The sequence below is a fragment of the Oncorhynchus tshawytscha genome, linkage group LG16 (assembly GCF_018296145.1).
Source record: "Oncorhynchus tshawytscha isolate Ot180627B linkage group LG16, Otsh_v2.0, whole genome shotgun sequence".
NCBI classification, from domain to species: domain Eukaryota; kingdom Metazoa; phylum Chordata; class Actinopteri; order Salmoniformes; family Salmonidae; genus Oncorhynchus; species Oncorhynchus tshawytscha.
The window spans coordinates 75,555,460-75,699,638 of record NC_056444.1 but is presented as its reverse complement, the minus strand read 5'-3'; the positions used below and the strand labels follow the sequence as shown (position 1 = coordinate 75,699,638).

Below are 144,179 nucleotides of genomic sequence, written 5' to 3'. Positions count from 1 at the left end.
GAGCTGGCCGTGCAGGTGCCTCCTTCCTGTAGTATAGGAGCTGGCCGTGCAGGTGCCTCCTTCCTGTAGTATAGGAGCTGGCCGTGCAGGTGCCTCCTTCTATAGAATAGCAGCTGGCCGTGCAGGTGCCTCCTTCTATAGAATAGCAGCTGGCCGTGCAGGTGCCTCCCTTCCTATGCAGGTGCCTCCTTCCTATAGCAGCTGGTCGTGCAGGTGTCTGCTTCAATAGAATAGCAGCTGGTCGTGCAGGTGCCTCCTTCTATAGAATAGCAGCTGGTCGTGCAGGTGTCTCCTTCCTATAGAATAGCAGCTGGTCGTGCAGGTGTCTCCTTCCTATAGAATAGCAGCTGGTCGTGCAGGTGTGTCCTTCCTGTTGTATAGGAGCTGGTCGTGCAGGTGTCTCCTTCCTGTAGTATATGAGCTGGCCGTGCAGGTGCCTCCTTCCTGTAGTATAGCAGCTGGCCGTGCAGGTGCCTCCTTCCTGTAGTATAGGAGCTGGCCGTGCAGGTGCCTCCTTCCTGTAGTATAGGAGCTGGCCGTGCAGGTGTCTCCTTCCTGTAGTATAGGAGCTGGCCGTGCAGGTGCCTCCTTCCTGTAGTATAGGAGCTGGCCGTGCAGGTGCCTCCTTCCTGTAGTATAGGAGCTGGCCCTGCAGGTGCCTCCTTCTATAGAATAGCAGCTGGCCGTGCAGGTGCCTCCTTCTATAGAATAGCAGCTGGCCATGCAGGTGCCTCCTTCCTATAGAATAGCAGCTGGTCGTGCAGGTGTCTCCTTCTATAGAATAGCAGCTGGCAATGCAGGTGCCTTCTTCCTATAGAATAGCAGCTGGTCGTGCAGGTGCCTCCTTCCTATAGAATAGCAGCTGGTCGTGCAGGTGCCTCCTTCTATAGAATAGCAGCTGGCCATGCAGGTGCCTCCTTCCTATAGAATAGCAGCTGGTCGTGCAGGTGTCTGCTTCTATAGAATAGCAGCTGGTCGTGCAGGTGCCTCCTTCTATAGAATAGCAGCTGGTCGTGCAGGTGTCTCCTTCCTATAGAATAGCAGCTGGTCGTGCAGGTGTCTCCTTCCTATAGAATAGCAGCTGGTCGTGCAGGTGTGTCCTTTCTGTAGTATAGGAGCTGGACTTGCAGGTGCCTCCTTCTATAGAATAGCAGCTGATCGTACAGGTGCCTCCTTCTATAGAATAGCAGCTGGCCGTGCAGGTGCCTTCTTCGTATAGAATAGCAGCTGGTCGTGCAGGTGCGTCCTTCCTGTAGTATAGGAGCTGGTCGTGCAGGTGTCTCCTTCCTGTAGTATAGGAGCTGGTCGTGCAGGTGTCTCCTTTCTATAGAATAGCAGCTGGTCGTACAGGTGCCTCCTTCTATAGAATAGCAGCTGGTCGTGCAGGTGCCTCCTTCTATAGAATAGCAGCTGGCCGTGCAGGTGCCTCCTTCTATAGAATAGCAACTGGCCGTGCAGGTGCCTCCTTCTATAGAATAGCAGCTGGCCGTGCAGGTGCCTCTTTCTATAGAATAGTAGCTGGCCGTGCAGTTGCCTCCTTTTATAGAATAGCAGCTGGTCGTGCAGGTGCCTCCTTCTATAGAATAGCAGCTGGCCGTGCAGGTGCCTCCTTCCTATAGAATAGCAGCTGGTCGTGCAGGTGCCTCCTTCCTATAGAATAACAGCTGATCTTGCAGGTGCCTCCTTCTATAGAATAGCAGCTGGCCGTGCAGGTGTCTCCTTTTATAGAAGAGCAGCTGGTTGTGCAGGTGCCTCCTTCTATAGAATAGCAGCTGGCCGTGCAGGTGCCTCCTTCCTATAGAATAGCAGCTGGTTGTGCAGGTGCCTCCTTCCTATAGAATAGCAGCTGGTCGTGCAGGTGTCTCCTTACTATAGAATAGCAGCTGGTCATGCAGGTGTGTCCTTCCTGTAGTATAGGAGCTGGTCGTGCAGGTGTCTCCTTCCTGTAGTATAGGAGCTGGTCGTCCAGGTGTCTCCTTCCTATAGAATAGCAGCTGGTCGAACAGGTGCCTCCTTCTATAGAATAGCAGCTGGCCGTGCAGTAGCCTCCTTCTATAGAATAGCAGCTGGCCCTGCAGGTGCCTCCTTCTATAGAATAGCAGCTGGCCGTGCAGGTTTCTCCTTTTATAGGAATAGCAGCTGGTCGTACAGGTGCCTCCTTCTATAGAATAGCAGCTGGCCGTGCAGGTGCCTCCTTCCTATAGAATAGCAGCTGGCCCGTGCAGGTGCCTCCTTCCTATAGAATAGCAGCTGGTCGTGCAGGTGCCTCCTTCCTTTAGAATAGCAGCTGGTCGTACAGGTGCCTCCTTCTATAGAATAGCAGCTGGTCGTACAGGTGCCTCCTTCTATAGAATAGCAGCTGGTCGTGCAGGTGCCTCCTTCTATAGAATAGCAGCTGGCCGTGCAGGTGCCTCCTTCTATAGAATAGCAGCTGGCCGTGCAGGTGCCTCCTTCTATAGAATAGCAGCTGGCCGTGCAGGTGCCTCTTTCTATAGAATAGTAGCTGGCCGTGCAGTTGCCTCCTTTTATAGAATAGCAGCTGGTCGTGCAGGTGCCTCCTTCTATAGAATAGCAGCTGGCCGTGCAGGTGCCTCCTTCCTATAGAATAGCAGCTGGTCGTGCAGGTGCCTCCTTCCTATAGAATAGCAGCTGGTCTTGCAGGTGCGTCCTTCCTGTAGTATAGGAGCTGGTCGTGCAGGTGTCTCCTTCCTATAGAATAACAGCTGGTCTTGCAGGTGCCTCCTTCTATAGAATAGCAGCTGGCCGTGCAGGTGTCTCCTTTTATAGAAGAGCAGCTGGTTGTGCAGGTGCCTCCTTCTATAGAATAGCAGCTGGCCGTGCAGGTGCCTCCTTCCTATAGAATAGCAGCTGGTTGTGCAGGTGCCTCCTTCCTATAGAATAGCAGCTGGCCGTGCATGTGCCTCCTTCCTATAGAATAGCAGCTGGTTGTGCAGGTGCCTCCTTCCTATAGAATAGCAGCTGGTCGTGCAGGTGCCTCCTTACTATAGAATAGCAGCTGGTCATGCAGGTGTGTCCTTCCTGTAGTATAGGAGCTGGTCGTGCAGGTGTCTCCTTCCTGTAGTATAGGAGCTGGTCGTGCAGGTGTCTCCTTCCTATAGAATAACAGCTGGTCTTACAGGTGCCTCCTTTTATAGAATAGCAGCTGGCCGTGCAGGTGCCTCCTTCTATAGAATAGCAGCTGGTCGTGCAGGTGCCTCCTTCTATAGAATAGCAGCTGGCCGTGCAGGTGCCTCCTTCCTATAGAATAGCAGCTGGTCGTGCAGGTGCCTCCTTCCTATAGAATAGCAGCTGGTCGTTCAGGTGCGTCCTTCCTGTAGTATAGCAGCTGGTCGTGCAGGTGTCTCCTTCCTGTAGTATAGGAGCTGGTCGTCCAGGTGTCTCCTTCCTATAGAATAGCAGCTGGTCGAACAGGTGCCTCCTTCTATAGAATAGCAGCTGGCCGTGCAGTAGCCTCCTTCTATAGAATAGCAGCTGGCCCTGCAGGTGCCTCCTTCTATAGAATAGCAGCTGGCCGTGCAGGTTTCTCCTTTTATAGGAATAGCAGCTGGTCGTGCAGGTGCCTCCTTCTATAGAATAGCAGCTGGCCGTGCAGGTGCCTCCTTCCTATAGAATAGCAGCTGGCCCGTGCAGGTGCCTCCTTCCTATAGAATAGCAGCTGGTCGTGCAGGTGCCTCCTTCCTTTAGAATAGCAGCTGGTCGTACAGGTGCCTCCTTCTATAGAATAGCAGCTGGCCGTGCAGGTGCCTCCTTCTATAGAATAGCAGCTGTCCGTGCAGGTGCCTCCTTCCTATAGAATAGCAGCTGGTCGTGCAGGTGCCTCCTTCTATAGAATAGCAGCTGGCCGTGCAGGTGTCTCCTTTATAGAAGAGCAGCTGGTTGTGCAGGTGCCTCCTTCTATAGAATAGCAGCTGGCCGTGCAGGTGCCTCCTTCCTATAGAATAGCAGCTGGTTGTGCAGGTGCCTCCTTCCTATAGAATAGCAGCTGGCCGTGCATGTGCCTCCTTCCTATAGAATAGCAGCTGGTTGTGCAGGTGCCTCCTTCCTATAGAATAGCAGCTGGTCGTGCAGGTGCCTCCTTACTATAGAATAGCAGCTGGTCATGCAGGTGTGTCCTTCCTGTAGTATAGGAGCTGGTCGTGCAGGTGTCTCCTTCCTGTAGTATAGGAGCTGGTCGTGCAGGTGTCTCCTTCCTATAGAATAACAGCTGGTCTTGCAGGTGCCTCCTTTTATAGAATAGCAGCTGGCCGTGCAGGTGCCTCCTTCTATAGAATAGCAGCTGGTCGTGCAGGTGCCTCCTTCTATAGATTAGCAGCTGGCCGTGCAGGTGCCTCCTTCCTATAGAATAGCAGCTGGTCGTGCAGGTGCCTCCTTCCTATAGAATAGCAGCTGGTCGTTCAGGTGCGTCCTTCCTGTAGTATAGCAGCTGGTCGTGCAGGTGTCTCCTTCCTGTAGTATAGGAGCTGGTCGTCCAGGTGTCTCCTTCCTATAGAATAGCAGCTGGTCGAACAGGTGCCTCCTTCTATAGAATAGCAGCTGGCCGTGCAGGTGCCTCCTTCTATAGAATAGCAGCTGGCCCTGCAGGTGCCTCCTTCTATAGAATAGCAGCTGGCCGTGCAAGTTTCTCCTTTTATAGGAATAGCAGCTGGTCGTACAGGTGCCTCCTTCTATAGAATACCAGCTGGCCGTGCAGGTGCCTCCTTCCTATAGAATAGCAGCTGGTCGTACAGGTGCCTCCTTCTATAGAATAGCAGCTGGCCGTGCAGGTGCCTCCTTCTATAGAATAGCAGCTGGCCGTGCAGGTGCCTCCTTCCTATAGAATAGCAGCTGGCCCGTGCAGGTGCCTCCTTCCTATAGAATAGCAGCTGGTCGTGCAGGTGCCTCCTTCTATAGAATAGCTGCTGGCCGTGCAGGTGCCTCCTTCCTATAGAACAGCAGCTGGTCGTGCTGGTGCCTCCTTCCTATAGAATAGCAGCTGGTCGTGCAGGTGCCTCCTTCTATAGAATAGCAGCTGGCCGTGCAGGTGCCTCCTTCCTATAGAATAGCAGCTGGTCGTGCAGGTGTCTGCTTCTATAGAATAGCAGCTGGTCGTGCAGGTGCCTCCTTCTATAGAATAGCAGCTGGCCGTGCAGGTGCCTCCCTCCTATAGAATAGCAGCTGGCCGTGCAGGTGCCTCCTTCCTATAGAATAGCAGCTGGTCGTGCAGGTGCCGCCTTCCTATAGAATAGCAGCTGGTCGTGCAGGTGTCTCCTTCCTGTAGTATAGCAGCTGGCCGTGCAGGTGCCTCCTTCCTGTAGTATAGGAGCTGGCCGTGCAGGTGCCTCCTTCCTGTAGTATAGGAGCTGGCCTTGCAGGTGCCTCCTTCCTGTTGTATCGGAGCTGGCCGTGCAGGTGCCTCCTTCCTGTAGTATAGGAGCTGGCCGTGCAGGTGCCTCCTTCCTGTTGTATAGGAGCTGGCCGTGCAGGTGCCTCCTTCCTGTAGAATAGCAGCTGGTCGTGCAGGTGCCTCCTTCCTGTAGTATAGCAGCTGGCCGTGCAGGTGCCTCCTTCCTGTAGTATAGGAGCTGGCCGTGCAGGTGCCTCCTTCCTGTAGTATAGGAGCTGGCCGTGCAGGTGTCTCCTTCCTGTAGTATAGGAGCTGGCCGTGCAGGTGCCTCCTTCCTGTAGTATAGGAGCTGGCCGTGCAGGTGCCTCCTTCCTGTAGTATAGGAGCTGGCCGTGCAGGTGCCTCCTTCTATAGAATAGCAGCTGGCCGTGCAGGTGCCTCCTTCTATAGAATAGCAGCTGGCCATGCAGGTGCCTCCTTCCTATAGAATAGCAGCTGGTCGTGCAGGTGTCTGCTTCAATAGAATAGCAGCTGGTCGTGCAGGTGCCTCCTTCTATAGAATAGCAGCTGGTCGTGCAGGTGTCTCCTTCCTATAGAATAGCAGCTGGTCGTGCAGGTGTCTCCTTCCTATAGAATAGCAGCTGGTCGTGCAGGTGTGTCCTTCCTGTTGTATAGGAGCTGGTCGTGCAGGTGTCTCCTTCCTGTAGTATAGGAGCTGGTCGTGCAGGTGTCTCCTTCCTATAGAATAACAGCTGGTCTTGCAGGTGCCTCCTTTTATAGAATAGCAGCTGGCCGTGCAGGTGCCTCCTTCTATAGAATAGCAGCTGGTCGTGCAGGTGCCTCCTTCTATAGAATAGCAGCTGGCCGTGCAGGTGCCTCCTTCCTATAGAATAGCAGCTGGTCGTGCAGGTGCCTCCTTCCTATAGAATAGCACCTGGTCGTTCAGGTGCGTCCTTCCTGTAGTATAGCAGCTGGTCGTGCAGGTGTCTCCTTCCTGTAGTATAGGAGCTGGTGCAGGTGTCTCCTTCCTATAGAATAGCAGCTGGTCGAACAGGTGCCTCCTTCTATAGAATAGCAGCTGGCCGTGCAGGTGCCTCCTTCTATAGAATAGCAGCTGGCCGTGCAGGTGCCTCCTTCTATAGAATAGCAGCTGGCCGTGCAAGTTTCTCCTTTTATAGAATAGCAGCTGGTCGTGCAGGTGCCTCCTTCTATAGAATACCAGCTGGCCGTGCAGGTGCCTCCTTCCTATAGAATAGCAGCTGGTCGTACAGGTGCCTCCTTCTATAGAATAGCAGCTGGCCGTGCAGGTGCCTCCTTCTATAGAATAGCAGCTGGCCGTGCAGGTGCCTCCTTCCTATAGAATAGCAGCTGGCCCGTGCAGGTGCCTCCTTCCTATAGAATAGCAGCTGGTCGTGCAGGTGCCTCCTTCTATAGAATAGCTGCTGGCCGTGCAGGTGCCTCCTTCCTATAGAACAGCAGCTGGTCGTGCTGGTGCCTCCTTCCTATAGAATAGCAGCTGGTCGTGCAGGTGCCTCCTTCTATAGAATAGCAGCTGGCCGTGCAGGTGCCTCCTTCCTATAGAATAGCAGCTGGTCGTGCAGGTGTCTGCTTCTATAGAATAGCAGCTGGTCGTGCAGGTGCCTCCTTCTATAGAATAGCAGCTGGCCGTGCAGGTGCCTCCCTCCTATAGAATAGCAGCTGGCCGTGCAGGTGCCTCCTTCCTATAGAATAGCAGCTGGTCGTGCAGGTGCCGCCTTCCTATAGAATAGCAGCTGGTCGTGCAGGTGTCTCCTTCCTGTAGTATAGGAGCTGGCCGTGCAGGTGCCTCCTTCCTGTAGTATAGGAGCTGGCCGTGCAGGTGCCTCCTTCCTGTAGTATAGGAGCTGGCCTTGCAGGTGCCTCCTTCCTGTTGTATCGGAGCTGGCCGTGCAGGTGCCTCCTTCCTGTAGTATAGGAGCTGGCCGTGCAGGTGCCTCCTTCCTGTTGTATAGGAGCTGGCCGTGCAGGTGCCTCCTTCCTGTAGTATAGGAGCTGGCCGTGCAGGTGCCTCCTTCTATAGAATAGCAGCTGGCCGTACAGGTGCCTCCTTCTATAGAATAGCAGCTGGCCATGCAGGTGCCTCCTTCCTATAGAATAGCAGCTGGTCGTGCAGGTGTCTGCTTCAATAGAATAGCAGCTGGTCGTGCAGGTGCCTCCTTCTATAGAATAGCAGCTGGTCGTGCAGGTGTCTCCTTCCTATAGAATAGCAGCTGGTCGTGCAGGTGTCTCCTTCCTATAGAATAGCAGCTGGTCGTGCAGGTGTGTCCTTCCTGTTGTATAGGAGCTGGTCGTGCAGGTGCCTCCTTCTATAGAATAGCAGCTGGCCATGCAGGTGCCTCCTTCCTATAGAATAGCAGCTGGCCGTGCAGGTGCCTCCTTCCTGTAGAATAGGAGCTGGCCGTGCAGGTGCCTCCTTCCTGTAGTATAGGCGCTGGCCGTGCAGGTGTCTCCTTCTATAGAATAGCAGCTGGTCGTGCAGGTGCCTCCTTCTATAGAAAAGCAGCTGGTCGTGCAGGTGCCTCCTTCTATAGAATAGCAGCTGGCGTGCAGGTGCCTCCTTCCTATAGAATAGCAGCTGGTCGTGCAGGTGCCTCCTTCCTATAGAATAGCAGCTGGTCGTTCAGGTGCGTCCTTCCTGTAGTATAGCAGCTGGTCGTGCAGGTGCCTCCTTACTATAGAATAGCAGCTGGTCATGCAGGTGTGTCCTTCCTGTAGTATAGGAGCTGGTCGTGCAGGTGTCTCCTTCCTGTAGTATAGCAGCTGGTCGTGCAGGTGCCTCCTTACTATAGAATAGCAGCTGGTCATGCAGGTGTGTCCTTCCTGTAGTATAGGAGCTGGTCGTGCAGGTGTCTCCTTCCTGTAGTATAGGAGCTGGTCGTGCAGGTGCCTCCTTCCTGTAGTATAGGAGCTGGCCGTGCAGGTGTCTCCTTCAATAGAATAGCAGCTGGTCGTGCAGGTGCCTCCTTCTATAGAATAGCAGCTGGTCGTGCAGGTGTCTCCTTCCTATAGAATAGCAGCTGGTCGTGCAGGTGTCTCCTTCCTATAGAATAGCAGCTGGTCGTGCAGGTGTGTCCTTCCTGTTGTATAGGAGCTGGTCGTGCAGGTGTCTCCTTCCTGTAGTATAGGAGCTGGTCGTGCAGGTGTCTCCTTCCTATAGAATAACAGCTGGTCTTGCAGGTGCCTCCTTTTATAGAATAGCAGCTGGCCGTGCAGGTGCCTCCTTCTATAGAATAGCAGCTGGTCGTGCAGGTGCCTCCTTCTATAGAATAGCAGCTGGCCGTGCAGGTGCCTCCTTCCTATAGAATAGCAGCTGGTCGTGCAGGTGCCTCCTTCCTATAGAATAGCAGCTGGTCGTTCAGGTGCGTCCTTCCTGTAGTATAGCAGCTGGTCGTGCAGGTGTCTCCTTCCTGTAGTATAGGAGCTGGTCGTGCAGGTGTCTCCTTCCTATAGAATAGCAGCTGGTCGAACAGGTGCCTCCTTCTATAGAATAGCAGCTGGCCGTGCAGGTGCCTCCTTCCTATAGAATAGCAGCTGGTCGTACAGGTGCCTCCTTCTATAGAATAGCAGCTGGCCGTGCAGGTGCCTCCTTCTATAGAATAGCAGCTGGCCGTGCAGGTGCCTCCTTCCTATAGAATAGCAGCTGGCCCGTGCAGGTGCCTCCTTCCTATAGAATAGCAGCTGGTCGTGCAGGTGCCTCCTTCTATAGAATAGCTGCTGGCCGTGCAGGTGCCTCCTTCCTATAGAACAGCAGCTGGTCGTGCTGGTGCCTCCTTCCTATAGAATAGCAGCTGGTCGTGCAGGTGCCTCCTTCTATAGAATAGCAGCTGGCCTTGCAGGTGCCTCCTTCCTATAGAATAGCAGCTGGTCGTGCAGGTGTCTGCTTCTATAGAATAGCAGCTGGTCGTGCAGGTGCCTCCTTCTATAGAATAGCAGCTGGCCGTGCAGGTGCCTCCCTCCTATAGAATAGCAGCTGGCCGTGCAGGTGCCTCCTTCCTATAGAATAGCAGCTGGTCGTGCAGGTGCCGCCTTCCTATAGAATAGCAACTGGTCGTGCAGGTGTCTCCTTCCTGTAGTATAGGAGCTGGCCGTGCAGGTGCCTCCTTCCTGTAGTATAGGAGCTGGCCGTGCAGGTGCCTCCTTCCTGTAGTATAGGAGCTGGCCTTGCAGGTGCCTCCTTCCTGTTGTATCGGAGCTGGCCGTGCAGGTGCCTCCTTCCTGTAGTATAGGAGCTGGCCGTGCAGGTGCCTCCTTCCTGTTGTATAGGAGCTGGCCGTGCAGGTGCCTCCTTCCTGTAGAATAGCAGCTGGTCGTGCAGGTGCCTCCTTCCTGTAGTATAGCAGCTGGCCGTGCAGGTGTCTCCTTCCTGTAGTATAGGAGCTGGTCGTGCAGGTGCCTCCTTCCTGTAGTATAGGAGCTGGCCGTGCAGGTGTCTCCTTCAATAGAATAGCAGCTGGTCGTGCAGGTGCCTCCTTCTATAGAATAGCAGCTGGTCGTGCAGGTGTCTCCTTCCTATAGAATAGCAGCTGGTCGTGCAGGTGTCTCCTTCCTATAGAATAGCAGCTGGTCGTGCAGGTGTGTCCTTCCTGTTGTATAGGAGCTGGTCGTGCAGGTGTCTCCTTCCTGTAGTATAGGAGCTGGTCGTGCAGGTGTCTCCTTCCTATAGAATAACAGCTGGTCTTGCAGGTGCCTCCTTTTATAGAATAGCAGCTGGCCGTGCAGGTGCCTCCTTCTATAGAATAGCAGCTGGTCGTGCAGGTGCCTCCTTCTATAGAATAGCAGCTGGCCGTGCAGGTGCCTCCTTCCTATAGAATAGCAGCTGGTCGTGCAGGTGCCTCCTTCCTATAGAATAGCAGCTGGTCGTTCAGGTGCGTCCTTCCTGTAGTATAGCAGCTGGTCGTGCAGGTGTCTCCTTCCTGTAGTATAGGAGCTGGTCGTCCAGGTGTCTCCTTCCTATAGAATAGCAGCTGGTCGAACAGGTGCCTCCTTCTATAGAATAGCAGCTGGCCGTGCAGGTGCCTCCTTCTATAGAATAGCAGCTGGCCCTGCAGGTGCCTCCTTCTATAGAATAGCAGCTGGCCGTGCAAGTTTCTCCTTTTATAGGAATAGCAGCTGGTCGTACAGGTGCCTCCTTCTATAGAATACCAGCTGGCCGTGCAGGTGCCTCCTTCCTATAGAATAGCAGCTGGTCGTGCAGGTGCCTCCTTCTATAGAATAGCAGCTGGCCGTGCAGGTGCCTCCTTCTATAGAATAGCAGCTGGCCGTGCAGGTGCCTCCTTCCTATAGAATAGCAGCTGGCCCGTGCAGGTGCCTCCTTCCTATAGAATAGCAGCTGGTCGTGCAGGTGCCTCCTTCTATAGAATAGCAGCTGGCCGTGCAGGTGCCTCCTTCCTATAGAACAGCAGCTGGTCGTGCTGGTGCCTCCTTCCTATAGAATAGCAGCTGGTCGTGCAGGTGCCTCCTTCTATAGAATAGCAGCTGGCCGTGCAGGTGCCTCCTTCCTATAGAATAGCAGCTGGTCGTGCAGGTGTCTGCTTCTATAGAATAGCAGCTGGTCGTGCAGGTGCCTCCTTCTATAGAATAGCAGCTGGCCGTGCAGGTGCCTCCTCCTATAGAATAGCAGCTGGCCGTGCAGGTGCCTCCTTCCTATAGAATAGCAGCTGGTCGTGCAGGTGCCGCCTTCCTATAGAATAGCAGCTGGTCGTGCAGGTGGTTCCTTCCTGTAGTATAGGAGCTGGCCGTGCAGGTGCCTCCTTCCTGTAGTATAGGAGCTGGCCGTGCAGGTGCCTCCTTCCTGTAGTATAGGAGCTGGCCGTGCAGGTGCCTCCTTCCTGTTGTATCGGAGCTGGCCGTGCAGGTGCCTCCTTCCTGTAGTATAGGAGCTGGCCGTGCAGGTGCCTCCTTCCTGTTGTATAGGAGCTGGCCGTGCAGGTGCCTCCTTCCTGTAGAATAGCAGCTGGTCGTGCAGGTGCCTCCTTCCTGTAGTATAGCAGCTGGCCGTGCAGGTGCCTCCTTCCTGTAGTATAGGAGCTGGCCGTGCAGGTGCCTCCTTCCTGTAGTATAGGAGCTGGCCGTGCAGGTGTCTCCTTCCTGTAGTATAGGAGCTGGCCGTGCAGGGGCCTCCTTCCTGTAGTATAGGAGCTGGCCGTGCAGGTGCCTCCTTCCTGTAGTATAGGAGCTGGCCGTGCAGGTGCCTCCTTCCTGTAGTATAGGAGCTGGCCTTGCAGGTGCCTCCTTCCTGTTGTATGGTTCGGAGCTGGCCGTGCAGGTGCCTCCTTCCTGTAGTATAGGAGCTGGCCATGCCGGTGCCTCCTTCCTGTTGTATAGGAGCTGGCCGTGCAGGTGCCTCCTTCCTGTAGTATAGAGCTGGCCGTGCAGGTGCCTCCTTCCTGTAGTATAGCAGCTGGCCGTGCAGGTGCCTCCTTCCTGTAGTAAAGGAGCTGGCCGTGCAGGTGCCTCCTTCCTGTAGTATAGGAGCTGGCCGTGCAGGTGTCTCCTTCCTGTAGTATAGGAGCTGGCCGTGCAGGTGCCTCCTTCCTGTAGTATAGGAGCTGGCCGTGCAGGTGCCTCCTTCCTGTAGTATAGGAGCTGGCCGTGCAGGTGCCTCCTTCTATAGAATAGCAGCTGGCCGTGCAGGTGCCTCCTTCTATAGAATAGCAGCTGGCCATGCAGGTGCCTCCTTCCTATAGAATAGCAGCTGGTCGTGCAGGTGTCTGCTTCAATAGAATAGCAGCTGGTCGTGCAGGTGCCTCCTTCTATAGAATAGCAGCTGGTCGTGCAGGTGTCTCCTTCCTATAGAATAGCAGCTGGTCGTGCAGGTGTCTCCTTCCTATAGAATAGCAGCTGGTCGTGCAGGTGTCTCCTTCCTGTAGTATAGGAGCTGGCCTTGCAGGTGCCTCCTTCCTGTTGTATAGGAGCTGGCCGTGCAGGTGCCTCCTTCCTGTAGTATAGCAGCTGGCCGTGCAGGTGCCTCCTTCCTATAGAATAGCAGCTGGCCGTGCAGGTGCCTCCTTCTATAGAATAGCAGCTGGCAATGCAGGTGCCTTCCTATAGAATAGCAGCTGGTCGTGCAGGTGCCTCCTTCTATAGAATAGCAGCTGGCCATGCAGGTGCCTCCTTCCTATAGAATAGCAGCTGGTCGTGCAGGTGTCTGCTTCTATAGAATAGCAGCTGGTCGTGCAGGTGCCTCCTTCTATAGAATAGCAGCTGGTCGTACAGGTGCCTCCTTCTATAGAATAGCAGCTGGTCGAACAGGTGCCTCCTTCTATAGAATAGCAGCTGGCCGTGCAGGTGCCTCCTTCTATAGAATAGCAGCTGGCCCTGCAGGTGCCTCCTTCTATAGAATAGCAGCTGGCCGTGCAAGTTTCTCCTTTTATAGGAATAGCAGCTGGTCGTGCAGGTGCCTCCTTCTATAGAATACCAGCTGGCCGTGCAGGTGCCTCCTTCCTATAGAATAGCAGCTGGTCGTGCAGGTGCCTCCTTCTATAGAATAGCAGCTGGCCGTGCAGGTGCCTCCTTCTATAGAATAGCAGCTGGCCGTGCAGGTGCCTCCTTCCTATAGAATAGCAGCTGGCCGTGCAGGTGCCTCCTTCCTATAGAATAGCAGCTGGTCGTGCAGGTGCCTCCTTCTATAGAATAGCAGCTGGCCGTGCAGGTGCCTCCTTCCTATAGAACAGCAGCTGGTCGTGCTGGTGCCTCCTTCCTATAGAATAGCAGCTGGTCGTGCAGGTGCCTCCTTCTATAGAATAGGAATAGCAGGTGCCTCCTTCCTATAGAATAGCAGCTGGTCGTGCAGGTGTCTGCTTCTATAGAATAGCAGCTGGTCGTGCAGGTGCCTCCTTCTATAGAATAGCAGCTGGCCGTGCAGGTGCCTCCCTCCTATAGAATAGCAGCTGGCCGTGCAGGTGCCTCCTTCCTATAGAATAGCAGCTGGTCGTGCAGGTGCCGCCTTCCTATAGAATAGCAACTGGTCGTGCAGGTGTCTCCTTCCTGTAGTATAGGAGCTGGCCGTGCAGGTGCCTCCTTCCTGTAGTATAGGAGCTGGCCGTGCAGGTGCCTCCTTCCTGTAGTATAGGAGCTGGCCTTGCAGGTGCCTCCTTCCTGTTGTATCGGAGCTGGCCGTGCAGGTGCCTCCTTCCTGTAGTATAGGAGCTGGCCGTGCAGGTGCCTCCTTCCTGTAGTATAGGAGCTGGCCGTGCAGGTGCCTCCTTCCTGTAGAATAGCAGCTGGTCGTGCAGGTGCCTCCTTCCTGTAGTATAGCAGCTGGCCGTGCAGGTGCCTCCTTCCTGTAGTATAGAGCTGGCCGTGCAGGTGCCTCCTTCCTGTAGTATAGAGCTGGCCGTGCAGGTGTCTCCTTCCTGTAGTATAGGAGCTGGCCGTGCAGGGGCCTCCTTCCTGTAGTATAGAGCTGGCCGTGCAGGTGCCTCCTTCCTGTAGTATAGAGCTGGCCGTGCAGGTGCCTCCTTCCTGTAGTATAGGAGCTGGCCTTGCAGGTGCCTCCTTCCTGTTGTATCGGAGCTGGCCGTGCAGGTGCCTCCTTCCTGTAGTATAGGAGCTGGCCATGCAGGTGCCTCCTTCCTGTTGTATAGGAGCTGGCCGTGCAGGTGCCTCCTTCCTGTAGTATATGAGCTGGCCGTGCAGGTGCCTCCTTCCTGTAGTATAGCAGCTGGCCGTGCAGGTGCCTCCTTCCTGTAGTAAAGGAGCTGGCCGTGCAGGTGCCTCCTTCCTGTAGTATAGGAGCTGGCCGTGCAGGTGTCTCCTTCCTGTAGTATAGAGCTGGCCGTGCAGGTGCCTCCTTCCTGTAGTATAGGAGCTGGCCGTGCAGGTGCCTCCTTCCTGTAGTATAGGAGCTGGCCGTGCAGGTGCCTCCTTCTATAGAATAGCAGCTGGCCGTGCAGGTGCCTCCTTCTATAGAATAGCAGCTGGCCATGCAGGTGCCTCCTTCCTATAGAATAGCAGCTGGTCGTGCAGGTGTCTGCTTCAATAGAATAGCAGCTGGTCGTGCAGGTGCCTCCTTCTATAGAATAGCAGCTGGTCGTGCAGGTGTCTCCTTCCTATAGAATAGCAGCTGGTCGTGCAGGTGTCTCCTTCCTATAGAATAGCAGCTGGTCGTGCAGGTGTCTCCTTCCTGTAGTATAGGAGCTGGCCGTGCAGGTGTCTCCTTCCTGTAGTATAGGAGCTAGCCGTGTAGGTGCCTCCTTCCTGTAGTATAGCAGCTGGCCGTGCAGGTGCCTCCTTCCTATAGAATAGCAGCTGGCCGTGCAGGTGCCTCCTTCTATAGAATAGCAGCTGGCAATGCAGGTGCCTTCTTCCTATAGAATAGCAGCTGGTCGTGCAGGTGCCTCCTTCTATAGAATAGCAGCTGGCCATGCAGGTGCCTCCTTCCTATAGAATAGCAGCTGGTCGTGCAGGTGTCTGCTTCTATAGAATAGCAGCTGGTCGTGCAGGTGCCTCCTTCTATAGAATAGCAGCTGGTCGTACAGGTGCCTCCTTCTATAGAATAGCAGCTGGTCGTGCAGGTGCCTCCTTCTATAGAATAGCAGCTGGCCGTGCAGGTGCCTCCTTCTATAGAATAGCAGCTGGCCGTGCAGGTGCCTCCTTCTATAGAATAGCAGCTGGCCGTGCAGGTGCCTCTTTCTATAGAATAGCAGCTGGCCGTGCAGTTGTCTCCTTTTATAGAATAGCAGCTGGTCGTGCAGGTGCCTCCTTCTATAGAATAGCAGCTGGCCGTGCAGGTGCCTCCTTCCTATAGAATAGCAGCTGGTCGTGCAGGTGCCTCCTTCCTATAGAATAGCAGGTGGTCTTGCAGGTGCTCCTTCCTGTATTATAGGAGCTGGTCGTGCAGGTGGCTCCTTCCTATAGAATAACAGCTGGTCTTGCAGGTGCCTCCTTCTATAGAATAGCAGCTGGCCGTGCAGGTGTCTCCTTTATAGAAGAGCAGCTGGTTGTGCAGGTGCCTCCTTCTATAGAATAGCAGCTGGCCGTGCAGGTGCCTCTTTCCTATAGAATAGCAGCTGGTCGTGCAGGTGCCTCCTTCCTATAGAATAGCAGCTGGTCGTGCAGGTGCCTCCTTCTATAGAATAGCAGCTGGCCATGCAGGTGCCTCCTTCCTATAGAATAGCAGCTGGTCGTGCAGGTGTCTGCTTCTATAGAATAGCAGCTGGTCGTGCAGGTGCCTCCTTCTATAGAATAGCAGCTGGTCGTGCAGGTGTCTCCTTCCTATAGAATAGCAGCTGGTCGTGCAGGTGTCTCCTTCCTATAGAATAGCAGCTGGTCGTGCAGGTGTGTCCTTTCTGTAGTATAGGAGCTGGACTTGCAGGTGCCTCCTTCCTGTTGTATAGGAGCTGGCCGTGCATGTGCCTCCTTCCTGTAGTATAGGAGCTGGCCGTGCAGGTGCCTCCTTCCTGTAGTATAGCAGCTGGCCGTGCAGGTGCCTCCTTCCTGTAGTATAGGAGCTGGCCGTGCAGGTGTCTCCTTCCTGTAGTATAGGAGCTGGCCGTGCAGGTGCCTCCTTCTATAGAATAGCAGCTGGCCGTGCAGGTGCCTCCTTCTATAGAATAGCAGCTGGCCGTGCAGGTGCCTCCTTCCTATAGAATAGCAGCTGGTCGTGCAGGTGCCTCCTTCCTATAGAATAGCAGCTGGTCGTGCAGGTGTCTCCTTTTATAGATTAGCAGCTGGTCGTGCAGGTGCCTCCTTCTATAGAATAGCAGCTGGCCATGCATGTGCCTCCTTCCTATACAATAGCAGCTGGTCGTGCAGGTGACTGCTTCTATAGAATAGCAGCTGGTCGTGCAGGTGCCTCCTTCTATAGAATAGCAGCTGGCCGTGCAGGTGCCTCCCTCCTATAGAATAGCAGCTGGTCGTGCAGGTGCCTCCTTCCTGTAGAATAGCAGCTAGTCGTGCAGGTGCCTCCTTCCTATAGAATAGCAGCTGGTCGTGCAGGTGCCTCCTTCTATAGAATAGCAGCTGGCCGTGCAGGTGCCTCCTTCCTATAGAATAGCAGCTGGCCGTGCAGGTGCCTCCCTCCTATAGAATAGCAGCTGGTCGTGCAGGTGCCTCCTTCTATAGAATAGCAGATGGCCGTGCAGGTGTGTCCCTCATTTAGAATAGCAGATGGCCATGCAGGTGCCTCCTTCCTATAGAATAGCAGCTGGTCGTGCAGGTGCCTCCTTCCTATAGAATAGCAGCTGGTCGTGCAGGTGCCTCCTTCTATAGAATAGCAGCTGGCCGTGCAGGTGCCTCCTTCCTATAGAATAGCAGCTGGTCGTGCAGGTGTCTCCTTCCTATAGAATAGCAGCTGGTCGTGCAGGTGTGTCCTTCCTGTAGAATAGGAGCTTGTCGTGCAGGCGTCTCCTTCATGTAGTATAGGAGCTGGTCGTGCAGGTGTCTCCTTCCTATAGAATAACAGCTGGTCTTGCAGGTGCCTCCTTCTATAGAATAGCATATGGCCGTGCAGGTGTCTCCTTCTATGGAATAGCAGCTGGCCGTGCAGGTGCCTCCTTCTATAGAATAGCAGCTGATCGTACAGGTGCCTCCTTCTATAGAATAGCAGCTGGCCGTGCAGGTGCCTTCTTCCTATAGAATAGCAGCTGGTCGTGCAGGTGCGTCCTTCCTGTAGTATAGGAGCTGGTCGTGCAGGTGTCTCCTTCCTGTAGTATAGGAGCTGGTCGTGCAGGTGTCTCCTTTCTATAGAATAGCAGCTGGTCGTACAGGTGCCTCCTTCTATAGAATAGCAGCTGGTCGTGCAGGTGCCTCCTTCTATAGAATAGCAGCTGGCCGTGCAGGTGCCTCCTTCTATAGAATAGCAGCTGGCCGTGCAGGTGCCTCCTTCTATAGAATAGCAGCTGGCCGTGCAGGTGCCTCTTTCTATAGAATAGCAGCTGGCCGTGCAGTTGTCTCCTTTTATAGAATAGCAGCTGGTCGTGCAGGTGCCTCCTTCTATAGAATAGCAGCTGGCCGTGCAGGTGCCTCCTTCCTATAGAATAGCAGCTGGTCGTGCAGGTGCCTCCTTCCTATAGAATAGCAGGTGGTCTTGCAGGTGCGTCCTTCCTGTAGTATAGGAGCTGGTCGTGCAGGTGGCTCCTTCCTATAGAATAACAGCTGGTCTTGCAGGTGCCTCCTTCTATAGAATAGCAGCTGGCCGTGCAGGTGTCTCCTTTTATAGAAGAGCAGCTGGTTGTGCAGGTGCCTCCTTCTATAGAATAGCAGCTGGCCGTGCAGGTGCCTCCTTCCTATAGAATAGCAGCTGGTTGTGCAGGTGCCTCCTTCCTATAAAATAGCAGCTGGCCGTGCATGTGCCTCCTTCCTATAGAATAGCAGCTGGTTGTGCAGGTGCCTCCTTCCTATAGAATAGCAGCTGGTCGTGCAGGTGCATCCTTACTATAGAATAGCAGCTGGTCATGCAGGTGTGTCCTTCCTGTAGTATAGGAGCTGGTCGTGCAGGTGTCTCCTTCCTGTAGTATAGGAGCTGGTCGTGCAGGTGTCTCCTTCCTATAGAATAACAGCTGGTCTTGCAGGTGCCTCCTTTTATAGAATAGCAGCTGGCCGTGCAGGTGCCTCCTTCTATAGAATAGCAGCTGGTCGTGCAGGTGCCTCCTTCTATAGAATAGCAGCTGGCCGTGCAGGTGCCTCCTTCCTATAGAATAGCAGCTGGTCGTGCAGGTGCCTCCTTCCTATAGAATAGCAGCTGGTCGTTCAGGTGCGTCCTTCCTGTAGTATAGCAGCTGGTCGTGCAGGTGTCTCCTTCCTGTAGTATAGGAGCTGGTCGTCCAGGTGTCTCCTTCCTATAGAATAGCAGCTGGTCGAACAGGCGCCTCCTTCTATAGAATAGCAGCTGGCCTGCAGGTGCCTCCTTCTATAGAATAGCAGCTGGCCGTGCAGGTTTCTCCTTTTATAGGAATAGCAGCTGGTCGTACAGGTGCCTCCTTCTATAGAATAGCAGCTGGCCGTGCAGGTGCCTCCTTCCTATAGAATAGCAGCTGGCCCGTGCAGGTGCCTCCTTCCTATAGAATAGCAGCTGGTCGTGCAGGTGCCTCCTTCCTATAGAATAGCAGCTGGTCGTGCAGGTGCCTCCTTCTATAGAATAGCAGCTGGCCGTGCAGGTGCCTCCTTCTATAGAATAGCAGCTGGCCGTGCAGGTGCCTCCTTCCTATAGAATAGCAGCTGGCCCGTGCAGGTGCCTCCTTCCTATAGAATAGCAGCTGGTCGTGCAGGTGCCTCCTTCTATAGAATAGCAGCTGGCCGTGCAGGTGCCTCCTTCCTATAGAATAGCAGCTGGTCGTGCAGGTGCCTCCTTCTATAGAATAGCAGCTGGCCGTGCAGGTGCCTCCTTCCTATAGAATAGCAGCTGGTCGTGCAGGTGTCTGCTTCTATAGAATAGCAGCTGGTCATGCAGGTGCCTCCTTCTATAGAATAGCGGCTGGCCGTGCAGGTGCCTCCTTCCTATAGAATAGCAGCTGGCCGTGCAGGTGCCTCCTTCCTATAGAATAACATCTGGTCTTGCAGGTGCCTCCTTTATAGAATAGCAGCTGGCCGTGCAGGTGCCTCCTTCTATAGAATAGCAGCTGGTCGTGCAGGTGCCTCCTTCTATAGAATAGCAGCTGGCCGTGCAGGTGCCTCCTTCCTATAGAATAGCAGCTGGTCGTGCAGGTACCTCCTTCCTATAGAATAGCAGCTGGTCGGGCAGGTGCGTCCTTCCTGTAGTATAGCAGCTGGTCGTGCAGGTGTCTCCTTCCTGTAGTATAGGAGCTGGTCGTCCAGGTGTCTCCTTCCTATAGAATAGCAGCTGGTCGTACAGGTGCCTCCTTCTATAGAATAGCAGCTGGCCGTGCAGGTGCCTTCTTCTATAGAATAGCAGCTGGCCGTGCAGGTGCCTCCTTCCTATAGAATAGCAGCTGGCTGTGCAGGTGCCTCCTTCTATAGAATAGCAGCTGGCCCTGCAGGTGCCTCCTTCTATAGAATAGCAGCTGGCCGTGCAGGTTTCTCCTTTTATAGAATAGCAGCTGGTCGTGCAGGTGCCTCCTTCTATAGAATAGCAGCTGGCCGTGCAGGTGCCTCCTTCTATAGAATAGCAGCTGGCCGTGCAGGTGCCTCCTTCCTATAGAATAGCAGCTGGCCCGTGCAGGTGCCTCCTTCCTATAGAATAGCAGCTGGTCGTGCAGGTGCCTCCTTCCTTTAGAATAGCAGCTGGTCGTACAGGTGCCTCCTTCTATAGAATAGCAGCTGGTCATGCAGGTGCCTCCTTCTATAGAATAGCAGCTGGCCGTGCAGGTGCCTCCTTCCTATAGAATAGCAGCTGGCCCGTGCACGTGCCTCCTTCCTATAGAATAGCAGCTGGTCGTGCAGGTGCCTCCTTCTATAGAATAGCAGCTGGCCGTGCAGGTGCCTCCTTCCTATTGAATAGCAGCTGGTCATGCAGGTGCCTCCTTCCTATAGAATAGCAGCTGGCCGTGCAGGTGCCTCCTTCTATAGAATAGCAGCTGGCCGTGCAGGTGTCTCCTTCCTATAGAATAGCAGCTGGCCCGTGCACGTGCCTCCTTCCTATAGAATAGCAGCTGGTCGTGCAGGTGCCTCCTTCTATAGAATAGCTGCTGGCCGTGCAGGTGCCTCCTTCCTATAGAATAGCAGCTGGTCGTGCAGGTGCCTCCTTCTATAGAATAGCAGCTGGCCGTGCAGGTGCCTCCTTCCTATTGAATAGCAGCTGGTCATGCAGGTGTCTCCTCTGCTTCTGAGTTGGGGTTGTTAACACTGCCCCTTTTTCACAGGGCTTTCTGAGACTCTAGGACCATTTGAGCACCTGGATGTGTTCCTACATGAGAATCAACTGAGCTGTAGCAGTTGGAATGAGGAAAGAAAGCTCTATGTGCTCTAGCCACTTGGAAAGTTAGAAATGGCTGTACTTGGTTAATAACTATATGGATTGTTTCCGTAAGAACGGCCCATGTTCTGAATTCTGTTGCTGTACATTTCAGAAGTGCTAAACAAACTGTTATAGTGACTATGTCCGTCCTAGCTCGCTCATTAATGTCTTAATGCCTCCTATCCACTTGTCGTCCCCTCATGCCATTGTTTGTACATCTCAATTGTCATTAGAAACCACATTTGTTTAAGCAAGTCAGCCATATCAGCTGTGTATTTTTAAAAGGTAGTAAGTGAGGCTGAATTAACTTTTTCATGCCAGACAAGGCTCTGTTTTGTGCCAGGTGTAGCAGTGGTAAGATGTTGGGACTGCTGTTGGGACAGCTTTATGTAGGCCCTAACAGTTTGTGGGCACCGTTTGTCATCGTTATAGTGCAATTTATGTATGGTTTAGTGTTGTGTTGTGTTGTGTAGTGGCTTTGCTGGCATGCATCCCACTTTTTGCCCCACCAAGATTCACATGCTTAATTGCCACTGAGTAGTCATCCATTCAAACATGGAACTAACAGATAGATCATGGATCAATTCTGAATCAATACGCCATAAGAATAGAAAGGGACCTTCATGAAACAACCAGAGAACCCTTTTAACTCAAACTGATTCATCCCCTACATTTTCCTCCTTCTTTTTTCAATATCAAGCAATGGCAAAAAGTTTCATTATTTGGCTTCTTTGATCTACACACACAAGTGAGGGTTCATTTACATTTATTTTTCTCTCTCTCTCTCTTCCTCCTTTCTGTAAGACTGCCAACATCAAGATTTACCTTGGTGTGCAAATGTGCTGGAATAAGTTAAAAGGAAAGCGCGCCGCCTCTCTCAAAGGCAGCACAAGTGCAGATGTTATGAAGTTAATTAAATATGTAGCTATTCGTTTCTCCCTGTCCCAATGTAGGTTGCATCAAATGGACGAAAACAGAAGGAAAATAACTTATGGGAGAAGTCCATAATAACACAGTCTTTTTATATATACAGTAGATCATTTCAAGATGGGGAAAAATACATCTGTAGTGTAAAGCTGGCATGAAATATAAGCTCCCCCACACTTCTGTAGACAAATATAATTCATTTTCACTCTGCCTTAGCTTTGTTTGTGTTAGATTTCAAAACATAATTTTTTCAATGCAGAATTTACTTACAAATCTGTAGTATATTGATCCATTCTGAACCATTACATTATCATACATTTTTCTCCTTTTTATCAATATTAAAATAAAAAAAATTCTTAGCCAGGTGAGTCCCATTTGAGGTAGGAATCTATTTTACAAGGAAACAGATGTGCTGTTAAGTCTCAGCCACATTCTGTCAGAGATCCATAAGAGCATAAGAGTATGAAACTGATTGTGACAGTCCAGTTTGGGTTCAGATGGTCTGTAGGGGGCGGCAGATAGCCTAGTGGTTAACTGACAAGGTACAAATCTGTCGTTCTGCCCCTGAACAAGGTAGTTCACCCACTGTTCCTAGGCCATCATTGTAAATAAGAATTTGTTCTTAACTGACTTGCCTAGTTAAATAAAGGTAAAATAATAGTTAAATAAATACAAAATTATTATGGCACACCTTTAACACATTTAGGTGACTCATTTCCAAGACAACAAAGATAAACACATTTAACTAAGATTCCCTCTCCTCTTCCTCCTCCAACCAAGTAACCCAGCTTTATTTAATGCAGTAATATGTTTACTGAAATTGCATCAGTATGTTGATTGATGACACAAGCCTTGTGTTTCTCTTTACTGACTCTTCGATCTCCTCCCAAATAATGGTGCCTCCACAGAAAGGGTGTCCAGTCTCAAGATGGTGCCCACCCCTTCTCCTATGCTCCTCCTCCACAACCCCTCCTATCAAGATGGTGCCCACCCCTTCTCCTATGCTCCTCCTCCTCAACCCCTCCTATCAAGATGGTGCCCACCCCTTCTCCTATGCTCCTCCTCCACAACCCCTCCTATCAAGATGGTGCCCACCCCTTCTCCTATGCTCCTCCTCCACAACCCCTCCTATCAAGATGGTGCCCACCCCTTCTCCTATGCTCCTCCTCCTCAACCCCTCCTATCAAGATGGTGCCCACCCCTTCTCCTATGCTTCTCCTCCACAACCCCTCCTATCAAGATGGTGCCCACCCCTTCTCCTATGCTCCTCCCCCACAACCCCTTCTATCAAGATGGTGCCCACCCCTTCTCCTATGCTCCTCCTCCACATCCCCTTCTATCAAGATGGTGCCCACCCCTTCTCCTATGCTCCTCCTCCACAACCCCTTCTATCAAGATGGTGCCCACCCCTTCTCCTATGCTCCTCCTCCACAACCCTCCTATCAAGATGGTGCCCACCCCTTCTCCTATGCTCCTCCTCCATAACCCCTCCTATCAAGATGGTGCCCACCCCTTCTCCTATGCTCCTCCTCCACAACCCCTCCTATCAAGCTGACGATTCCAGAGGGGGTTTATCATTTCTGCTGTACAGGTGTTGCTGTTGCGCTTGACGTTTCAACACAATTCCCCACTCTGCTGCCTACCGCTGCTCAGCACTAGCCTCTCTGTACTGCTGCTACCCTCGGCGGGGAACTCTGACGAGCAATATTGCAAGTGGCGGCCACGCGCCTCAGATCTGTATGCACCCGGGCTCTCACACGGTCCTGGATGAATAGCTCTTGACTTGTTACAATTTGTTTAGAAGCCTCGTAGAAGCCACACATTTTGGGGTATCAGTACCGAGTCGATGTGCAGGGGTACGAGGTAATTGAGATAGATAATACACTACATAGCCAAAAGTATGTGGACACCTGCTCGTCGAACATCTCATTCCAAAATCATGGGCATTCATTTAGAGTTGGTCTCCCCTTTGCTGCTAGAAAAGCCTCCACTCTTCTGGGAAGGCTTTCCACTAGATGTTGGAACATTGCTGCAGGGACTTGCATCCATTCAGCCACAAGAGCGCAAGTGATGTCGGGCACTGATATTGGGTGATTAGGCCTGGCTCGCAGTCGACGTTCTAATTCATACAAAAGGTGTTCAATGGAGTTGAGTTCAGGGCTCTGTGCAGGTTGGTCAAGTTCTTCCACACTTATCTCGACAAACCATTTTTGTATGGACCTTGCTTTGTGCACAGGGGCATTGTCATGCTGAAAAAGGAAAGGGTCTTCCTAAAACTGTTACCACAAGGTTGAAAGCACAGAATCATCTAGAATGTCATTATATACTGTAGCATTAAGATTTCCCTTCACTGGAACTAAGGGGCCTAGCCCGGACCATGAAAAACAGCCCTAAACCATTATTCCTCCTCCACCAAACTTTACAGTTGGCACTTGCATTGGCGCAGGTAGCATTCTCCTGATATCCACCAAAATCAGATTAGTCCTTCGGACTGCCAGATGGTGAAGCTCGATTCATCACTCCAGCGAAGGCATTTCCACTGCTCCAGAGTCCAATTGCGGCAAGCTTTACACCACTTCAGCCGACGCTTGGCATTGTGCATGGTGATGTTAGACTTGTGTGCGGCAGCTCGGCCATGGAAACAAATTTTATGAAGCTCCTGACGAACTGTCCTTGTGCTGACGAAGCTGACACTAACATCAAATTAGAGCGGGTCCAGGGTGTCCGGGATGATGGTGTTGATGTGAGCCATGATCAGCCTTTCAATTGCATTTCATGGCTATAGATGTGAGTTATATGGGTCGATAGTCATTTAGACAGGTTACCTTGGCATTCTTGGGCACAGGGACTATAGTGGTCTGCTTTAAACATGTACTGTAGGTATTACATTCAGGGTCAGGGAGAGGTTGAAAATGTCAGTGAAGACACTTGCCAGCTGATCAGCGCATGTTTTAAGTACACGTCCTGGTAGCCTATCTGGCCCACGGCCTTGTGAATGTTAACCTGTTTAAAGGTCTTACTCACATGGAAAGCGAGATCACACAGTTGTCCGGAACAGCTGGTGCTCTCATGCATGGTTCAGTATTGCTTGCCTCAAAGCGAGCATAGAAGTCACTTAGCTCTTCTGGTAGGCTCCTGTCACTGGGCAGCTCCCGGCTGGGTTTCCCTTTTGTAATCTGTGATAGTTTGTATTTGGGGAGTTGCCCCACATACGAGCGTCTGAGCCGGCATAGTAGGATTTGATCTTAGTCCTGTATTTACGCTTTGTCTGTTTGATGCCTTGTCAGAGGTTTCTTATTTCTTATATGATTCCAGATTAGTGTCCCACTCCTTGAAAGCGGCAGCTCTAGCCTTTAGTTCAGTGCGGATGTTGCCTGTAATCCATGGCTTCTGGTTGGGATATGTACAGTATGCACGGTCAATGTGGGGACGATGTCGTCGATGCACTTATTAAGGAAGATTGTAACTGTTGTGGAAAACTCCTCAATGTTATCGAATGAATCTGGGAAAATCTTCCAGTCTGTGCTAGCAAAACAGTCCTGTAGCTTAGCATCCGCTTCATCGAACCACTTCCGTTTTGGGCACATCACTGGTACTTGTTTTTTCTTGTAAGCAGGAATCAGTAGGATAGTGTAATGGTCAGATTTGCCAAAGGGAGGGCGAGGAAGAGCCTTGTATGCGTTTCTGTGTGTGGAGTAAAGGTGATCAAGAGTTTTGTCGCCTCTAGTTGCGTAGGTGATACGCTGGTAAAACGTTTTTTAAAAATTGATTTAAGGTTTCCTGCATTAAAATCACTAGTCACGAGAAGCGTCACCTCTGGATGTGCATTTTATTGTGTGAGTATGGCCCTATAGAGCTCCTTGAGTGCGGTCTTAGTGCCATCATTGGTTTGGGGTGGTAAATAGACAGCTATGAAAAATACAGATAAACTCTCTTGGTAAATAGTATGGTCTGCAGCTTGAGGTATTCAAACTCAGGCGAGCAAAAACTCGAGACCTAGTTAACAGCAGCTGGTGCGCAGTCTCTAATGTTAACCAAGAGACATACCCCTCCCCCTTGAGTTTACCCGAGACTGCAGTCTGTTATAGACAAGAATGGAGAAACCCACAAGATAGATAATATATATCTTCTTGTTCAGCCAAGACTCAGAGAAACATTGAATATTACAGTTCTTCAGGTCTGAGATCAGAGAGGAGTTGTAAATTGGTTTACCCATGGTAACCTACTTAGGAAGGAGGAAGTGTCATGGTTATGAGGCATGTTTGTTACCAGGCCATGTTGATTATTCTTTCATCAGATCTGTTCATCTTTTTCTTTTGTTGGTTTGTTTTGCAAAGCACCAGCCTTCTGTTCATCACAGTTCAGCTGTGGGAATGAGAGAACCAGGGAATGGAAGTTAGTTAATCGGATACACAGAGCAGTGTAACATTGACAGTGAAGAGAGAGACTGTCACTACCACTATCTATGAGTGACACTGAGGCTCAGGTTAGACCTCAGGGGGATGGAGTACATGATGCAACACAGGATAGGTGGGTATCTTACAGTTATTCCCCTCTCCTGTTTCATGAAATCACAAGTGCAATATAGCAAAACACAGCTTAGTTTGTTGGTAATCCACCTGGTGTGTCAGATTTCAAAAAAGCTTTACAGCGAAAGCAAACCAAGCGTTTATGTGAGGACATCTCTCTCAGCAGACAAAACATTACAAACAGCTAGCAGCAAAGTAGATTGGTCACGAAAGTCAGAAAAGCAATAAAATGAATCGCTTACCTTTGATGATTTTTCGGATGTTTGCACTCACGATACTCCCAGTTACACAATAAATGTTCCTTTTGTTCGATTAAATTATTTTTATATCCAAAAACCTCCATTTGGTTGGCGCGTTATGTTTAGTAATCCACAGGCTCGTGCAGGTCACGACGGGCAGACGAAAAATTCCAAACAATATCCGTAAAGTTCGTAGAAACATGTCAAACATTTTTATAATCAATCCTCAGGTTGTTTTTACAATAAATAATCGATACTATTTCAACCGGACTGTAGCTTTTTCAATAGGAGAGAGAGAGAAAATGTCTGCTCCAACCTGTTGGCGCATGCAAACCTCTGAGGGCACCCAGTCATCCACTGACGCAAAGTGATCGTTCTCGCTAATTTTTCAGAATAAAAGGCTGAAACTATGTCTAACGACTGTTCACACCATGTGGAAGCCATAGGGAAAGTAGTCTGGTTGATATCTCTTTAAATGGAGGGAAGGCATGCAATGGAACAGGGAGATTTCCAAATAAGAGGCACTTCCTGGTTGGATTTTCCTCAGGTTTTCGCCTGCAATATCAGTTCTGTTATACTCACAGACACTATTTTGACAGTTTTGGAAACTTTAGAGTGTTTTCTATCCTAATCTGACAATTATATGCATATTTTAGATTCTGGGTCTGAGAAATAGGCCGTTTAATTTGGGTACGTTTTTCATCCAAACATCAAAATTCTGCCCCCTACACTCAACAGGTTAAAATGGAAAAAGTTGTTTTCACTCATTATTGTGACAGGACTATTAAATCCAATTTGGGATTTATTGAGGATTTATTAATCAGTTATAATCAGTTTTATCATAATATACTTTGTCTACTACCACTCACATTGTCTACTATCACTCACATTGTCTACTATCACTCACATTGTCTAATACCACTCACATTGTCTACTATCACTCACATTGTCTAATATCACTCACATTGTCTAATATCACTCACATTGTCTAATACCACTCACATTGTCTAATACCACTCACATTGTCTAATATCACTCACATTGTCTAATACCACTCACATTGTCTAATATCACTCACATTGTCTAATATCACTCACATTGTCTAATATCACTCACATTGTCCAATACCACTCACATTGTCTAATACCACTCACATTGTCTAATATCCCTCACATTGTCTAATATCACTCACATTGTCTAATACCACTCACATTGTCTAATAGCACTCACATTGTCTAATACCACTCACATTGTCTACTATCCCTCACATTGTCTAATACCACTCACATTGTCTAATACCACTCACATTGTCTAATATCACTCACATTTGGGTCATTTTCTGTTCTTGTCCTATTACTTGTAAAATCAAAACCCTCCCAAACGGATCCATCCTTATACTCAGACTCCATCATAGTCTTCAAACCCTCATCAGTAGCATTAATAATTCCTTTTACAGAAAGAGAAAAAAAAAATCCCCCAAAAGATTTTTCTTTTCAAAGGTGTTCATTTGATCAGTAGTCATCAGTTAAACTTACTGAGGTGCAAATTACGGCGCACAGATTAGATGAAAGAGTCTCTCTGTCATTTCTCAACCTGCCTCCTCAAAGCTGTGCTAGGTTCACCGTACACAAACACACCGCGGGTTGATCCCTGGCATGGCGGTGACAGGGGTGACACTTCTCTCTACATTACAGGGGCTGAGCTGTAGACTGTGTCTGAGGGGGCTAACAGACAGTGGCATCAGAGGTGTAGTGTGTGTAGGGCGTACGTTTACAAATACATCTACTGCTCTTCAAGGGAGATACCCTGCTGCAGGTGTAGGAGTTGGAGACTCTGTCTTTGTGTTTAGGTTACAATTGTTATTTGTGCGTTACTGATTTACATTGGACACATGCCACTGGCACCAATTCTCTACTCTTCAGTCCCCTGGCTGAACAATTTAACAAGATCCCAACAGACAACCCAGTCATAGGCAGTCCTGTGTAGAGTATTCCTCCATTCTCCCATTTCATCTTACTGTTCCTACTGTTTCATCTTCATTCATGTGGCCTCGTTGTAGACATGAGTATGCAGCAAGGATACTATCTGTGTAAGGGTTTTCCTGTGGTGAAGGAGAAGCGGACCAAAATGCAGCGTGGTGGTTATTCATGTTCTTTAATAAAGGAACTAGACATGAAATAACTAACAAAACAATAAATGTGCAAAAACCTAAACAGTTCTATCTGGTGCAAACACAGAGACAGGAACAATCACCCACAAACACCGGGTGAAACCCAGGCTACCTAAGTATGATTCTCAATCAGAGACAACTAATGACACCTGCCTCTGATTGAGAACCATACTAGGCCGAAACATAGAAATACCCAAAACCTAGAAAAACAAACAGACTGCCCACCCAACTCACGCTCTGACCATACTAAATAAATACAAAACAAAGGAAATAAAGGTCAGAACGTGACAGTACCCCCCAAAGGTGCGGACTCCGGCCGCAAAACCTTGACCTATAGGGAAGGGTCTGGGTGGGCGTCTGTCCGCGGTGGCGGCTCTGGCGCGGGATGCGGACCCCACTTCACCATTGTCTTAGTCCGCCTCATTGTCCGCCTCCGTGGCTCTCTAACCAACTCCTCTGAATGACCCCACTGGACAGAGGGGCAGCTCGGGACAGAGGGGCAGCTCGGGAGAGAGGGGCAGCTCGGGACAGAGGGGCAGCTGCTCGGGACAGAGGGGCGGCGGCTCGGGACAGAGGGGGGCGGCAGCTCTGGAACAGGGGGGGCGGCAGCTCGGGACTGAGGAGCTCTGGCGCCTCTGCAATGACTGGCGGGGGCTCTTGCGCCTCTGGACTGAGGCGGGCTGGGGAGCTCTGGCTGGGCAGCGCCGAACAGGCGGGAGACTCCGGCTGCGCTGGACAGGCTGGAGCACCTGTAGGGGTGAGACGGAGAGACAGCCTGGTGCGGGGGGCTGCCACCGGAGGGCTGGTGCGTGGAGGTAGTACCAGATAGACCGGACCGTGCAGGCGCACTGGAGCTCTTGAGCACCTTTGAGCACCGAGCCTGCCCAACCTTACCCGGTTGAATGCTCCCGCCCGCACTGGGCTATGCAGGCGAACCGGGGACACCGTGCGCAAGGCTGGTGCCATGTAAGCCGGCCCAAGGAGACGCACTGGGGACCAGATGCATAGAGCCGGCTTCATGGCACTTGGCTCAATGCTCACTCTAGCCCGGCCGATACGCGGAGCTGGTATGTACCGCACAGGGCTATGCACCTGCACTGGGGACACCTTGCGCTCCACAGCATAACACGTTAGCACAGGTCTCCTACCTGGCTTCGCCACACTTCCTGTGTGCCCCCCCCAAGACATTTTTGGGGCTGCCTCTCGGGCTACCTTCCGCGCCGCCGTGCTTGCTTCGCCAACCTCATTCTCCGATAACCTTCCGCGCACTGCTCCATCGAATCCCAGGCGGGCTCCGGCACTCTCCCTGGGTCGACCGCCCACCTGTCTATCTCCTCCCAAGTTGTGTAGTCCAGATTCTGCTCCCCTGTCCTGAAATCCTGACCTCGCTGTTGCTGTTCCTGCTGCTGCTGCCTCTGTTCCTTCTCCTGCTGCTGCTTTTGCTGCAGCTGCTGTTTACCACACCGCTCGGTCCTGTTAAGGTGGGTGATTCTGTAAGGGTTTTCCTGTGGTGAAGGAGAAGCGGACCAAAATGCAGCGTGGTGGTTATTCATGTTCTTTAATAAAGGAACTAGACATGAAATAACTAACAAAACAATAAATGTGCGAAAACCTAAACAGTTCTATCTGGTGCAAACACAGAGACAGGAACAATCACCCACAAACACACAGTGAAACCCAGGCTACCTAAGTATGATTCTCAATCAGAGGCAACTAATGACACCTGCCTCTGATTGAGACCCATACTAGGCCGAAACATAGAAATACCCCAAACCTAGAAAAACAAACATAGACTGCCCACCCAACTCACGCCCTGACCATACTAAATAAATACAAAACAAAGGAAATAAAGGTCAGAACGTGACAATCTGTAGACCAGATACAGTTTGGGGACAGCCTAATATGAGAGAACAGTCAATCCCATAAGAGTACATTAGCTAAGATCAGACGCCATTGTCAATGCGACACATGCTCACATCTTCTGCTGTCACTCTGACAACACTGTAAGATAAACTGCCAGGGGTCCAAGCTTCAGCACAATACAATGCCCACATTAGCTTGATGCCTGTGAAATCACATTGTCAAGTGTTTGAACTAATTATTTACGTGTGTGTGTGTGTGTGTGTGTGTGTGTGTGTGTGTGTGTGTGTGTGTGTGTGTGTGTGTGTGTGTGTGTGTGTGTGTGTGTGTGTGTGTGTGTGTGAAGAGCTGCTTCTTGATTGATCAGTTCCATTGTTCCCTAGATGTTTCTATTATTCATATTATTATATTATTCTGTGGTATAATGTGACAATAGACAGCTATTGCATTGTGGGGAATTAGTCATTTTAGGGAGTTTACACCGCAAATCCTATGAATAAACAGTTGAGTTATTTCACAGTAAATGAGTTATCATACATTTTAAATGTTCTATTGTTGAGATGACTTAACATAAAAGTATGCCTATGGTTCACAGTAAGCCAATACTCCTAGGCCTTGTACAATAGCAGTAGGAATAATCAACATGTTCTTTGTTGCAATTTGAGTTGTCACACATTTTTTTCTTCCATTCAAAGTGATCATATCTTCTCCCAGAGTGAGCCTATGTATAATGAAATGATAGTGGCATGAAGGTGATATTTAGGCAGCTTGGACCTTAGTCATATTTTCCATAGTTCCATGTTGTTCAAATGTGAGGAGAAAATGTGGTCAAAAATCACTAAATAACAGCTATAAAGCAAATCATTTGACTTTGTCACAAAATTACTTTGAAAAGAAAAGAAAGACATGTTAACGATTCCTTCAATCCATCTCTCTTATAGTTTCTCCATGCAGCCCCCATTCCACCTTTCCTAGATCTCTCTCTCTCTCTCTTTACTCCTTCTTTTTCGTATTTCGCTTCTGTGAGTATGGGTGCATGTCAAGCGATTGTTGAATTGAAATATTGATGTGGAGTATCAAAGCCGTGCGTAGCACTCCAGTGTTTCCAGAACTAACCGTGAGACGCTTTGATCACACACTCCTGTGTTCTGACTTCTGAAGGTGTTAAGAGTGTCAGAAAAACAAAATGCAAACAAACTTCAAGTGCTCCTGATATTGATAAAAATGTTATTTGACAAGTGGAGATGTGTGCTGTCTGTCTGTCCAGGTGACTGGAGAAGCTGTAGTCTGTCTACATGCTAATAGACAGGTGTAGGGCCAAACTGCACATGTGTGGGAATTCAAGATTTCCAGAATATATTATTTCCTCTTTTCTACATCTGGATTCTGGATTTTTTTCCAACCCCCCCATATATATATATTTTTCTTTCTACCAGCTACCTCTACCATCTATCTCTGAAAACCATCCAGTTTTGATTTCTAATTGCCATATATTTTTCAACTGTGCTGGGATGTTGGACAAAAGTTCTGAACCTTTCTTTTCTCATAGTTTCTACAGATAGTACATTTATATATATAGATAATAGTTTTTGCTAAGACTATTATATTATTGATCGATTGACAGTGACTTTTCAATACCTCTGTTTGTTCCATCAGTATTTGAAGACTTATATTTCACAGTATCTACCTGTACTATATTTATGAAGATCAGGATAACAATCATAACTTATTAAGCACTTTGGACAGTGGTAGTTTAATTTTAATTTGGTAGTTTAAGTTTAATTTCCCTACTAAATGTACTGAAATCCCCCCCTACTCTCCTCCTCAACACTCCGTGGAAGTCAGGAAAGGATGGAGTTCTGATTGAACTTTAAAATACTCGTACTGTAGCCTACTGTAAAGTCCAGATGTTGAGATTAATCCTCATTTCACTAATACGATACTGTCACAGTAATTACACACCATATTCTCTTCTTCTTCTCCTTCTGAATGCTTCTAAAGTAAAGCTGCAGGCTTTAAACCTGCTTTCTATCTCCTGTCTTGTCCATTAGCTCACTGTTTATCACATGACTGGCATTTAGTGATTATTACTCAGCTTGGTGCTGTAAAACAGAAGCTGTCTGACATGGGCCTACGTCCCAAATGGCACCCCTATTCCCTATATAGTGCATTACTTTTGACAAGGGCCCATAGGGCTCTGATCAAAAGTAGTGCACTGTGTAGGGAATAGGGTGCCATTTGTGATGTAACCCTGGGCCACCAGTACAAATGCTGTTCCTCTCTCCTCTGCCCTGTGTCTGTGTGGCTGCATGGCCTTTTAGGGTACAGATGGTCATGGCAGCTGGGACAATTTAGTGATCTGAGGGCTTTTAAACTGCACCCCCCCCAGACATGATGATAAAATAGAAAAAACAGCTTGACTAGCTACTAGCATATTCTGCAAGCATTGTTTTGGTTGTCTTCAAAGAGGGAGTTAAGGGGGTTGATTGGTGACAAAAACCTGATGTTTTCTTTAGCTGTAATGGGTGAAAAGTATGACAGTTTGATATACATTAATTCACACATTACAGTATTACACTGCAGAAATTTACCCTGAGATAGTTTGTGTTCTGACCTATTTCATACATGTTATATCAATTACCAATCTATTCTCCCTTCAGTTTAAATTCTTTAAATGGCCTCAATGATATATTATGATAACCCTGAAGTCCTCGTTTTTTATATTCCGAAGGCCGGCTATCTGTCCTCAGCAACCATGAGTGTTTACAGTTGTAAGGCTATCGCAACAGCTGAACACTGGGATGGCTCTCTCGCTGGAAATGAGGGATTTTTTTATAAGGAAGCCTGCTCGCTGTTTGTTCCAGGTCTATTTAAATGAGCTAACACGGGGAAGGGAAGGGAAGCTGTAAGCAGAGCACCACCACATAAGCATTGTTTTCACAGTTCAAAGTGAGGAGAGAGTACTTTGCACTTCAAAGCACCTCATCTGGGAAGGTGGGAGGGGAGGGAGGCAGTCCTACAGTGGGGGGAGGGGTAGGAGGGGAGATGGGGGGAGGAGGGGAAGAGAATGGACAGGAAATAGGAATCAGGGTAATTAACAACTAGTGCTGTGTAACAAAGCCTAACGAGACACACAGCAGCAGCCTGGGTACCTCTGCCTCTCTCCGAGCCTTGAAGATGGGACAGCACTAATATTTGATGTCTTCCTTCTTGGAAGAGCTCTTGCTCTCTTTCATTTGTTTGCATTCTGTTCTTTTTTATTTAAATCATTCCTTATACTATTACATTTTTTAAAGCTGCACTGGGAATCTGTATCCAACGATAGTAGATCAAAGTGCATTCTGTGAAACGTTTTTTTTTTCTTAGAGAACATAGAGACATAACCGTTTTGAAAGGAATGCATTTCAAAGTGAAAATACTGTTTCAACATACCTATTACAGACGTATTTTAACAGGCATATTTTTTGTGTGAAGAATTAGTGAGGATTTCCTCGTCAAAAAGCCATGTTATCTATTGTTTTTTGATGGCAAGCTAAGGTTACAGAAGATTGAATGGATATCTTGTACTGTTCACAAAGGGTGGGTGTAACAACACATTTGTATAAGGAGCTGAATTCTACTGCATAGTAGACAGGATCCTTCAGAGCTGAGAGCCAACTACATACTTTTCTTTGTAGTATTAAGTTAAATGCATAATTTGGGTCATATTTATTGAGATGACATGATGTATGTTCATGCACCACATAATAGATCCTCTCTCTTGAGCCAATATAAAATGGCCATGAAAGGCCTTCCACGTGATTAACATCCTTCATTGCATTAGCATTACATCAAAGCACGAGCTATAAACCTATAATTTATCAAACATTTTAAATATAAAGTCATGATACATTCCCTGTCCCCTTCTGTCACTTTCTTCAGGGTGTTTGCTTTTTTATTTAAACCATAACACACACACACACACACACACACACACACATACATACATATATATATATATATATATATATATATATATATATATACACACACATATATATTAGGGGCAACGCTGCCCCACACTTCTGGCTACAAGCCTTTTTCTTTACAAATGGCAGAGGAAATAATCTCTGCCTCAAATGGTCATAGGGCAAACTCAATCATGTTATAGTGTTATAATAACGTATAGCAGCTGTTCAATAATCAAAATTCCTATGGTCAGATTAGGTTGACAGTGACAACATTTGTAAATATTGCCTGGTGTTAATGTTTAATGCTTGCCCATTCTTGTCCGCATTCAACTAAACTTTTACAAATAAGGTAGCTGGAAAGTAAAATATACTGGTAGTTTACAGTATGACTGATATACAGTTTGTCTTTAATAAGACTGGTGTTTTGTAAGAACACACAATGTCTGTGAATTATCTGCAAAGTTTTCTGCATTCTCTTGGAATGAAAACCCCAGACCTATGAGGATAATGTGGTTCATTGTGAAGAGAAGAGGCTCAGGCTTTGTTCTGCCATTTACATGAGAAATGAGGTAAACTCCAGACTTAGATTTAAACTCAACATTGTAATGGTGAACAGACCTACAGAATGAGATTAACTCTCCCAATCTCTATTCAATGTGCTAGATCTGAAACGACCTTTCCATGACCCTGAAGTGTGAAGGAGTCAAGCACTGGCAGGACCTATTTGATGTGTCACCTAGCAGTGAGAATTAGGGAGGCTTTGATTCGATTTTTATCAATTATCTTTGTGAGGGAAAACATTTAATGTTGCGGTCGTGAGGGCTATGTGTCCGACACTACAGTCAGATCCCAAGTGAAATGCCTGGGAAGGTGTAACCATGAGAAAGACAGAAAAAAGAGAGAAATTCACGGAAGATGATTATAAGCGTTTCAGTTATTTCTGTGATTAAACTGATTTGATTGTGACTTCGAAACGGATTTGATGATGTATTGTCCAGCCTGGTATGATACAGTGTATCACCAATGTACTTGACACTAAATTCTCTGTGATGGCTAATTCATCTCATCTAAAAAAAATAGCTTTACATTATGGTGCTTTGAACACAATTTAAGACATGTATTTGTGAGTTTAACTGCTCATGAACTGTTTATCATGGATATTTTATTGTATAAATATAGCCTATATTTATTGAATTATCATGCTTATTTTTATTATGATTTGGCATACTATTATTCATAATTAATACCGGTTGCAGGTATACTAAAGCAGTTTATATGCTTTATCACGCCTCAAAGTTATGCAGAACATTTGAGGAAGGAGTTGTTTCGCGAGGTCAGGATTTGGTTGAAATTGAGTGAAATTATGAGCAACCCACCCCCTAACCTAATTTATTATCAATGTAACCCCCCTCCCCAAATAATAATCCTCACATCTCCCTCTCTCTCTTCGTTCACTGGTTCTCGTGGAGACCCCGTTGAGAGGACCCTCTCGCCCTATAAAGACGAGATGCAGCCCAACTGCCTTTGACATTATACACAGCATTCATATTGCAATAGTTAATTCCTCACTCGCACTTCAAAAGACACGCTCTGCTCTGTGGTTGAATGCGACTGCTTGTGACCGAAAAGGATTCAAATAAAGTGGAATGAGTTTGGGTTTTTCATTCATTCAGACCATTTTATGAGTTGTAACGAGACGAACTGAGGGCAGTACAATTGTCTTGAATGACATTGGATTACTTTGTTTCGGAATAGGACTGTTTTTATTTCAGGGTCGCTACTGACCCGAGCGCTTGCTTTTGCGCTTCCCTGCACTGCCATCGCCGCTGGTCTGCGCAGCTCGTGTTGCAGGAGCGAGACAGAGCCGGTGAACCGATGGCAGCTCTGACGATACAACGGACTGACAACTTTCTGCACACCTTTTTACAGGTTTGTTAGTAATCATTTTGATACAGATCAGTATAGGCAGTTGTACTTATACCGCTTATGGAGTCCTCGTAAATGTGTGGCAAGAAGAACTTGCGCAACAACTCATTAATAATTGCAGAGTTCTAAAGCTTGATTTCCCACGGATTTTCAGTAGGCTATTCACTGTCTGATGCGTTTATAACTAAGAAAACGTAAAGTATTGTAAAATCTTAAAGAATGAAAGAATGTTAGGAAGTTTTATGTTGAACAAATAACATGGTATCATGATCATTTAATTATTGTGATTGATTAGTGATTGATAACGATTTGCGAATATTGTAGTTTACATTAATCTGCAAACGTCTGTTATCTGATATTCAACAGCAAAAAAAAGTATGACGTGAGAAATAACATACTTATTTACACTATTAATTAATAGAATTGCTGAAATGTAAACATACTTATTGTGAAAGCACTTTGTACAACTTCTGATGTATGAAGTGAGTTCTGAATACATTTGATTGATTGACTTTGAAGTTTTAATGAGCTTGGCTCATTAGTGTGAGGTAGTGAACCATGTTCTTTATCCATCTTCTACCAGGACCGGACCCCCAGCTCATCCCCAGAGGGAGCCCCCAACGCCCTGTCCTTCTTGGCCACCACCTGTAGCCAGGCCTGGCAGGTGGGGGGGACGGTTGTGGGAGGCACTGTGGGCTCCATGGTGGGCTCCGATGGTTCCCAGTTTCCCTATGAGGGGTCCATGAGGGTGGGCGCAGCCTCCGGGATGTTCCAATTATGGAGCAACGAGGTGGCGGTGGCCCCTAGTTCTAGTCTCAGTGCCTCCAGCTTCACTGCAGCCGCGGCCGCCCACCAGGCCATGACGTTAACGGTGCCCAAGGTCCAGTTCCCTGTTGGATGTGGACACAGTCTGCAGTCTGGCCTGGGCCCTCACCCCCACCCCCACGCGCTCCACCATCACCACCACCATCACCACCACCACCACGAGCTGCCCCTGACTCCGCCGGCCGAGCCTCCATCCGCCTACTCCTTCGAGCTCTCTCCAGTCAAGGTCCTCTCGTCCCAGAGCCAGGGCCCCAATGGGCCGCCCTACTACCCTCAACACAACGCAGTCTCTGTGGGACAGAACTTCCCCAGCTTCCTCCAGAACTCTGTCTCTTCTGCCAGGCACCATCTATCCGGAGGACACCACCACGTGGGGGAGGAGGGCCAGCAGGGGTGGTGGAGCCTCCCCCAGACCACTGGCCACAGCAGCTCCTCCAACCACCCCCACGCCTTCTCCCTGGGCCGGCAGCTGGTCCTGGGTCAACAGCCCCAAATCACAGCCCTCCTCCAGGGCACCTCCAAGGGCCTGTTATCCTCCACACGCCGCTGCCGTCGCTGCAAGTGCCCCAATTGCCAGGCCAACGGCGGGGGACTCGAGTTTGGCAAGAAGAGACTGCACATCTGCCACATCCCAGAGTGCGGCAAGGTGTACAAGAAGACGTCTCACCTGAAGGCTCACCTGCGCTGGCATGCCGGGGAGAGGCCGTTCATCTGCAACTGGCTGTTCTGCGGGAAGAGCTTCACGCGCTCCGACGAGCTACAGCGCCACCTCAGAACACACACCGGGGAGAAGAGGTTCGGATGCCAGCAGTGTGGGAAGAGGTTCATGAGGAGCGACCACCTCTCCAAACACGTCAAGACTCACCAGAGTAGGAAGAGCCGGTCCGGTGGAAACACGACAGACTCCCTATTGGCCAATATCAAGAGAGAGCAAAGCAGACTATGAGGGCCGCATTATAGAGTCAAGAGATTGCAATGTGTGACTGCACTGTAACTAACTGCCACAGGCCCTCTGAGATAGAGTGGAGCGAACCACGAGGACAGACTATACACTCTAGCATATTCTGTTGTCGTGAGAGGTATTTCATAACAAGGGAAGCCAAGTGCGTGGCGAGGTTTAGGATTTATATATGGATACAGAGCATTCACTGTGATGGGCATTTCTAGTTATCACACAAAATGATTAGCAAGATCAAAGGAACTCTTTCCTCTTAATGATGACATGGTTCCAACAGTGATCATCTATCAAAGTCCAAGGCATTCATTTGATTTAGATTTGATTTGTAATATTAAAATGTAAATAATTCAGCAAATGTGTGTAATATGCAAATAATCAACTTTCTGCATGTTTCACCTTTTAGAATCTGGAAATCTTTTTGTTAATGAACTGTTAATTACCTGAGGAGGAAAATGTATCTGAAATAAGTATACCACACATTGGTTGATTTTAGAAATGTCCTGTTTGGCCAAATGTATACATTGATCTGACGGTTGATTGGCGGGATCAGTGTGATAATGTTTTATTAATTATTGTTGAAATTGATTAATGTTATTTCATTATAATGTGAATTGCCATTACTATACTGTAGATACAAACAAACATTTGTAAGACTTTGTAAATAATGTATATATTTATTTCACGCACAACCTTATTCAAGTTAAGACCGCATGTACATTTTAATAAATGTAAATTCCTTGCTAAAGCAAATCCATGTTATCTGATGTTATTTTCTCATATTTTGTCAGAGTGATAATGTGAGACTCAAATGCTTGCTATGCCTACTTCCACCTAATACTAGTATTGTGTGAATTTCAGTATTCTATCATTGAAGTGTGAAGGAATGTTTGGGGGCAGTTTGGTGGGGGGGGGGGGGCTGTTTGGGGGCAGTTTGGTAGAGGGGACAAGGGGCTGTTTGAGGGCAGTTTAGTGGGTGGGTGGGGGGCTGTTCAGGGAGTAGTTTGGTGGGGGAGGGGGCTGTCTGGGGGCAGTTTGGTAGAGGGGACAAGGGGCTGTTTGAGGGCAGTTTAGTGGGTGAGTGAGGGGGGCCTGTTTGAGTGCAGTTTGGGGGGGGGGTTCAGGGGAAGTTGTTTCGCCTTCTGCAATCAAGTTCACAATCATGTGGCTTTAATGGCTGTTTACTTTCTCTGAATTGAGGAGATTGAGTCAACAGATGCACTGGCCCTCCACTCGACAGGACTCCCCCTTTGAATGGGACCCCCGTTGCTCACACCCCCCTGTTGCTTAGACCACCCCAGTGGTGACAGGAAAGCCCTTTGATTTTTCCTCTTCATCCCCCCCTCTCTAGCTCCCAGCTTCACCCTCTCCCCAAGCCTCACCCCTCTCTCAACTCTTTCTATCTCCCAGCTTCACCCTCTCCCCAAGCCTCACCCCCTCTCTCAACTCTTTCTATCTCCCAGCTTCACCCTCTCCCCAAGCCTCACCCCCTCTCTCAACTCTTTCTATCTCCCAGCCTCCCCTCTCCCCCAGCCTTACCCTCTCAATTTTAAGGGGCTTTCTCTCCCCTTAGCCTCCTCCCAATTGCCCCCAGCCCCTATATTCCACATCACAGCCGTGTTACTGTCACATCCTGACCTTAGTTCCTTTTTTATGTCTCTATTTTAGTTTGGTCAGGGCGTGAGTTGGGGTGGGCATTCTATATGTTGTTCTATGTTTTTGTATTTCTGTGTTTGGCCTGGTATGGTTCCCGATCAGAGGCAGCTGTTTATCATCGTCTCTGATTGAGAACCATACTTAGGCAGCCTGTTTTCCCACTATGATTTGTGGGTAGTTGTTTTCTGTGTCTGTGTTTTGCCATACAGGACTGTTTCGGTTTTCATTTTTTTCTCTTGTTCTTTTGGTTCGGTTTTCTTTAATTAAAATATGGACACTTACCACGCTGTGCATTGGTCCGATCTTTCCTACTCCTCCTCAGAAGAGTAGGAAAACCGTTACAGAACTACCCACCAATAAAGGACCAAGCAGCGTGGTAACCTGGAGCAGAGGGTTCTGGACTTGGGAGGAGATACTGGAATGCAAGGGACCCTGGGCACAAGCTGGGGAATATCGCCGCCCCAAGGAAGAACTGGAGGCAGCGAGAGCTGGGCGGCGGCGATATGAGGTAAGGCAGCAACAGGCACGAGAGGCAGCCCCAAAACATTGGGGGGGGGGGGACACGGGGAGATTGTCGGAGTCAGGCGATAGACCTGAGCCAACTCCCCGTGCTTACCGGAAGAAGCGCAGTACTGGTCAGGCACGTGTTATGCAGTCAAGCACACGGTGTCGCCAGTACGCGCTCATAGCCCGGTGCGCTATCGGCCAGCCCCCCGCAAGTGCCATGCGAGAGTGGGCATCCAGCCAGGGCGTGTTGTGCCGGCCCAGCGTGTTTGGTCTCCGGTATACCGTTTCGGCCCAGGGTATCCTGTGCCGGCGCTGTGTGCTGTGTCTCCGGGGCGCTGGGAGGGTGCAGTGCGTCCTATGCCTGCGCTCCGCCCGTGCTGGGCGAATGTGGGTATTGAGCCCAAGCGAAATGTGTGAGTGGTATGCACCAGATCTCCAGTGCTCACCCACAGCCCGGTTCAACCTATTCCTGCACTCTGGAGGGTCCGGGCTAAAGTGGTCATCCAGCCTGGAGGAGTGGTGCCAAGGCTGTGCACCAGAGCTCCAGTGCTCCCCCACAGCCCGGTCCATCCGGTGCCTCCTCCACGCACCAGGCCTCCTGTAGGTCTCCCCAGCCTGGTGGATCCTGTGGCAGCCCCACGCACTAGGCTGTCTCTCCGTCTCCTCCCTCCAGGTTCTCTCTCCAGGCCAGAGCCGCCGTCTGTCCTGAGGTGCCAGAGCCGCCTGTCTGTCCTGAGCTGCCAGAGCCACCCGTCTGTCCTTAGCTCCCAGAGCCACCTGTCTGTCCTGAGCTGCCAGAGCCACCCGTCTGTCCTGAGCTGCCAGAGCCGCCCGTCAGTCAGGAGCTGCCAGAGTCACCCTTCACTACGGCGCTGCCGGAGTCTCCCGCCTGTCCGGCACTGCCGGAGTCTCCCATCTACTCGGGCCCGCTGCAAGGGTCCCCAGTCCGAGGTCGGCGGCGAGGGTCACCGCTCCAAAGGCACCACTTAAGCGGGCAAACAAAGACTATGGTGGAGTGGGGTCCATGTCCCGCGCCAGAGCCGCCACCCAGACCCTCCCCTACAGGTTCAGGTTTTGCGGCCGGAGTCCGCACCTTTGGGGGGTGGGTACTGTCACGTTCTGACCTTAGTTCCTTTCTTATGTCTTTGTGTTAGGTTGGTCAGTGCGTGATTTGGGGTGGGTAGTCTATGTTCCTTTTTCTAGGTTGTTATATTTCTATGTGTTTGGCCTAGTATGGTTCTCAATCAGAGGCAGGTGTCGTTGTCTCTGATTGAGAATCATACTTAGGTAGCCTGTTTTCCCCATTTTAGTTGTGGGTGTTTAATTTCTGTTTAGTGTCTGTTCACCTGGCAGAACTGTTTCGTTTTCTCTTCCTTATTATTTTGTGTAGTGTTCAATTTGTTCAATTAAAACATGATGAACATTTACCACGCTGCATTTTGGTCCTCCTCTCCTTCCACCAACGAGAAGCGTTACACAGGGCTAGGTCATCGTTCCTTTTAGATTAGAATAAAGAGACAAACTGAGACTGACATTAATTGTTACATTCGGATATATACTGAACAAAAATGTATACACAACATGCAACAATTTCTAAGATTTTACTGAGTTAAAGTCAAGTTAAAATCAATCAATTAAAATAAATTAATTAGGCCCTAATCTATGGATTTCACATGACTGGGAATACAGATATGCATCTGTTGGTCACAGATACCTTAAAAAAAAAGTAGGGACGTGGATCAGAAAAGCAGTCAGTATCTGGTGTGGCCACCATTTGCCTGATGTAGCGCGACCCATCTCCATCACATAGAGTTGATCAGGCTGTTGAATGTGGAATGTTGTCCCACTCCTCTTCAATATTTTGAACGGATTCGGTTGTAATACCCATGTATTAATAATCTGAATATATATGGAAATATATCAGGAGTATCTCAATGTTAGAGGGATGTACCTTCAGAAAATACATAAAAATAGGCCATTCTTAATTAAAAAGTTCACTTTATTTAATATAATACAACAGATTCTATTCCATTAAATATGTCATCTTTATAACCCATATTTCCTCTCTTTAGTCTATATTCATTTCAGGACTGGTATTCCTTCATATTTAAGTCACATGCACAAAATGCTAGATCAAAAATTGCCATTGAAATATGACAGTCTTCACTGTTTAACTTTACAAACGGCACCCAGTAGTCACTGAGTACCCTGGGTTTGTATGAGATGGTGTTCTGAATTGAAACAGTCACGGTAGGGCTCTCCTCCGTGCTGATATTTGAAATAGATTTAGCTGGAGGTGCCATTGCAACTCGAAGCCATTGATCTTTGGTGCAGAGGTCTTGTTAGGCTACTATCTGGATGTGGAAGCCTTACTGGTCATAGAGAGGAATTAACCAAAAGCGGACATGCTAGATGTCAGACTCTTCTCTTATCGTCTCTGTTTACAGTCATTTGCTTTGATTAATAGGAGGAAAGGTTGGGCGTTGAAATACACAACATCACAACTACATGTATTTGATGTGTTAAACACAACAGTTGGTAATACTATTGTAGTGGCAATACGAACTGAAGTATTTGATGTCTCAAAAACGTCCGTTTTGAAACACATCTCATTTTGATGTGGACAGAGGATGCAGAACTTTTTATCCATAATGTCAACAGACACAATAACCCAAGTAGTTAGCGGTCTCTAAACTGTCCTCCTTTATCTAGAAGAAGAGATGTAAGCCCGAGCCAACAGTATGGTGTGTAGTAGTGTGCATTAGCAAAAGCCAGATGATAAATACAGCAGAAAGCTGTGGCACATCAACACTGGACTTAACTGACAGACGACTGTGTGACATCTTGTTTCATATTTCAACACAACCCATGAATGTCTCCTAGGACGTACCTAGAGGACGTCAAGAAAATATACATTTGAAAAATCAGTTGGTCTCTATCACCAAGCATTGGTATGGTCATTTCTCTGGCCACCTCTTCATAGTCCTGGCTCGATTCCTTCCTCTCCTCCCATCCTCTCCTCATCTCTTATAATCCTCCCCTTTCTCTCTGACGTTTAGCGAAAGGATGGGAGCAAAGGACACAAGGGGAAGACCTCAATTACATACTCCTTTCGTCCTCTCTCTTCTTCTCCTTCTCAAAACGAATTGGATTTGAAAGCCAGAGGTCCCTTCCCTCTGACCATTTCCTCCAATTGAGGAGAGAGGATGTGAGGAGTATGTAATTGAGAACTTACCTAGGAATCCATCTGTATCTGAATCTGAGGAAAGACTGAGTCTGAGTGATGCCACTCCTGCAGAGTGCCTCCAGGGGGCTCCCTCACCCCTTTATATTATGGAATATGCAGATCAAACAAGAGCCAGCTTCGGTCAAACAGAAAAAGAGAACATGGGAGTCCTCTCATTCTCGTCTTTTTTGAAACACTGCGGTAGGAGCAGAAAAGCTATTTTCTATAACAGATGAATCCAAACTTCTACATATGTACAGATCAAATCTATTAATCTAGCTGGCATCCCCTCTCTCCTCAATGTCTACTACAGCAACATAGTGTACTGTAGGCCCTGTTGAGTGGAGAAATGATGACATGTTTCAACAATGGCCTGAAAATACAAATAGTTGTCTTTATAAAGGAGGGATAGAAGAATCCAGCAGTGTGAGAGAGCTGAGAGAAAGAGTCATTCAGATCTACACTCCTTTTCTCTTCAGGGTGGAGTTCTTTAATCTGCATGTTGGCACAAGATGAGCAACCGCCTATCATGTACACACGCACAAACGCATTTTACAGACATGCAGTATGTACACACTTCTCCAGTAACCCCCCCATGGCATTTCCATATGAAGAAATCCCTGGCCTGTAGAAAGACAGTACAATAGATACTGTATAGAAATTCTCTAACAATAAAACAAGCAAAGTCATCAGTCCCCATAATACCTGATGTCCATAGAGTTTTCTTCATACAGTCAGCCATCGCATCATCTGTCTGGCTGCTACACGTCTTCAACCTGGCATCACATGATCAATGATCTAATGACTGTTTATCATTTCAGCCCATACTGTATATTCCATTAGAATCCTGGGATATTTTTCTCATGATGCCAGTGAACCATCCTGTAACAGTCTGAAAAAGCAGCCTCCATCTAGTCCTTGCTCCATAAAGAGAGTCATCCATCCATCTTCAAAAGTTCCCTAAAGTTACAATAGCATCAACAGACGTTAGGCCTACATGAGGTCCCCCTGCTTCTCTCTGCACTAGCTGTGGAGGTCCATGACCTCTCAGTTTTCCTCCTATCGGTCACGGTTCATAGGTCATCTTCATTGAGCTGGGCCAGGTTGCTGGAGCGCCGGCCAGCCGAGGGACCAGGGATGGATACAGGAGGAGGTCCAGCCTCACCAGGCAGCGCTCTGCTACGGCAGCCCTCTCCTGCTCTCTGCTGGGGGAGAGGAGGACACTCAGATTAAAATACGTTTTTACATGAAATGCTGATAGATTGAATGAAATGTAACCTAAATAACTAGTACTAGGTTAATGTTGTTGTTTTTCTGTTGAACAGATGCATATGCCTTACTATAGCCATTGTGGTAGAAATCTAGATGTCAGGGGAAATGTTAAAGAACTAAGATGCTTAGCAAATGAGTCACCATATCAGCAACAGCCATTTGTGTTTTTTTATTCTTCTGTTAACAATATCAGTCACAACAACACAATGCGGAAATTCCACCATGAGAGAGAACAATTTGGCCATTGATAGGCATCTCTGAATTTCGGACGTGCTTCTCTGGGTCAGCCTCTTTCCTGTTTGTTATGTACCCATAGGCCCCATGCAGCCCCGAGAAAATACGTAGAACAACAAACCAGCTAGACAGAACCAATGTTAGTCTGTCGGCACCACTCACTATGTACAAGCAGCAGAGATGGTCTGTATTAGTGAAGACAGAGGGTTGTGTGGTTCATGGTTGGTCTGAGATACTCAACAGTGGTCAACAACAGAATACCTATCTAGCGTTATTGTTCCCCAGTCTGAAAGGAGAGAAGGATGATGATGATGAGTTGTGGCTAAATAGAGCTATTAGTGTACAGCGACACACCTCCATTCTGTGGTTCTTCATATTGTTTCAGACAAAACACCTCTACAATATTCTCAATGCTCTTTCATTCTGAAGAATAATTCTGTTTTCTGTTTCTGGCCAACAGGGGGAGTAGTAGCCTACCTCTCATTTTGATGCAGATTCCTTCTACTTAAATTCCTCCTCTATTCCTGTACAAATCATTCTCGTTTACTGAACCCTTTCAAACTTTAATGAACGTAAATGAGCGTATAATAATTATAATTATATGAACCATTATTAATTATTTCTCTAAATGTTCTTGACATGGGTGATAGATCATGCCTATAAGACATACAATAAAACTAGAAAGCAGATTGAAATGTAGTGATGTGTAAATTATATAATTACATTTCAGCATGCTTTCCATAACAAAGCAGGGGAATAGGTTCTAGGAAATTAGGTATTTTACAGAAGTTCCATCCCGAGAATAAATCACTTTTCTCCCAGGTAACTTGGCATACAGTGGGGCAAAAAAGTATTTAGTCAGCCACCAAGAGAGAGAGAGTCCTGAGAGAGTGAGAGAGTCCTGTCATTTTCATCATAGGTACACTTCAACGATGACAGACAAAATTAGAAAAAAAATCCTGAAAATCACATTGTAGGATTTTTAATGAATTTATTTGCAAATTATGGTGGAAAATAAGTATTTGGTCAATAACAAAAGTTTATCTCAATATTTTGTTATATACCCATTGTTGGCAATGACAGAGGTCAAACCTTTTCTGTAAGTCTTCACAAGGTTTTCACACATTGTTGCTGGTATTTTGGCCCATTCCTCCATGCAGATCTCCTCTAGAGCAGTGATGTTTTGGGGCTGTTGCTGGGCAACACAGACTTTCAACTCCCTCCAAAGATTTTCTATGGGGTTGAGATCTGGAGACTGGCTAGGCCACTCCAGGACCTTGAAATGCTTCTTACGAAGCCACTCCTTTGTTGCCCGGGCGGTGTGTATGGGATAATTGTCATGTTGAAAGACCCAGCCACGTTTCATATTCAATGCCCTTGCTGATGGAAGGAGGTTTTCACTCAAAATCTCACGATACATGGCCCCATTCATTCTTTCCTTTACATGGATCAGTCGTCCTGGTCCCTTTGCAGAAAAACAGCACCAAAGCATGATGTTTCCACCCCCATGCTTCACAGTAGGCATGGTGTTCTTTGGATGCAACTCAGCATTCTTTGTCCTCCAAACACGACGAGTTGAGTTTTTACCAAAAAGTTCTATTTTGGTTTGATCTGACCATATGACATTCTCACAATCTTCTTCTGGGTCATCCAAATGCTCTCTAGCAAACTTCAGACGTGCCTGGACATGTACTGGCTTAATCAGGGGGACACGTCTGGCACTGCAGGATTTGAGTCCCTGGCGCCGTAGTGTGTTACTGATGGTAGGCTTTGTTACTTTGGTCCCAGCTCTCTGCAGGTCATTCACTAGGTCCCCTGTGTGGTTCTGGGATTTTTGCTCACCGTTCTTGTGATCATTTTGACCCCACGGGGTGAGACCTTGCGTGGAGCCCCAGATCGAGGGAGATTATCAGTGGTCTTGTATGTCTTCCATTTCCTAATAATTGCTCCCACAGTTGATTTCTTCAAACCAAGCTGCTTACCTATTGCAGATTCAGTCTTCCCAGCCTGGTGCAGGTCTACAATGTTGTTTCTGGTGTCCTTTGACAGCTCTTTGGTCTTGGCCATAGTGGAGTTTGGAGTGTGACTGTTTGAGGTTGTGGGCTGGTGTCTTTTATACTGATAACAAGTTCAAACAGGTGCCATTAATACCGGTAACGAGTGGAGGACAGAGGAGCCTCTTAAAGAAGAAGTTACAGGTCTGTGAGAGCCAGAAATCTTGCTTGTTTATAGGTGACCAAATACTTATTTTCCACCATCATTTGCAAATAAATTCATTAAAAATCCTACAATGTGATTTTCTGGATTTTTTAAATCATTATGTCTGTCATAGTTGAAGTGTACCTATGATGAAAATTACAGGCCTCTCTCGTCTTTTTAAGTGGGAGAACTTGCACAATTTTTTGCCCCACTGTATGTATTCACCCCCTTTGCTATGAAGCCCTAAATAAGATCTAGAGTAACCAATTACCTTCAGAAGTCACATAATTAGTTAGATTTCACACAGGTGGACATCATTTAAGTGTCGCATGATCTGTCACCTGATCTCAGTATATATACACACCTGTTCTGAAAGGCCTCAGAGTCTGCAACACCACTAAGCAATGGGCACCACAAAGCAAGCGACACCATGAAGACCAAGGAGCTCTCCAAACAAGTCAGGGACAAAGTTGTGGAGAAGTACAGATTAGGGTTGGGTTATAAAAAAATATCTGAAACTTTGAGCATCCCACAGAGCACTATTAAATCCATTATTAAAAAATTGAAAGATTATGGCTCCACAACAAACCTGCCTAGAGAGGGCCGCCCACCAAAACTCACAGACTAGGCAAGGAGGGCATTAATCAGAGAGGCAACAAAGAAACCAAAGATAACCCTGAATGAAATGCAAAGCTCCACAGTGGAGATTGGAGTATTTGTCCATAAGACCACTTTAAGCCGTACACTCCACAAAGCTGGGCTTTACGGAAGAGTGGCCAGAAAAAAGCTATTGCCTAAAGAAAAAAATAAGCAAATAAGTTTGGTTCGCCAAAAGGCTCGTGGGAGACTCCCCAAACATATGGAAGAAGGTAGTCTGGTCAGATGAGACTAAAATTTAGCTTTTTGGCCATCAATGAAAACGCTATGTCTGGCGTAAACCCAACACCTCTCATCACCCCGAGAACATCCTCCCTACAGTGAAGCATGGTGGTGGCATCATCATGCTGTGGGGATGTTTTTAATCGGCAGGGACTGGGAAACTGGTCAGAATTGAAGGAATGATGGATGGCTCTAAATACAGGGAAATTCTTGAGGGAAACCTGTTTCAGTCTTCCAGAGATTTGAGATTGGGACGGAGGTTCACCTTCCAGCAGGACAATGACCCTAAGCATACTGCTAAAGCAACGCTCGAGTGGTTTAAGGGGAAACATTTAAATGTCTTGGAATGGCCTCGTCAAAGCCCAGACATCAATCCAATTGAGAAGCTGTGGTATGACTTAAATATTGCGGAACCCATCCAACTTGAAGGAGCTGGAGCAGTTTTACCTTGAAGAATGGGCAAAGATCCCAGTGGCTAGATGTGCCAAGCTTATAGAGACATACTCCAAGAGACTTGCAGCTGTAACTGCTGCAAAAGGTGGCTCTTCAAAGTATTGACTCGCTTTTGGGGGGGAATGAATCGTTATGATTTCTGTTTTTTTGTCTTATTTCTTGTTTGTTTTACAAAGAAAAATATTTTGCATCTTCAAAGTGGTAGGCATGTCGTGTAAATCTAGTGATAACCCCCAAAAAAAAAATTCCAATTCCAATTTTAATTCGCAAGCCACTGTAATTTGCTAGTTCCGTTTCACGCCATGCTGGTCATACAAATATTGTTTTATAACTTACTGGTTTCCCGCTGTTATTTATCATGAGAAAAGGGAGTGATTTTGACCGGTAAATCCCGGTAACCGGGTTATACAAACCCTAGTCCGTGCATGTGCACATATGTGTGTGTGCGCATGCATCTGTGTGCTTGCATGTGTTTGTGTGTGTGTACGTGCGTAGACCTGTGTGCTATACAGCCCATTGGACACAGCTTGGCACTGCAGGGGGGTTTGGGTCCTGGAGTAGTGAGACAGGCCAGACTGGTCGGTGAAGGCTAGCTGGATGTGAGACCGAGAGACTGTTGTCTGGGAGTTCCTACTGACCAGAGGAGACTGCAAACACACACACAAGACCACACACAACACAACTAAACATCAGGTACTGAGAGCTGAGAGCAAACAAATTATTGTTCATCTTTATTGTTACATGAAAAAAGTTTGTCATGAGATCTCAGATTATTTCAGATTTTCAGATGAGGATATTAATTAAAGGATTCCCGTGTAGTCTGTAGTGTAATGTAGTCTGTAGTGTGGATGTTGTGGTCTATGTAATGTAGTCTGTAGTGTGGATGTTGTGGTCTATGTAATGTAGTCTGTAGTGTGGATGTTGTGGTCTATGTAATGTAGTCTGTAGTGTGGATGTTGTGGTCTATGTAATGTAGTCTGTAGTGTGGATGTTGTGGTCTATGTAATATAGTCTGTAGTGTGGATGTTGTGGTCTATGTAATGTAGTCTGTAGTGTGGATGTTGTGGTCTATGTAATGTAGTCTGTAGTGTGGATGTTGTGGTCTATGTAATGTAGTCTGTAGTGTGGATGTTGTGGTCAATATAATGTAGTCTGTAGTGTGGATGTTGTGGTCTATGTAATGTAGTCTGTAGTGTGGATGTTGTGGTCTATGTAATATAGTCTGTAGTGTGGATGTTGTGGTCTATGTAATGTAGTCTGTAGTGTGGATGTTGTGGTCAATATAATGTAGTCTATAGTGTGGATGTTGTGGTCTATGTAATGTAGTCTGTAGTGTGGATGTTGTGGTCTATGTAATGTAGTCTGTAGTGTGGATGTTGTGGTCTATGTAATATAGTCTGTAGTGTGGATGTTGTGGTCTATGTAATGTAGTCTGTAGTGTGGATGTTGTGGTCTATATAATGTAGTCTGTAGTGTGGATGTTGTGGTCTATATAATGTATTCTGTAGTGTGGATGTTGTGGTCTATGTAATGTAGTCTATAGTGTGGATGTTGTGGTCTACGTAATGTAGTCTGTAGTGTGGATGTTGTGGTCTATGTAATATAGTCTGTAGTGTGGATGTTGTGGTCTATGTAATGTAGTCTGTAGTGTGGATGTTGTGGTCTATGTAATATAGTCTGTAGTGTGGATGTTGTGGTCTATGTAATGTAGTCTGTAGTGTGGATGTTGTGGTCAATATAATGTAGTCTATAGTGTGGATGTTGTGGTCTATGTAATGTAGTCTGTAGTGTGGATGTTGTGGTCTATGTAATGTAGTTGGTAGTGTGGATGTTGTGGTCTATGTAATATAGTCTGTAGTGTGGATGTTGTGGTCTATGTAATGTAGTCTGTAGTGTGGATGTTGTGGTCTATATAATGTAGTCTGTAGTGTGGATGTTGTGGTCTATATAATGTATTCTGTAGTGTGGATGTTGTGGTCTATGTAATGTAGTCTATAGTGTGGATGTTGTGGTCTATGTAATATAGTCTGTAGTGTGGATGTTGTGGTCTATATAATGTAGTCTGTAGTGTGGATGTTGTAGTCTATGTAATGTAGTCTGGAGCGTGGATGTTGTGGTCTATATAATGTAGTCTGTAGTGTGGATGTTGTGGTCTATATAATGTTTTCTGTAGTGTGGATGTTGTGGTCTATGTAATGTAGTCTATAGTGTGGATGTTGTGGTCTATGTAATATAGTCTGTAGTGTGGATGTTGTGGTCTATATAATGTAGTCTGGAGCGTGGATGTTGTGGTCTATATAATGTAGTCTGTAGTGTCGATGTTGTGGTCTATGTAATGTAGTCTGAAGTGTGGATGTGGCTAGAGCCCATTCCAGTCCAGCGAGCTAAACAGGGACAGCAGCGTCTCTTTGTTTTTGGTCAAACAGAAGCAATGTGTCTGACAGCTGTAGGTCACTGGTGTGTGTGTGTGTGTGTGTGTGTGTGTGTGTGTGTGTGTGTGTGTGTGTGTGTGTGTGTGTGTGTGTGTGTGTGTGTGTGTGTGTGTGCGTGTGTGTGACTGGACCCCTTTACCGCTGGCAATGTGTGTGACCTTACCTCCCGGGGTGTGTGTCTGTGTGTACAGTTTGAATGTGTGACCTTACCTCCTGGGGTGTGTTTGTTTCGCCAGGTCCCTGGGGGGAGGTTCCCCCCTGGCTGGGCAGGTAGAGGGTGGGGAGGGAGGTGTTGTACGACAGGAGGCAGGGCAGGCACTGGCGGTCGATGGAGGCTGAAGAGTGGGGGCGCAGGGGGCCGCTGGCCGCAGACAGGGGGGCTCTCATGCTCCGGCCCAGGCTGTTGGACTTGCTGTTACTCTCCCTCCGCTGGTACTCAATGGGAGACTGGAGGGCTGGATGAATGAATGGTAGAAGACGGAGAGAGAGGACTTAGACTAGGCACCTTTTTTATTTTTAAAGTGTTTTTTCTATGGTCAAATTATTAGTATTGGAAATTGTAGTTTTATGGTTTGTGTAAGTCGACTTGATACTGAACTGCTTTTGGCTAACATTACTGCTCAACAGAGGTGTGGACTCAAGTCACATGACTTGGACTCGAGTCAGACTCGAGTCACAAATATGGTGACTTGCAACTCGACTTTGACTTTAATACCAATGACTCGTGACTTAACTTGGACTTGAGCCTTTTGACTCGAACTGACTTGATACCCTCCCCAAGCCCAAACATAATGTGCTATTAAATAAAGTGTGCAGAGCATCAACTCTTCATTTAACGGATTACAGTTGGAATTGGACAGCAGCCAATTAAATTGTGCCAGCTGAGGAAAAGTTCCGCGTGGCAGTGCAGAGGAACGTCAGCAGGTGAATTCAGATGGAGCACTTGGAAAGATGATACCCTAAATTCTACATTTCAGATATAAAGATGATGCTGTATCAACAAAAAACGGATTGCAACTTGCAAAACATGCAGGGAGAAATTTACAGACGGAGGCGCAACAATTTCCAACCTTGTTTGACATTTTTAGCTGCACAAAGAATGGTACACTGTGGCTAATATATCCGACAGCTATATATAACTTTGCTAGTGTAGCATGTAGGCTAACGTAACGTTAAATCAAGTCAGTCAGTGCGGGAACGTGATCATTGCACCCAAGATTGAGCTAGAACTGGCTAGGCAGTTGGTAACCTAAATCCTGCCTGATGTTACTGCTGTTCCTAAAACCATTGACATACATTAGCCTATTGTAACCACACACAGGGAGGGTGTGTGTGCGTGTAAGGTTGGGCGATTCTGTACAAGCCAACATCACCCTATTGCACCACAATCCTCGATCGCAATGGGAGGGGCGGGTCTTTCTCATGGCTACCCATGTATTTCCATGGAAATATAACGTTTATTTGGAAAGTAATAAACATATATATTTGTAAAAGCATTCATGACTTGCGTAAATGTAATGTACTAAGTTTTACTCTTGTTAGAAATATGAAATAGTAACAACTTGACTTGAGACTTGTCGGTCTTGACTTGGGACTTGAGGGCTAAGACTTGAGACTTGTGACTTGTAAAACAACGACTTGGTCCCACTGCTCAGTGCTCACATTGCATAAGTGGCAAGAAAGCTGAAAGGTCTAAACATCAGACGTGTGACTGGTAAAGGTTTGTTTTGCCATCAGTTTGTCTCCAATCGGACCATTTGAGGAAGTTGAGCTTAAGCCGAAGGGCCAGACATGAGTAACTTGTACGTGGTTGTTTACCATTTGGTTTTGTCTATCTGGGTCTGCAGCCCTACCATTGAGCATGTTGGCAGTCTAGATATGAATCCTGAAAGTAAAGCTGTTGTGTTTTTCCATCCCACCATTGAGGAAGTTCCTCTGGGTCTCCAGGATCTGTCCCACATCATGGACCCAGGCCCTGCAGACCTCTGGGGAGGCGGCCTGCAGCACATAGCGTGCCACGCTCCCATCAGTTCCCCGTGACGTCAACACCAGGCGGTCCACCTCCCCCTCCACTGGAGCCTCCACACCCAGACAGCTCACCTGGAACACATCGCAGGTGTATGCAGTAGAGTGGCACAATTCTGGTTACTTAACCACAATTCCCAGGTTTTCCAGAAATCCTGGATGGAAGATTTTCTGGAATAAGGAAGGAATCCGTGAATCCTCAAACCAGAATTTCTGGAAAACCTGGGAACGTTACTGACGGGATTAATAGAGTTGACACGATTACATTTTCCAATCATATTTGTTCTACGTGATGCATATCTATCTGAACATTCCTGTAATGTTCCATCCACCTGGAAAAGACCACATCTGACCTCCATCTGGTGGAGGAGAGCAAGTCATTAAATACCTCACCAACACTGAACAAAGACCAGACACAGATGCTTCAGAGACTTCCAAGAACATTCACAACCCTGTCCATGTGTCTCGGACTGCTGGTGGTTATGTAATTGGTACACAACGTTAGATTTGGACAAACATTTTGTTTGTTTACACTGACTGGTTATGCCAGTGTAGCTAATTACAGTCACATTTTATTGTTTTGTTTCTAACTTTAATTGAAGTTTCTGCATTCAAACTAATCTGAAATTAAATAAGAGAATAGAAGAAGAATTAGAAGAAGAGAAGAGACCCACCTTGATGCTGCTCTTGAAGGTGTAACCAGGAAGTGAGAACCCTTTCTTCCTGTCAATTGGCTCACTGAAGATGACCAGCTGTTCAAACAGGAAGACCCGCCTCTCCTTGGCTCGGGACAGAAAGCTGCTGTCCTGTTCCATCACTGTGAAGGTGTCCTGCTGGAGCAGCTTCCCCTGCGCCGTGATCTTACCCTGGGGACAAAAGGAAGGATGGAGGGAGAGATGGAGAGAAGAGACACAGGATTAATAGAGGATAGAGGTTTACTATATGGCTTGCAGCGGACCTCTGCTTGAGCCCCTGGCCAGTGACTTGATGTTTTCCAGAACTAGCAGACCTGATTCAAATGATCACCTAATCACCTAACCCCTCATTAGTTGAATCAACAGTTCTAGTTCTGGAATACATGAAATAAATTGACTGGCTGGGCCTGGAGTTACTTCAGAAGAGGTTTGGCAAACACTGGCTTACAGTGCAGTACATCAATTGTGAGAACTATTTTAAAGAGAGACCTAGGGCTTGATTCAATTTGTGCCGCGGAAGTTCATCGCTATAGAAATGTGAAGATAATTTCCAATTGAGCTGACATACGCAACGTTTAACGTGTCGGCAGTCTTGGCTAACGCGGGAACATTGCCTTTACATTTCAATGGCACTGAAGTTCCACGATACAGATTAAACTGAGCCCTATATTCCAATGCCTTACCTCAAAGCCCTGCAGGCGTCCCACGTTCATCATGTCATTGCAGCGTTTGGGCACAAAGCACATCACCTCTACCGCTTTCTGTGTATGTGTATGTGTGTGGTTGTGTGTATGTGTGTGGTTGTGTGTGTGTGTGTGTGTGTGTGTGAGAGATAGAGAGAGAGAGCAAGAAAGAGAGAGAGAGAGAGAGAGAGAGAGAGAGAGAGAGAGAGAGAGAGATCCTTAAAACTAGCAAATCTTGAATACAGGTTGTTTGACTAGAGAGAACAAAATAACACAGAGCCTCACATGCTCTAGTAGTTACCTGTTCCTAGAGAACTAGTAGATGTAGATGCATGGTAGAAACTGTGTAATAACAGCATGATCTGCATTAGAACACCCACCTCCAGCTCTTCTGTATCCATCCCAGCTTTGGTGTAATACTTGAGGAAGTCCTGTTCACATAAACGCAGCATGGAGTCAGGAGAGTTCCAGTCAATGTAATGTAAGGTGAGGACATCTGGAAGATGCTTTCTCAGTTTCTCAGATTCATTTGAATACCAGAGAGAGTACAAGCTTGGCACTAGGTGATTGTTGTATGACCACGTTCATTGCCCCAGTATCCGTGCTTTAGAGATGTGGACGATGAGTATGACGTGTCTCCTCTCTAACGCCCAGGAAGTTACAATTCAAACTCCCATTACACAGCTCTGCAAGTGTTATAATGTCAAAATACTTTTGTTACGCACCAAATATGGGGTTTCGTTGAACAACATATACTCCTGTTACGGGCCAGTATTTACTTACAGAAGAGGTCAAAATAAAAATGTACAAGCAAAAATGACTCGCTGTAATTGTGTGTTTGTGTGTCTTTGTCTGTGTGTCTGTGTCTGTGTGTCTGTGTGTTTGTGTGTCTTTGTCTGTGTGTCTTTGTCTGTGTGTCTGTGTGTCTGTGTGTCTGTGTGTTTGTGTGTCTTTGTCTGTGTGTCTTTGTCTGTGTGTCTGTGTCTGTGTGTCTGTGTGTCTGTGTCTGTGTGTTTGTGTGTCTTTGTCTGTGTGTCTGTGTCTGTGTCTGTGTGTCTGTGTGTTTGTGTGTCTTTGTCTGTGTGTCTTTGTCTGTGTGTCTGTGTGTCTGTGTGTTTGTGTGTCTGTGTGTTTGTGTGTCTGTGTGTCTGTGTGTTTGTGTGTCTGTGTGTTTGTGTGCCTGTGTGTTTGTGTGTTTTTGTCTGTGTGTCTGTGTCTGTGTGTCTGTGTGTCTGTGTGTTTGTGTGTCTTTGTCTGTGTGTCTGTGTCTGTGTGTTTGTGTGTCTTTGTCTGTGTGTCTGTGTCTGTGCCTGTGTGTCTGTGTCTGTGTGTCTGTGTGTTTGTGTGTCTTTGTCTGTGTGTCTGTGTCTGTGTGTTTGTGTGTCTTTGTCTGTGTGTCTGTGTCTGTGTCTGTGTGTCTGTGTGTCTGTGTGTTTGTGTGTCTTTGTCTGTGTGTCTGTGTCTGTGTGTCTGTGTGTCTGTGTGTCTGTGTGTTTGTGTGTCTTTGTCTGTGTGTCTGTGTCTGTGTGTCTGTGTGTCTGTGTGTCTGTGTGTTTGTGTGTCTTTGTCTGTGTGTCTGTGTCTGTGTGTCTGTGTGTCTGTGTGACTGTGTGTGTGTGTGTCATTGTGTGTGCGTCATTGTGTGTGTGTCTGTGTCTGTGTGTCTGTGCTTGCATGTACTGTATATCTGTCCGTGTGTGTGTGTGTCTACATGCGTGCGTGCGCGTGCCTGCGTGTGTGCGTATACTGTACGTGTGTGTGTCTACATGCGTGCGTGCGCATGCCTGCGTGTGTGCGTATACTGTACATGTGTGTCACCTTGAGCAGCAGCTGGTACTTCATGATCCTCTGGACTGGTTTGATCAGCAGGTCGTTGAGTTGTAGTCTGTGACCCAGATGTTGTCTCAGCTCCTGATAGGTCCAACACACAAAAGGGTTGATGAGGGTGTTGGGGGGATGGTGCAACTCAATATTAGGACGCTGTTCTTAATGTTTTGTTAATTCAGTGTTTATCAATATGATACACCTCAAAATGTCATTAATACGACCAACCACAACATTGCATTCCTACAAGATCCAATATGGCATAATTACATAGTGTATGATATGGCATCGGGACACACACACAGACATGACCTCAAGCATGTATTATTAATTTGACCTGCCTTCACTACCACAACCACCCATCAATATGACATGTTATTACCTTCACATGACCACATCTACAAAGCATAGCATTATTCCCACGTGACCACATCTACAAAGCATAGCATTATTCCCACGTGACCACATCTACAAAGCATAGCATTATTCCCACGTGACCACATCTACAAAGCATAGCATTATTCCCACGTGACCACATCTACAAAGCATAGCATTATTCCCACGTGACCACATCTACAAAGCATAGCATTATTCCCACGTGACCACATCTACAAAGCATAGCATTATTCCCACGTGACCACATCTACAAAGCATAGCATTATTCCCACGTGACCACATCTACAAAGCATAGCATTATTCCCACGTGACCACATCTACAAAGCATAGCATTATTCCCACGTGACCACATCTACAAAGCATAGCATTATTCCCACGTGACCACATCTACAAAGCATAGCATTATTCCCACGTGACCACATCTACAAAGCATAGCATTATTCCCACGTGACCACATCTACAAAGCATAGCATTATTCCCATGTGACCACATCTACAAAGCATAGCATTATTCCCACGTGACCACATCTACAAAGCATAGCATTATTCCCACGTGACCACATCTACAAAGCATAGCATTATTCCCACGTGACCACATCTACAAAGCATAGCATTATTCCCACGTGACCACATCTACAAAGCATAGCATTATTCCCACGTGACCACATCTACAAAGCATAGCATTATTCCCACGTGACCACATCTACAAAGCATAGCATTATTCCCACGTGACCACATCTACAAAGCATAGCATTATTCCCACGTGACCACATCTACAAAGCATAGCATTATTCCCACGTGACCACATCTACAAAGCATAGCATTATTCCCATGTGACCACATCTACAAAGCATAGCATTATTCCCATGTGACCACATCTACAAAGCATAGCATTATTCCCACGTGACCACATCTACAAAGCATAGCATTATTCCCACGTGACCACATTTACAAAGCATCTACAAAGCATAGCATTATTCCCATGTGACCACATCTACAAAGCATAGCATTATTCCCACGTGACCACATCTACAAAGCATAGCATTATTCCCACGTGACCACATCTACAAAGCATAGCATTATTCCCACGTGACCACATCTACAAAGCATAGCATTATTCCCATGTGACCACATCTACAAAGCATAGCATTATTCCCATGTGACCACATCTACAAAGCATAGCATTATTCCCACGTGACCACATCTACAAAGCATAGCATTATTCCCACGTGACCACATCTACAAAGCATAGCATTATTCCCACGTGACCACATCTACAAAGCATAGCATTATTCCCACGTGACCACATCTACAAAGCATAGCATTATTCCCATGTGACCACATCTACAAAGCATAGCATTATTCCCACGTGACCACATCTACAAAGCATAGCATTATTCCCACGTGACCAGATCTACAAAGCATAGCATTATTCCCACGTGACCACATCTACAAAGCATAGCATTATTCCCACGTGACCACATCTAGCATTATTCCCACGTGACCACATCAAAGCATAGCATTATTCCCACGTGACCAGATCTACAAAGCATAGCATTATTCCCACGTGACCACATCTACAAAGCATAGCATTATTCCCACGTGACCACATCTACAAAGCATAGCATTATTCCCACGTGACCACATCTACAAAGCATAGCATTATTCCCACGTGACATACTACGTGACTAAAACCAAACCTGCCATTACCACAAAAGGAAATAACATTCCAGCAAAAGGAGTCTAATAAAAGTGAATTGTATTTTTGGAACGAGAGCTTCAGTAAGATAACAGTGATGTATGGTGGACTTAGCTGTATGTCTGCTAAGAGATACTAACCTGGAAGTAGGTCTCTATGTACTCAGAGACAATGTGTTCCGACTTGGGTTTATTCTGACAATAAACCACGTACATGTGGAGACGCCTCTCCTGTAATACAAACATACGCGCAGACAGTCAACCGTATAGCAATTGAACATATCAGAAAATAAACAGTACAGCACACAGCACTATCTATAACTGCTTTGAACATATTGAACTAGATTCAAAATATTATCAAAACAGAAGTTGTGTTGCAAACCTGTGATTTTGACCTGGGTGGTTCAAGCCCTGATTTCTGAATGGCTGAAAGCCATGGTATATCAGGGGTATGACAAAGCATGTATTTTTAGTGCTCTAAATATGTTGGTAACCAGTTTATAATAGCAATAAGGCTCCTCCGGAGTTTGTGATTAATGGCTGCGTTGTGTCGTGCCTAAGAACAGCCCTTAGCCGTGGTATATTGGCCATATACCACACCCCCTCTGGCCTTATTGCTTCAATATACAACGCAGTTAACAATAGCTTTAGATTCTAAATAGGCCCACAAAGTAGTGGAAAACACTGCTGTAAGAGCTTAAGGATTCATCCCACGAGGAGGTTACAAAACCAAGGGTTTGTAAAACGAGGAGGTAACAAAACCAAGGGTTTGTAAAATGAGGAGGTAACAAAACCAAGGGTTTGTAAAATGAGGAGGTTACAAAACCAAGGGTTTGCAAAAATGAGGAGGTTACAAAACCAAGGGTTTGCAAAATGAGGAGGTTACAAAACCAAGGGTTTGTAAAATGAGGAGGTTACAAAACCAAGGGTTTGTAAAATGAGGAGGTTACAAAACCAAGGGTTTGCAAAATTAACAAAACCAAGGGTTTGTAAAATGAGGAGGTTACAAAACCAAGGGTTTGCAAAATGAGGAGGTTACAAAACCAAGGGTTTGCAAAACCAAGGGTTTGTACAAAAAATGAGGAGGTTACAAAACCAAGGGTTTGCAAAAATGAGGAGGTTACAAAACCAAGGGTTTGCAAAATGAGGAGGTTACAAAACCAAGGGTTTGTAAAATGAGGAGGTTACAAAACCAAGGGTTTGCAAAATGAGGAGGTTACAAAACCAAGGGTTTGCAAAATGAGGAGGTTACAAAAACAAGGGTTTGCAAAATGAGGAGGTTACAAAACCAAGGGTTTGCAAAATGAGGAGGTAACAAAACCAAGGGTTTGCAAAATGAGGAGGTTACAAAACCAAGGGTTTGCAAAATGAGGAGGTTACAAAACCAAGGGTATGCAAAACGAGGAGGTAACAAAACCAAGTGTTTGCAAAATGAGGAGGTAACAAAATGGAAGGTAACAAAACTTCAGGAATCGACCTTATTAGACAAAACGTATCTCTCTCTTTTAGCACAAATTAATATGTCTGTTTGACTGGCAAAAATGTATCTAGAATCTTCAAAGATCAATGTGTGATGATGTCTTTCTCTGAGCCATTACCCATTAAAAGGAAGGAACAGAACAAAGAAACAATTTTTTGTCTTTAAGCGAAACTCTTTCTCTCTTCCTCTATTTCTCTCACAAACTCTCTCTCTCTTCTCTCTCTTCTCTCTCTACCTCTCTACCTCCAGTGTGACTAATTGTCAGATGAAAGAAGAGCAGCTGTTGTAAACCTGGGAGTGTGTGTGTGTGTGTGTGTGTGTGTGTGTGTGTGTGTGTGTGTGTGTGTGTGTGTGTGTGTGTGTGTGTGTGTGTGTGTGTGTGTGTGTGTGTGTGTGTGTAAGCAGTACTGGAGTTACCTGTGAATGAAGATATGTATAATGTACCCACAATGCTGTCCTGCTATCCTCCACGTAACCAGAGCCTTTGACAGCAGAGCAACCTAACTCTACCTTCGACCTAGCAATTCTTCTGAAGCTCGTTATCTCTGCATCCTGGAGACCAGGCAGGTAGGGGAATTACAGGATGTCTATGGGCCAGGGGGCTAGGAGGCTGTGAGGATGAAACACTGCAGTCAATGTGTTGTTGTGAGTTGTAACAATTACTTAAAAATCATGCAATGTGATTTTCTGGATTTTTGTTTTAGATTCCGTCTCTCAGAGTTGAAGTGTACCTAAGATAAAAAATTACAGACCTCTACATGCTTTGTAAGTAGGAAAACCTGCAAAATCGGCAGTGTATCAAATACTTGTTCTCTCCACTGTATGTGGTTGCTTCAATATGTGTATTTACGGTCTTGTTGGTATACTGAACAAAATTATGAATGCAATCATTTTACTGAGTTACAGTTTATACAGACAAATCAGTCAATTGAAATAAATTAATTAGGCCCAAATCTATGGATTTCACATGACTGGGAATACAGATATGCATCTGTTACTGTAGTCCCAGATACATAAAAAAAGGGGCGTGGATCAGAAAACCAGTCAGTGTCTGGTGTGACAGTCAGTGTCTGGTGTGACCACCATTTGCCTCATGCAGCGCGATACATCTCCTTCACATAGAGTTGATCAGGCTGTTGATTGTGGCCTGTGGAATTTTGTCCCAGTCCTCTTCAAATGGCTTTGCAAAGTTGCTGGATATTGGCGGCAACGGTACACTTTGATTCAGATCATCCCAAACATGCTCAATGGGTGACATGTCTGGTGAGTATGCAGGTCATGAAAGAACTGGGACATTTTCAGCTTCCAGCAATTGTATACAGATCCTTGCTAAATGGGGCTGTGCATGATCATGCTGAAACATGAGGTGATGGCAGCGGATGAATGGCCTGACAATGGTGGGCCTCAGGATCTCCTCACGGCATCTCTGTGCATTCGAATCGTCAACAGTTCAAATGCAATTGTGTTTGTTGTCCGTAGCTTATGCCGGCTCTGCTCATACCATAACTCCACTGCCACCATGGGACACTCGATTCACAACATTGACATCAGCAACCGCTCGCCCACACAACCCATACGCGTCATACTGCAAAATTCTCTAAAACAACGTTGGAGGTGGTTTATGGTAGATAAATTAACATTCAATTCTCTGGCAACAGCTCTGGTGGACATTCCAGTCAGCATACCAATTGCGCAAACTTGAGACGTCTCTGGCATTGTGTTGTGAGACAAAACTGCACATTTTAGAGTGTCCTTTTATTGTCCCCAGCACAAGGTGCACCTGTGTAATGATAATGCCGTTTAATCAGCTTCTTGATATGCCACACCTGTCAGGTGGATGGATTATCTTGGCAAAGGAGAAATGCTCACTAACAGGGATGAAAACAAATTTGTACACAAGACTTCAGAGAAATAAGCTTTTTGTGTGTGAATGGAACATTACTGGGATCTTAAATTTCAGCTCTTGAAACGTGGGACCAATACTTTACCTGTTGCGTTTATATTTTTGATCAGTATATTTGGGACCGCTCAGTAAAAGAATCTCTGTTGATCAGCAGTTTATCGACCAGATACAGTACAGATATAGTCATCTTTAGGGCCGGAGGAAAATAGCCACCATATCAAAGAGTCTAGTCAAGTGTTTATTATTACGGATTCTTATTCATGTGGCTTTTTTCTGTTTGCTTCTTCAAACTGCAGCTGTTTTTCTGCACATGCTTCCTGACTGACCGGTTCTGTCTGGGCTGGTCAAGATGCTAGCCAGCCTGTCTGTGGCTAGGAAAACACAGGCAGGTCTGAAATCCTTGGTATGAACAACAAGGAAGTGGAGGGGGAAACGTGTGTTTTTGTGTTTGTGTGTGTGTGAGGGTGCGAGTGCGAGTGAGGGGGCGAATGCTAGCAGCTGAAATACAGAGATGTGTTGGTGGATAAACAGGAGCTTTTCATGTGTTTCCTTACAGCGTTATACCTCAACAGACCCCAAATGGACACAGGACACACCTGTATCTCTGTGTGTCCATGTGCTTGTGTGTGTGTCCATGTGTGTCCGTGTGTGTGTGTCCCTGTGTGTGTGTCCCTGTGTGTGTCCGTGTGTGTAGACTCACATGCTTTATGAAAAGTTGGGCCAGTCTCTCTGGTTCTGCTATACATTTCTCCAGCTCGCCCATGAAGTAGCTAGAGAGAGAGAGACAGGTTACAAACACCACACACACACACACACACACACACACACACACACACACACACACACACACACACACACACACACACACACACACACACACACACACACACACACACACACACACACACACTATACAGTATCTCCGATACTCACTCTTTATGCCAGTCGAAAATTTGATGAATGTTTCCGAACACAATCTTGTCTTTTCCCTTCATGTCGGCTGGTATACCTTTACTAGTCATAGTGACCATGTAGCCCTGTACAGGAAACATACACCCAACCTCAGATCTCATATCCTGTACTTACTGACTGGGATTCAAGCCCAGGTCTCCTGCACACAACAAGACTGTGTTAACCTGTTGAGTTAAAGTCTATGTAGTTCCGCCACATATAATGTACATAACAAATTACCTGGAAAACAACTATTTCTGACTTGGAAAAGCTTTCCAAACATAGGCAGGTCGGTATTATGTTGCCATAACATCACTGGGCCAAAAATAACTGTCTGAAGTCTTCAATTTCTTCACCTAGAATATATCAAACTCTGTCAGATTAATAGTTTTGTAACACGATACTAATATATATATTAATAAAATCAAACCCAATAAAATAAATGTCTGTTTTTGGAGCCAGACAAAGCTGTGTTGAAAGAAACTGAAGGTGTTGCGTTGACAATGATTTCCAGGCCAAATCATTGAATAAATGGGTGCCGGTTTTTCTTCTGCCTTGGTTGATACAAAAGTTGTCAGATTCCAAACTCCAGCAGTCAAACGGTGGTTTCTGCTGCCACTGTTGATATCACTGTCCCTGGAAATTGTTCTAATACTGTATTCTCACCTCTACTATGCACCCCAGGTCTTCCACATACACTTTCTCTGTCTCTAGGAGTTCCTTCAGTACGTACCTGGACAGAGAGACGATACTAAGTGTTGGTCATCCCCATCAATGAAAAGTCTTTCCAAACTGTGCTGTCTGTTTAAAAGGGCAATCTGCAGTTGTTACATTTTTCGACTTTTAAAATAACTATATGTGCAGTTGAAGTCAGAAGTTTACATACACTTATGTTGGAGTCATTAAAACTCATTTTTCAACCACTCCACACATTTCTTGTTAACAAACTATAGTTTTGACAAGTCGATTAGGACATCTACTTTGTGCATGACACAAGAAATGTTTCCAACAATTGTTTACAGACAGATTATTTCACTTATAATTCACCGTACCACCAATCCAGTGGATCAGAAGTTAACATATACTAAGTTGACTGCCTTTAAACAGCTTGGAAAATTGCAGAAAATGATGTTATGGCTTTAGAAGCTTCTGATAGGCTAATTGACATCATTAGAGTCAATTGGAGGTGTACCTGTGGATGTATTTCAAGGCCTACCTTCAAACTCAGTGCCTCTTTGCTTGGCATCATGGGAAAATCAAAAGAAATCAGCCAAGATCTCAGAAAAAATATTGTAAACCTCCACAAGTCTGGTTCATCCTTAGGAGCAATTTCCAAACGCCTGAAGGTACCACGTTCATCTGTACAAACAATAGTATGCAAGTATAAACACCATGGGACCACGCAGCCGTCATACCGCTCAGGAAGGAGACGCGTTCTGTCTCCTAGAGATGAACGTACTTTGGTGCGAAAAGTGCAAATCAATCTCAGAACAACAGCGAAGGACCTTGTGAAGATGCTGGAGGAAACAAGTACAAAGTATCTATATCCACAGTAAAACAAGTCCTACATCAACATAACCTGAAAGGCTGCTCAGCAAGATAGAAGCCACTGCTCCAAAACCGCCATAAAAAAAGCCAGACTACAGTTTGCAACTGCATATGGGGACAAAGATTGTACTTTCTGGAGAAATGTCCTCTGGTCTGATGAAACAAAAATAGAACTGTTTGGCCATAATGACCATCGTTATGTTTGGATGAAAAAGGGGGAAGCTTGCAAGCCAAAGAACACCATCCCAATCGTGAAGCACGGGGGTGGCAGCATCATGTTGTGGGGGTACTTTAATGCAGGAGGGACTGGTGCACTTCACAAAATAGATGACGTCATGAGGAAGGAAAATAATGTGGATATATTGAAGCAACATCTCAAGACATCAGTCAGGAATTTAAAGCTTGGTCGCAAATGGGTCTTCCAAATGGACAATCCTTCACCAAAACAGTGGTGGGGTGACCCATTTGTAATTGTTTCAACTGCAGATTGCCCCTTTAAGATAATTGTTTGTAGCCATACATGATGCTCATGGAAATGCTGTGTTGTACATCAAACTTTGGTCAGTTTAAGAGTAAGGGGTAGTAAGGGCAGTGTTGTGTAATTACAGTTGAGTCACTTACATGCTCTTCTCTAAGGCACTCCTCCTCTCCTCCTCACTGTCAGCCGCTGATGATTGGCTGGGGGTGTTGTCCATCAATACTGAGACGTTGTCATCTGGATAGACATTGGTGGACTGAGTATCCTGGTCAAACAGACGGGACAGGCAATAGGGTTATGATATAATCTGTGGTCCGTTGACAATCTGAAGATAGAGAGAGAGAGAGAGAGAGAGAGAGAGAGAGAGAAGGGTAAAGTGGAGGGATAGAGGGAGAGAGAAAGATGGAGGCAATGTGTTAGATAGATCAAATAAGAAAGAGGGAGGCAGGGTGAGGTAAAGAGAGAAGGAGAGGCAAAGTGAGAGAGAGAATGGGAGGATAATGATGCAGGTCGCCAAGGTGACCAGGGAGGGAGGGGGAGCAGCCAGACACTATGGACCAGAATGAAGGGGATCTCACTGTCACTAATAATGGTGTAAGGCAGGGGTTCCCAAACGAGTTGGTTCTTTTTATAAGCCAGGACAAAGTTTAGGAACTCTGGTGTTGGATGTGGTGAAGTCACCATGAAAAAGAAGTGAGGAAGAGAAAGAAAGATGGGGAAAGGGGGAGGTAGAGAGGGCTACAGACCAGCTCAAAAAAAGCGACCCGGTACAAAACATTGAAATATTGGACAAGTAACGGAGTGTGGTGTCATGACGTTGACCTGAGGGGTAGGTTTATGACAGTCATAAATACCTTTTCCCCCCTTTTTCCTCTCTCCACTAGAGGTCGACCGATTAATCGGAATGGCCGATTAATTAGGGCCGATTTCAAGTTTTCATAACAATCTGAAATCTGTATTTTTGGGCGCCGATTTGCCGATTCAAAAAAATCATAATAATACATTTTTAACACCTTTATTTAATCTTTATTTAACTAGGCAAGTCAGTTAAGAACACATTCTTATTTTCAAAGACGGCCTAGGAACAGTGGGTTAACTGCCTTGTTCAGGGGCAGAACGACAGATTTTCACCTTGTCAGCTCGGGGGATCCAATCTTGCAACCTTACAGTTAACTAGTCCAACGCAATAACGACCTGCCTCTCTCTCTCGTTGCACTCCACAAGGAGACGTGAATGCAGTAAGCCAAGGTAAGTTGCTAGCTAGCATTAAACTTATCTTATAAAAAACAATCAATCATAATCACTAGTTAACTACACATGGTTGATGATATTACTAGATATTATATAGCGTGTCATGCGTTGCATATAATCTGACTGAGCATACAAGCATACAAGTATCTGACTGAGCGGTGGTAGGCAGAGCAGGCACGTAAACATTCATTCAAACAGCACCTTCTTGTGTTTTGCCAGCAGCTCTTCGTTGTGCGTCAAGCATTGCGCTGTTTATGACTTCAAGCCTATCAACTCCCAAGATGAGGCTTGTGTAACCGAAGTGAAATGGCTAGCTAGTTAGCGCGTGCTAATTGTTGTTTTGTTGCTGGTTCGAGCCCAGGGAGGAGCGAGGAGAGGGACGGAAGCTATACTGTTACACTGGCAATACTAAAGTGCCTATAAGAACATCCAATAGTCAAAGGTTAATGAAATACAAATGGTATAGAGGGAAATAGTCCTATAATTCCTATAATAACTACAACCTAAAACATCTTATCTGGGAGTATTAAAGACCCATGTTGAAAGGAACCACCAGCTTTCATATGTTCTCATGTTCTGAGCAAGGAACTGAAACGTTACCTTTCTTACATGGCACATATTGCACTTTTACTTTCTTCTCCAACACTTTGTTTTTGCATTATTTAAACCAAATTGAATATGTTTCATTATTTACTTGAGGCTAAATTGATTTTATTGATGTATTATATTAAGTTAAAATAAGTGTTCATTCAGTATTGTTGAAATTATCTTATTACAAATAAATAACTAAAAAATCGTCCGATTTAATCGGTATCGGCTTTTATGGTCTCGATATCGGCATAGAAAAAAATCATAATCGGTTGAGCTCTACTCTCTACCCTACTGATGCTACATTTGCAAAAACCTTGGTTAACATAGAGATTCTGGGAACATCAGAAGGTGGGGGGAAATTAACTATATTCTGGTAAACTGACCAATTGAACATATGCGGTGGTACTTAATGAATATGATGTCAGTTCGGTTGTCATCTGAGACATTCTCATCAATGATAAGATGACATAAACTCTACAGTGGAAAGTCTACACATCAGAGTTATCAGATTCACATGGAATTGTTGTTCAATTTAAATGTTTGAATATGAAATTATTCGTGATGGGATGAAATGTGATTTTAGCTTCTAAAATGTAAGACAGGGCTCTGCTCAATCTGTGGCCTGCCCCTGTGAATGGACATGGGCTATAAAACTTTTCAAACACGCCCTCCTCTCCCTTCCTATATAAGCCCTTGACGACCATATAACCTTCTGTTCCGAGGATGTAGGACGACGGTCCGATGTCAGAATGGTTCAGATAATAACTACAGAACGAAGCCAACATCAGCGTGAGCTTTGGTTGCGAATGGTATGAACTTTGAACTCTTATTCACTACAGAAGGGATACCTCCTAGCCGTTGAGTTAGCAACAGCAGATGCAACAAGGGTTAGGAAGGAACAGACAGAGTAGCCCGTCTATCACCCAACGATGTTACTACAACGTATCCAATTGACAACCAGAGACATTCTTCAAAGGACTCGGTTTGGCAACACGGCATTCCATCTACCACCAACCTACCAAAGCGCAGCTCAGAGTAAATATTTATTGTATTTTCCTTTTCCAAATGGGCGGTAATTTAGAATGCATAAGATACTGTATTTACGATAGCACAGCTTCTCCCTTTGTTCCTCAGTCTTCCTGCTCTTTCACTCAAACCCAGCCCTTTTCTTTTGTGTAACAAGCTGTCATATCTGTTCTGCCCGCTAGGGACGTTTTCCTTTATGACGTAATAAGTAATCAAGTTATGATTTAATTATGTGTATGTGTAATTCTGTGTGATTAGTTAGGTATTTAGTAAATAAATAATTAAAACAATTTTGTATTGCTGATTCAAATTGTTAGCCAGGGTTTGTGCAGACACCAAGAATTTACAACTTTCAGGTGAGACTGAATTAAGATGAGGATTAATATTGACTGCTATTGATGTCAAATATTGCTAGGTCTTTAAGAGTATATTCGGAAGATAACAGCTCTATAAATATTATTTTGTGGTGCCTGACTCTCTAGTTAATTACATTTACATGATTAGCTCAATGCTTGTGTCAGCAGTAACATACACTTGAATGCTTGTCTGAACATACAATATCTTGTTCTTGTTCAGTGTCATGTTCATTGGCTACAGTCTTCCGATCGGCATGTACATAATTTTAGAATAGTGGATGTCAACCTATTTACGCCTGGCCAAGCATACACACCAGAGGAGGCTGAGAAGTTTGGTGGGAGGAGCTATAGTAGGATGGGCTCATTGTAATGGCTGGCGTTCCATTTATTCCATCCCAGCCATTACAATGAGCCCATCCTCTTATAGCTCCTACCAGGAGAATGCTTCCTGCCCCAACTCATAGTGCCAACTGTAAAGTTTGGTGGAGGGTGAATAATGGTCAGGGGCTGTTGCTCATGGTTCGGGCTTAGGGCCATTAGTTCCAGTGAAGGGAAATCTTAATGCTACAGCCAACAATGACATTCTAGACGATTCTGTGCTTCCAACTTTGTGGCAACAATTTGAGAACGGCCCTTTCCTATTTCAGTATGACAATGCCGGCAGGTAACCTAGGGGTTAGAGCGTTGGACTAGTAACCGAAAGGTTGCAAGATTGAATCCCCGAGCTGACAAGGTAAAAATCTGTCGTTCTGCCCCTGAACAAGGCAGTTAACCCACTGTTCCTAGGCCGTCATTGAAAATAAGAATTTGTTCTTAACTGACATGCAAAATGATGTCCTTACAGATATGGTTTGTCGGGGTTGTTGTGGAAGAACTTGACTGCACAGAGCCCTTACCTCAACCCCATTGAACACCTTTGGGATAAATTGAAACGCTAACTACGAGACAGGCCTAAACCCTCAACATCAGTGCCCGACCTCACTAATGCTCTTGTGGCTGAATGGAAGCAAATCCCGCAGCAATGTTCCGACATCTAGTTGACAGCCTTCCCAAAAGAGTGGAGGCTGTTGTAGCAGCAATGTTCCAACATCTAGTGGAAAGCCTTCCCAGAAGAGTAGAGGCTGTTATAGCAGCAAGGGGGAGACCGACTCCATATTAATGCCCATAATTTTGGAATGAGATGTTCGACGAGCAGGTGTCCACATACATTTGGTCATGTAGTGTATATGGGCTTTTATTTCCCATCAACTTCTGCAAATGTGTCATTTTACTAAAGCTGCAGAGCACACAGTGTGTGTGTGTGGTTGTGTTGATGTGTATACTTCTCTGTGTGTGGTGTAGGGGGCGTGCTACACCACTGCTTATAACTATCAGTTAAGTAGAACTATAAGACATTTAAGATGTGTCAAATAAATGTTATCCAGCTCAGGGCTCCAGCTACGCATTTGGTTTGCTAGCGTGCTAGCTAGGTGTCTAGATGTCAAGATCAGTTTTCTTGGGTACAGCAGAGACATTCAGTTCCCTCCTGGATCAAGATCCCTGTTGCCTAAAATAGGTTTGTGTGCTGTATAATAACAGAGTATACCCCGGTATGGTACAGAAACGGTATGATGGTATTAACATCTCCAGCAGAGCTCTACCCTGGCTGACAGGTCTCCAGGCCTCCAGCAGAGCTCTACCTTGGCTGACAGGTCTCCAGGCCTCCAGCAGAGCTCTACCCTGGCTGACAGGTCTTCAGGCCTCCAGCCCTCCAGCAGAGCTCTACCTTGGCTGACAGGTCTCCAGGCCTCCAGCAGAGCTCTACCCTGGCTGACAGGTCTCCAGGCCTCCAGCCCTCCAGGCCTCCAGCAGAGCTCTACCCTGGCTGACAGGTCTCCAAGCCTCCAGCCCTCCAGCAGAGCTCTACCCTGGCTGACAGGTCTCCAAGCCTCCAGCCCTCCAGCAGAGCTCTACCCTGGCTGACAGGTCTCCAGGCCTCCAGCAGAGCTCTACCCTGGCTGACAGGTCTCCAAGCCTCCAGCCCTCCAGCAGAGCTCTACCCTGGCTGACAGGTCTCCAGGCCTCCAGCAGAGCTCTACCCTGGCTGACAGGTCTCCAAGCCTCCAGCCCTCCAGCAGAGCTCTACCCTGGCTGACAGGTCTCCAAGCCTCCAGCCCTCCAGGCCTCCAGCAGAGCTCTACCCTGGCTGACAGGTCTCCAAGCCTCCAGCCCTCCAGCAGAGCTCTACCCTGGCTGACAGGTCTCCCTGACTGCTTGACATGGATCACTACCAGATGTTCTCTGTATCTGGTAGAACCCCTCAGGAACGACACACACAGCTCTCTTTCTACGCCCCCCCCCCTTCACTCCTCTATTGTGCTTGTTCTGTTTTTCTACACAGAAGCCAACTTTAAATCTGTAAGAGTTTTAATAAAAGCTGAGAGCATGGTGCTCCTGTTGTTTATGCCTTATTGAGGTGTAGGTAGGGTTTGTGTGTGTGTGTCTCTCTGTCTCTGTGTGGTGTCTGTCTGTCTGTCTGTCTCTGTGTGTGTGTGTGTGTGTGTGTGTGTGTGTGTGTGTGTGTGTGTGTGTGTGTGTGTGTGTGTGTGTGTGTGTGTGTGTGTGTGTGTGTGTGTGTGTGTGTGTGTGTGTGTGTGTGTGAGAGAGAGAGAAGTAGAGGGGGTGTTCTAAGAAGTCTTAACTTTTTCTCTTCCTTTCCTGAAAGAGAAACAGTAAATCTGTCAAAGGAGGGGAGGAAGGAGAGTGAGAAAGAGAGAGATGGAGAATGACAGTGATAGAGGGAGAATAATAGGAGAGAGGGAGAGAGAGACCCTGAGATGACTGACCTACATACTTTAATACCTATTTTTCTCTCTCCCTCTCTCCCTCTCTTTCCTCTCTTCCCTCTTCTGGCAGTACAGACTGAATCAGTGATCTCCTTCCCTTCTCTCCCATCTGTCTCTAACTGTGTGTAATCCTGCCATCAGAGCCTTATGACTGGCTGCTATAATGAAATGCAGGGGAATGACCCCCTCCCTGGGTCATGTTCAGTAGGGCACACTGTAACAAAACATTTGGAAATCTGTGGTGTTATTGGAAAAGTTCAGCTCCCTTGTTCCACTCGGTTTCAAACCCTTTTATCAACACTGACCCTGGTAAGAGTCCAGTGGGAATGAGCGCTGGCTCTCTGATGTGTTTTGTCATAATGTTCACTATCCAGGCCCCCTTACAACCCTGTTCTCTGTTCCAAATGCCATCTATACCATTTGCTGTTGCCGTTCACACAATTCCAATTGTTTGATGTGTAAATGAAAGAGCAAAGCCATTGTTTGGACTCATTTCCTGGAACAGTAGTCATCTTCCATTACATTTCTCCTCTCAGTGCCATTTTCTTTTTATCTGTAAGGATTTTCTTTGTAGTATGTTAATGCATCTATCACACAGACCCCTGACTAGTCTGTGTCCCAAATGGCACCCTATTCCCTGTAGTAGTGCACTATGTAGGAGATAGGGTGCCATTTGGGAAGAAGTTTTGACAAACCTTCCCCACTGGACTGCCTCCTATTGATGAACTCTGAGAGGACCTTGAGTTCATCTAGGTGTGTGTGTCTGCGTGTGTATCTGAGACCGAGAAACTATGTTTGATCAGCCAAGCCCAGCAGCGGTGGTGGTGATCTGGGATCCTTCGGACGTCCATACTCTAAACCCTAACCTTAACCCCTACCCTTAACTTAACCATAACAACAACCCTTACCTAAAGGTGAATCACTTTTAGCCTACCTTTACTATTTAAAAAGTCAACTTCAATGGGGGGTAGGGACGTCCCAAGGATTCCGGATAGAATGGACCCTGAGATGTTTCATACCCAGGTCTGTCTCAGGCGCCATGGAAACGAAGCCTTGTGTTGTACCCATTCCTCAGAGGAAATCATTAGACTCTCCCCTGTCCCCATATACACTGAGCAGCAACAGCTAAAGCCTTCTATAGATTATCAATAGAGTGTTTCATCAGGTCATCAGTTCATCAGTCCGATTGATTGTGTTTTTTATGGTTGGATAAGTTGACTGTGTAATCTGTGTCAATAAGATTGTATGTCTGTATCTACCTAGTTTAGCCTCTTAGACCTAGGCATTTGCTCAGGGGCCTAACACCAGTTGTCAGGTTTCAGGCAAGGTTTGTCAACATGCAAACATGGTTTACTGAACCACCTCTGTTACACAGGGCTGTGTGTTGGGACAGACTTGTGTGTGTGTGTGTGTGTATTTGTTTGTTCGTTTGAGTGTGTGTGTGTGCGAGGGCTGTATGTGTGTCTGTGGTTGACTCACCTGTGTGTAGGCAAGTGCAATACAGCCCTGTAGTGAGTCAGACAAGTAGCTGGGAGAGTTGGGGGTTGCTGAGGAAAGTTCCTCAGGACTGGCCAACCTATACCTACACTCCACAACACACACACACACACACACACACACACACACACACACACACACACACACACACACACACACACACACACACACACACACACACACACACACACACACACACACACACATACACATACACATACACACACACAGGCAGAGGGAGAACATCATTACTCAACATAACACAACAACATAAACATCAACCGCACATTAAATCCTTGCAACACTGTGATTGTCAGAAACATCCCCAGGAGTGAGATAGCGGAATCACCATCTCCAGGGCTGTTATTATCATAACTAGCATCGCGACTGTAATCACACTGTGCCTATCCACCACGTGTACATCATGTGGGTAAACTATGGGTAAATCATGTAGCAGTCAACTGTGTTGATATTCATTGGTGAGGTACTGTACTGTCAATGGGCTGCGGTTGGGCAAGCAGTTGGTAGATATTTACACAGAAAAGGTAGTTGATCTCGATCTTATATGTAGATATTTGCTCAGGAATAGTAATCTCTTTAACTAAGACCGTCGCCAAAACTAAGACAGTTCTGCCGAGTTGTTCTGCCAAGAAACAGAGGAAGGCTCCACACCACTCTCTCACTTGAATATATTGCTTAGTTAATTTCAGATGATCTCATTTTGCTCTTTTGTAGCTTTGGCAACTATGTGTGTGTTTTCCATACCTGTTTGCTCCTCTCCTCTCTCCTCTACATACCTGTTTGCTTTACAGATGCTCCCCACTCCTTGGTTGCAATCCTTCTAATTTAGTGTACCTTGCGCGCAAAACCCCTATGTGGAATTCCTGCCGATCTGCGGTCCAGAACACCTAGTTCATCTGAGCAACATGCTGCGCATCCCTTGACGTCGTGGTGGAGGCACGTCTACTCATTTCTCCTAACTGGAGATTTTCTCACCAGTCCATCTTCTCATGTGAATTCCATGCTGTCACTTAAGCTTAAGCTTCATTTTTTTCCATCTTTCACCCACCAAGTGGCCTTGGAGATTTCCTCAATGAGCTTGACACCTTAATAAGATCATTTCCTGACGATGGCTCACCGCTCTTCGTACTTGGTGACTTCCACCTCGAGGCATCTGCCTTCGATTAATTTCTTTCCAACTCTCTCTTTCCCCTCCCTGCCTCTTTTAACATAACCCTTTCCCTATCCCCTCCAAATCACAAGTCAGACAATACAGTTGACCTGATCTTTACCAGAGACTGTTCTCCTACTTACTACCCCCCCCCCAGGTCTCTGATCACTACTTTTTTGTTGTTTCCTATTCTGTCTCCTGTCCTCCAACCCTAACCACTCAGCCCCTACCCAGATGGTCATGTGTCATCACAATCTTCACTCTCTCTCTCCTCTTCTATCCTATCATCTCTGCCTTCTGCTAAATCCTTCTCCCTCCTGTCTCCTGATTCTGCCTCTTCGACACTACTCTCCTCCCTTTCTGCATCCTATGACTCGTACCATCCCCTTTCCTCCCGGCCTGCTCGGCCCTCCCCTCCTGCTCCGTGGCTGAGTCTCATTACAATCTCACAGAACAGGGCTGCGGCAGCTGAGCGGAAATGGAGGAAAACAAACAATCATCCTTTCACCCCCTCCTCTCTACCTCCTCTTCCTCTGTATCTGCTGCTAAAGCCACTTTCTATCACTACATTTCAAGCTTCTGCCCCGAACCCTAGGAAACTATTTTCCACCTTATCCTCCCTCCTTAATCCTCCACCTCTCCCTCTGCGGATGACTTTGTCAACCACTTTGACAATCAGCCTATTGTTGATAGGCCTATCTTGTGATACAGATATTATGGGATTTCTACACATTATACTGAGGAGTTGACTTAAGAGGTCCATTTCAAATCTGTCAGTACCCATAGTCCCAATAGTCCCAATGTAGAATAGCTAGTCCTCACTGTATGTAACCTGTATGTACAGTACCAGTCAGTAGTTTGGACACACCTACTCATGCAATGGTTTTTCTTTATTTGTACTATTGTCTACGTTGTACACTAATAGTGAAGAAATGAAAATGATGAAATAACACATATGGAATCATGTAGTAACCAAAAAAGTCTAAATATATTTGATATTTGATATTCTTCAAAGTAGCCACCCTTTGCCTTGATGACAGCGTTGCACACTCTTGACATTCTCTTAACCAGCTTCACCTGGAATGCTTTTCCAACAGTCTTGAAGGAGTTCCCACATTAGCTGAGCCCTTGTTGGCTGTTTTTCCTTCACTCTGTGTTTTTTTGGTTAGTCCATATGTGTTATTTCATAGTTTTGATGTCTTCACTATTATTCTAAAGAAAAACCCTTTAATGAGTAGTGTCCAAACTTTTGACTGGTACTGTACATACTTGTATGTAATGTAGGTGTTTGCATCCCTAGTGTTCTCTACCTTTACAAAGGTAAAACTAGTGCTTAGCAATGCCTCTCCACTCACCATCTCTTTGTGTGTGATGGGTAGTATAGTGGTGAGGTGGTCCTCTGATCCTAGGGGTCTGCCAAGCCCCAGCCCTCCCAGGCCCAGGCCCAGGTCATGACTGTGCCTAGAAGGGGGAATAGGAGGAGGGGATTTGCTTCCCCCATCCAACTTCCTGACCTGCCGCTCCCCCTTGGAGCTGGCAGAGATGTTGACGCCCCCAGCGCTGAGCTTGCGGACTGGATTGGTCAGCCACTTCTTCAAGGTGCTTACGGAACGTCGCGAGCCTGGGGAGCTGGGGGCGGAGCTACAGGAAACCGTCAGGGTCGGAGGCAGGGACGCCACGGAGGTGGAGATGCTACCCTCGCTGCCTGCAGCCGAGTATGAGTCTGGAGGGAGAGAGAAAACGGGAGATGGAGGGAGAAGGCAAAGGTCACATAACAGGTCAAGAGAAGAGGAATGATAAACTCTCTAAGTCAACGACTGGGATCTCTCATCTCTCCAGATAGACAAATGGAAGTTTAACTAAGGCAAAGGGCAGCAGCAGACACACAGCAGCAGACACATATTTTTGGTGCAGAACTAGAGCGGGATAAATACGCTAGCTAAACAATGGATGACCATAGAGATGGATGACCATAGAGCTAGGTGAACACAGAGCTGGATGAACACAGAGCTGGTTGAACACAGAGCTGATTGATCATAGAGCTGGATGATCATAGAGCTGGTTGAAAACAGAGCTGAGTGATCATAGAGCTGGATGACCATAGAGCTGGTTGAACACAGAGCTGAGTGATCATAGAGCCCCTCTCCCCCTCCCTCATCAGTAACTCTCCCCTCCCTCAACAGTAACTCTCCCCTCCCTCAACAGTAACTCTCTCCTCTCTCCCCCTCCCTCAACAGTAACTCTCTCCTCTCTCCCCTCCCTCATCAGTAACTCTCCCCCTCCCTCAACAGTTACTTTCCCTCTCTTCCCCTCCCTCATCAGTAACTCTCCCCCTCCCTCAACAGTAACTCTCCCCCTCCCTCATCAGTAACTCTCCCCCTCCCTCATCAGTAACTCTCCCCCTCCCTCATCAGTAACTCTCCCCCTCCCTCATCAGTAACTCTCCCCCTCCCTCAACAGTAACTCTCCCCTCCCTCATCTGTAACTGTCCCCTCCCTCAACAGTAACTCTCCCCCTCCCTCATCAGTAACTCTCCCCCTCCCTCAACAGTAACTCTCCCCCTCCCTCATCTGTAACTGTCCCCTCCCTCAACAGTAACTCTCCCCTCCCTCAACAGTAACTCTCCCCTCTATCCCCTCCCTCAACAGTAACTCTCCACTCTATCCCCTCCCTAATCAGTAACTCTCCACTCTCCCCCTCCCTCAACAGAAACTCTCCCCCTCCCTCAACAGTAACTCTCCCCCTCCCTCATCTGTAACTGTCCCCTCCCTCAACAGTAACTCTCCCCTCCCTCAACAGTAACTCTCCCCTCTATCCCCTCCCTCAACAGTAACTATCCACTCTATCCCTCCCTAATCAGTAACTCTCCACTCTCCCCTCCCTCAACAGTAACTCTCCCCTCCCTCAACAGTAACTTTCCACTCTCCCTCCCTCAACAGTAACTTTCCACTCTCTCCCCTCCCTCAACAGTTACTTTTCCCTCTCTTCCCCTCCCTCATCAGTAACTCTCCCCCTCCCTCAACAGTAACTCTCCCCCTCCCTCATCAGTAACTCTCCCCTCCCTCATCAGTAACTCCCCCTCCCTCATCAGTAACTCTCCCCCTCCCTCATCAGTAACTCTCCCCCTCCCTCAACAGTAACTCTCCCCCTCCCTCATCTGTAACTGTCCCCTCCCTCAACAGTAACTCTCCCCCTCCCTCATCAGTAACTCTCCCCCTCCCTCAACAGTAACTCTCCCCCTCCCTCATCTGTAACTGTCCCCTCCCTCAACAGTAACTCTCCCCTCCCTCAACAGTAACTCTCCCTCTATCCCCTCCCTCAACAGTAACTCTCCACTCTATCCCCTCCCTAATCAGTAACTCTCCACTCTCCCCCTCCCTCAACAGAAACTCTCCCCTCCCTCAACAGTAACTCTCCCCTCCCTCATCTGTAACTGTCCCCTCCCTCAACAGTAACTCTCCCTCCCTCAACAGTAACTCTCCCCTATCCCTCCCTCAACAGTAACTATCCACTCTATCCCTCCCTAATCAGTAACTCTCCACTCTCCCCTCCCTCAACAGTAACTCTCCCCTCCCTCAACAGTAACTTTCCACTCTCCCCTCCCTCAACAGTAACTTTCCACTCTCTCCCCTCCCTCAACAGTAACTTTCCACTCTCCCCCTCCCTCAACAGTAACTCTCCCCCTCCCTCAACAGTAACTCTCCACTCTATCCCCTCCCTAATCAGTAACTCTCCACTCTCCCCCTCCCTCAACAGTAACTCTCCCCTCCCTCAACAGTAACTCTCCACTCTATTCCCTCCCTCAACAGGTAACTCTCCACTCTCCCACTCCCTCATCAGTAACTCTCCCCTCCCCCAACAGGTAACTCTCCACTCTCCCACTCCCACAACAGATAACTCTCCACTCTCCCACTCCCTCAACAGTAACTCTCCCTCCCTCAACAGTAACTCTCCCCTCCCTCAACAGGTAACTCTCCACTCTATCCCCTCCCTCAACAGTAACTCTCCACTCCATCCCCTCCCTCAACAGTAACTCTCCCCTCTATCCCCTCCCTCAACAGTAACTCTCCCCTCCCTCAACAGTAACTCTCCACTCTATCCCCTCCCTCAACAGGTAACTCTCCACTCTCCCCTCCCTCAACAGTAACTCTCCCTCCCTAAACACTAACTCTCCACTCTTTCCCCTCTCTCAACAGTAACTCTCCACTCTATCCCTCCCTAATCAGTAACTCCCCTCTCTAAACAGTAACTATCCACTCTCTCCCCTCCCTAAACATTAACTCTCCACTCTTTCCCTCTCTCAACAGTAACTCTCCACTCTCTCCCTCCCTCAACAGTAACTCTCCCCTCTATCCCTCCCTCAACAGTAACTATCCACTCTATCCCTCCCTAATCAGTAACTCTCCACTCTCCCCCTCCCTCAACAGTAACTCTCCCCTCCCTCAACAGTAACTTTCCACTCTCCCCTCCCTCAACAGTAACTTTCCACTCTCTCCCCTCCCTCAACAGTTACTTTCCCCTCTCTTCCCCTCCCTCATCAGTAACTCTCCCCCTCCCTCAACAGTAACTCTCCCCCTCCCTCATCAGTAACTCTCCCCCTCCCTCATCAGTAACTCTCCCCCTCCCTCATCAGTAACTCTCCCCCTCCCTCATCAGTAACTCTCCCCTCCCTCAACAGTAACTCTCCCCCTCCCTCATCTGTAACTGTCCCCTCCCTCAACAGTAACTCTCCCCCTCCCTCATCAGTAACTCTCCCCCTCCCTCAACAGTAACTCTCCCCCTCCCTCATCTGTAACTGTCCCCTCCCTCAACAGTAACTCTCCCTCCCTCAACAGTAACTCTCCCTCTATCCCTCCCTCAACAGTAACTCTCCACTCTATCCCCTCCCTAATCAGTAACTCTCCACTCTCCCCCTCCCTCAACAGAAACTCTCCCCTCCCTCAACAGTAACTCTCCCCCTCCCTCATCTGTAACTGTCCCCTCCCTCAACAGTAACTCTCCCTCCCTCAACAGTAACTCTCCCTCTATCCCCTCCCTCAACAGTAACTATCCACTCTATCCCCTCCCTAATCAGTAACTCTCCACTCTCCCCTCCTCAACAGTAACTCTCCCCTCCCTCAACAGTAACTTTCCACTCTCCCCTCCCTCAACAGTAACTTTCCACTCTCTCCCCTCCCTCAACAGTAACTTTCCACTCTCCCCCTCAACAGTAACTCTCCCCCTCCCTCAACAGTAACTCTCCACTCTATCCCCTCCCTAATCAGTAACTCTCCACTCTCTCCCCCTCCCTCAACAGTAACTCTCCCCTCCCTCAACAGTAACTCTCCACTCTATTCCCTCCCTCAACAGGTAACTCTCCACTCTCCCACTCCCTCATCAGTAACTCTCCCTCCCCCAACAGGTAACTCTCCACTCTCCCACTCCCACAACAGATAACTCTCCACTCTCCCACTCCCTCAACAGTAACTCCCTCCCTCAACAGTAACTCTCCCCTCCCTCAACAGGTAACTCTCCACTCTATCCCCTCCCTCAACAGTAACTCTCCACTCCATCCCCTCCCTCAACAGTAACTCTCCCCTCTATCCCCTCCCTCAACAGTAACTCTCCCCTCCCTCAACAGTAACTCTCCACTCTATCCCCTCCCTCAACAGGTAACTCTCCACTCTCCCCTCCCTCAACAGTAACTCTCCCCTCCTAAACACTAACTCTCCACTCTTTCCCCTCTCTCAACAGTAACTCTCCACTCTATCCCCTCCCTAATCAGTAACTCTCCCCTCTCTAAACAGTAACTATCCACTCTCTCCCCTCCCTAAACATTAACTCTCCACTCTTTCCTCTCTCAACAGTAACTCTCCACTCTCTCCCCTCCCTCAACAGTAACTATCCACTCTCTCCCCTCCCTCAACAGTAACTCTCCTCCCTCAACAGTAACTCTCTCCTCTCTCTCTCAACAGTAACTCTCCACTCTCTCCCCTCCCTCATCAGTAACTCTCCCCCTCCCTCAACAGTAACTCTCCCTCTTCCTCAACAGTAACTCTCCACTCTCTCCCCTCCCTCAACAGTAACTCTCCCCTCTATCCCCTCCCTCAACAGTAACTCTCCCGCTCCCTCATCAGTAACTCTCCACTCTATCCCCTCCCTAATCAGTAACTCTCCACTCTATCCCCTCCCTCAACAGTAACTCTCCCCTCTCCTGCTCCCTCATCAATAACTCTCCACTCTTTCCCCTCTCTCAACAGTAACTCTCCACTCTATCCCCTCCCTAATCAGTAACTCTCCCCTCCCTAAACATTAACTCTCCACTCTTTCCCCTCTCTCAAAAGTAACTATCCACCCTCTCCCCTCCCTCATCAGTAACTCTCTACTCTATCCCCTCCCTCAACAGTAACTCTCCCCTCTCCCCTCCCTAAAGAGTAACTCTCCACTCTTTCCCCTCCCTCATCAGTAACTCTCCACTCTATCCCCTCCCTAATCAGTAACACACTTGTTTAGCTTTCTGTTGCACAACGATTTGAAAGTATTTTCAATGCACTCACTTCTGCCAACAGGTTATCTCTTGTACAGTGTTATCAGTGAATGACGAGAGAGAGAGAGAGAGAGAGAGAGAGAGAGAGAGAGAGAGAGAGAGAGAGAGAGAGAGAGAGACAGAGAGAGAGAGAGAGAGAGAGACACACAGAGAGAGGGAGAGAGAGAGACAGAGAGAGAGAGAGAGTTAGCATTCATGAGTTCTTTATAAAGCTTATGCTGACACAAGTCAGTGGCCCAATATGTAAGTGTTTCCAATATGTAAGTGTTTCCAATATGTAAGTGTTTCCAATATGGAAGTGTTTCCAATATGTAAGTGTTTCCAATATGGAAGTGTTTCCAATATGTAAGTGTTTCCAATATGGAAGTGTTTCCAATTTCATCACATTCCCAGTGGGTCAGAAGTTTACATACACTCAATTAGTATTTGGAAGCATTGCCTTCAAATGATTTAACTTGGGTCAAATGTTTTGGGTAGCCTTCCATAAGCTTCCCGCAATAAATTGGGTGAATTTTGGCCCATTCCTCCTGACAGAGCTGGTGTAACTGAATCAGCTTTGCTCCTTGCTCGCACACGCTTTGTTAGTACTGACCGCAAATCTTCTATAGGACTGAGGTCAGGGCTTTGTGATGGCCACTCCAATACCTTGACTTTGTTGTCCTTAAGCCATTTTGCCACAACTTTGGAAGTACGCTTGGTGCCATTGTCCATTTGGAAGACCCATTTGCGATTTCCTGACATGTCTTGAGACGTTGCTTCAATATATCCGCATAATTTTCCTACCTCATGATTCCATCTATTTTGTGAAGTGCACCAGTCCCTCCTGCAGCAAAGCACCCCCACAACATGATGCTGCCACCACCGTGCTTCATGGTTGGGATGGTGTTCTTCAGCTTGCAAGCCACCCCCTTTTTCCTCCAAACATAACGATGGTCATTATGGCCAAACAGTTCTATTTTTGTTTCATCAGACCAGAGGACAATTCTCCAAAAAGTACAATCTTTGTTCCCATGTGCAGTTGCAAACCGTAGTCTGGCCTTTTTTGGCGGTTTTGGAGCAGTGGCTTCTTCTTCCTTGCTGAGCGGCCTTTCATGTTATGTCGAAATAGGACTCGTTTTACTGTGGATATAGATACTTTTGTACCTGTTTCATTCAGCATCTTCACAAGGTCCTTTGCTGGTGTTGTGGGATTGATTTGCACGTTTCGCACCAAAATACGTTCATCTCTAGGAGATAAAATGCGTCTCCTTCCTGAGCGGTATGACGGCTGCGTGGTCCCATGGTGTTTATACTTGCATACTTTGTTTGTACAGATGAACGTGGTACATTCAGGCATTTGGAAATTGCTTCCAAGTCTCAACGACTCAACGATTTGAACGACCAGACTTCCAATTGACTCAAATGATGTCAATTAGCCTATCAGAAGCTTCTAAAGCCATGACATCATTTTCTGGAATTTTCCAAGCTGTTTAAAGGCACAGTCAACTTAGTGTATGTAAACTCCTGACTCACTGGAATTGTGATAAGGCAAAATAATCTGTCTGTAAACAATTGTTGGAAGAATGACTTGTGTCATGCACAAAGTAGATGTCCTAACCAATTTGCCAAAACTATAGTTTGTTAACAAGACATTTGTGGAGTGGTGAAAAATGAATTTTAATGACTCCAGTCTAAGTGTATGCAAACTTTCGACTTCCACTGTATAGTCGGCTTACTCCAATATTTTTCTGTTGTTCAAGGCTCAAACCATGAATCCATTCAGCAAAACCCCTTCCACGATCACCAATGAAGATGCAGCTCTGGCTGCCGTTGTGCCCTTTCCAAATATATTTTTAAAGTGACTTGTAAAAATTAGACTTTTTATTAGTTCCAATAGAAGTAAAGTGTTGTTGGATGGTTGCTTGTACAGTTGCTCAGGTTTGTTAGCTTTGATTTTCATTTTTTTCTTCTCCAGATGCAGCAGGGTTAGCTACTTAGCTAGCTAGCATTGCTAACATTAGCGCCAAAGATACAGGCTTCAATCATGAGAGACCTCGATTCTGTAGTGATTTGCCTGTGTTACGTTCCCCAGTTTCTGTGTTGTGGTTTGTTAGGTGTGTATTTCAGGATGGCTTCCTGAAATCCCCCCAAGCAGCTGATTGGTCGATTCCATGGCAAATTGGAGAGCTGACCCCGCCCCCTCGTCAGGACGCAGCTGTCTCCAATTACCAATCCCTTCTGAAGCTATATAAAAACCAGTGTTCTGTTGCTCAGAAAGAAAAAAAACATCACTGCTCAGGCTGATGGCTGAGAGGGGAGGCTGAGAGGGGAACTGAGAGGGGAGGCTGAGAGGGGAGGCTGAGAGGGGAGGCTGAGAGGGGAGGCTGAGAGGGGAGGCTAAGAGGGGAGGCTGAGAGGGGAGGCTGAGAGGGGAGGCTGAGAGGGGAGGCTGAGAGGGGAGGCTGAGAGGGGAGGCTGAGAGGGGAGGCTGATGGCTGAGGATTATAGCATATTTTGGTTGTTTCTCAGAAAGAGATTTGGTATGTACTATGTTAGTTGTTGCTGAGGGAGCTGATTGGTTATGTTTTTGTGCCAATAGGATGCAGTGTTTTGATTATTGAAATAGTTTGTTATTCTTGTCACAGGCCGGCTCATAGCCTGTGGCAAAAGTGAGGGGACACGAACAACAAGTATAGGCCAATCAAAAAGGTTCTTTATTGTAAACCAAAACTTAACTTTAAACAAAGAAAAAGGAATGAGGTGTGAAAGTATCATAATGTGAGGTGTATGTAAAGTGCAGGGATACATGAATCTGTGTGTGTGAATGACTGAGTGAAAACTATGCAAAACTACAAAGGAACAAACAAAACAGGATCATACCTGGAGGAGCAGAGAGAGAGTGATTAGTGAAGCAGTTTAAATACCCTGAGCCCAGGTGATTCCAATCACTAACGACCCTCCTCTGCCTGCAGGAGGAACCGCCCCTGCACTGCAGAGGAGGGGCCGTGACATTCTGTTTCATTTGTTCCCAGGGGGGAAGGGGAAGGAACCTAGGGAGTGCTTAGGCAAGAGATCTGCGGGCATACATATACCCGTAGTATATTCACTGTCTAGGCACACTAGGTAAGACCTGGGCGGACCACCCCCTGTATTTTGGTTAGGGCACCAGGTGGTGCTAAATTAGGTAAGTAGTGGGTAGGCAGGTAAGGTAGGAGAGGGTAGGTTAGATAAGTAGTGGGTAGGCAGGTAAGGTAGGAGAGGGTAGGTTAGATAAGTAGTGGGTAGGCAGGTAAGGTAGGAGAGGGTAGGCAGGTAAGGTGGGTAGGTAGGTAGGTAGGCAGGTAAGGTGGGTAGGTAGGTAGTGGGTAGGCAGGTAAGGTAGGAGAGGGTAGATTAGATAGGTAGTGGGTAGGCAGGTAAGGTAGGAGAGGGTAGATTAGATAGGTAGTGGGTAGGCAGGAGAGGGTAGATTAGATAGGTAGTGGGTAGGCAGGAGAGGGTAGATTAGATAGGTAGTGGGTAGGCAGGAGAGGGTAGATTAGATAGGTAGTGGGTAGGCAGGAGAGGGTAGATTAGATAGGTAGTGGGTAGGCAGGAGAGGGTAGATTAGATAGGTAGTGGGTAGGCAGGAGAGGGTAGATTAGATAGGTAGTGGGTAGGCAGGAGAGGGTAGATTAGATAGGTAGTGGGTAGGCAGGAGAGGGTAGATTAGATAGGTAGTGGGTAGGCAGGAGAGGGTAGATTAGATAGGTAGTGGGTAGGCAGGAGAGGGTAGATTAGATAGGTAGTGGGTAGGCAGGAGAGGGTAGATTAGATAGGTAGTGGGTAGGCAGGAGAGGGTAGATTAGATAGGTAGTGGGTAGGCAGGAGAGGGTAGATTAGATAGGTAGTGGGTAGGCAGGAGAGGGTAGATTAGATAGGTAGTGGGTAGGCAGGAGAGGGTAGATTAGATAGGTAGTGGGTAGGCAGGAGAGGGTAGATTAGATAGGTAGTGGGTAGGCAGGAGAGGGTAGATTAGATAGGTAGTGGGTAGGCAGGAGAGGGTAGATTAGATAGGTAGGCGGGTAGGCAGGAGAGGGTAGATTAGATAGGTAGGCGGGTAGGCAGGAGAGGGTAGATTAGATAGGTAGTGGGTAGGCAGGAGAGGGTAGATTAGATAGGTAGGTGGGGAGGCAGGAGAGGGTAGATTAGATAGGTAGGTGGGTAGGCAGGAGAGGGTAGATTAGATAGGTAGTGGGTAGGCAGGAGAGGGTAGATTAGATAGGTAGTGGGTAGGCAGGAGAGGGTAGATTAGATAGGTAGGCGGGTAGGCAGGAGAGGGTAGATTAGATAGGTAGGCGGGTAGGCAGGAGAGGGTAGATTAGATGGGTAGGCAGGAGAGGGTAGATTAGATAGGTAGGCGGGTAGGCAGGAGAGGGTAGATTAGATAGGTAGGCGGGTAGGCAGGAGAGGGTAGATTAGATAGGTAGGCGGGTAGGCAGGAGAGGGTAGATTAGATAGGTAGGCGGGTAGGCAGGAGAGGGTAGATTAGATAGGTAGTGGGTAGGCAGGAGAGGGTAGATTAGATAGGTAGTGGGTAGGCAGGAGAGGGTAGATTAGATAGGTAGTGGGTAGGCAGGAGAGGGTAGATTAGATAGGTAGGCGGGTAGGCAGGAGAGGGTAGATTAGATAGGTAGGCGGGTAGGCAGGAGAGGGTAGATTAGATAGGTAGGCGGGTAGGCAGGAGAGGGTAGATTAGATAGGTAGGCGGGTAGGCAGGAGAGGGTAGATTAGATAGGTAGGCGGGTAGGCAGGAGAGGGTAGATTAGATAGGTAGGCGGGTAGGCAGGAGAGGGTAGATTAGATAGGTAGGCGGGTAGGCAGGAGAGGGTAGATTAGATAGGTAGGTGGGTAGGCAGGAGAGGGTAGATTAGATAGGTAGTGGGTAGGCAGGAGAGGGTAGATTAGATAGGTAGTGGGTAGGCAGGAGAGGGTAGATTAGATAGGTAGTGGGTAGGCAGGAGAGGGTAGATTAGATAGGTAGTGGGTAGGCAGGAGAGGGTAGATTAGATAGGTAGGCGGGTAGGCAGGAGAGGGTAGATTAGATGGGTAGGCGGGTAGGCAGGAGAGGGTAGATTAGATGGGTAGGCAGGTACGGCAGGAGAGGGTAGATTAGATGGGTAGGCAGGTAAGGCAGGAGAGGGTAGATTAGATGGGTAGGCAGGTAAGGTAGGAGAGGGTAGATTAGATGGGTAGGCAGGTAAGGTAGGAGAGGGTAGATTAGATGGGTAGGTAGGCAGGTAAGGTAGGAGAGGGTAGATTAGATGGGTAGGTAGGCAGGTAAGGTAGGAGAGGGTAGATTAGATAGGTAGTGGGTAGGCAGGTGAGGTAGGAGAGGGTAGGTTAGATAGGTAGTGGGTAGGCAGGTAAGGTAGGAGAGGGGGCTTTGACATTTACTTTCTTTGCTTTGGTTCCGTCCAGCCCCTTTTCCCCATATTACCGTGTGAAGTGATAAATTCCTCGTAAACAGTACCACTCTCTCTGCCTTTGTCATCCTTACTCACACCTACAGTCCCATACCTCTTTCACTTCACGGGGAGTTGAGTTGTTGCAGGGTGTTGCGTTCCATCTTCACAGAGGCGTGCGTAACAGCCTGCAAATGTAATTCTAAATGTTGTAACAGACCTACATGCTGATTGGACTGTTTAAGACAATAACTTTTGGTTAGCATCTATATCAATTTTTTTGTTGATTGGTGACAATGACATGAACATATAGTCATTGTGATATTCATGCAAGCATTCTAATATATATGCTGAACAAAAATATAAATGCAACATGTAAAGTGTTGGTCTTAGGTTTCATGAGCTGAAATAAAATTTTCCTACAAGTTTATTTCTCCCAAATGTTGTGTACAAATGTGTTTACGTCCCTGTAGTGAGCATTTCTCCTTTGCCAAGATAATCCATCCACCTGACAGGTGTGGCATATCAAGAAGCTGATTAAACAGCATGATCCTTACAGAGGAGCACCTTGCGCTGGGGACAATAAAAGGCCACTCTAAAATGTGCAGTGGTGCCACACAACAAGCATGCTGACTGCAGGAATGTTGACCAGACCTGTTGCCAGAGAATTGAATGTTCTCTACCATAAACCGCCTCCAACATAATTTTAGAGAATTTGGCAGACGTCCAACCAGCCTCACAACTGCAGACCATGTGTAACCACGGCAGCCCAGGACCTCCACATCTGGCTTTAAAAAATTATTTAAAAAAAAATTTAATCTTTATTTAACTAGGCAAGTCAGTTAAGAACAAATTCTTATTTACAATGACAGCCTACATGGGAACAGTGGGTTAAAAACTCATTTTGATTGGGTGTGCCTATGCCCTCCCAGGCCGACCCTGGCTGCACACTTGACTAGTCATGTGAAATCCATAGATTATTTCAATTTACGGATTTCCTTATATGAACTGTAACTCAGTAAAATCGTTGAAATTGTTGCGTTTACATTTATGTTCAGTATAATTACAACCCAAAAGTAATCTGAAATGCACTCATAATTTATGACATAAACTTCGTCTGCAGACTGGGCGGAGCATTGCATCCTGTGAGGTGAAATGCACTCTAGGAATTGTAGTATACCACAGACGAGGGCAATGCAGAAGCTTCAAAAATGACAAAAACAAAATGTGTATCATATCTTACAGTAGTGCATGTACACTAACAACATAACTGGTTATAAAGCGGTGGAATTGTACTTTAAGCATGCAAGCACACACACACACACACACACACTAACAACATAACTGGTTATAAAGCGGTGGAATTGTACTTTAAGCATGCAAGCACACACACACACACACACACACACACACACACACACACACACACACACACACACACACACACACACACACACACACACACACACACACACACACATTTTCTCCAATCTCTAATGGTCTCTTTCTAGGAACAGATTGCACACTGAGCGGGTTCATTTAGTTAATGCAGGTTCACCATTGTTTACAGTAAAAGGCATTGGCACATGAAGGCTGAGATCAGACACACACACAGAGAGAGATCAAGCCTGCTGCGGTGTTCAGTTAATGTTGCTGGGCTTTCAACGAGACACCCACACACTGTTCCTACTGTCTGTGTCTGGCTGTCTGTCTGACTGATGGAGCTGTCTGTCTGTCTGTGATGGAGCTGACTGTCTGATTCATGGAGCTAACTGTCTATCTCTGTCTATTGATCTCTCTGTTCTTCCTTTCCAATGGGTCGGAGTGTTGGTCTTTGTGTCTGTTGGAAGATTCTACCCCAAACATTGCACAGTGTACAGCACGTCTGGGTTATACTTCTGAAAGCCATAATAGACTATATCTAACCTCTGACCATCCATGTATTGTAGCCAACTGCTCAGTTTTGGAAAGTTCAGTATCTGTATTCAGAAGTTGGTTACTGAAGGTTGTGTCACGGTGCAAATTAGAATCCGAATCATTATACTGTGTACTGTGACTGGCATACAGCAAACGGCTATCCTTGGACCGGACACACACACACACACACACACACACACACACACACACACACACACACACACAGTAATATTGTATGGGAATGGGGCACACTTGTTCACAGGACCACTGACATCCAGAACTCTCTGCAGCCTCACAGGACCACTGACATCCAGAACTCTCTGCAGTCTCACAGGACCACTGACATCCAGAACTCTCTGCAGTCTCACAGGACCACTGACATCCAGAACTCTCTGCAGTCTCACAGGACCACTGACATCCAGAACTCTCTGCATTCTCACATGACCACTGACATCCAGAACTCTCTGCAGTCTCACAGGACCACTGACATCCAGAACTCTCTGCAGTCTCACAGGACCACTGGCTCTTTAGGCTTCACTGGTACCAACACACATACATAGGCGTGTGCATACATTGTCATGGGCATGCACGCACACTCACACATTGTTATAAACACATTCATTTTATTTTCAGGGTAGCAGGCCAGGCCGTCGGTGGAAGACTGCTACTCTGGGATCGCACATGACTGTCTGTCAGTGCCTGTTACCATACCACCCAGATGACAAGCTCTCAGGCCTGTCAGTCAGTCACTGTCATCACCTACAGAGATCACAACAGTACAGTAATCGCCAACATAGATCACAACAGTACAGTAATCACGTACAGAGATCACAACAGTACAGTAATCACCGACATAGGTCACAACAGTACAGTAATCACCTATGTACTTCCGGCGCCGACAGAGATGGCCGCCTCGCTTCGCGTTCCTAGGAAACTATGCAGTTTTTTGTTTTTTTACGTGTTATTTCTTACACTAGTACCCCAGGTCATCTTAGGTTTCTTTACATACAGCCGAGAAGAACTACTGAATATAAGATCAGCGTCAACTCACCATCAGTACGACCAAGAATATGTTTTTCGCGATGCGGATCCTGTGTTCTGCCTTACAACCAGTGTAACCGAGTGGATCACATGCAGCGACCAAAAAAAAAACGACTCAGAAAAAGAGGGAAACGAAGCGGTCTTCTGGTCAGACTCCGGAGACGGGCACATCGTGCACCACTCCCTAGCATTCTTCTTGCCAATGTCCAGTCTCTTGACAACAAGGTTGATGAAATCCGAGCAAGGGTAGCATTCCAGAGGGACATCAGAGACTGTAATGTTCTTTGCTTCACGGAAACATGGCTAACTGGAGAGACGCAATCCGAAGCGGTGCAGCCAACGGGTTTCTCCACGCATCGCGCCGACAGAAACAAACATCTTTCTGGTAAGAAGAGGGGCGGGGGCGTATGCCTTATGACTAACGTGACATGGTGTGATGAAAGAAACATACAGGAACTCAAATCCTTCTGTTCACCTGATTTAGAATTCCTCACAATCAAATGTAGACCGCATTATCTACCAAGAGAATTCTCTTCGATTATAATCACAGCCGTATATATCCCCCAAGCAGACACATCGATGGCTCTGAACGAACTTTATTTAACTCTCTGCAAACTGGAAACGATTTATCCGGAGGCTGCATTCATTGTAGCTGGGGATTTTAACAAGGCTAATCTGAAAACAAGACTCCCTAAATTTTATCAGCATATCGATTGCGCAACCAGGGGTGGAAAGACCCTGGATCATTGTTACTCTAACTTCCGCGACGCATATAAGGCCCTGCCCCGCCCCCTTTCGGAAAAGCTGACCACGACTCCATTTTGTTGATCCCTGCCTACAGACAGAAACTAAAACAAGAAGCTCCCACGCTGAGGTCTGTCCAACGCTGGTCCGACCAAGCTGACTCCACACTCCAAGACTGCTTCCATCACGTGGACTGGGAGATGTTTCGTATTGCGTCAGACAACAACATTGACGAATATGCTGATACGGTGTGCGAGTTCATTAGAACGTGCGTTGAAGATGTCGTTCCCATAGCAACGATTAAAACATTCCCTAACCAGAAACCGTGGATTGATGGCAGCATTCGTGTGAAACTGAAGGCACGAACCACTGCTTTTAATCAGGGCAAGGTGTCTGGTAACATGACTGAATACAAACAGTGCAGCTATTCCCTCCGCAAGGCTATCAAACAAGCTAAGCGCCAGTACAGAGACAAAGTAGAATCTCAATTCAACGGCTCAGACACAAGAGGTATGTGGCAGGGTCTACAGTCAATCACGGACTACAGGAAGAAACCCAGCCCAGTCACGGACCAGGATGTCTTGCTCCCAGGCAGACTAAATAACTTTTTGCCCGCTTTGAGGACAATACAGTGCCACTGACACGGCCTGCAACGGAAACATGCGGTCTCTCCTTCACTGCAGCCGAAGTGAGTAAGACATTTAAACGTGTTAACCCTCGCAAGGCTGCAGGCCCAGACGGCATCCCCAGCCGCGCCCTCAGAGCATGCGCAGACCAGCTGGCCGGTGTGTTTACGGACATATTCAATCAATCCCTATACCAGTCTGCTGTTCCCACATGCTTCAAGAGGGCCACCATTGTTCCTGTTCCCAAGAAAGCTAAGGTAACTGAGCTAAACGACTACCGCCCCGTAGCACTCACATCCGTCATCATGAAGTGCTTTGAGAGACTAGTCAAGGACCATATCACCTCCACCCTACCTGACACCCTTGACCCACTCCAATTTGCTTACCGCCCAAATAGGTCCACAGACGATGCAATCTCAACCACACTGCACACTGCCCTAACCCATCTGGACAAGAGGAATACCTATGTGAGAATGCTGTTCATCGACTACAGCTCGGCATTCAACACCATAGTACCCTCCAAGCTCGTCATCAAGCTCGAGACCCTGGGTCTCGACCCCGCCCTGTGCAACTGGGTACTGGACTTCCTGACGGGCCGCCCCAGGTGGTGAGGGTAGGCAACAACATCTCCTCCCCGCTGATCCTCAAAACTGGGGCCCCACAAGGGTGCGTTCTGAGCCCTCTCCTGTACTCCCTGTTCACCCACGACTGCGTGGCCATGCACGCCTCCAACTCAATCATCAAGTTTGCGGACGACACAACAGTGGTAGGCTTGATTACCAACAACGACGAGACGGCCTACAGGGAGGAGGTGAGGGCCCTCGGAGTGTGGTGTCAGGAAAATAACCTCACACTCAATGTCAACAAAACTAAGGAGATGATTGTGGACTTCAGGAAACAGCAGAGGGAACACCCCCATCCACATCGATGGAACAGTAGTGGAGAGGGTAGCAAGTTTTAAGTTCCTCGGCATACACATCACAGACAAACTGAATTGGTCCACTCACACAGACAGCATCGTGAGGAAGGCGCAGCAGCGCCTCTTCAACCTCAGGAGGCTGAAGAAATTCGGCTTGTCACCAAAAGCACTCACAAACTTCTACAGATGCACAATCGAGAGCATCCTGGCGGGCTGTATCACCGCCTGGTATGGCAACTGCACCGCCCTCAACCGTAAGGCTCTCCAGAGGGTAGTGAGGTCTGCACAACGCATCACCGGGGGCAAACTACCTGCCCTCCAGGACACCTACACCACCCGATGCTACAGGAAGGCCATAAAGATCATCAAGGACATCAACCACCCGAGCCACTGCCTGTTCACCCCGCTGCCATCCAGAAGGCGAGGTCAGTACAGGTGCATCAAAGCTGGGACCGAGAGACTGAAAAACAGCTTCTATCTCTCAAGGCCATCAGACTGTTAAACAGCCACCACTAACATTGAGTGGCTACTGCCAACACACTATCAATGACACTGACTCTACTCCAGCCACTTTAATCATGGGAATTGATGGGAAATGTTGTAAATATATCACTAGCCACTTTAAACAATGCTACCTTATATAATGTTACTTACCCTACATTGTTCATCTCATGCATACGTTGATACTGTACTCTACATCATCGACTGCATCCTTATGTAATACATGTATCACTAGCCACTTTAACTATGCCACTTGGTTTACATACTTATCTCATATGTATATACTGTACTCGATATCATCTACTGTATCTTGCCTATGCTGCTCTGTACCATCACTCATTCATATATCCTTATGTACATATTCTTTATCCCCTTACACTGTGTATGACAGTAGTTTTTTTTGGAATTGTTAGTTAGATTACTTGCTCGTTATTACTGCATTGTCGGAACTAGAAGCACAAGCATTTCGCTACACTCGCATTAACATCTGCTAACCATGTGTATTTGACAAATAAAATTTGATTTGATTTGATTTGATACAGAGATCACAACAGTACAGTAATCACCTAGAGAGATCACAACAGTACAGTAATCACCTAGAGAGATCACAACAGTACAGTAATCACCTAGAGAGATCACAACAGTACAGTAATCACCTACAGAGATCACAACAGTACAGTAATCACGTACAGAGATCACAACAGTACAGTAATCACCGACATAGGTCACAACAGTACAGTAATCACCTACAGAGATCACAACAGTACAGTAATCACCTACAGAGATCACAACAGTACAGTAGTCACGTGCAGAGATCACAACAGTACAGTAATCACCTACAGAGATCACAACAGTACAGCAATCGCTGACATAGATCACAACAGTACAGTAATCACCTACAGAGATCACAACAGTACAGTAATCACCTCGCAGAGATCACAACAGTACAGTAATCACCTCGCAGAGATCACAACAGTACAGTAATCTCCTACAGAGATCACAACAGTACAGTAATCGCTGACATAGATCACAACAGTACAGTAATCACCTACAGAGATCACAACAGTACAGTAATCACCTAGAGAGATCACAACAGTACAGTAATCACCTACAGAGATCACAACAGTACAGTAATCACCTACAGAGATCACAACAGTACAGTAATCACTTACAGAGATCCCATCAGTACAGTAATCACCTACAGAGATCACAACAGTACAGTAATCACTTCGCAGAGATCACAACAGTACAGTAATTGCCTACAGAGATCACAACAGTACAGTAATTGCCTACAGAGATCACAACAGTACAGTAATCACTTCGCAGAGATCACAACAGTACAGTAATCACCTACAGAGATCACAACAGTACAGTAATCACCTCGCAGAGATCACAACAGTACAGTAATCACCTACAGAGATCACAAATGTACAGTAATCACTTCACAGAGATCACAACAGTACAGTAATAGCCTACAGAGATCACAACAGTACAGTAATCACCTACAGAGATCACAACAGTACAGTATTCGCTTCACAGAGATCACAACAGTACAGTAATCGCCTACAGAGATCACAACAGTACAGTAATCACGTACAGACATCACAACAGTACAGTAATCACCTACAGAGATCACAACAGTACAGTAATCACCTACAGAGATCACAACAGTACAGTAATCGCCTACAGAGATCACAACAGTACAGTAATCGCCTACAGAGATCACAACAGTACAGTAATCACTTCGCAGAGATCACAACAGTACAGTAATCGCCTACAGAGATCACAACAGTACAGTAATTGCCTACAGAGATCACAACAGTACAGTCATCGCCTACATAGATTACAACAGTACAGTAATCGCCTACAGAGATCACAACAGTACAGTAATCACTTCGCAGAGATCACAACAGTACAGTAATCGCCTACAGAGATCACAACAGTACAGTAATCGCCTACAGAGATCACAACAGTACAGTAATCGCCTACAGAGATCACAACAGTACAGTAATCGCCTACAGAGATCACAACAGTACAGTAATCGCCAACAGAGATCACAACAGTACAGTAATCACCTACAGAGATCACAACAGTACAGTAATCACCTACAGAGATCACAACAGTACAAAACAATAAATAATCACTTTGGAAGGAGGGAAACAGTGAGTGAACATTCTCTTTTTCCTATGCTTTGGATCTTGCTTTAGTCCAACTCCTTGTAATATTGTTGATATGTGTAAAATCCCCTCCATTCACTGAGGTGAACCATCACCTCATAGCTCAAAGTAGACAATAGGGATGAGATTGGTAATCAGCTCTTTTCTCTGTATATATTTCTATGATGTGGCTCTTGCTGCTGGTAATTCTCTGATCCACCTCTAAGCAGACGACACCATTCTGTTACATCTGGCCCTTCTTTGGACACTGTGTTAACGAACCTCCAAACAAGCTTCAATGCCATACAACACTCCTTCAGTGGCCTCCAACTGCTCTTAAATGTTAGTAAAACTAAATGCATGCTCTTCAACTGAACACTGCCCGCACCTGCCCGCCCGTCTAGCATCACTGTTCTGGACGGTTCTGACTTAGAATATGTGGACAACTACAAATACCTAGGTGTCTGGTTAGACTGTAAACTCTCCTTCCAGACTCACATTAAACATCTCCAATCCAAAATGAAATCTAGAATCGGCTTATTTCGTAACAAAGCCTCCTTCACTCATGCTGCCAAACATACCCTCGTAAAACTGACTTTCCTACCGATCCTTGACTTCGGCGATGTCATTTGCAAAATAGCGTCCGACACTCTACTCAGCAAAATGCATGTAGTCTATCTCCCGTTTTGTCACCAAAGCCCCATATACTACCCACCACTGCGACCTGTATGCTCTCGTTGGCTGGTCCTCGCTACATATTCGTCACCAAACCCACTGGCTCCAGGTCATCTATAAGTCTTTGCTAGGTAAAGCTCCGCCTTATCTCAGCTCACTGGTCACCATAGCAACGCCCACCCGTAGCACGTGCTTCCAGCAGGTATATTTCAGCAAGTATACTTCACTCCAGCAGAGAATTTTCTATCCCCAAAGCAGACATCTCTTTGGCCGCCTTTCCTTCCAATTCTCTGCTGCCAGTGACTGGAACGAATTGCAAAAATCACTGAAGTTGGAGACTTATATCTCCCTCACTAACTTTAAGCATCAACTGTCAGAGCAGCTTACAGATCGCTACAGCTGTGTACACAGCCCATCTGTAAATAGCCCATCCAACCAACTACCTACCTCATCCCTCATATTTGTTTTTGTTTTTCTGCTCTTTTGCACACCAGTATTTCTACTTGCACATCTTCATCTGTACATATGTCACTCCAGTGTTAATTGCTATATTATAATTACTTTGCCACTATTGGCCTATTTATTGCCTTACCTCCTTATTTCATTTGCACACACTGTATGCATTTTTCTATTGTGTTATTGACTGTACGTTTGTTTATCCCATGTGTAACTCTCAATTGGCCTACCTGGTTAAATAAAGGTGAAATAAAATAAATAAAAAAATCATCAGGGCTGCATCTGCCTGCGTCATCACAACCAGTCAGCGCTCTCTCTCTCTGCTCTCTCTCTCTTTCTGCTCTCTCTCTGCTCTCTCTCTCTCTTTCTGCTCTCTCTCTCTCTCTGTCTGCTCTCTTTCTCTGTCTGCTCTCTCTCTGTCTGCTCTCTCTCTGTCTGCTCTCTCTCTGTCAGCTCTCTCTCTCTCTGCTCTCTCTCTCTTTCTGCTCTCTCTCTCTCTGTCTGCTCTCTCTCTCTGTCTGCTCTCCCTCTGTCTGCTTTCTCTCTGTCTGCTCTCTCTCTGTCTGCTTTCTCTCTGTCTGCTCTCTCTCTCTCTGTCTGCTCTCTCTCTCTGCTCTCTCTCTCTTTCTGCTCTCTCTCTCTGCTCTCTCTCTCTGTCTGCTCTCTCTCTGTCTGCTCTCCCTCTGTCTGCTCTCTCTCTGTCTGCTCTCCCTCTGTCTGCTTTCTCTCTGTCTGCTCTCTCTCTGTCTGCTCTCTCTCTGTCTGCTCTCCCTCTGTCTGCTTTCTCTCTGTCTGCTCTCGCTCTGTCTGCTTTCTCACTCTGTCTGCTCTCTCTCTGTCTGCTCTCTCTCTACTATCTCTCTGTTTTCTCCCTCTCTCTGCCTCTGTTTTCTCTCACCTCTCTACTTCTCTCTATCTACTTCTCTTTCTCTTTCTCTCTCTCTCTCTCGCTCTCAGCCTCTCCTCTACCTCTTGTCATGACGTTGGCCTGGGGTTTATGAAAGTCATAAATACCTCTTCCCCCCTTTTTCCTCTCTCTACCCTACTGATGTGAAATTTTAAAACCCCTTGGTTATCAGAGATTCTGGGAACATCAGAAGGTGGGGTGAAATTAACTATATTCTGGTAATCCGACCAATTGAACATATGCGGTGGTAGTTAATGAATATGATGTCAGTCTGGTTGTCATCTGAGACATTCTCATCAATTATAAGATGACAAACTCTACAGTGGAATGTCTGGAATTGTTGTTCAATTTAAACGTTTGAATATAAAATTATTGGTGAAAAGATTAAATGTAATTTTAGCTTCCAAATGAGAGATTTGGGTTTTCATAAGGTTAAAGGAGCATTTATAGGGCTCTGCTCAATCAGTGGCCCGCCCCTGTGAAGAGACATGGGTTATAAAACCTTTCAAACACGCCCTCCTCTCCCTTCCTATATAAAGCCTTGATGACAATATAACCTCCCGTTCCGAGGATGTGAGGAAGATGGTCCGATGTCAGAATGGTTCAGATAATAACTACAGAATGAAGCCAACATCAGCGTGAGCTTTGGTTGCGAATGGTATGAACTTTGAACTCTTATTCACTACAGAAGTGATACCTCCTAGCTGATGAGTTAACAACAGCAGCTGCAAACGATGGTTAGGAAGGAACAGACAGAGTATCCCATCTATCACACAACGACGTTACTACACCTTACCAATTGACTACCAGAGACATTCTTCAAAGGACAAAGGACTCGGTTTGGCAACACGGCCTTCCATCTACCACCAACCTACCGAAGCGCAGCTCAGAGTAAATATTCATTGCATTTTCCTTTTCCAAATGGGTGGTAATTTAGAATGCATAAGATACTGTATTTACTATAGCACAGCTTTATCCCTTTGTTCCTCAGTCTTCCCGCTCTTTCACTCAAACACAGCCCTTTTCTTTTGTGTAACCAGCTGTCATATCTGTTCCGCCCGCTAGGGACGTTTTCCTTTATGACGTCATTTGCAATCAAGGTATAATTCATTCTTTGTATATGTAATTCTGTGTGATTAGTTAGGTATTTAGTAAATAAATAATTAAACCCAATTTTGTATTGCTGATTCAACTTGTTAGCCAGGGTTCGTGAAGATAGCCAAGAATTTACAATTGATGTAAAATATTACTAGGTCTTTGAGAGTTTATTCGGAAGATAACAGCTCTATAAATATTATTTTGTGGTGCCCCAACTCTCTAGTTAATTACATTTACAAGATTAGCTCAATCAGGTAATATTAATTACGGAGAAATGATTTTATAGAATAGCATGTCATATCACTTAATCCGGCATAGCCAAAGACACGACACTCTCCAGCTCTGGCCCCTAGATTACAGATTACATTTTACACACTCGGCGGAAATGGACACTCTTCCCATCAGCCAGTGGGTCTGGGCAGGGGCCACTCTCAGATAGATGGACGGACAGACAGACATAGGGAGACATCCTGAAAGCACTGGCCTGAGTCACAAAGTCGACACCTCTGAAAGACTGGAGACTCCTTAACAGGCAGGCTGAACTGTAATGTATGCTACTGTACTCTTACCGAATGGATACATTGTGTCACTAAATACACCGTGCTTTAGTTGGATGTATCTTTTGTGTAAAAGCCCATTGGTAAGCTACCTGTCCTCAGAGAACCTAAGACCTCTGGAACACACGGAGCTAGCCCTCTAAGTACCCAGGTTTATGACCACACACACACACACACACACACACACACACACACACACACACACACACACACAGGGCCTGATTGCAGCCATTTGTTAATTGCTCAGGTTTATTTTGGTGGCTGCCCTCCTGCTAGTTATTTAGTATTTTGGTGCTCCTTTGCTTAATGAGGACTGGCACTTGGCTGTTCTCCCTCTCTCAATTCCTCCATCCACCCAGTCTCCCTCTCCCCTCTCCCTCCATCCCCTCTCCCTCCATCCTCTTGCCTCAACCTCCATCCCCTCTCCCTCCATCCCCTCTAAGTCTATCCCCTCTCCCTCCATCCCCTCTCCCTCCATCCCCTCTCCCTCCATCCTCTTGCCTCAACCTCCATCCCCTCTCCCTCCATCCCCTCTCCCTCCATCCTCTCGCCTCTACCTCTATCCCCTCTCCCCCATCCCCTCTACGTCTATCCCCTCTCCCTCCATCCCCTCTCCCTCCATCCCCTCTACGTTTATCCCCTCTCCCTCCATCCTCTCGACCTCTCCATCCATCCCCTCTCCCCTCTTCTCCCTTATCCCTCCATCCTCTCCCCTCTCCTCTCCCTTTCCCTCCATCCCCTCTCCCTCTCCCTCTATCCCCTCTCCCTCTCCTCCTCCCTCCCTCCCTCCCTCCCTCCCTCCCTCCCTCCCTCCCTCCCTCCCTCCCTCCCTCCCTCCCTCCCTCCCTCCCCCTCCCTCCCTCCCTCCCTCCCTCTCCCTTCATCCCATCCCCTCTCCTCTCCCTCTAACCTCTCCCCTCTCCCTCCATCCCTTCACGGAGGTAGTGAGAAGGGGTTGGGGTGGGTACAGTATGCATGTGTTGAGGTTATAATGTTGGTCTCAAGCAACTTTAGGCCTGGCAGAGCAAGGCCAAGCTACAGAGGTGGTTCAGTAGTCTCTCAGAGCACGTCCAGCCAGCTTGACTATGCTGCAGTGCAGAGGTTACGCAGCCAGGGGAGAGAGTAGAGGATGAAGGGAGAGGGGAGAGGATAGAGGATGGAGGTAGAGGGGAGAGGATAGAGGATGGAGGTAGAGGGAAACTGGGTGGATGGAGGAGGGGGGAGAGGGAGAGAAGGGAGATTGTGGGCAGCTGTGCTGTTATTAATGCGGAGGAGGTGGTAAAGGAGGGAGAAAGAGAGAAGTGGCACAGGGTGAAGAAGGGAGGAGGGAGAAGAGAGAGAGAGAGAGAGAGAGAGGGGGAGAGAGAGAGAGAGAGAGAGAGAGAGAGAGGGAGAACAGCCAAGTACCAGTCCTCATTAAGCAAAGGAGCACCAAAATACTCAATAACTAGCAGGAGGGCAGCCACCAAAATAAACCTGAGCAATTAACAAACGGCTGCAATCAGGCCCTGTGTGTGTGTGTGTGTGTGTGTGTGTGTGTGTGTGTGTGTGTGTGTGTGTGTGTGTGTGTGTGTGTGTGTGTGTGTGTGTGTGTGTGTGTGTGTGTGTGTGTGTGTGTGTGCAATAATGGGTGCGTGTGTCGGCATGCATTCTGTGAGAGGCGCTGAGACGCTGCCTCAACCAGCCAGCCGGCCGGCCAGCCAACCATGGGGGTGAACCGTGATTTCCCGTCCCCAGCCTAGACAGATATGCATCTTATTGAGTCGACTTCCTCTCCTCCTCTCGGCCCTAGTGGGCTATGCTCTCTCATCATCCCACTGCAATGTCTCTGCCACTGTCTGTATGATGATGGTACTGTAGGGGACATGAACCATAACTAGTCTCTCCACTATGAGAGTGATGACAGACTGTCTGTATGATGATGGTACTGTAGGGGACATGAACCATAACTAGACTCTCCACTATGAGAGTGATGACAGACTGTCTGTATGATGATGGTACTGTAGGGGACATGAACCATAACTAGTCTCTAAACTCCACACACACAGAAACACGTGCACACACCCATGAGTCACACAGACAACACTACTTGTCCTGATTAGGAACTCTCCTTTTACTGGTATACTGGGACAGGTTGTCTCTGTTTACTTGTATACTAGGACTTGTTTTTTTCTTTTACTGGTATACTGGGACAGGTTGCCCCCTTTTACTGGTATACTGGGACAGGTTGCTCCCTTTTACTGGTATACTGGGACAGGTTTCCCCCTTTTACTGGTATACTGGGACAGGTTGTCTCCTTTTACTGGTATACTGGGACAGGTTGTCTCCTTTTACTGGTATACTGGGACAGGTTGTCTCCTTTTACTGGTATACTGGGACAGGTTGTCTCCTTTTACTGGTATACTGGGACAGGTTGTCTCCTGTTACTGGTATACTGGGACATGTTGCCCCCTTTTACTGGTATACTGGGACAGGTTGTCTCCTTTTACTGGTATACTGGGACAGCTTGTTTCCTTTTACTGGTATACTGGGACATGTTGTCTCCTATTACTGGGACAGGTTGTCTCCTTTTACTGGTATACTGGGACAGGTTGTCTCCTTTTACTGGGACAGGTTGTCTCCTTTTACTGGTATACTGGGACAGGTTGTCTCCATTTACTGGTATACTGGGACAGGTTATTTCCTTTTACTGGTATACTGGGACAGGTTTACTCTTTTTACTGGTACACTGGGACAGGTTGTCTCCTTTTACTGGTACACTGGGACAGGTTATCTCCTTTTACTGGTATACTGGGACAGTTTGTCTCTGTTTACTTGTATACTAGGACTTGTTTTCTCCTTTTACTGGTATACTGGGACAGGTTGTCTCCTTTTACTGGTATACTGGGACAAGTTGTCTCCTTTATCTGGTGTACTGGGACAGGTACCCTATGATTTTCACTTCAACTGCCATCCATCAAGATTTTCAAAAACAGGTTTTGCTAAATGGATGCAGCAAGAGTAGGCCTATGAGTCGAATAGATATACTGTATCTTGTCATGATTTCTCTTAGGTGCTACTGCTGTGGATGTCTGGCAATGTGATGATGTACTGTTGCCACTGTACAGAACAGTAGCTAGATGTTGGTTTGTGTAGAAACCACAGCATTCCATTTTAAGCAGAGCTGTAGCAAAGACTAGCTGCCCTCTCTTAGCTAATTTCTCTGAGCTGCTGTGTTGGCTACGAAATACTAGCTGTCCTATAGTCTCTAGACTAGCTGCTGGGCTGTGAGCTGCTGGGTTGGCACCATCAACCTTCATTTCCTCTGCCATGCTGAGGATAAACCCACCTAACCTTGCCACCACTCACGCTCACAGTCAGACTGCAGATATTACCACACAGACGTTTCACACCGAGACATTAGCAACTGACTTATTGGAGTCAACAGCAGGAGATGAAAACGTAACCCTCTGCCTTATGCATTCCCTTTTTATGACCTGCTTACTGTGGTCACGTTGTTGTGTTAGAGTAGACAGGCTGTATACAGGATGATGTTCATCATCATCATAGCCATGCTATCTTCATCCTCACCTTCATCTTAATGTGTATGTAGTGGAGAGATGACTGGAGCCCAGATATTCAGATGGTAGTGGAGATATGACTGGAGCCCAGATATTCAGATGGTAGTGGAGAAATGACTGGAGCCCAGATATTCAGATGGTAGTGGAGAAATGACTGGAGCCCAGATACTCAGATGGTAGTGGAGAAATGACTGGAGCCCAGATATTCAGATGGTAGTGGAGAAATGACTGGAGCTCAGATATTCAGATGGTAGTGGAGAAATGACTGGAGCCCAGATACTCAGATGGTAGTGGAGAAATGACTGGAGCCCAGATACTCAGATGGTAGTGGAGAAATGACTGGATCTCCTGCTGGGAAGATAATACTGGAGTACGCAGGCTCTGCTCTACTCTGCCTGCAGTCCTACCCTACAAGCAGCCCATTCATGGAGTGTGAGTGAGATGATTTGTGGCCCTCAAGTCTCTAGCAGCAGCTGCTGACCGCACTCTAGCACAGAGCAAAACCAGACAGCCGGCCTGGTATACACACACACACACACACACACACACACACACACACACACACACACACACACACACACACACACACACACACACACACACACAGACACGCTAATTAATAGCATGGATTGTGATTCCATATGACAGCTGGCTATGGCCTCAGGACCAGGACCAGACCTGGTAGGAAGGAGACTGGGCCCTGATGCCTGCTCAATGATGCCTGCTTAAGGCCTTGAACTCATTGTATAATACTCATTGTATTCTCCAGATCCTCTTAAACCCCTACCATACAGGATGAGATTATTTCTGAATAAAAATATATATTCAAGCATTCAGACCCAATCATAGCTACAAGTGAGCAAAGCAAAAACACAAATGATGATGAAAGCAGCAAAAACAGTTTATTTGGTCTTGAGTATCTTTGTGCTTAGTATCTCTGTCCTAGTATATCTGTCCTAGTATCCATGTCCTGGTGTCTATGTCCTAGTATCGCTGTCCTAGTATATCTGTCCTAGTATCTATGTCCTGGTATATCTGTCCTAGTATCTAAGTCCTGGTGTCTATGTCCTGGTATCTCTGTCCTGGTGTCTATGTACTAGTATCTCTGTCCTTAGTATCTCTGTCCTAGTATCTATGTCCTAGTATCTCTGTCCTAGTATCTATGTCCTGGTGTCTATGTCCTAGTATATCTGTCCTTAGTATCTCTGTCCTAGTATATCTGTCCTGGTGTCTATGTCCTAGTATCTCTGTTCTCAGTATATCTGTTCTTAGTATCTCTGTTCTTAGTACCCCTGTCCTAGTATCTCTGTTCACAGTGTCTCTGTTCTCAGTATATCTGTCCTAGTATATTTGTTCTCAGTATATCTGTCCTAGTATCTCTGTCCTAGTATCTCTGTTCTCAGAATCTCTGTTCCCAGTACCTCAGTTCCCAGTATCTCTGTCCTAGTATCTCTGTTCTTAGTATCTCTGTTCTTAGAATATCTGTTCTTAGTATCTCTGTTCTTAGTATCTCTGTTCTCATTATCTCTCTCCTAGTATCTCTGTTCTCATTATCTCTCTCCTAGTATCTCTGTTCTCAGTATCTCTGTTTCCAGTATATCTGTTCTTAGTATCTCTGTCCTAGTATCTCTGTTCTCAGAATCTCAGTTCCCAGTATCTCTGTCCTAGTATATCTGTTCTTAGTATCTCTGTTCTTAGAATATCTGTTCTTAGTATCTCTGTTCTTAGTATATCTGTTCTTAGTATCTCTGTTCTTAGTATCTCTCTCCTAGTATCTCTGTTCTCAGTATCTCTGTTTCCAGTATCTCTGTTCTTAGTATCTCTGTTCTTAGTATCTCTGTTCTCATTATCTCTCTCCTGGTATCTCTGTTCCCAGTATCTCTGTTATCAGTATATCTGTCCTAGTAACCCTGTCCTAGTGTCTCTGTCCCAGTGTCTCTGTCTTAGTATCTGTGTCTTAGTATCTGTGTCCTAGTATCTGTGTCCTAGTACCTGTGTCTTAGTATCTGTGTCTTAGTATCTGTGTCCTAGTATCTCTGTCCTAGTATCTCTGTCCTAGTATATCTGTCCCAGTATCTCTGTCCTTGTATCTGTGTCCACAGAGGAGGAAGTGCTGTAGTCTGCAAAGCTTGTTTATCAAGCCTGTTCTGACCTTTTCTCTATTGCTTTGAAACAATATTGTACTGCAGAGTGAGGTCTCAGGTCGAGGTGAGTGACTGCCTTTCTCTTCCAGACACAACCAAGACAGGGCTCTCATGGTCAGACAGAGAGTGTTAGCTTTATCTCGGATACAACAAGACTGAATAACTCACACACACACACACACACACACACACACACACACACACACACACACACTGAAAACAATATATGCTCAGCTCAGCTTCACAGATCTGTTGGGTGAGTACCTTCTGTGATCTCTGCTGTGTTGTTATGGGAAGATTATTTTCCAGTCCTCTATCAAGTGGTTCTCCAGGGAAATCTAACTAGCGAGAACATCTAATCAGGCAGAGTCAGAGTGTTACTCTGCACTGTCTGAATAACTCAAGCCAACTGTGTTTTCCCGTGATTCACTTAGATCAGTGGTTCACAAACTTTTATAGTCCCGTACCACTTCAAACATTCAACCTCCAGCTGTACCCCCTCTAGCACCAGGGTCAGCTGTACCCCCTCTAGCACCAGGGTCAGCTGTACCCCCTCTAGCACCAGGGTCAGCTGTACCCCCTCTAGCACCAGGGTCAGCTGCACCCCCTCTAGCACCAGGGTCAGCTCACTCTCAAATGTTGCTTTTTGCCATCATTGTAAGCCTGCCACACACACTATACATACATTTATATACATTTATTAAACATAAAAATGAGTTTGAGTTTTTGTCACAACCCGGCTCGTGGGAAGTAACATAGAGCTCTTATAGGACCAGGGCACAAATAATGATATAATAATAATCAATCATTTTACTCTTTATTTAGCTATCTTTCAAATAAAACCTTATTTGTTCTTCAAAAATGGTGAATAACTCACCACAGATCAATGAGACGGGTGTGTTTGTAAGGATGCACATAACTCTGCAATTTTGGGTTGTATCGGAGAGAGTCTCAGTCTTAAATCATTTTCCACACACAGTCTGTGCCTGTATTTAGTTTTCATACTAGTGAGGGCAGAAAATCCACTTTCACATTGGTATGTGGTTGCAAAGGGCATCAGTGTCTTAACAGCACAATTTGTAGATGCAAGAAACTCTGAGCACAGCCCTATCCAGAAATCTGGCAGTGGCTTCTGATTAAATAACATTTTCACAGAACCGCTTGTTGCAATTTTGATGAGTCTCTCTTATTCAGATATATCGGTAAGTGGACTGGAGGCAGGGCATGAAAGAGATAACAAATCTAGTTGTTTGTGTCATCCGTTTAGGGAAAGTACCTGCGTAATTGTGCACCCAACTCACTCAGGTGCTTGTGCTTGATAACCAGCACACTTCTGTATGTTATAAAAGCGTTACATGGTCGCTGCCCGTATCATTGCATAGTGCAGAAAATACATGAGAGTTCAGGGGCCTTACTTTAACAAAGTTAACCATTTTCACTGTAGTGTCCAAAACGTCTTTCAAGCTGTCAGGCATTCCCTTGGCAGCAAGAGCCTCTCGGTGGATGCTGCAGTGTACCCAAGTGGGGTCGGGAGCAACTGCTTGCACGCGCGTTACAACTCCACTATGTCTCCCTGTCATGGCTTTTGTGCCATCAGTACAGATACCAACACATCTTGACCACCAAAGTCCATTTGATGTCACAAAGCTGTCCAGAACTTTAAAAAATCCTCTCATGTTGTCCAGGTTTCCATTGGTTTGCAGAAGAGGATGTCTTCCTTAATTGACCTCATTAACATAACGGACATGTACAAGGAGCTGTGCCAGGCCTGCAATGTCTGTTGACTCATCCAGCTGTAACACATAGAATTCACTGGCATGTATGCAAAACAGTAATTGTTTCAAAACATCTCCTGCCATGACACTGATGCGTCGTGAAACAGTGTTGTTTGATGAAGTCATTGTCTGTATAGTTTTTTTGGCCTTTTCCCCCAGCATTGTCCCATCCATATCCGTGGCATCAGGAATAATTAAGTCCTCCACAATAGTATGGGGCTTGCCTGTCCTAGCCACTCAGTAGCTCACCATGTAAGACACTCCTAGCCACTTCTTATTAATGGTATCTGTTGCTTTTATACATGTCTTACTACTCGAAAGTCATCCTATATAAATATATATATAAATAAATATAGGACAAAACAAACATCAAAACAAGAGAGACAACACTACATAAAGAGAGACCTAAGACAACAACATAGCAAGTTGTTGATGACAACACAGCATGGTAGCAAAACAACATCACAACAACATGGTAGCAGCACTAAACATGGAACACACATTATTGGGCAAAGTCAACAGCACAATGTGCAAGAAGGTAGAGACAACAATGCATCACACAAAGCAGCCACAACTGTCAGTAAGAGTGTCCATGATTTAGTCTTTGAATGAAGAGATGGAGATAAAACAGTTTGAGTGTTTATTGCAGCTCGTTCCAGTCGCTAGCTGGAATTGAGGCCTAAGAGGGTTTTATAAATAAGCATTAATAAGTGGGTCTTGCGACAGGTATACAGAGATGGCCAGTTTACAGAGGAGTATAGAGTGCAGTGATATGTCCTATAAGGAGCATTGGTGGCAAATCTGATGGCCGAATGGTAAAGAACATCTAGCCTCTCGAGAGCACCCTTACCAGCCAATCTATAAATGTTGTCTCCGTAATCTCGCATGGGTAGGATGGTCATCTGAATCAGGGTTAGTTTGGCAGTTGGGGCGAAAGAGGAGCGATTACGATAGAGGAAACCAAGTCTAGATTTAACTTTAGCCTGCAGCTTTGATATGTGCTGAGAGAAGGACACTGCACCATCTAGCCATACTCCCAAGTACTTGTATGAGGTGACTGCCTCAAGCTCTAAACCCTCAGAGGTAGTAATCACACCTGTGGGAATAGGGGCATTCTTCTTACCAAACCACGTGACCTTTGTTTTGGAGGTGTTTAGAACAAGGTTAAGGGTAGAGAAAGCTTGTTGGACACAAAGAAAGCTTTGTTGTATAGCATTTAACACAACATCTGGGGAGGGGCTGGGGAGGGGCCAACTGAGTATAAGACTGTATCATCTGCATATACAGTGCCTTGCAAAAGTATTCCTTTAGTGTTTTTCCTATTTTGTGGCATTACAACCGGAAATTTAAATGGATTTTTATTTGGATTTCATGTAATGTACATAAACAAAATAGTCCAAATTGGTGAAGTGAAATGAAAAAAAAGACTTGTTTCAAAACATTCTAAAAAATAAAAAAATCGAAAAACTGGTGCGTGCATATATATTCACCCCCTTTGCTATGAAGCCCCTAAATAAGATCTGGTGCAACCAATTACCTTCAGAAGTCACACAATTAGTTAAATAAAGTCCACCTGTGTGCAATCTAAGTGTCACATGATCTGTCACATGATCTCAGTATATATACACACACCTGTTCTGAAAGGCCCCAGAGTCTACAACACCACTAAGCAAGCAGCACCATGAAGACCAAGGAGCTCTCCAAACAGGTCAAGGACAAAGTTGTGGAGAAGTACAGATCAGGGTTGGGTTATAAAAAAAATATCAGAAACTTTGAACAACCCAAGGAGCACCATTAAATCCATTATTAAAAAATGAAAAGAATATGGCACCACAACAAACCTGCCAAGAGAGGGCCGCCCACCAAAACTAATGGACCAGGCAAGGAGGGCATTAATCAGAGAGGCAACAAAGAGACCGAAGATAACATTGAAGGAGCTGCTAAGCTCCACAGTGGAGATTGGAGTATCTGTCCATAGGACCCGTTTAAGCCGTACACTCCACAGAGCTGGGCTTTACAGAACAGTGGCCAGAAAAAAGACATTGTTAAAGAAAAAAATAAGCAAACACATTTGGTGTTTGCCAAAAGGCATATGGGAGACTCCCCAAACATATGGAAGAAGGTAGTCTGGTCAGAGGAGACTAAAATTGAGCTTTTTGGCCATCAAGGAAAACGCTATGTCTGGCGCAAACCCAACACCTCTCATCACCCCGAGAACACCATCCACACAAACACAGAGACATGAACAATCACCCACGAAACACTCAAAGAATATGGCTGCCTAAATATGGTTCCCAATCAGAGACAACGAGAATCACCTGCCTCTGATTGAGAACCGCCTCAGGCAACCATAGACTTTGCTAGAACACCCCACTAAGCCACAATCCCAAAACCTACGGAAAAAAAACAATACACAAACACACCACAAAATAAACCCATGTCACACCCTGGCCTGACCAAATAAATAAAGAAAACACAAAATACTAAGACCAGGGCGTGACAGGCTAGCTGTGCCAAGCTTATAGACATACCCCAAGAGACCTGCAGTTGTAATTGCTGCGAAAGGTGGCTCTACAAAGTATTGACTGTTGGGGGGGGGTTGAATAGTTATGCACGCTCAAGTTCTCTGTTTTTTTGTCATATCTTGTTTGTTTCACACTCAAAAAAATATTATGCATCTTAAAAGTGGTAGGCATGTTGTGTATATCAAATGATACACACCCCCCAAAAAATCTATTTTAATTCCAGGTTGTAAGGCAACAAAATAGGAAAAATGTCAAGAGGGGGTGAATAATTTTGCAAACCACTGTAAATGCATGAGAGAGCTTCCTGCTGCCTGAGCTATGTTGTTGATGTAAATTGATAAGAGTGTGGGGCCTAGGATTGAGCCTTGGGGTACTCCCTTGGTGACAGGCAGTGAATGAGACAGCAGATTTTCTGACTTTACTCTTTGAGAGAGGTAGTTATCAAACCAGGCCAAAGACAATTCAGAGACACCAATACTCCTTAGCCGGCCCACAAGAATGGATTGGTCTACCGTATCAAAAGCTTTGGCTAAGTCAATAAAAATAGCAGCACAACCTTGCTTTAAATCAAGGACAATGGTGACATCATTGAGGAGCTTTAAGGTTGCAATGACACATCCATAATTTAAATGTACATTTTTTTTAATGTGAATTTTTATTTGGCATACCCCCGACGCCATTGCGCTCTAGTTTGGGAATACCTGACTTAGACAATTATCGAAAACATTACACGATTATCTGGAACTAACACTTGTTTATGGGTTGTGTTCCTACTCTGTAGCAAAACAAAAACAAGTGTTTTTCTTTAGCTGTTTTTTTTTCAAATTTTCAAATTTGGACTCATCAGACCAAAGGTCAGATTTCCACCGGTCTAATGTCCAATGCTCGTATTTCTTGGCCCAAGCAAGTCTCTTCTTATTATTGGTGTCATTTAGTAGTGGTTTCTTTTCATTATTTCAACCATGAAGGCCTGATTCACAGAGTCTCCTCTGACCAGTTGATGTTGAGATGTGCCTGTTACTTGAACTCTGTGAAGCATTTATTTGGACTGCAACTCTAATGAATTTATCCTCTACAGCAGAGGTAACTCTGGGTCTTCCTTTCCTGTGGTGGTCCTCATGAGAGCCAGTTTCATCATAGCGCTTGATGGTTTTTGCAACTGCACTTGAAGACATTTTCCGTGATTGACTGATGTCAATGTCTTAAAGTAGTGGAGTGGAGAGGGTAGCAAGTTTTAAGTTCCTCGGCATACACATCACAGACAAACTGAATTGGTCCACTCACACAGACAGCATCGTGAGGAAGGCGCAGCAGCGCCTCTTCAACCTCAGGAGGCTGAAGAAATTCGGCTTGTCACCAAAAGCACTCACAAACTTCTACAGATGCACAATCGAGAGCATCCTGGCGGGCTGTATCACCGCCTGGTATGGCAACTGCACCGCCCTCAACCGTAAGGCTCTCCAGAGGGTAGTGAGGTCTGCACAACGCATCACCGGGGCAAACTACCTGCCCTCCAGGACACCTACACCACCCGATGCTACAGGAAGGCCATAAAGATCATCAAGGACATCAACCACCCGAGCCACTGCCTGTTCACCCCGCTGCCATCCAGAAGGCGAGGTCAGTACAGGTGCATCAAAGCTGGGACCGAGAGACTGAAAAACAGCTTCTATCTCAAGGCCATCAGACTGTTAAACAGCCACCACTAACATTGAGTGGCTACTGCCAACACACTGTCAATGACACTGACTCTACTCCAGCCACTTTAATCATGGGAAATGATGTAAATATATCACTAGCCACTTTAAACAATGCTACCTTATATAATGTTACTTACCCTACATTGTTCATCTCATATGCATACGTTGATACTGTACTCTATATCATCGACTGCATCCTTATGTAATACATGTATCACTAGCCACTTTAACTATGCCACTTGGTTTACATACTTATCTCATATGTATATACTGTACTCGATATCATCTACTGTATCTTGCCTATGCTGCTCTGTACCATCACTCATTCATATATCCTTATGTACATATTCTTTATCCCCTTACACTGTGTATGACAGTAGTTTTTTTTGGAATTGTTAGTTAGATTACTTGCTCGTTATTACTGCATTGTCGGGACTAGAAGCACAAGCATTTCGCTACACTCGCATTAACATCTGCTAACCATGTGTATGTGACAAATAAAATTGGATTTGATTTGATTTGATTTGATTTGATTTAAAGTAATGATGGACTGTCGTTTCTCTTTCCTTATTTGAGCTGTTCTTGCCATAATATGGACTTGGTATTTTACCAAATAGGGCTATGTTCTGTATACCACCTCTACCTTGTCACAACACAACTGATTGGCTCAAACGCACTGAGAAGGAAAGAAATTCCACAAATTAACTTTTAACAAGGTACAACTGATTGAGAGAATGTCAAGAGTGTGCAAAGCTGTCATCAAGGCAGATTGTGTCTACTTTGAAGAATCTCAAATATAAAATATATTTAGACTTTTTTGGTTACTACATGATTCAGGTATGTACTGTACGTGCTAATCTCATTATTGCTGGCAGCATGATGCTGAAGGAGGAAGACAGATGAGCTCAATGTGGAGGTGCATGGAATTTCTAGAATTCTTTTTCCTCAGATCTCTATTGGTCTCTCATACTTTCTCTGTCTCCCTGCTCTCTAACTTTCTCTCCATCTCTCCCTCTCCTGGAGATTCTTTCTAAACAAGGTATGGAATGAACTTTTGTGTTTACTAATTAGTTCCCTCTATCTTCTGTTCAGGACGTTTCCAAACACAGCTGGGAGTAAGAGAGAGAGAGAAGGCATGATAGCAGAGGGGTTCTGTGTTAGGAGAAAGGAGCATCAGGTCTTGTAAAGCAAAAAATGACGTGGGAGTGAACTTTGAAAAAGGAGATGCGAAAAACTGTAAGAAGGGGAAAGAAGTTGTTCATTTACTGACTGTGTGTGAGAGAGAGAGAGAGAGAGAGAGAGAGAGAGACCCAATAAGTATCTTAATTCTCCATTTGATGTTCACATTCATCATACTAATCATACGACTTTCTGCCCAAAACTTAGACCAAGCTATTTCTTAGGGGAGTGTGTGTGTGTGTTGGAGAGAGAGAAATATGAGAGAGAGAGGGCCAGGGGAAGAGAGTGAGGGCCAGGGGAAGAGAGAGAGGGCCAGGGGGAGAGAGAGAGAGGGCCAGGGGCAGTGAGAGAGGGCCAGGGGGAGAGAGAGAGGGCCAGGGGGAGAGAGAGAGGGCCAGGGGAAGAGAGAGAGGGCCAGGGGCAGAGAGAGAGGGCCAGGGGGAGAGAGAGAGGGCCAGGGGAAGAGAGAGAGGGCCAGGGGGAGAGAGAGAAGGCCAGGGGCAGTGAGAGAGGGCCAGGGGAAGAGAGAGAGGGCCAGGGGCAGTGAGAGAGGGCCAGGGGCAGTGAGAGAGGGCCAGGGGAAGAGAGAGAGGGCCTGGGGGGGAGAGAGAGAGGGCCATGGGCAGTGAGAGAGGGCCAGGGGAAGATAGAAAGGGCCAGGGGAAGAGAGAGAGGGCCAGGGGCAGTGAGAGAGGGCCAGGGGAAGAGAGAGAGGGCCAGGGGCAGTGAGAGAGGGCCAGGGGCAGTGAGAGAGGGCCAGGGGAAGAGAGAGAGGGCCAGGGGGGGAGAGAGAGAGGGCCATGGGCAGTGAGAGAGGGCCAGGGGAAGATAGAAAGGGCCAGGGAAGAGAGAGAGGGCCAGGGGCTGTGAGAGAGGGCCAGGGGAAGTGAGAGAGGGCCAGGGGCAGTGAGAGAGGGCCAGGGGAAGAGAGAGAGGGCCAGGGGAGAGAGAGAGGGCCAGGGGAAAGAGAGAGGGCCAGGGGCAGTGAGAGAGGGCCAGGGGCAGTGAGAGAGGGCCATGGGCAGAGAGAAAGGGCCAGGGGAAGAGAGAGAGAGCCAGGGGCAGTGAGAGAGGGCCAGGGGCAGTGAGAGAGGTCCAAGGGCAGTGAGAGAGGGCCAGGGGGAGAGAGAGAGGGCCAGGGGAAGAGAGAAAGGCGTGCTCCTCCTTCTCCAGCGTGCCAGTGGCCATCGAAGGTGAGCATTTGCCCACAGATGTCGGTTACGATGCCAAACTGAAATCAGGTCAAGATCCTGGTGAGGACGACGAGCCTGAGACGGTTTCCGACAGTTTGTGCAGAAGTTCCTCGGTTATGCAAACCCACAGTTTCATCAGCTGTCCGGGTTGCTGGTCTAAGACGATCCCACAGGTGAAGAAACCGGATGTTGAGGTCCTGGGCTGCAGTGGTTACATGCGGTCTTTGGTTGTGAGGTCGGCTGGTAACAGCTCCGGGGGACATTCCTGCAGTCAGCATGTTTGTTGCACGCTCCCTCAAAACTTGAGAGGTCTGTGGCATTGTGTTGAGTGACACAACTGCACATTTTAGAGTGGCCTTTTATTGTCCCCAGCGCAAGGTGCTCCTCTGTAAGGATCATGTTGTTTAATCAGCTTCTTGATATGCCACCCCTGTCAGGTGGATGGATTATCTTGGCAAATGAGAAATGCTCACAAACAAATTTTTGCACAAAATTTAAGAGAAATATGCTTTTGTGTGAATAGAACATTTCTGGGATCTTTTATTTCAGCTCATGAAACCTGGGACCTACACTTTACATGTTGCACTTATATTTTGGTTCAGTATATTTCAATTGACTGAATTCCTTATATGAACTGCACCTTAGTTAAATCTTAGACATGTTTTCATGTTGCGTTAATATTTCTGTTCAGTGTAGTTGTGTAGAGAGACCGTATATAGTAGTGTAGAGAGCCAGTATATAGTAGTGTAGAGAGCCAGGATATAGTAGTGTAGAGGGCCAGCATATAGAAGTGTAGAGAGCCCGTATATAGAGAGCCAGTATATAGTAGTGTAGAGAACCAGTATATAGTAGTGTAGAGAGCCAGTATATAGTTGTGTAGAGAGCCAGTAAATAGTAGTGTAGAGAGCCAGTATATAGAGAGCCAGTATATAGAAGAGCCAGTATGTAGTAGTGTAGAGAACCAGTATATAGTAGTGTAGAGAGCCAGTATATAGTTGTGTAGAGAGCCAGTAAATAGTAGTGTAGAGAGCCAGTATATAGAGAGCCAGTATATAGTAGTGTAGAGAACCAGTATATAGTAGTGTAGAGTGGCAGTATGTAGTAGTGTAGAGAGCCAGTATGTAGTAGTGTAGAGAGACAGTATATAGTTGTGTAGAGAGACAGTATATAGTTGTGTAGAGGGCCAGTATATAGTAGAGTAGAGAGCCAGTATATAGTTGTGTAGAGAGCCAGTATATAGTAGTTTAGAGAGCCAGTATGTAGTAGTGTAGAGAGCCAGTATATAGTTGTGTAGAAAGCAAGTATATGTATATAGTTGTGTAGAGACACCATATATAGTTGTGTAGAGGGCCAGTATATAGTAGAGTAGAGAGCCAGTATATAGTAGTGTAGAGAACCAGTATATAGTAGTGTAGAGAGCCAGTATATAGTAGTGTAGAGAGCCAGTATATAGTTGTGTAGAGAGACCGTATATAGTAGTGTAGAGAGCCAGGATATAGTAGTGTAGAGGGCCAGCATATAGAAGTGTAGAGAGCCCGTTTATAGAGAGCCAGTATATAGAAGAGCCAATATATAGTAGTGTAGAGAACCAGTATATAGTAGTGTAGAGAGCCAGTATATAGTTGTGTAGAGAGACAGTATATAGTTGTGTAGAGGGCCAGTATATAGTAGAGTAGAGAGCCAGTATATAGTAGTGTAGAGAACCAGTATATAGTAGTGTAGAGAGCCAGTATATAGTAGTGTAGAGAGCCAGTAAATAGTAGTGTAGAGAGCCAGTATATAGAGAGCCAGTATATAGAAGAGCCAGTATATAGAAGAGCCAATATATAGTAGTGTAGAGAACCAGTATATAGTAGTGTAGAGAGCCAGTATATAGTTGTGTAGAGAGCCAGTAAATAGTAGTGTAGAGAGCCAGTATATAGAGAGCCAGTATATAGAAGAGCCAGTATGTAGTAGTGTAGAGAACCAGTATATAGTCGTGTAGAGAGCCAGTATATAGTTGTGTAGAGAGCCAGTAAATAGTAGTGTAGAGAGCCAGTATATAGAGAGCCAGTATATAGAAGAGCCAGTATGTAGTAGTGTAGAGAACCAGTATATAGTAGTGTAGAGAGACAGTATGTAGTAGTGTAGACAGACAGTATAGAGTAGTGTAGAGAGACAGTATATAGTAGTGTAGAGAGCCAGTATATAGAGAGCCAGTATATAGAAGAGCCAGTATGTAGTAGTGTAGAGAACCAGTATATAGTAGTATAGAGAGACAGTATGTAGTAGTGTAGACAGACAGTATAGAGTAGTGTAGAGAGACAGTATATAGTAGTGTAGAGAGCCAGTATGTAGTAGTGTAGAGAGACAGTATATAGTTGTGTAGAAAGCAAGTACATGTATATAGTTGTGTAGAGAGACAGTATATAGTAGAGTACAGTATGTAACAGTGGCTGGATCAGTGTATTACTGTGTACACAGAGCAGATGGATGGGCTGTTGAGGGTGACACCCTGGTGATTATTTTTTACTCTAGTTATTGTTCCTAGGCAGTCTCCGTCCGTCCGCCCCCCGCCTCCTTCTCTCTCTCTCTTTCTCTCTCTATCTCTCTGTGTGTGTGTAGGGCAATGCTGCAGGGGACTCGTATACCCCTCTGAGGGAGCGCTGTGCTGATTCCCTCTGATAGTTCTTCATTATGCCTCCCAGGCATCATCTCAGCTCACTCTGTTCCTCACTCACTCTCTCCCTGTCGCTGGGGAGAAAGAGAAGCTCAGAGAAAACAGATGCAGGTGAAAGCTTGGGGCCGATGAGGGAGCGGGCGAGGTGGGACGTTGTGATAAACACATCAACCAAAGCAGCCGCTCGGATGAAGAGGAGCCACTCAGATGAAGAGGAAGGAGTCGATAGAAAATGATTGCCAGAAAATTGAAAGGAGAAGCATAGTTCTCTATAATTATTTCCCCTCACTATCTTTTTCTATTCTGCTGCTGACAGCAGTGCCTGCCTCTCTAGACTGATTACTCCCACACTCCATATACCTCTCCTCCCCTACTCCATATACCTCTCCTCCCCTACTCCATGTACCTCTCCTCCTCTACTCCATATACCTCTCCTCCCCTACTCCATATCCCTCTCCTCCCCTACTCCATATACCTCTCCTCCCCTACTCCATATCCCTCTCCTCCCCTACTCCATATACCGCTCCTCCCCTACTCCATATACCTCTCCTCCCCTACTCCATATACCTCTCCTCCCCTACTCCATATACCTCTCCTCCCCTACTCCATATACCTCTCCTCCCCTACTCCATATACCTCTCCTCCCCTACTCCATATACCTCTCCTCCCCTACTCCATATACCTCTCCTCCCCACTCCATATCCCTCTCCTCCCCTACTCCATATACCTCTCCTCCTCTACTCCATATACCTCTCCTCCCCTACTCCATATACCTCTCCTCCCCTTCTCCATATACCTCTCCTCCCCTACTCCGTATACTTCTCCTCCCCTACTCCATATGCCTCTCCTCCCCTACTCCATATACCTATCCTCCCCTACTCCATATAGCTCTCCTCCCCTACTCCATATACCTCTCCTCCCCTACTCCATATACCTCTCCTCCCCTACTCCATATACCTCTCCTCCCCTACTCCATGTACCTCTCCTCCCCTACTCCATATACCTCTCCTCCCCCCACTCCATATACCTCTCCTCCCCTACTTCATATCCCTCTCCTCCCCTACTCCATGTACCTCTCCTCCCCTACTCCATGTACCTCTCCTCCCCTACTCCATATACCTCTCCTCCCCTACTCCATATACCTCTCCTCCTCTACTCCATATACCTCTCCTCCTCTACTCCATATACGTCACTCTGTTCCTCACTCACTCTCTCCCTGTCGCTGGGGAGACAGAGAAGCTCAGAGAAAACAGATGCAGGTGAAAGCTTGGGGCCGATGAGGGAGCGGGCGAGGTGGGACGTTGTGATAAACACATCAACCAAAGCAGCCGCTCGGATGAAGAGGAGCCACTCAGATGAAGAGGAAGGAGTCGATAGAAAATGATTGCCAGAAAATTGAAAGGAGAAGCATAGTTCTCTATAATTATTTCCCCTCACTATCTTTTTCTATTCTGCTGCTGACAGCAGTGCCTGCCTCTCTAGACTGATTACTCCCACACTCCATACACCTCTCCTCCCCTACTCCATATACCTCTCCTCCCCTACTCCATATACCTCTCCTCCCCTACTCCATATACCTATCCTCCCCTACTCCATATACCTCTCCTCCCCTACTCCATGTACCTCTCCTCCCCTACTCCATATCCCTCTCCTCCCCTACTCCATATACCTCTCCTCCCCTACTCCATATATCTCTCCTCCCCTACTCCATATACCTCTCCTCCCCCCACTCCATATACCTCTCCTCCCTTACTCCATATCCCTCTCCTCCCCTACTCCATGTACCTCTCCTCCCCTACTCCATATACCTCTCCTCCCCCACTCCATATACCTCTCCTCCCCTACTCCATATACCTCTCCTCCCCTACTCCATGTACCTCTCCTCCCCTACTCCATATACCTCTCCTACCCCACTCCATATACCTCTCCTCCCCTACTCCATATATCTCTCCTCCCCTACTCCATGTACCTCTCCTCCCCTACTCCATATACCTCTCCTCCCCTACTCTATACCTCTCCTCCATATACCTCTACTCCATATACCTCACACACACACACACACACACACAGACACACACAGACACACACACACACACACACAGACACAGACACAGACACAGACACAGACAGACACACAGTTGTGCATGGTAGTCCTTTTATTTCTTGGGCGAAAGTAAAGTAGGGCAGGAGGTTTTAGGGGTTGGGGTTGGGGTAGGTTAGGGTAGGAGGTTTTAGGGGTTGGGGTAGGGTAGGGTAGGAGGTTTTAGGGGTTGGGGTAGGGTTGGGTAGGGTAGGAGGTTTTAGGGGTTGGGGTGGGGTGGGGTAGGAGGTTTTAGGGGTTGGGGTAGGGTAGGGTAGGGTGGAAGGCTTTTAGGGGTTGGGTTAGGTAGGAGGTTTTTAGGGGTTGGGGTAGGGTAGGGGAGGAGGTTTTAGGGGTTGGGGTTAGGTTAGGAGGTTTTAGGGGTTGGTGTAGGGTAGGGTAGGGGTAGGAGGCTTTTAGGGGTTGGGGTAGGGTAGGAGGCTTTTAGGGGTTGGGGTAGGTAGGAGGTTTTTAGGGGTTGGAGTAGGGTAGGAGGCTTTAGGGGTTGGGGTAGGGTAGGAGGCTTTTAGGGGTTGGGGTAAGGTATGAGGTTTTAGAGGTTGGAGTAGGGTAGGAGGTTTTAGGGGTTGGGGTAGGGTGGGAGGCTTTTAGGGGTTGGGGTAGGGTAGGAGGTTTTAGGGGTTGGGTTAGGTAGGGGTTTTTAGGGGTTGGGTTAGGTAGGAGGTTTTAGGGGTTGGGGTAGGGTAGGGTAGGAGGCTTCTAGAGGTTGGAGTAGGGTAGGAGGTTTTAGGGGTTGGGGTAGGGTAGGAGGCTTTTAGGTTGTGGGGTAGGGTAGGATGTTTTAGGGGTTGGGGTATGGTAGGGGTTTTTAGGGGTTGGGGTAGGGTAGGGTAGGAGGTTTTAGGGGTTGGGGTGGGGTAGGAGGTTTTAGGGGTTGGGGTAGGGTAGGGTAGGGTAGAAGGCTTTTAGGGGTTGGGTTAGGTAGGAGGTTTTTAGGGGTTGGGGTAGGGTTGGGGAGGTGGTTTTAGGGGTTGGGTTTAGGTTAGGAGGTTTTAGGGGTTGGTGTAGGGTAGGGTAGGAAGCTTTTAGGGGTTGGGGTAGGGTAGGGGTCTTTTAGGGGTTGGGGTAGGTAGGAGGTTTTAGGGGTTGGAGTAGGGTAGGAGGCTTTTAGGGGTTGGGGTAGGGTAGGAGGCTTTTAGGGGTTGGGGTAGGGTAGGAGGCTTTTAGGTTGTGGGGTAGGGTAGGATGTTTTAGGGGTTGGGGTATGGTAGGGGTTTTAGGGGTTGGGGTAGGGTAGGGTAGGGTAGGAGGTTTTAGGGGTTGGGGTGGGGTAGGAGGTTTTAGGGGTTGGGGTAGGGTAGGGTAGGGTAGAAGGCTTTTAGGGGTTGGGTTAGGTAGGAGGTTTTAGGGGTTGGGGTAGGGTTGGGGAGGTGGTTTTAGGGGTTGGGGTTAGGTTAGGAGGTTTTAGGGGTTGGTGTAGGGTAGGGTAGGAGGCTTTTAGGGGTTGGCGTAGGGTAGGGGGCTTTTAGGGGTTGGGGTAGGTAGGAGGTTTTTAGGGGTTGGAGTAGGGTAGGAGGCTTTTAGGGGTTGGGGTAGGGTAGGAGGCTTTTAGGGGTTGGGGTAGGGTATGAGGTTTTAGAGGTTGGAGTAGGGTAGGAGGTTTTAGGGGTTGGGGTAGGGTAGGAGGTTTTAGGGGTTGGGTTAGGTATGAGGTTTTAGGGGTTGGGGTAGGGTAGGAGGTTTTAGAGGTTGGAGTAGGGTAGGAGGTTTTAGGGGTTGGGGTAGGGTAGGAGGCTTTTAGGGGTTGGGGTAGGGTAGGGTAGGATGTTTTAGGGGTTGGGGTATGGTAGGGGTTTTTAGGGGTTGGGGTAGGGTAGGGTAGGGTGGGGTATGAGGTTTTAGAGGTTGGAGTAGGGTAGAAGGTTTTAGGGGTTGGGGTAGGGTAGGGTAGGAGGCTTTTAGGGGTTGGGGTAGGGTAGGATGTTTTAGGGGTTGGGGTAGGGTAGGGGTTTTTAGGGGTTGGGGTAGGGTAGGAGGCTTTTAGGGGTTGGGGTAGGGTATTATGTTTTAGGGGTTGGGGTAGGGTAGGAGGTTTTAGAGGTTGGAGTAGGGTAGGAGGCTTTTAGGGGTTGGGGTAGGGTAGGAGGCTTTTAGGGGTTGGGGTAGGGTAGGATGTTTTGGGGGTTGGGGTAGGGTAGGGTATTTCTAGGGGTTGGGGTAGGGTAGGAGGTTTTTAGAGGTTGGAGTAGGGTAGGAGGTTTTAGGGGTTGGGGTAGGGTAGGGTAGGGTAGGAGGTTTTAAGGGTTGGGGTAGGGAGGATGATGCTTTTAGGGGTTGGGGTAGGGAGGAGGAGGCTTTTAAGGGTTGGGTAGGGTAGGGAGGAGGAGGCTATCGTTGGTTCAGGGAGAGGCTAGGAGAAGCAGGGAGCAGAGCTACAGCTGCTCAATAACTCTATGACTTACGACCCCTGTCTTCTCAGAGGCCAAGATGAGCTAGCCTGGCCCCAAACAACAAAACACTTCAACAATGCTACAGGCCTGTGCAGTTCTGACCAACTACTAAAAACATCACCAGGTTGGATGCTTCCTATCAGATTATGAAATATGACTCAAACTAACAGCCAAACACTTTCATGATTTGTCATGCCTTTAATCATTTTCAATTAAAATGGTTTTAGGGGTTGGGGTAGGGTAGGAGGCTTTTAGGGGTTGGGGTAGGGTAGGAGGCTTTTAGGGGTTGGGGTAGGGTGTGAGGTTTTAGAGGTTGGAGTAGGGTAGGAGGTTTTAGGGGTTGGGGTAGGGTGGGAGGCTTTTAGGGGTTGGGGTAGGGTAGGAGGTTTTTAGGGGTTGTGTTAGGTAGGAGGTTTTAGGGGTTGGGGTAGGGTAGGAGGTTTTTAGAGGTTGGAGTAGGGTAGAAGGTTTTAGGGGTTGGGGTAGGGTAGGAGGCTTTTAGGGGTTGGGGTAGGGTAGGATGTTTTAGGGGTTGGGGTATGGTAGGGGGTTTTTAGGGGTTGGGGTAGGGTAGGGTATGAGGTTTTTAGAGGTTGGAGTAGGGTAGAAGGTTTTAGGGGTTGGGGTAGGGTAGGGTAGGAGGCTTTTAGGGGTTGGGGTAGGGTAGGATGTTTTAGGGGTTGGGGTAGGGTAGGGGTTTTAGGGGTTGGGGTAGGGTAGGAGGCTTTTAGGGTTTGGGGTAGGGTATTATGTTTTAGGGGTTGGGGTAGGGTAGGGATGTTTTAGGAGGCTTTTAGGGGTTGGGGTAGGGTAGGAGGTTTTAGGGGTTGGGGTAGGGTAGGATGTTTTGGGGGTTGGGGTAGGGTAGGGAATTTCTAGGGGTTGGGGTAGGGTAGGAGGTTTTAGAGGTTGGAGTAGGGTAGGAGGTTTTAGGGGTTGGGGTAGGGAGGATGATGCTTTTAGGGGTTGGGTAGGGAGGAGGAGGTTTTTATGGGTTGGGTAGGGAGGAGGAGGCTTTTAAGGGTTGGGTTAGGGAGGAGGAGGCTATCGTTGGTTCAGGGAGAGGCTAGGAGAAGCAGGGAGCAGAGCTACAGCTGCTCAATAACTCTATGACTTACGACCCCTGTCTTCTCAGAGGCCAAGATGAGCTAGCCTGGCCCCAAACAACAAAACACTTCAACAATGCTACAGGCCTGTGCAGTTCTGACCAACTACTAAAAACATCACCAGGTTGGATGCTTCCTATCAGATTATGAAATATGACTCAAACTAACAGCCAACCACTTTCATGATTTGTCATGCCTTTAATCATTTTCAATTAAAATTAACTCATTCTGCATGGTTAAAGGCAACTCTTATTCTCCTGCAGCCCAGTAGCCAACCAATGTTGCTGACCAGCTATGAAAAGATCAACCAGAACAACACAGATATCAACCAGAACAACCCAGATGCATTCCCCTTCCTCATTTTGCCCACCTCTCTCTCTGTCCATCTCTTTTCCCCCACAGTGGGCTCCTCCTCTCTCTCTCTGTCCATCTCTTTTACCCCCACAGTGGGCTCCTCCTCTCTCTCTGTCCATCTCTTTCACCCCCACAGTGGGCTCCTCCTGTCATGCTGAGTAGTATCCACCACCAGCTCCCGGTCACTGCCAAACACTAAAAGTTCAATAGTAAAAGCTCATGTTTATGCATGTCATTAGCCTCCCGGGTGTCTCACACACACACCACACATTCACATATCATCAAGTTGTACTAAGGAACCCATTGATTTTGTTCATCCATCTCTAAGCATTGATTAGAAAGATTGGAGTTGTTTGTCTTGACTTGGTGGCTGCTTGGAGGTTTATTGAGGTCCAGATTGCTCCATTGATTTGACTGTTTGTAATTCTGCAACGACTGCATTGCAGTCACCACCCTTGATGGAGGGGATGGAGCGGAGCAAGAGAGGGGGGAGGGAGGGGGGACAGGAAGCTTTCGTTCTATTGGCATACATTACTGACGAATATCTCAGCCAGTCTCCTTAGCCTACTCCTCTAGGTCATGAATATCTCAGCCAGTCTCCTTAGCCTACTCCTCTAGGTCATGAATATCTCAGCCAGTCTCCTTAGCCTACTCCTCTAGGTCATGAATATCTCAGCCAGTCTCCTTAGCCTACTCCTCTAGGTCATGTGTGACATTAAGGTGACATTTAATCACAAAAAGTAGCCTTTTCCCTGTAAAATGCACTACTATTGACCAGAGCCCTATGGGAATAAGGTGCCATTTGGGACGCAGACCCTTATGATGATGTGAGACGGATCTCTGTGACCATCTCCTCTACCATCCTCTCGTTTATCTGGCAAGTCTGCCAGGGTTACTCACCACTACAGAATGAGTGAGACCAGCATGGGATTCTAGACAGGATTCTAGAACAGCATGTGGCTCTAGACAGGATTCTAGAATAGCAGGGGATTCTAGACAGGATTCTAGAATAGCAGGGGATTCTAGACAGGATTCTAGAATAGTAGGGGATTCTAGACAGGATTCTATAATAGCAGGGGATTCTAGACAGGATTCTAGAATAGCAGAGGATTCTAGACATGATTCTAGAATAGTAGGGGATTCTAGACAGGATTCTAGAATAGTAGGGGATTCTAGACAGGATTCTAGAATAGCAAGGGATTCTAAACATGATTCTAGAATAGTAGGGGATTCTAGACATGATTCTAGAATAGTAGGGGATTCTAGACAGGATTCTAGAATAGCAGGGGATTCTAGACATGATTCTAGAATAGTAGGGGATTCTAGACATGATTCTAGAATAGTAGGGGATTCTAGACAGGATTCTAGAATAGTAGGGGATTCTAGACAGGATTCTAGAATAGTAGGGGATTCTAGAATAGCAAGGGATTCTAGACAGGATTCTAGAATAGCAGGGGATTCTAAGCAAGCGAATAATACTGCAATATGCAGAGACAACATTGTTGAGAACTGGGACCACATGGCACATCCAGAACCACATTTTCTAACTGTTTTACCTACAAACATCACAACACAGACGGAAGCAACCCTGGCCATGTGTAGTCAGCTTTCAGTCAGCCGTCTGCAAGAGCTTACCCTAACAGAACAAGGAACCTTATCCAGGTTACACTGAGCTATCGAGTATGGAAGCAGCACACTTCTATAGTAGCCTAGTGCATCAACTACTCACGGGACGCTAAGCCAGTGCTAACCACATGGACTTAATCTGTAAAGCAAGTCTAGATCTGGCCTCATATTGATATTCCAAATGTAATTTTGTTAGTTTCCCAAAAGCACCAGTCATTAAAGTAGATCAAGGTCTTTCCTAGTTATTACTGCCAAATATAAATCATCTGGTTTTATTGGATTAACACACAGTAACTTCATGTTGGATCAAAACAAGTCTAATAGTAACTTCATGTTGGAATATAACAAGTCTAATAGTAACTTCATGTTGGATCAAAACAAGTCTAATAGTAACTTCATGTTGGATCAAAACAAGTCTAATAGTAACTTCATGTTGGATCAAAACAAGTCTAATAGTAACTTCATGTTGGATCAAAACAAGTCTAATAGTAACTTCATGTTGGATCAAAACAAGTCTAATAGTAACTTCATGTTGGATCAAAACAAGTCTAATAGTAACTTCATGTTGGATCAAAACAAGTCTAATAGTAACTTCATGTTGGATCAAAACAAGTCTAATAGTAACTTCATGTTGGAATATAACAAGTCTTACAGTAACTTCATGTGGGATCAAAACAGTAAAAAGGCTGCCCAGCAGCTTTTTCCACCAGCAATAGATTACGTTCATTCTCATTTATCGACTTAAAAACTCAAAACTTACGAGAGAGAGAGAGAATGAGAGCAAGAGAGGGAAAGGGGTAGGGAGAGAGAGAGAGAGTAGCTTTTTTGACTAAAATAGCTTGCTGTTTGAGGTGGTGGAATTCTTCAGAGTAGCCAAGTCTGAAGAATCAGCTCCGTCCCCTGGTGTTTTAATCCATCCACGTGCTGCACGTATTTAGCCAACACAGACACCCAGATGGGTGATACTTCTCTCAAGGACCTAAACACACACAAACTGACACGCAATATTTTTCTTCTCTCCATATTACCAGTAGATTCTGTGACTTCTCCATGCCCTGTCCCTGCCTCTCTCTACAGTACACAAGCAAATACACACACACTATTCTAGTCCCTGTCCCTCGTCCCTGTCCCTGTCTCTCTACAGTACACAAGCACACATCTGTTGCTCCAGCTGAGGGCAGTGTGGAGGAGAGGAGCAATAGGCACACTTAAACTATTAGTACACACTACACAGTACACTCTCCCTGCAGAACAGAGAGCAAGATAAGGAGGCGGTGGCTGGACATCTGAGCAAATATGGCAGAGAGGGAAGAAAATGAATGTTGAACTGACAGTGGTATTACAGGGAAGAAGAGCTGACAAGGTACAAATCTGTCGTCCTGCCCCTGAACAGGCAGTTAACCCACCGTTCCTAGGCCGTCATTGAAAATAAGAATTTGTTATTAACTGACTTGCCTAGTTAAATAAAGGTAAAATAAAAAATGAGGAGGGTAGTAGTTGGGTTGTTGAATCACACAGACACATGCATACACACACAATATATAAACACACACACACAATATAAACACACAACAGCAGACGTGTGTGTATTGTACTACTAACCTCTGACCCGGGCATAGCAGCAGCCACACTTGATCAGGACTTTACGGAATAAGTGTTGGCAGGCACAGCCCCTGTGGAGGTGGCCCCCTTTTAATGATGTACCCCTGGCGCTGGATGACCGGCCACCAGTGGCGGGCATGGCCCAGCGAACACACAAACACACTAGATCCTCGCGGTGCGGTCCGAGTAAATCCCAAAGGAATGTCCGGAGAGTGTCCACAGATAACAACACAGAGGAAGCAGAAAGTCCAGTTAAAACTCAGAATCAGAGGAACCTCTCTTAGAGAAACAAACTTTCATACTGAAAGACAGAAAGTCATGAGAATAATTCTCTCTTTCTCTTTCTCCTTCTCTTTTTCTTTCCAGTTGCTGAGCTCTCTCCTCTGTTAACTGCCTGGTCAGACGACAGAGTAGCAGACTGCCTCAGCGACAGAGAGAGAGAGCGAGATGGGGAAAGAGAAAGAGATGAAGCGAGAGGGGAGGGGTTGAGGGGGAGGAGTGTGTTACAGCTCTAGTTGCTGCCTGGCTATTCCAGGGTACTGTTCTCACTCCCCTTCTTTCCTTCTCTCCTCTCTTCCTGTCAAGTTTGTCTTCTGTTTCTCTTGGCGACCCTTCTCCTCTCTCTTTTTCTCTTCTTTCTGCTATCCCTCTGTCCCTCTCCTCTCCTGCTCCCTCTCTCCTTCTCTCACCTCCTCCACCAGTCTCTCTCTCTCTCTCTCTCTCTCTCTCTCTCTCTCTCTCTCTCTCTCTGTCTGTCTGTATTATTTGCTATGCTCTTTCTACATGGCTGGATGCTGGATGTGACTTTGGCAGACTGACTTAACACCTCTAACCTAACACCCTGAAGGACTCCTAGTAGAAACCCAATACTTCCCACAGGCTAGCTGAAATGCCTCTCTCTCTTTCTCATTCAGATTGCTTTATTGGCATGAAATACAATTAGTAGATTTTGCCAAAGCAGTGTAGTGGTACACAATGTTCCCTCTTTTTGTTTTCAGTACTGAGCAGATGTCAGGTCTGCTGAGTGCAAACTTGAACATTGTGAAAATTCTGTGCAACATCTGGTATGTGTTCACTATGAACACTGAGGCTGTACCTAATTTAAGTTACAGTTTTAACAGTGGTCAAGTAGGCTACTGTGGCTATTTGATCATAATGTGGGACTACCAGTGTGGCCTACCATCAACAACATGGAGAAAATGCATCCCATCACATTTTAACATGGAAATAGCTGTTCTATCATTCAGCCTACAGCAGCAGCCAATGTGTGGTGTTCAATGTAAATCTGCATTCCATGAGACTTAAAAAACATGCAGGACTTGACATTAACCTGTTAATCCACTTGTCCTTCAGACAAAGTGACTAAACATGTTGTTGTGTTGTTTGATGCAAGAAATGAATTTACAAAATAAAAAGCATTATTATTCCCACACCATTATTACAGAGAATCAGACAAATGATGCTACCCTCTGCCTATTGGCTGCTTAGATTATTCAAGCCTGTCTCAAAATACAACACTGCCCCTTGAAGACAGTGCGGCTTTGTTGGGTTGTGCATGACTTTCAACCTTCGTCTCTCCCGAGTCCATACGTGAGTTGTAGCGATGAGACAAGATAGTAGCTACTAAACAATTGGATACCATGAAATTGGGGAGAAAAAGGGGTAAATTCAACAAAAAATAAATAAATAAAAATTCTTATACTAATAAGTTATATACAATGGAAGTACTTCAGGGAATTCCTGACAGGCCGTCCCCACAACACCTCCACTACGCTGAACCTCAACACAGGAGACCCACAAGGATGCATGCTCAGCCCCTTCCTGTAATCCCTGTTTATCCATGATTGCGCGGCCCCGCATGCCTCCAACTCAATCATCAAGTTTGCAGACACCACAACAGTGGTAGACCTGATTACCAACAATGACGAGACAGCCTACAGGGAGGAGGTGAGGGCCCTGGTGGAGTGGTGTCAGGAAAATAACCTCTCCCTCAATGTCAACAAAATGAAGGAGCTGATCATGGACCAGGACACAGCAGAGGGAGCACGCCCCCATCCACATCAACGGGGCCACTTCATGTGGCTGGAGTGTGTCAGCAGTTCCTGCAAGAGGAAGGCATTGATGCTATGGACTGGCCCGCCCGTTCCCCAGACCTGAATCCAATTGAGCACATCTGGGACATCATGTCTCGCTCCATCCACCAACGCCACGTTGCACCACAGACTGTCCAGGAGTTGGCGGATGCTTTAGTCCAGGTCTGGGAGGAGATCCCTCAGGAGACCATCCGCCACCTCATCAGGAGCATGCCCAGGCGTTGTAGGGAGGTCATACAGGCACGTGGTGCCACACACACTACTGAGTCTCATTTTGACTTGTTTTAAGGACATTACATCAGAGTTGGATCAGCCTGTAGTGTGGTTTTCCACTTTAGTTTTGAGTGTGACTCCAAATCCAGACCTCCATGGGTTGATTTACTTGATTTCCATTGATCATTTTTGTGTGATTTTGTAGTCAGCACATTCAACTATGTAAAAAAAAAAGTATTTAATAAGAATATTTCATTCATTCAGATCTAGGATGTGTTATTTTAGTGTTCCCTTTACTTTTTTGAGCAGTGTACATATCTAGCAGTAATATTTGCAGTTTTCTCTCAGCTTTATGTCATTAGTAAATGCACAGAAGTTGGGAATTGAATTGAATTAGATATCTTCTTTAAAAACCTATTTTCTCATTTGGAAGTATTTCACAGTAGAGGAAACAGTCTCTCCTCCCCAGTCATGCAGAGACCACATAGACGCTACTCTTGTCTAGCCATGTCTTTTTGTGTCTCCCTTTTTCTATAGCCAGTTGGTGGTCGCTGTATTTGGTCTGTTTGTTTTGTGTCTCTGACAGAGTAGAGATATTCTGACAGAGTAGAGATATTCTGACAGAATAGAGATTAGTATTCTCAAATAGCCATTTAGTTTATTCTGTGTTTATGTTTCATTTTCACAATTTGTCAAATAGGAGATTTTAATTTCTGTAACAATTCTATTGATTTCCCTGTGAGTTTGGATAATAGGGCTGTTTAATGTTTTTAACAGCCGACATAGGGGTCTCTCTCTCTCTCTCTCTCTCTCAGAGTAAAATAAAAACATGCTGGTAATAAGTGTAATAATACATTGATGTAAGTATTTCTATGCTAAAGAGGTGATACATGATTCTATTTGAAGTACGTATATGTTAGGAGGAAATGGCCTCACCCTGTCCTGTAAGTCAGTTAATGCTGGTATTATGAGAGGCACACACACACAGGGAGTATTTTGGTCTGTTTACTGTTAGTGTTGTCTCCATGGGTCAGAGTGGTGGGATTTTCTTCCTGAAAGGTTAGCGCTGGATATTGACTTGTGTGTTCGTTTATGATAGAGGGGCCAACAGGGAAACAGAGCTCTCTCTCTCTTCCTTGGAGCTCTAGGCTACAATTTCACGTGTGTGCATGCATAGTGTGTGAAGGGAGGTAATCCTAGTCATTCACCCTAACATTTCAACATCAACAGTGGGAGAGTCAAACTAAGGGGAGTTCCTAAGTGAAAAGGGGCCCTGAAAGTCTACTGAGAGCAGGATTAGGGGCATGATACTAACAGTGTGTGTAAATATCTTACTTAGCCAACAGAACATGGAAACCTCTACAGGCCACTCATTCAGATAGATCTGGGACTTAGACATCACTCAAACCTAGTGGAGAACTTGGTGGACGGGATATTCTTTAGGTTAGGTTTCACGGGATATTCTTTAGGTTAAGTTTTACTGGATATTCTTTAGGTTAGGCTTCACTGGATATTCTTTAGGTTAGGTTTCACTGGATATTCTTTAGGTTAGGTTTCACTGGATATTCTTTAGGTTAGGTTTCACGGGATATTCTTTAGGTTAAGTTTCACTGGATATTCTTTAGGTTAAGTTTCACGGGATATTCTTTAGGTTAGGTTTCACTGGATATTCTTTAGGTTAAGTTTCACTGGATATTCTTTAGGTTAAGTTTCACGGGATATTCTTTAGGTTAGGTTTCACTGGATATTCTTTAGGTTAGGTTTCACGGGATATTCTTTAGGTTACTGGATATTCTTTAGGTTAGGTTTCACTGGATATTCTTTAGGTTAGGTTTCACTGGATATTCTTTAGGTTAGGTTTCACTGGATATTCTTTAGGTTAGGTTTCACTGGATATTCTTTAGGTTAGGTTTCACTGGATATTCTTTAGGTTAGGTTTCACTGGATATTCTTTTTAGGTTACTGGGTTTCACTGGATATTCTTTAGGTTAAGTTTCACTGGATATTCTTTAGGTTAGGTTTCACTGGATATTCTTTTTAGGTTAAGGTTTCACTGGATATTCTTTAGGTTAGGTTTCACTGGATATTCTTTAGGTTAGGTTTCACGGGATATTCTTTAGGTTAGGTTTCACGGGATATTCTTTAGGTTAAGTTTTTACTGGATATTCTTTAGGCTTCAGGTTAGGTTTGGATATTCTTTAGGTTAGGTTTCACTGGATATTCTTTAGGTTAGGTTTCACTGGATATTCTTTAGGTTAGGTTTCACTGGATATTCTTTAGGTTAGGTTTCACTGGATATTCTTTAGGTTAAGTTTCACTGGATATTCTTTAGGTTAGGTTTTTCACTGGATATTCTTTAGGTTAGGTTTCACTGGATATTCTTTAGGTTAAGGTTAGGTTTCACTGGATATTCTTTAGGTTAGGTTTCACTGGATATTCTTTAGGTTAGGTTTCACTGGATATTCTTTAGGTTAGGTTTCACTGGATATTCTTTAGGTTAGGTTTCACTGGATATTCTTTAGGTTAGGTTTCACTGGATATTCTTTAGGTTAGGTTTCACTGGATATTCTTTAGGTTAGGTTTCACTGGATATTCTTTAGGTTAAGTTTCACTGGATATTCTTTAGGTTAGGTTTCACTGGATATTCTTTAGGTTAGGTTTCACTGGATATTCTTTAGGTTAGGTTTCACGGGATATTCTTTAGGTTAAGTTTCACTGGATATTCTTTAGGTTAGGCTTCACTGGATATTCTTTAGGTTAGGTTTCACTGGATATTCTTTAGGTTAGGTTTCACTGGATATTCTTTAGGTTAGGTTTCACTGGATATTCTTTAGGTTAGGTTTCAGGTTAGGGATATTCTTTAGGTTAGGTTTCACTGGATATTCTTTAGGTTAGGTTTCACGGGATATTCTTTAGGTTAGGTTTCACTGGATATTCTTTAGGTTAGGTTTCACGGGATATTCTTTAGGTTAGGTTTCACTGGATATTCTTTAGGTTAGGTTTCACGGGATATTCTTTAGGTTAGGTTTCACTGGATATTCTTTAGGTTAGGTTTCACGGGATATTCTTTAGGTTAGGTTTCACTGGATATTCTTTAGGTTAAGTTTCACTGGATATTCTTTAGGTTAGGTTTCACGGGATATTCTTTAGGTTAGGTTTCACTGGATATTCTTTAGGTTAGGTTTCACGGGATATTCTTTAGGTTAGGTTTCACTGGATATTCTTTAGGTTAGGTTTCACTGGATATTCTTTAGGTTAAGTTTCACTGGATATTCTTTAGGTTAAGTTTCACTGGATATTCTTTAGGTTAGGTTTCACGGGATATTCTTTAGGTTAGGTTTCACTGGATATTCTTTAGGTTAAGTCTGTGTGTTCTCTCCCATGGGCTGGTAAGGGCACAGAGACAGAGGGTTACGTTTTAAGATGCTGAAGATTAACAGCAAGGGCACGAAACCGCACAATGGCAGGACATATGGCTTGGGATAACCAAGTGTTTGTGTGTGTGAAAGAGAGAGAGTGTGTGTGTGTACGTGTGGCTCACTAATTAGAGATCAAAGGGGTGCTGCCGCGCATGTACTGCAAAGCATAGCACCGCCTTCTTCAGTACAGGGCTACAAAGCATAGGACCGCCTTCTTCAGTACAGGGCTACAAAGCATAGCACCGCCTTCTTCAGTACAGGGCTACAAAGCATAGCACCGCCTTCTTCAGTACAGGGCTACAAAGCATAGCACCTCTATCTTCAGTTCAGGGCTACAACACCACAATTAACTTGAAATGAAACAGACATGTCCATTTAGCTGGAGAAGAGATCTGATTGGACTGCTAGTATGAGCTCATCCCAATGTTATCCTACTCTCATTATGATGTGGATGCCAGTCTCCACAGCGTCACAGCTCCAGCCTGGGTACCGACTGGCACACAACACCCCTCTGCTCACAACACCCCTCTGCACACTGTACCTAGCTCCTGTCAGTCAGTACCTAGCTCCTGTCAGTCAGTACCTAGCTCATGTCTGTCTGTACCTAGCTCCTGTCAGTCAGGACCTAGCTCCTGTCAGTCTGTCTGTACCTAGCTCCTGTCTGTCTGTACCTAGCTGCTGCCTGTCTGTCTGTCTGTACCTAGCTCTTGTCTGTCTGTCTGTACCTAGCTCTTGTCTGTCTGTCTGTACCTAGCTCCTGTCAGTCTGTACCTAGCTCCTGTCAGTCTGTACCTAGCTCCTGTCAGTCTGTACCTAGCTCCTGTCAGTCTGTACCTAGCTCCTGTCAGTTTGTACCTAGCTCCTGTCAGTCTGTACCTAGCTCCTGTCAGTCAGTCTGTACCTAGCTCCTGTCAGTCTGTCTGTACCTAGCACCTGTCAGTCTGTCTGCACCTAGCTCCTGTCAGTCTGTCTGTACCTAGCTCCTGTCTGTCTGTACCTGGCTCCTGTCTGTCTGTACCTGGCTCCTGTCTGTCTGTACCTTGCTCCTGTCAGTCTGTACCTAGCTCCTGTCAGTCAGTACCTAGTTCCTGTCAGTCAGTACCTATCTCCTGTCTGTCTGTACCTAGCTCCTGTCTGTCTGTACCTAGCTCTTGTCTGTCTGTCTGTCTGTCTGTCTGTCTGTCTGTCTGTCTGTCTGTCTGTCTGTCTGTCTGTCTGTCTGTCTGTCTGTCTGTCTGTACCTAGCTCCTGTCTGTCTGTATGTACCTAGCACTTGTCTGTCTGTCTGTACTTAGCTCCTGTCAGTCTGTACTTAGCTCCTGTCAGTCTGTACTTAGCTCCTGTCAGTTTGTACCTAGCTCCTGTCAGTCTGTCTGTCTGTACCTAGCTCCTGTCTGTACCTAGCTCCTGACTGTACCTAGCTCCTGTCTGTACCTAGCTTCTGTCTGTACCTAGCTCCTGACTGTACCTAGCTCCTGACTGTACCTACCTCCTGTCTGTACCTAGGTCCTGTCTGTACCTAGCTCCTGTCTGTACCTAGCTCCTGACTGACCTAGCTCCTGTCTAAAGGAGAACAAACAATGATACATTACACATTAGTCAATTCAATTCAAGGGGCTTTATTGGCATGGGAAACATATGTTAACATTGCCAAAGCAAGTGAAGTAGGGAGCAGCATTTTCACTTGTGGATGAATAGTGTGCACAGAGTGAACTGCTTCCTACTCAGTCCCAGATGCTAATATATGCATATTATTATTAGTATTGGATAGAGACACTCTGAGTTTCTAAAACTGTTTGAATTATGTCTGTGAGTATAACAGAACTCATATGGCAGGCAAAAACCTGAGAAAAAATCCAAACAGGAAGTGTGAAACTGAGGTTTGTAGTTTTTGAACTCAGCCCCTATCGAATTCACAGTGGGATATAGGATATTTTGCACTTCCTAAGGCTTCCACTAGATGTCAATCGTCTTTAGAACGTTGTTTCAGGCTTCTTGTGTGAAGGGGGGCCGGATGGGAGCTGTTTGACTAAGGGGTCTGCCAGCAGCCTCGTTCTCAGTCACGCTCATTTCACATGAGAGGTATCTCTCGTTCCATTGCTTTTCTACAGACAATGGAATTCTCCGGTTGGAACATTATTGAACATTTATGATAAAAACATCCTAAAGATTGATTCTATACTTAGTTTGACAAGTTTCTTCGACCTGTAATATAACTTTTTGAACTTTTCGTCCAACTGGACCTGAACGCGATTTTGGATTTTGGAACATGGCGGATATTTCTTTTGGCTGTTTTGGGCTCTGAGCGCCGTACTCAGATTATGCTTTTTCAGGAAAGTTTTTTTTTTAAATCTGATACATCGGTTGCATTAAGGAGAAGTGTATCTAAAGTTCCATGCATAGCATAGCTATGCTTACTGTCACAAACGTTGCTGTAAGAATCGGACCAAAATGCAGCGTGGTTTGGGTTCATCATCTTTATTTAACGTGAATAATAAAAACAAGAAAGAAGAAAGAAAGGAACGTGACACTATGCAGTGATCAAGGCAACTATACACAAACAAGATCCCACATCCAACAGGTGGGAAAAGGCTGCCTAAATATAATCCCCAATCAGAGACAACGATAGACAGCTGCCTCTGATTGGGAACCATACCAGGCCAACCTAGAAATAAAGAATCTAGAATGCCCACCCTAGTCACACCCCGACCTAACCAAAATAGAGAATAAAGGATCTCTAAGGTCAGGGCGTGACACTTACTGAGTCTGTACATAGTCAACAACGCTTTCCATAAGTTTGGGTCAGTCACACTGGTCAGATATTCTGCCACTGTGTACTCTGTTTATTTTTGCAGAATTCTGCGTGCAGAGTCTCAATTTGGTGTTTGTCCCATTTTGTGAATTCTTGGTTGGTGACCTCGCAACCATAAAGGGCAATGGGTTCTATATCTGATTCCGTGTTGGTAAGTCTCTCTCTCTCTCTCTCTCTCTCTCTCTGAACATTAAACCATCAGCATACAAAATCATATGCTACAGTACACATATAAAATCACAACTAAAACTATAGTTAATCTCTCAGTACATATCAGCTCTCAGCAAGGTTAAACAGAGCCTTGATCAACCACCCCATCTACAAACACTGTGGGAACACAGACTGCCTCTCTTTCTCTCCGTCTCGGTCTTTCTGTGTGTGTGTAAGCTTTAACATTTTCTTACTGCCTTTGTCTCTGTCTCTGCTTCTGTTGCTGCTATGAGATCCATCTAGAAAAGTTCATGTGTTTACAAACAAACTATAGCCCAGCTATTTTCATTCATTTAACTCAGCATTGCACTTTACCAGCTGACCAGAAGAGGGAGTTTAGACCAGGGCAAAGAAACAGCCTGTCAATGAATCCTCACCGGCACAGTTCACTTTAGCCTCCAATCATTCTCTCCGCTGTGAAACAGACTTAAGGACTAAATGAACATTGACTTTGTCGAGAGCCATGTGTGTGTAGAGTCGGGAATGTCAGTGGAAGTATGGAAAAATTGCATTCTTCCACTAAACTGCTTGTTTCCAGTAAAAAAAGGATGAAAGGGAGGGAAAGGAGGGAGGGAAAGGAGGGCGGATGAGAGGTGAAGCATTGACTCCCATCCATCTCATTTCCTTCTCACTCTCTCCCTCTCTTCCTCCCTCTCCCTGCTCTCTCTTCCTACCTCTCCTCTCGCTCTCCCTATACAACTCCCTCTCCTCTACCTCTCTCTCTATATATAACTCCCTCTCTATATATAACTCCCTCTCCTCTTGTCACGTTCTTTCAAAATCGAACCCAGAAGCAGACCAGGACAAGGAGAGTAGGAAGAAGGTGAGTATTTATTTACAAGTGAATGTGAATGGGTAGATATATCCAGGTGGCGTAGCGGGCAGCGGTGGTGAGTTGATGGGAGTAAATAGGTGGATCCAATGGGGAAGCGGAATCCTCCTACGACCAGGCGGTAATGGGGTAAATGATCCGGGTGAGTAACTGAAGACAGAACAAACGGAGGTAAGTTTAAGGCAAGCAATACGTAAAAAACAACAAAACAAATTCTATCCAACTTGAGGCTGATACTATGGCACAACATACTGTTCATGGCTAACGATCCGGCAGGGAATGGATGTCAGGTCAGAGCTTTTGAAGGGGAGAGGTGATGATCAGGACAGGTGTGCAGATTACTGATGGGATACAGGTGCGGGTGAACATCGATCTCCCAACAAGCTAATTCGCCCGGCAACCAGACAGGATGCGTTCCAGGACACCGGAAACACACTCCAGGACAGAAACACATGGCAAACACAGACTCAGGAAGCGGGATTCGTGACACCTCTCTACCTCCCTCTCTCTATATATAACTCCCTCTCCTCTTTATATATAACTCCCTCTCGTCTCTCTCTCTATATATAACTCCCTCTCCTCTCTCTATATAACTCCCTCTCCTCTCTATATATAACTCCCTCTCCTCTCTATATATAACTCCATCTCCTCTCTATATATAACTCCATCTCCTCTCTATATATAACTCCCTCTCCTCTCTATATATAACTCCATCTCCTCTCTATATATAACTCCCTCTCCTCTCTATATATAACTCCCTCTCCTCTCTATATATAACTCCATCTCCTCTCTATATATAACTCCCTCTCCTCTCTCTATATAACTCCCTCTCCTCTCTCTATATAACTCCCTCTCCTCTCTATATATAACTCCCTCTCCTCTCTATATATAACTCCATCTCCTCTCTATATATAACTCCATCTCCTCTCTATATATAACTCCCTCTCCTCTCTATATATAACTCCCTCTCCTCTCTATATATAACTCCCTCTCCTCTCTATATATAACTCCCTCTCCTCTCTATATAACTCCATCTCCTCTCTATATATAACTCCCTCTCCTCTCTATATATAACTCCATCTCCTCTCTATATATAACTCCATCTCCTCTCTATATATAACTCCATCTCCTCTCTATATATAACTCCCTCTCTCCTCTCTATATATAACTCCCTCTCCTCTCTATATATAACTCCCTCTCCTCTCTATATATAACTCCCTCTCCTCTCTATATATAACTCCCTCTCCTCTCTATATATATAACTCCATCTCCTCTCTATATATAACTCCCTCTCCTCTCTATATATAACTCCCCTCTCTCTCTCTATATATATATATATATATAACTCCCTCTCTCTCTCTCTCTATATATATATAACTCCCTCTCCTCTCTCTATATAACTCCCTCTCCTCTCTCTATATAACTCCCTCTCCTCTCTCTATATATAACTCCCTCTCCTCTCGATATATATATATATAACTCCCTCTCCTCTCTCTCTATATATATATATAACTCCCTCTCCTCTCTCTCTATATATATATATAATATAACCCTCTCCTCTCTCTCTATATAACTCCCTCTCCTCTATATATATATATATATAACTCCCTCTCCTCTCTCTCTCTATATATATATATAACTCTCCTCTCTCTCTCTCTCTATATATATATATAACTCCCTCTCCTCTCTCTATATAACTCCTCTCCTCTCTCTATATATAACTCCCTCTCCTCTCGATATATATATATATAACTCCCTCTCTCTCTCCCTCTCTATATATATATAACTCCCTCTCCTCTCTCTATATAACTCCCTCTCCTCTCTATATATAACTCCCTCTCTCTCTCTATATAACTCCCTCTCCTCTCTCTATATATAACTCCCTCTCCTCTCTCTCTATATAACTCCCTCTCCTCTCTATATATAACTCCCTCTCCTCTCTCTATATAACTCCCTCTCTCCTCTCTCTATATATAACTCCCTCTCCTCTCTCTCTATATAACTCCCTCTCCTCTCTCTCTATATAACTCCCTCTCCTCTCTCTATATATAACTCCCTCTCCTCTCTCTATATATAACTCCCTCTCTCTCTCTCTATATAACTCCCTCTCCTCTCGATATAATATCCTCTATATATATAACTCCCTCTCCTCTCTCTATATAACTCCCTCTCCTCTCTCTATATAACTCCCTCTCCTCTCTCTATATATAACTCCCTCTCCTCTCCTATATATATATATAACTCCCTCTCCTCTATATCTCTCTATATATATATATATATATCTCTCCTCTCCTCTCTCTCTATATATATATATATAACTCCCTCTCCTCTCTCTATATAACTCCCTCTCCTCTCTCTATATAACTCCCTCTCCTCTCTCTATATATAACTCCCTTTCCTCTCTATATATAACTTCCTGTATCTAAATTCCTGCCACCTGCACACTCTAAACATGATTCATCCTTACACACATCGTCTAGCATAAACACAGACGTCTAGACAAAGCTGGCAAGCATACTGAGCACGCTGAGGGAAGAAGGGAAAATCTATATAATGCCCATACTGGAACACACTACATATAAACTAGCCCAAACTGGAATACACAGCTACATATACACTAGTCCATACTGGAATATACACTACATATACCCCATACTGGAATACACACTACATATAACCCATACTGGAATCCACACCGCATATACACTAGTCCATACTGGAATATACACTACATATACACTACCCCATACTGGAATACACACTACATATACCCCATACTGGAATACACACTACATATAACCCATACTGGAATCCACACCGCATATACACTAGTCCATACTGGAATATACACTACATATACACTACCCCATACTGGAATACACACTACATATACCCCATACTGGAATACACACTACATATACCCAATACTGGAATAAACACTACATATACACTAGTCCATACTGGAATACACTACATATACACCATACTGGAATACACACTACATATACCCCATACTGGAATATACACTACATATACACTAGTCCATACTGGAATACACACTACATATACCCCATACTGGAATATACACTACATATACACTACCCCATACTGGAATACACACTACATATACCCCATACTGGAATATACACTAGTCAATACTGGAATACACACTACATATACTCCATACTGGAATATACACTACATATACACTAGTCCATTCTGGAATACACACTACATATACACTGACCCATACTGGAATATACACTACATATACATTAACCCATACTGGAATATACACTACATATACACTAGTCCATACTGGAATACACACTACATATACCCCATACTGGAATATACACCACATATACACTAGTCCATACTGGAATACACACTACATATACCCCGTACTGGAATATACAGCTACATATACACTAGTCCATACTGGAATATACACTACATATACACAACCCCATACTGGAATACACACTACATATACCCCATACTGGAATATACACTACATATACACTAGTCCATACTGGAATACACACTACATATACCCCATACTGGAATATACACCACATATACACTAGTCCATACTGGAATACACACTACATATACCCCGTACTGGAATATACAACTACAGACACACTAGTCCATACTGGAATATACACTACATATACACGACCCCATACTGGAATACACACTACATATACCCCATACTGGAATATACAGCTACATATACACTAGTCCATACTGGAATATACAACTGCATATACAGGAATACACACTACATATACCCCATACTGGAATATACACTACATATACACTAGTCCATACTGGAATACACACTACATATACCCCATACTGGAATATACACTACATATACACTAGTCCATACTGGAATACACACTACATATACCCCATACTGGAATATACAGCTACATATACACTAGTCCATACTGGAATATACAACTGCATATACAGGAATACACACTACATATACCCCATACTGGAATATACACTACATATACCCTAGTCCATACTGGAATACACACTACATATACCCCGTACTGGAATATACAGCTACATATACACTAGTCCATACTGGAATATACACTACATATACCCTAGTCCATACTGGAATACACACTACATATACCCCATACTGGAATATACAACTGCATATACAGGAATACACACTTCTAAGCCCCCAGGAATGTCTGGTCGTCTGTCTTGTCTATAGAAGTCTGAGAGGGAGAAGACGTAATTTCCGTCTGAGGACATAGATTCTAGAAGGTAGTGATACAGTGATACAGGTTTAGAGGCAGATACAGTGCTTTTATGAGACACCATCAATCTCTGCCTGTATGTACCATGTTGGTATGTACCATGTATGCATGTACCATGTCTGTATGTACCATGTATGTGTGTACCATGTCCGTATGTACCATGTCCGTATGTGCCATGTCCATATATACCATGTCCGTATATACCATGTTGGTATGCACCATGTCTGTATGTACCATGTCTGTATGTACCATGTCTGTATATTCCATATTCCGTTTCATGTCTGTATGTACCATGTCTGTATGTACCATGTCTGTATATTCCATATTCCGTTTCATGTCTGTATGTACCATGTCTGTATGTACCATGTCTGTATGCACCATGTCTGTATGTACCATGTCGGTATGTACCATGTCTGTATATTCCATATTCCGTTTCATGTCTGTATGTTGCGTGTTTTTAACATGTATCACATGTACACACTGCAACCACACATGGGCAAGGGCATACATGCATTATGAACATTGCCACTAATCAAGCAAATGTAGTTGGTTATTCAGATTACGTCTCCTCACCCCTACCGTCAACCCCACCCCCTCTCTCCAATGCACATTAAAGTCTCTCTCACTCTCCCTCTCTCCCACCACATTCCCCTGTTGAATGCATTCCAAGAAATGTGCCTTTTTATTATTAGATTTCATATTTTTACTCAGGATCTCATCACTTCACTCTCTGAATGTCTTTGGAGGGAAGGAGGAGTGTGTACGTGTCCTGTTCCATCCAGTACCTCCCCCTGCCCCTCCCACAGTCCTGTTCCATCCAATACCTCCCCTGCCCCTCCTACTGTCCTGATCCATCCAATACCTCCCCTGCCCCTCCCACAGTCCTGTTCCATCCAGTACCTCCCACTGCCTCTCCCACTGTCCTGTTCCATCCAGTACTTCCCACTGCTCCTTCCACTGTCCTGTTCCATCCAGTACCTCCCCTGCTTCTTCCACTGTCCTGTTCCATCCAGTACTTCCCCCTGCTTCTTCCACTGTCCTGTTCCATCCAGTACCTCCCCTGCCCCTCCCACTGTCCTGTTCCATCCAGTACCTCCCCCTGCTTCTTCCACTGTCCTGTTCCATCCAGTACTTCCCACTGCTCCTTCCACTGTCCTGTTCCATCCAGTACTTCCCACTGCTCCTTCCACTGTCCTGTTCCATCCAGTACTTCCCACTGCTCCTTCCACTGTCCTGTTCCATCCAGTACCTCCCCTGCCCCTCCCACTGTCCTGTTCCATCCAGTACTTCCCCCTGCTCCTTCCACTGTCCTGTTCCATCCAGTACTTCCCACTGCTCCTTCCACTGTCCTGTTCCATCCAGTACTTCCCCCTGCTCCTTCCACTGTCCTGTTCCATCCAATACCTCCCCCTGCTTCTTCCACTGTCCTGTTCCATCCAGTACTTCCCACTGCTCCTTCCACTGTCCTGTTCCATCCAATACCTCCCCCTGCTTCTTCCACTGTCCTGTTCCATCCAGTACCTCCCACTGCCTCTCCCACTGTCCTGTTCCATCCAGTACTTCCCACTGCTCCTTCCACTGTCCTGTTCCATCCAGTACCTCCCCCTGCTTCTTCCACTGTCCTGTTCCATCCAGTACCTCCCCTGCCTCTCCCACTGTCCTGTTCCATCCAGTACTTCCCACTGCTCCTTCCACTGTCCTGTTCCATCCAGTATCTCCCCCTGCTCCTTCCACTGTCCTGTTCCATCCAGTACCTCCCCCTGCTCCTTCCACTGTCCTGTTCCATCCAATACCTCCCCCTGCCTCTCCCACTGTCCTGTTCCATCCAGTACCTCCCCCTGCTCCTTCCACTGTCCTGTTCCATCCAGTACCTCCCCTGCTCCTTCCACTGTCCTGTTCCATCCAGTACCTCCCCTGCTCCTTCCACTGTCCTGTTCCATCCAGTACCTCCCCTGCTCCTTCCACTGTCCTGTTCCATCCAGTACCTCCCCTGCTTCTTCCACTGTCCTGTTCCATCCAGTACCTCCCCCTGCCTCTCCCACTGTCCTGTTCCATCCAGTACTTCCCACTGCTCCTTCCACTGTCCTGTTCCATCCAGTACCTCCCCCTGCTCCTTCCACTGTCCTGTTCCATCCAATACCTCCCCTGCCTCTCCCACTGTCCTGTTCCATCCAGTACCTCCCCTGCTCCTTCCACTGTCCTGTTCCATCCAGTACCTCCCCTGCTCCTTCCACTGTCCTGTTCCATCCAGTACCTCCCCCTGCCCCTCCCACTGTCCTGTTCCATCCAGTACCTCCCCTGCTCCTTCCACTGTCCTGTTCCATCCAGTACTTCCCACTGCTCCTTCCACTGTCCTGTTCCATCCAGTACCTCCCCCTGCCTCTCCCACTGTCCTGTTCCATCCAGTACCTCCCCCTGCTCCTTCCACTGTCCTGTTCCATCCAGTACCTCCCCTGCTCCTTCCACTGTCCTGTTCCATCCAATACCTCCCCCTGCTTCTTCCACTGTCCTGTTCCATCCAGTACCTCCCACTGCCTCTCCCACTGTCCTGTTCCATCCAGTACTTCCCACTGCTCCTTCCACTGTCCTGTTCCATCCAGTACCTCCCCTGCTTCTTCCACTGTCCTGTTCCATCCAGTACCTCCCCTGCCTCTCCCACTGTCCTGTTCCATCCAGTACTTCCCACTGCTCCTTCCACTGTCCTGTTCCATCCAGTACCTCCCCTGCTCCTTCCACTGTCCTGTTCCATCCAGTACCTCCCCTGCTCCTTCCACTGTCCTGTTCCATCCAATACCCCTGCCTCTCCCACTGTCCTGTTCCATCCAGTACCTCCCCTGCTCCTTCCACTGTCCTGTTCCATCCAGTACCTCCCCTGCTCCTTCCACTGTCCTGTTCCATCCAGTACCTCCCCTGCTCCTTCCACTGTCCTGTTCCATCCAGTACCTCCCCTGCTCCTTCCACTGTCCTGTTCCATCCAGTACCTCCCCCTGCTTCTTCCACTGTCCTGTTCCATCCAGTACCTCCCCTGCCTCTCCCACTGTCCTGTTCCATCCAGTACTTCCCACTGCTCCTTCCACTGTCCTGTTCCATCCAGTACCTCCCCCTGCTCCTTCCACTGTCCTGTTCCATCCAATACCTCCCCTGCCTCTCCCACTGTCCTGTTCCATCCAGTACCTCCCCTGCTCCTTCCACTGTCCTGTTCCATCCAGTACCTCCCCTGCTCCTTCCACTGTCCTGTTCCATCCAGTACCTCCCCTGCCCCTCCCACTGTCCTGTTCCATCCAGTACCTCCCCTGCTCCTTCCACTGTCCTGTTCCATCCAGTACTTCCCACTGCTCCTTCCACTGTCCTGTTCCATCCAGTACCTCCCCTGCCTCTCCCACTGTCCTGTTCCATCCAGTACCTCCCCCTGCTCCTTCCACTGTCCTGTTCCATCCAGTACCTCCCCCTGCTCCTTCCACTGTCCTGTTCCATCCAGTACCTCCCCCTGCCCCTCCCACTGTCCTGTTCCATCCAGTACCTCCCCTGCTCCTTCCACTGTCCTGTTCCATCCAGTACTTCCCACTGCTCCTTCCACTGTCCTGTTCCATCCAGTACCTCCCCCTGCTCCTTCCACTGTCCTGTTCCATCCAGTACCTCCCCTGCCCCTCCCACTGTCCTGTTCCATCCAGTACCTCCCCTGCCCCTCCCACAGTCCTGTTCCATCCAGTACCTCCCCTGCCCCTCCCACTGTCCTGTTCCATCCAGTACCTCCCCCTGCCCCTCCCACAGTCCTGTTCCATCCAGTACCTCCCCCTGCTCCTCCCACAGTCCTGTTCCATCCAGTACCTCCCCTGCCCCTCCCACAGTCCTGTTCCATCCAGTACCTCCCGCTGCTTCTTCCACTGTCCTGTTCCATCCAGTACCTCCCCTGCCCCTCCCACTGTCCTGTTCCATCCAATAGCTCCCCTGCCCCTCCCACTCTCCTGTTCCATCCAGTACCTCCCACTGCCTCTCCCACTGTCCTGTTCCATACAGTGCCAAAGGTTTTCAACCCCCATTCACCGGCCCACATACGTCACTTCCTGTTGAAAGCGGAACGAGGGAGAGCTCAGTTTGTTGTTTTGGAAAGTTTCTTAGTAGCTAGATAACTTTTTATTTTGGATCCCGTGACGCAGTTGGCATCAGTTGCTGGGACTTCTAGTCTCTTTCCAGTTATCCTGTCGACCAAGACCGGGTCTGAGGAGCTATTTGACGTAGCAGCTAGCTAGGACATAATTTCTGTGTGTGAATCCATGATAACAATGACGGATAAATCAGACTCGAGGGACAATTGAGGCGGAACAACATGGTTGTGGACGGAATTGCAGAATCTCCACATGACACCTGGACGGAGTCTGAGGACAAAGTGAGGGAAATGATCTCTGAGAAATTGAAGATGGACCACAGGGAGACTGAGGTGGAGCATGACAACAGGACTGGAAAACCCACCACCAGCCCAGGTGACAAATAAACAGCAAACCTGTTTAAAAAATGTTCCCAGCTGCTAGAGAAAACTGTCACCACCGCTAAATCTACGATAATCGATCATTTCACACACACACACTGCCTCTCGAACACACACACACACTGCCTCGAACACACACACACTGCCTCGAACACACACACACACACACACACACACTGCCTCGAACACACACACACACACACTGCCTCTGGAAACACACACACACACACTGCCTCTGGAACACACACACACACACACTGCCTCTGGAACACACACACACACACACACACACACACTGCCTCTGGAACACACACACACTGCCTCTGGAACACACACACACTGCCTCTGGAACACACACACACTGCCTCTGGAACACACACACACACACACTGCCTCTGGAACACACACACACTGTCTCTGGAACACACACACACACACACTGCCTCTGGAACACACACACACACACACTGCCTCTGGAACACACACACAAACTGCCTCTGGACACACACACACACACATCCTCGAGCACACACACACTGCCTCTGGAAAACACATACACACTGCCTCTGGAACACACACACACACACACTGTCTCTGGAACACACACACACTGCCTCTGGAACACACACACACACACACGGTCTCTGGAACACACACACACACTGTCTCTGGAACACACACACACACTGCCTCTGGACACACACACACACACACTGTCTCTGGAACAACACACACACACACTGCCTCTGGAACACACACACACACACACTGCCTCTGGAACACACACACAAACTGCCTCTGGAACACACACACACACTGGAAAACACATACACACTGCCTCTGGAACACACACACACACACTGTCTCTGGAACACACACACACTGCCTCTGGAACACACACACACACACGGTCTCTGGAACACACACACACTGGAACACACACACACACTGTCTCTGGAACACACACACACACACACACACTGCCTCTGGAACACACACACACACACACACACACTGCCTCTGGACACACACACACACTGTCTCTGGACACACACACACACACACTGTCTCTGGAACACACACACACACACACACACTGTCTCTGGAACACACACACACTGTCTCTGGAACACACACACAAACTGTCTCTGGAACACACACACACACTGTCTCTGGAACACACACACACTGCCTCTGGAACACACACACACACACACACACTGTCTCTGGAACACACACACACACACTGTCTCTGGAACACACACACACACACACTGTCTCTGGAACACACACACACACACACTGTCTCTGGACACACACACACTCTGCCTCTGGACACACACACACTCTGCCTCTGGACACACACACACACACACTCTGCCTCTGAACACACACACACAGCCTCTGGAACACACACACACACACTGTCTCTGGAACACACACACACACACTGTCTCTGGAACACACACACACACACTGTCTCTGGAACACACACACACACTGTCTCTGGAACACACACACACACTGTCTCTGGAACACACACACACACACACACACACACACACAGCCTCTGGAACACACACACACACACTGTCTCTGGAACACACACACACACACTGTCTCTGGAACACACACACACACACTGTCTCTGGAACACACACACACACACTGTCTCTGGAAACACACACACACACACACACACACACACACTGTCTCTGGAACACACACACACACACTGTCTCTGGAAACACACACACACACACTGTCTCTGGAACACACACAAACTGCCTCTGGAACACACACACACACACTGTCTCTGGAACACACACACACACTGTCTCTGGACACACACACACACACACACTGCCTCTGGACACACACACACACACACACACACTGCCTCTCTGACAGTCTCTGGAACATGGCTGTGTAGCGTATATACACCAGAGCTGTGTTTGAGTGATGAATGTGTCGAGGGTTTAAATCTGAACTAAATCATCTCCCTGAAGGAGTGAACATTAGCTAAACACTGTTCACATGTTCAGCCGCCTAACGTTGGCCACACATGAAGTGTAAAGACCTAGGCAGCCCTTGTCATTTACTTCAACCAGAACCTTTTCTACAAACTTTTATAAAAGTGAAATTAGTCAATAGGTGTTTTTCCTACACTCTCTGCCATTAATAATGTATTTGTTCCAAATCTTGCTCTGGTAGATAAACTTTATGTTGAGGGTAATTTTTTACAATTATAATCATGAGTTGGAACCGGTTCAGGGAACAGAACAGAAAACCAGAAGAAAAAAGAATGTAATTCTTCGAGGAACAGAACCAGAACAGAGAACGAAAGTGAGCTATACTGTTCCGGAGCAGAACAGTTACTTTAAAAGCATGGGAACCGGTTAATAACATGCTTTTAGTTTCTATGGGGGAAAAACAACAAAGTGCCTAGGCAAAGCCCTCACTGTCACTCAGAAACGTATTCCAGTGTCTGCCTGCCAGCTGAAAATCTTTGCCATTGTGTGTAGGCTACCTAACCCTACCCCTCACCCCGAAGCATGCATAGTCCACTGTAGCTACTGATGTTACAGGAGTGATTCAGAAATTAGGGAGAGAGATTTTATATTAGAGAACAATGGATAAATGTTTTCAATGCTAGTTAAGGATACTATATTTTTCACATTTCTCTTTGGATTTATTAACTACAAAAAGGCTAGACGTTATTTTCTGGTGCTGCTCTGCACACACAAGCTTGTTAGCTAGCTCTGGTCTAGCTCTCAAACTCTAGACAGTATTATGTGTAATGGAACTGAGAGTCATGATCAAGGGCTAGCTCTGGTTCAACGTTAGTTAAGCCAACTCTCTGAAGTTCAAAGACATTCAAAATTACTTCATAGAAGCCACTCCTCCGTAGGTATAATTCTGTGGGCCTAATTCAGATAATGCATGTCATAACAACAAGATGCCCAACCCTCTCACTCAACCCTTTCCGTAAAATGTCAAATGTCGCACCCTAATATGCACTTGTCTGTCCAATGCATATACATAGCTTGCTCGCTCATTAGCAAGCTGCTCTATCCATTAATTAAGTAATTTAATGTTGAGCTAAATAAAAAAATATATATATTTCAGAGGTTTAAAAAGGAACAGAAACTAACAATATAAACCATTACTTTTTTGGGGTTCGAATCGGTTCAGAACTTTATTTTGCTGGTCGGAACAGTGGAATATAACAAATAAAATTGGGCCTGTTCAGAATCAAAACGATTTTAAAAAATATTTCAGTTCTAACCCCTGTTTACAATGCAATCAGCTGAAAAAGTTCAGCTTTTTTCTTTACTTCCTAGTAAAGAAAAGCAGATCTAAATGTCAGCCGTATTCTGGAGCAGTGGTCTGTAAGGAAGTATTTTCTCCAATCAGCTGAAAAAGTGAAGCCTTTTCAGCTGATAAATAATTCATCCACCTGACAGGTGATGATCATGATCATTACATGAC

The 144,179-nt window shown here is 46.3% G+C and overlaps 2 protein-coding genes across 4 annotated transcripts; one reads left to right on the top strand and one right to left on the bottom strand.

Annotated features, from left to right (window-relative positions):
• The first annotated feature begins 35,168 nt into the window (after window positions 1-35,168).
• LOC112216360 (transcription factor Sp5-like) lies at window positions 35,169-38,371 on the top strand. The gene is made up of 2 exons (XM_024376299.1): window positions 35,169-35,841; window positions 36,422-38,371. Exons 1-2 carry the CDS (start codon window positions 35,788-35,790, stop codon window positions 37,607-37,609), a joined length of 1,242 nt encoding a protein of 413 aa, XP_024232067.1. The 5' UTR covers window positions 35,169-35,787; the 3' UTR covers window positions 37,610-38,371.
• Window positions 38,372-41,762: 3,391 nt separating this feature from the next.
• On the bottom strand, window positions 41,763-122,779 carry LOC112216361 (rho guanine nucleotide exchange factor 25). Of its 3 annotated transcripts, none has more exons than XM_042299645.1 (16): window positions 122,334-122,778; window positions 74,229-74,596; window positions 71,685-71,795; window positions 64,300-64,421; window positions 62,797-62,863; window positions 62,113-62,216; window positions 61,880-61,949; window positions 57,938-58,027; window positions 55,698-55,790; window positions 54,260-54,310; window positions 53,880-53,957; window positions 53,176-53,367; window positions 52,396-52,576; window positions 50,687-50,931; window positions 48,542-48,691; window positions 41,763-44,212 (listed from the first exon to the last, which is right to left on the bottom strand). In XM_042299645.1, the coding sequence occupies exons 1-16, from the start codon at window positions 122,470-122,472 to the stop codon at window positions 44,081-44,083; spliced, it is 2,193 nt and encodes a 730-aa protein (XP_042155579.1). In that variant the 5' UTR covers window positions 122,473-122,778; the 3' UTR covers window positions 41,763-44,080. The 3 variants fall into 3 exon arrangements, with proteins under 3 accessions (XP_042155579.1, XP_042155581.1, XP_042155582.1); XM_042299647.1 differs by having other exon boundaries at window positions 41,763-44,209; window positions 122,334-122,777; XM_042299648.1 differs by lacking the exon at window positions 53,880-53,957 and having other exon boundaries at window positions 122,334-122,779.
• Between the last annotated feature and the right edge of the window lie 21,400 nt (window positions 122,780-144,179).

Bases quoted from the DNA above. Each gene is read 5' to 3' on its own strand.
- LOC112216361 (XM_042299645.1), bottom strand. From the start codon at position 122,472: ATGCCCGCCACTGGTGGCCGGTCATCCAGCGCCAGGGGTACATCATTA. The intron at 62,864-64,299 runs GTAAGTGACTCA...CTCTCTGTCCAG, and splicing joins AGTGCCTTAGAGAAGAGCAT to GTACGTACTGAAGGAACTCC. The intron at 53,368-53,879 runs GTAAGGCATTGG...TTTTGTCCCCAG, and splicing joins GACGCCTGCAGGGCTTTGAG to GGTAAGATCACGGCGCAGGG.
- LOC112216360 (XM_024376299.1), top strand. From the start codon at position 35,788: ATGGCAGCTCTGACGATACAACGGACTGACAACTTTCTGCACACCTTT. The intron at 35,842-36,421 runs GTTTGTTAGTAA...ATCTTCTACCAG, and splicing joins TTCTGCACACCTTTTTACAG to GACCGGACCCCCAGCTCATC.